Consider the following 144,179-nt stretch of genomic DNA (forward strand, 5'->3'; position numbering starts at 1 on the left):
TGGTGGTCCTTATCTTATCTTATTGTTTTAGGAATATTATATTGTAAAACACTATTGGTTATATAATGATGTTGATTGAATATTAATGGTGCATTGTGATTGAAAGGTGGAGACCAAATATAAATGACGAGGGACTAAGGTTGTACAACGATTGTTTATCAAATATGGTTTGTTTCGGTAGAGGTAGGCTATGGTTTATTTCTATTTGATATATAAACTCTCAATAGAGATTGATATGTATTTAGTGATATTGTAAAGTCTCCTATGTACTTGATTGTGTGGTTGTATGTCTTGATTGTGTGGTTTGTGGTTGGCCTAAAATTATGAGATTTTTGAATTTCTAATATTGAACCCTCCCTAGTTAAATGACTCCTTGAATAAAGAAGGATTGATGAAATAAAATAATAAGATAATTGGAACGGAGTGTCACGTTCCGACAAGGTATTATTGGATCGGAGTACCACGTTCCGACACGGTATATGGAATCGGAGTGTCACGTTCCGACACAATAACATTAAAGGAAAGAAATCTTGAAGTAACATAATATACTTAACCTCACAGAACCGATCTTTCAAATGAGTATGGTGTGGAGGCATGTGTCCTTATAGGTGTGATTGATGGTGTACCTGTTATGGTGTTTTTGTCAATGGTTCATGTGTTTTGTTGCTTACCACCTGTTAAGTAGTGAAGTTGATTTTATATTATTATTCGATATAGATTATTTTCTATTTTGAGTTGGCCGATGATACCTACTCAGTACGTGTTCCTTGTACTGACCCCTACTTGTATTTTCTTCTCTGTTCTTTTGTGGAGTGCAACAAGTGTACGATCGACTTTGACTCACCCTCAGCTCTAGCCAGTCTCCAGCACATCAGAGTTCAGGGTGAGCTATTAATTCTAGCTCGTGCTGGATTCTCTCATTCACGTCTTGATGTCTTTGAACTTTGGACATGGACCATCTTTTTGCTTATTTTTGTTTCAGAAACACTGTTAGACTTTGTAATTTGGAAATAGATGTCCTTGATGTGATGACTATCAGATTTTGGGATTATGAGTATTAAACTTTAGAAACTTACTTATATTGGTTGCTTAGTATCTTTTGGATCTTCCGTATTATTTATATTATTTACAGTTGAACTATTGGTATATGTTGGGGGTTACATGTGTTGGTTCGCCCACCTAAGAAGGTAAGTGTGGATTCCACTGACGAATTATTTTGGGTCGTGACAAGTAATGTGATTTTGTTGGTGAATAGTGTTAAAAGTAAGTTAAAACTTAAGTAATTAGACTTAGAAAAATTGTTAAATTCTTCAAATAAGTAAATGTAATTTAATTGGTGAATGTAGTGTTCGTAATAAGTTAAAAATTCACTAATTAGACTTAAAAAGTTTTAAAGTTATTCAAATAATTCAATGTGATTTAGTTGATGAATATAGTGTTTTAGTTAAGTTAAAACTTAACTAAATGGACATAGAAAGTTGTTATGTTTTCCAAACAAGTAATGTGATTTCGTTGGTTAATATAGTGTTAGAAAATAGGTTAAAATTTAACTAATTAGACTTAGAAAGTCTTTAAGTACTTGAAATACCGAATGTTATTTAGCTGGTAAATATAGTGTTAGAAGTACTTTAAACATAAATAATTAGACTTAGAATGTCTTTTAGATCTCCAAATACTCAATGTGATTTAGTTGGTGAACATCGTGTTAGAAGTAAGTTAAAACATAACTAATTATACTTAGAAAAATTGTTAAATTCTTCAAATAAGTAAATGTTATTTAATTGGTGAATGTAGTGTTCGTAATAAGTTAAAAATTCACTAATTAGACTTAAAAAGTTTTAAAATTATTCAAATAATTCAATGTGATTTAGTTGATGAATATAGTGTTTTAGTTAAGTTAAAACTTAACTAAATGGACATAGAAAGTTGTTATGTTTTCCAAACAAGTAATGTGATTTCGTTGGTTAATATAGTGTTAGAAAATAGGTTAAAATTTAACTAATTAGACTTGGAAAGTCTTTAAGTACTTGAAATACCGAATGTTATTTAGCTGGTAAATATAGTGTTAGAAGAACTTTAAACATGAATAATTAGACTTAGAATGTCTTTTAGATCTCCAAATACTCAATGTGATTTAGTTGGTGAACATCGTGTTAGAAGTAAGTTAAAACATAACTAATTATACTTAGAAAAATTGTTAAATTCTTCAAATAAGTTAATGTTATTTAATTGGTGAATGTAGTGTTTGAATTAAGTTAAAATTTAACTAATTACACTTAGAAAGTTTTTATGTTCTTTAAATAATTTAATGTGATTTAGTTGATCAATATAGTGTTTTAGTTAGGTTTAAAATTAACTAATTAGGCATAGAAAGCTGTTATGTTTTCCACACAAATAATGTGATTTCGTTGGTGAATAATGTTAGAAATAAGTTAAAACTTAACTAATTAGAAATAGAAAAATTGTTAAGTTATTCAAATAAGTTAATGTGATTTAGTTGGTGAATATAGTGTTTGAATTACGTTAAAACTTATCTAATTAGACTTAGAAAATCTTTAAGTCCTCCAAATAATTAATGTGATTTAGTTGGTGAATATAGTGTTTTAGTTAAATTAATACTTAACTAATTAGCCTTAGAATCTCTTTCAGTTCTCAAATACTTAATGTTATATAGATAGTGAATATAGTGTTAGAAGTAAGTTTAAACTTAACTGATTAGACTTAAAAAGTTGTTATGTTTTCCAAATAAGTAATGTGATTTCGTTGGTGAATATAGTGTTTGGAAATAAGTTAAAATTTAACTAATCAGACCTAGAAAGTCTCTAAGTTTTCCAAATACTTAATGTGATTTAGTTGGTGAATATAGTGTTAGATGTAAGTTCAAATTTAACTAATTAGACTTAGAATAGTTTTTATGTTTTCAAAAATAAATAATGTGATTTCATCGGTGAATATAGTGTTTGGAAGTAAGTTAAGACTTAACTAATAAGACATCGAAAGTCTTTAAGTTATCCAAAAACATTATTTTATTTAGCTTGTGAATATAGTGTTAGAAGTATGTTAAAACGTAACTAATTATACTTATAAAGTTGTTAAGTTTATGAAATAATTATGTGATTTCGTTGGTGAATATAGTATTTGGAAGTAAGTTAAAACTTAATTAATCAGACTTTGAAAATCTTCAAGTTCTCCAACTACTTAATGCTATTTAGTTGGTGAATATAATGTTAGAAGTAAGTAAAAACTTAACTTATTAGACATAGAAAGTTGTCAAGTTTTCCAAATAAGTAATGTTACTTCGTTGGTGAATATAGAGTTTGGAAGTAAGTTAAAACTTAGTTAATTATACTTAGAAAGTCTATAAGTTCTCCAAGTACTTAATGGGATTTACATTTGAATATAGTGTTAGAAGTAAGTTTAAACTTAACTAATAAGACATAGAAAGTTGTTAAGTTTTCCAAAAAAGTAATGTTATTTCGTCGGTGAATATATTGTTTGGAAGTAAGTTAAGACTTAACTAATCAGACTTAGAAAGTCTTTACATACTCCAAATACTTAATTTGATTTAGTTGGTGAATATAGTGTTAGAATTTAGTAAAATTTAATTAATTAGACTTAGAAATTTTTTAAGTTTATCAAATAAGTAATGCGATTTCGTTGGTGAATATAGTATTTGGAAGTAAGTTAAGACTTAACTAATCAGACGTAGAAAGACTTTAAGTTCTCCAAGGACTTAATGTGATTTATTTGGTTAATATAGTGTTAGAAGTAAGTGAAAACTTAACTTATTAGACATAGAAAGTTGTCAAGTTTTCCAAAAAAAGTAATGTGACTTAATTGGTGAATGTAGTGTTTGAAGTAAATTAAAACTTAACTAATTATACTTAGAAAGTCTTTAAGTTCTTCAAATAATTTAATGTGATTTTGTTGATGAATATAGTGCTTTAGTAAAGTTAAGACCTAACTAATTAGATGTGACGATCCAAACCGGGTTGCGACTGACACCCACACTTACCCTCCTATGTGAGCGAACCAACCAATCTAAACCTTAACATTTCAACGTATATCAACAGAAAGTAATGGGGAAGACTTAAACTCATTAATAAAAACAATTCAAAACTATTATTATCATCCCCAAAATCTGGAAGTCATCATCACAAGAACATCTACGATCAAATGACTAAACTAAGAGTATTCTAAAAGCTAAAAATACATAAGAAGCTAGTCCATGCCGGAAGTTCAAGGCATCAAGACTTGAAGAAGGAGATCCAGTCCAAGCTAGAAGCATTAGCTCACCCTGAATTTCCGATGTAGTAAGACTGGCTTGAATTACTGTTGAGTTTAACACGATGGCACGTTTGCTGCACTCCACAAATAAACAAGAAAAAAACATAAAAGTAGGGGTCAGTACAAAACACGGGTACTGAGTAGATGTCATCGGCCAACTCAAAATAGGGAACAGTATATACCAAGTAATATCATAAACTCAACTATGATACCCTACATGTAGCATCAACAAGCACTATATCATTAACAATTACCATCAAGTTAACACATGAGGACTCAAGCCCCAATACCATACTCATTTGGGAATCATGTTCATTAGATTGAGTATATTAACATCTTTCAGGATTCATTATCTTTATTTCTCTTGTGTCGGTACGTGACACTCCGCTCCCTCATATTCATTATTCCTCTTGTGTCGGTACGTGAAACTCCGATCCCCTAAATCTACGTGTCGGTTCGTGACACCCGATCCCCTAAATCTACGTGTCGGTTCGTGACACCCGATCCCCTAAATCTACGTGTCGGTTTGTGACACCCGATCCCCTAATTCTACGTGTCGGTTCGTGACACCCGATCCCCTAAATCTACGTGTCGGTTCGTGACACCCGATCCCCTAATTCTACGTGTCGGTTCGTGACACCTGATCCCCTAATATCATTCTGTAAATCATCAAGCCTTCTACATACCAAGGCATCCTCAATCCCATTACTTTAATTCATCAAGCCTTCTTCTATACCAAAGCATCATCATTAATAATGTATATTAAAGTTTCTTTTCAAGATTTGGGATTCAATATTTTCATCATGCTTATCTTATCACAATCACATAATCATATTCATGCAAGCATACAATTAAGCATATAGCAGGGTTTACAATATTATCAATACATATCATTCTCTATTAAGAGTTTACTACGAATATCGTAAGAGAAACCATAACCTACCTCCACCGAAGATTCATGATCTAGCAAGCAATTTCCCAAGCTTTGTGTTTTTCCTCTCGTTCGATCCTCTCTCTCGTTCAACTTTCCCTCTCTTTCTCTTGTTCTTTCTATTTTCTTTATTCAAACCCTCTTTCTTTTACCCTAATTAGTATATAATTAAGAATAAAAGATGGCAATAATACCCCAATAATTAACTTAGGGTTACCTCTTTTAACCCCCAAGAATTTGAGTTATTAATATAAACCCACGAACTTTATAATTAAGGCAAGAACAGTCAAAAACGTCCCTTAAAACATAACCAGAAATCCGACTCCAACTGGGATTATGCAAACTGTGACGGGACGTCGTGCCTGCGACGGTCCGTCCAGCAGGTCGTCGCAGAGTTCAGAGACTCAAATTTCCACCAAGGGTCTGTGACGGTCCATCACACCTGTGACGTTCCGTCCTGCCATTCCGTCACAAAGTTCAGAGATTCGATTTTCAGTACCCAATTTCAGATTTTCTAAGTGTTTTGAAACGAGACCCTGCGACGGTCCGTCGTGCCCATGATGTTCCATCGTGGGGTCCGTCGCTTCTGCCAGTTTTTCCAGAATTGAAGTCTGTTGCTCAAAACGACTAAACGGGTCGTTACATTAGATACCAATTTACCCATCGTTCGTCCCCAAACGATCAAAAGAAGGAAAACAAGGGGGAAAAGGAGTACCTGAATCTTTAAACAGATGTGGGTATCTTTCTCGCATATTCGCCTCCTTCTCCCAAGTGGCTTCTTCAACCGGTCGATTCTTCCATTGCACCTTGATGGATGCAATCTCTCTTGACCTCAACTTGCGAACTTCTCTATCTAAAATAGCAACATGCTCCTTCTCATAAGACAAGTTCTCATCAAGCAAAACTGAATCCCAACGGATAATGTAGTTTCCATCCCCATGGTATCTTTTCAACATCGACACATGGAATACCGGATGTACTCCGGATAGCCCTGGAGGCAAGGCTAACTCATAAGCCACCTCTCCTACTCGCTTAAGTACTTCAAATTGTCCAATGTACCTTGGACTTAGTTTACCCCTTTTTCATAACCGCATCACCCTTTTCATTGGTGAAACTTTCAACAAGACTTGTTCACCTTCCATGAACTCTAAGTCTCTAACCTTTCGATCTGCATATTCTTTTTGTCTACTTTGCGCCGCTAGAAGCTTTTCTTGAATAAACCTCACTTTTTCCATCGAATCACTCAAGAGATCAGTACCCCAATGTCTGACCTTGAACGCATCAAACCAACCAATGGGAGACCTACATCTCCTACCATACAATGCTTCAAATGGGGCCATATCAATGCTTGAGTGATAGCTATTATTGTATGAAAACTCCGCTAAGGGTAAGAAGCTATCCCAATGACCACCAAACTCTATCACACACGCACGAAGCATATCCTCCAATACTTGAATCGTTCGCTCAGACTGACCATCGGTCTGGGGATGGAACGCAGTACTAAGGTCCAACCTTGTACCCAATTCTGCATGCAATGTTTTCCAAAACTTAGAAGTAAACTGCGTACCTCTATCTGATATGATGGATAGTGGAACCCCATGCAATCATACCACTTCCGAGATGTAAAGTTTGGCTAACTTTTCTGCATTGTAAGTCACCTTGACCGGAATGAAATGAGCAGATTTAGTTAACCTATCAACAATCACCCAAATGGAGTCATACTTACCCATTGTCTTCGGAAGACCAACCACAAAATCCATTGCAATTCTTTCCCACTTCACTTCCGGAATGGGCATTCTCTGAAATGTTCCTCCGGGCCTTTGGTGTTCATACTTTACCTGTTGACAGTTTGGACATTTGGCAATAAAATCCATAATGTCACGCTTCATTCTACTCCACCAAAAGTGTTGCTTTAGGTCACGATACATCTTGGTTGCGCCCGGATGTATAGAATACCTTGAACTATGAGCCTCTATCAGAATAGTGTTGATCAAACCATCGACGCGGGGTACACATACCCTTCCCTTGATTCTCAAAACACCTTCCTCATCGATTTGTGCTTCCTTAGCCTCTCCTCGCAATACCTTATCTTGGATTCTACGCAGTTTCTCATCATCGAACTGTCTTCCCTTAATTTTGTCAAGAAAGGAAGATCTTGCCTCCACCGAAGCCAACAATCCTCCCTTCTCATTTACTTCTAATCTCATCAAGTCATTAGCTAGAGTTTGAACCTCTCTAGCCAATGGGCGTCTAGAATCTTGCAAGTGAGCTAGACTTCCCATACTTCCTGCCTTTCTACTTAAAGCATCCGCTACAACATTCGCCTTCCCCGGATGATACAAGATAGTGATATCGTAGTCCTTTAGTAACTCCATCCATCTCCTCTGTCTTAAGTTCAAATCTTTCTGAATAAAGACATACTGAAGGCTACGATGATCCGTATAGATCTCACACTTAACCCCATATAAATAGTGTCTCCATTATTTTAATGCAAACACTACCGCGGCCAATTCAAAATCATGAGTGGGATAGTTACGTTCATGCACTTTTAATTGTCTTGAAGCATAAGCAATCACACTCTTCTCTTGCATTAGTACTGCACCCAAACCAGAATAGGATGCATCACAATAAACAATGAAGTTCTTACCCTCTACTGGCAAGGTAAGGATAGGTGCGGTAGTCAACAAAGTGTTGAGCTTCTGAAAGCTTTCCTCACATTCATCCGACCATACAAATGGGACATTCTGCTTAGTCAAGTTCTTCAATTGGGAAGCAATAGAAGAGAATCCCTTGAAAAATCGGCGGTAGTAGCTAGCTAACCCAACAAAGCTCCTTATTTCTGACACATTAGTGGGTCTGATCCAATTCTTCACTGTCTCAATCTTAGAAGGATCCACCATCACTCCATCCTTAGAAACCACGTGCCCCAAGAAGGACACCGCATCTAGAAAAAACTCACACTTAGAGAACTTGGCATAAAGCTTTTTCTCCCTCAACATTTCCAATACCATTCTCAAATGCTCTTCATGTTCCTTCTTGCTCTTTGAGTATACCAATATATCATCAATAAATACGATCACGAAGAGGTCCAAATATGGCTTAAAAATCCCGTTCATCAAGCTCATGAACGCAGCAGGGGCATTCGTGAGACCAAAGGACATCACTACAAATTCGTAATGCCCATACCTCGTTCGAAAACAGTCTTTGGCACATCCGTTGCCCGTATTTTCAATTGATGATAACCGTATCTCAAGTCAATCTTAGAGAAGACACAAGCACCTTGTAACTGATCGAATAACTCATCAATGCGGGGAAGAGGATACTTGTTGTTTATGGTTACCTTGTTTAGTTGTCTGTAGTCTATACACATTCGAAAACTCCCATCCTTCTTCTTTACAAACAAAACCGGAGCACCCCAAGGAGATGCACTTGGTCTAATGAAGCCTTTGTTCAATAACTCTTGAAGTTGTGCTTTTAACTCTCTTAACTTCGCGGGAGCCATTCTATAAGGGGGTATAAAAATGGGGCGAGTACCGGGTTCAAGATCAATACAGAAGTCAATATCCCTATCCGGTGGCATACCAGGAAGTTCTGTAGGGAACACATCCAGAAACTCACGAACTACTGAAACCGACTCAATCGAAGGTACTTGGGTAGTGTCATCCTTGAGATGTGCCAAGAAAGCTAAACCCCCTTTACTAATCATTTTCTTAGCACGATGAAAGGAGACGATGCAAACCGGATTGGAAGTGTAGTCACCCTCCCACACTAACAGGTCTGTCCCAGGCTTGGCTAACGTCACCGTTTTAGCATTACAATCCAAGATTGCAAATTGCGGAGAAAGCCAAGTCATACCCAGAATCATGTCAAAATCATCCATTTCTAATATAACCAAATCTACATAAGTGTTGCTCCCCACAAAGTTTACCAAACAAGACCTATATACCTTTTCAACTACCACAGACTCACCCACCGGAGTAGAGACACGAATAGGCATATCAAGTAATTCACAATGTAAATTTAGACCATTAGCAAATGAGGAAGATACATAAGAAAACGTGGATCCAGGATCAAACAGTACAGAAGCCATGCAATCACAAACAAGAAGATTACTTGTGATGACAGCATCAGATGCCTCCGCTTCAGTCCGCCCAGGGAAAGCGTAACAATGGACCCTATCGTTCGTCTGTCCGTTGCCCCTACCATGTTGTGATGTAGTGGCCCCAGTTTGCCCATTACCTTTGCCGTTTTGGTGACCACTATTACCTCGACCACCACGCCCTCAAGAAAAATGGCCTCTACCATGACCACCTCTACCTCTAGCTATTGGGGGTCTGTAACTTGGTCTGGGACAATTTCTCCTAATATGTCCAATCTCCCCACATCCATAACATTCTTTGGAGTCGATCATATGCCCCTCGGAGAAGTGTTGACCGGTCTGAGGTGGTCCCCCAACTAGAGTCTGTAGTAAAGACTGAATTGGTCGGACTGAGTAACTTCCCAAACCCTGTCCTCTAGTGTAAGAACCATTAAACTCACCTCCCTTTCGAAGCCTTTTTGATGTCGATGTTGTGGTGAAGTCGTCTGTCTTCACTCCTTCCACTTCTATCACAAAGTCTACCACCTCTTGGAAGGATTTTGCCGTTGCCGCTATCTGTAAGGCCGAAATCCGCAATTCTGACCTCAACCCCTTCACAAACCGGCGAATCCGCTCTTGAGGACTGAAACAGAGTTGAGTGGCATATCTGGATAGTGCACGAAACTTAGCCTCATAAGCATTAACCGACATCCTACCTTGCTCTAGGCTCAAGAACTCATCCCTTTTCCTATCCCTCAAAGTCCGGGGGATATACTTATCCATAAACAAACTAGAGAATGAGGCCCAAGTCATAGGTGGTGCCTCTATTGGCTGACACTCGATATGTGACCACCACCACATTTTGGCGTTCCCTTGAAACTGATAAGTCACAAACTCCACACCAAACCGTTCTACTATACCCATCTTGTGTAGTAACTCGTGACAATCAACCAGAAAATCATGGGCGTCCTCCGATTCAGCGCCCTTGAAGACCGGAGGTTTCAATTTCAAGAACTTACTGAAAAGTTCATGCTGATAATTTGTCATTATAGGCCCAGTAGTCAGACGTGGAAATGTGCCTATGTCCAATAGAACATCCATGCGGGGAGCCATAGTAGCCGCATGTTGTACTTCTGAAACCGGAGGTGTTGGCGCAGAAAACACTGCAGGTGCCTGACCTTGATCAGATAACCCGCTAAGATAAGCCAGAACCTGATTGATCATCTCTGGGGTAGGTTGGGGTGGCATTTCCTCATTTTGCACTTGTTCAGTTTCCCCATCCTCCCCTTCTCTTATTACTTCCTCAGTCGGTGGGGGAGTCACTGCCCTAGTATCAGATGGGCAAGGTGCTTGTCCTCTCCCTCTAGAGGACGTCCTCCCACGACCTCTTCCATGGCCCCTTGCCGCTGTTCTTCCTCGAGCCACAGCCCAGTGGCTGGCTAAGTTGTTTCTTGTCTGGCCGATGTTGGTGTTGGCGTAGTCGTTGCTCTAGTTCTAACCATCTGCGAAAGAGATTGAAGATGGTCAGATACCAATTCGTATCGCCTAGATACCAATTGGACTCAAGTAGTAGCACGAAAGAAAGAATGAAAGAGTGAAATTTTTCCTAAAGTCTTATAGCCTCTCAAGGAAAAGTAAAGGCGTCCCCCTACCGTTCCTTAAGACTCTACTAGACCTGTTCTTGTGTGATGAGACCAACGAACCCAATGGCTCTGATACCAAGTTTGTCACGACCCAAACCGGGTTGCGACTGGCACCCACACTTACCCTCCTATGTGAGCGAACCAACCAATCTAAACCTTAACATTTCAACGTATATCAACAGAAAGTAATGCGGAAGACTTAAACTCATTAATAAAAACAATTCAAAACTATTATTATCATCCCCAAAATCTGGAAGTCATCATCACAAGAACATCTACGATCAAATGACTAAACTAAGAGTATTCTAAAAGCTAAAAATACATAAGAAGCTAGTCCATGCCGGAAGTTCAAGGCATCAAGACTTGAAGAAGGAGATCCAGTCCAAGCTAGAAGCATTAGCTCACCCTGAATTTCCGATGTAGTAAGACTGGCTTGAATTACTGTTGAGTTGAAGACGATGGCACGTTTGCTGCACTTCACAATTAAACAAGAAGAAAACATAAAAGTAGGGGTCAGTATAAAACACGGGTACTGAGTAGATGTCATCGGCCAACTCAAAATAGGGAACAGTATATACCAAGTAATATCATAAACTCAACTATGATACCCTACATGTAGCATCAACAAGCACTATATCATTAACACAAGTTCACACATGAGGACTCAAATCCCAATACCATACTCATTTGGGAATCATATTCATTAGATTGAGTATATTAACATCTTTCAGGATTCATTATCTTTATTTCTCTTGTGTCGGTACATGACACTCCGCTCCCTCATATTCATTATTCCTCTTGTGTCGGTACGTGACACTCCGATCCCCTAAATCTACGTGTCAGTTCGTGACACCCGATCCCCTAAATCTACGTGTCGGTTCGTGACACCCGATCCCCTAAATCTACGTGTTGGTTCGTGACACCCGATCCCCTAATTCTACGTGTCGGTTCGTGACACCCGATCCCCTAAATCTACGTGTCGGTTCGTGACACCCGATCCCCTAATTCTACGTGTCGGTTCGTGACACCCGATCCACTAATATCATTCTGTAAATCATCAAGCCTTCTACATACCAAGGCATCCTCAATCCCATTACTTTAATTCATCAAGCCTTCTTCTATACCAAGGCATCATCATTAATAATGTATATTAAAGTTTCTTTTCAAGATTTGGGATTCAATATTTTCATCATGCTTATCTTATCACAATCACATAATAATATTCATGCAAGCATACAATTAAGCATATAGCAGGGTTTACAATATTATCAATACATATCATTCTCTATTAAGAGTTTACTACGAATATCGTAAGAGAAACCATAACCTACCTCCACCGAAGATTCGTGATCAAGCAAACAATTTCCCAAGCTTTGTGTTTTTCCTCTTGTTCGATCCTCTCTCTCGTTCAACTTTCTCTCTCTTTCTCTTGTTCTTTCTATTTTCTTTATTCAAACCCTCTTTCTTTTACCCTAATTAGTATATAATTAAGAATAAAAGATGGCAATAATACCCCACTAATTAACTTAGGGTTACCTCTTTTAACCCCCAAGAATTTGAGTTATTAATATAAACCCATGAACTTTATAATTAAGGCAAGAACAGTCAAAAACGTCCCTTAAAACTTAACCAGAAATCCGACTCCAACAGGGATTATGCAAACTGTGACGGGCCGTCGTGCCTACAACGGTCCGTCCTGCAGGTCGTCACAGAGTTCAGAGACCCAAATTTCCACCAAGGGTCTGTGACGGTCCGTCACACCTGTGACGGTCCGTCCTGCCATTCCGTCACAAAGTTCAGAGAGTCGATTTTCAGTACCCAATTTAAGATTTTCTAAGTGTTTTGAAACGAGACCCTGCGACGGTCCGTCGTGCCCATGACGTTCCGTCGTGGGGTCCGTCGCTTCTGCCAGTTTTTCCAGAATTGAAATCTGTTGCTCAAAACGACTAAACAGATCGTTACATTAGACTTATAAAGTTGTTAAGTTTTAAAAACAAGTAATATGAGTTCGTTGGTGAATAGTGTTAGAAGTAAGTTAAAACTTAACTAACTAGACTTATTAAAATTGTTATGTTATCAAAATAAGTTAATGTGATTTAGTTGGTGAATATAGTGTTTGAATTAAGTTATAACTTATATAATTAGACTTAGAAAGTTCTTCAAATAAGTTAATGTGATTTAGTTGATGAATATAGTGTTTAGTTAAATTAAAACTTAACTAATTAGCCTTAGAATATCTTTCAATTCTACAAATACTTAATCTTATATAGATAGTGAATATATTGTTTGATGTAAGGTAAAACTTAACTAATTAGACTTAGAAAGTTTTCATGCTTTCCAGATAAGTATTGTGATTTCTTTGGTGGATATAGTGTTTAGAAATATGTTAAAATTTAACTAAATAGACTTAGAAACTCTCTAAGTTCTCCAAATACTTAATGTTATTTAGTTGATAAATATAGTGCTAGAATTAAGTTAAAACATAACTAATTAGACTTAGAAAGTTGTTAAGGTTTCTAAATAAGTAATATGATTTCGTCGGTGAATATTGTGTGTGGAAGTAAGTTACGACTTAACTAATCAGTCTTAGAAAGTCTCTAAGTTTTCCAAATACTTTATTTGATTTAGTTGATAAATATAGTGTTAGATGTAAGTTAAAGCTTAAATAATTAGACTTTGAGAGTTTTTAAGTTTATCAAATAATTAATGTGATTTCGTTGGTGAATATAGTATTTGGAAGTAAGCTAAAACTTAACTAATCAGACTTAGAAAATATTTAAGTTCACCAAATACTTAATGTGATTTAGTTTGTGAATATAGTTTTAGAAGTTAGTTAAAACATAACTTATTAGACATAAAAAGTTGTTAAGTTTTCCAAATAAGTAATGTTATTTCGTTGGTGAATATAGTGTTTCAAAGTAAGTTAAAACATAATTTATTAGACTCAGAAAGTCTTTAAGTTCTCCAAATACTTAATGTGATTTATTATGTGAATATATTGTTAGAAGTAAATTTAAACTTAACTAATTGGACTTAGAATGTTTTTAAGTTTTCCAAATTAGTAATGTGATTTCGTCGGTGAATATAGTGTTTAGATGTAAGTTAAGACTTAACTAATAAGACTTATAAAGTCTTTAAGTTCTCCAAATACTTAATTTTATTTAGTTGGTGAATATAGTGTTAGAAGTAAGTTAAAACTTAACTAATTAGACTTAGAAAGTTGTTAAGTTTATCAAATAAGTAATGTAATTTCGTCCGTGAATATAGTATTTGGAAGTAAGTTGAAACTTAACTAATTAGACTTAGAAAGTCTTTAAGTTCTCCAAATACTTAATGTGATTTAGTTGGTGAATATAGTGTCAGAATTAAGTTAAAACTTAACTAATTAGACTTAAAAAGTTGTTAAGTTTTCCAAATATGTAACGTGATTTCGTTGGTGAATATAGTGTTTAGAAGTATGCTAAAACTTAACTAATAAGACGTAGAAGTCTTTAAGTTCTCCAAATACTTAATGTGATTTAGTGTCACGACCCAAACGAGCCGCGAGTCGCACCCACACTTATCCTACTATGTGAGGGAACTAACCAATCTAAAACCACAACATTTTCAACCATAATAAACAGAATATAATGCGGAAGACTTAAAACTCATTAATATAACCAATAAATAACTTCTAAAATTTAATTCTTATTATTTCCAAAATCTGGAAGTCATCACCACAAGAACATTCTATCCTCAAATTACTAAATCTAAGAGTATCTAGGAAGCTAAAATAAGTAAACAGATGGTTCATGTCCGAACTTCAAGGATATCAAGACATTAATGAGAGAGAATCCAGTCCGAGCTAGTAACAATAGCTCACCCTGAAATCTGGCGCGATGAAGACTGGCTAGAGTTGAGGACAATTTGAAGACGATGGCACGTTTGCTGCACTCTACAAATAACAAAGAAGAAAATTACAAGTAGGGGTCAGTACAAGGCACAAGTACTAAGTAGGTATCATCGGCCAACTCAAAATAGAAAGCAATATATATCAGTTAATAACATAAAATTGACTATCATACTCAACAGGTGACAACACCAACTACCATAACCATTGGCCACAAGCCAAGCATATCTATGAGGACTCAAGCCTCCACACCATACTCATTTGGGAAATAGGTTCTTTAAATTTGAGTGTAATAACATACTTTAAGATTCATTCTCTTTATCATCCTAGTGTCGGAACATGACACTCCGATCCCCTACAATCTGGTGTCGGAACGTGACACTCCGATCCCCTACTATCCTGGTGTCGGAACGTGACACTCCGATCCCCTACTATCCTGGTGTCGGAACGTGACACTCCGATCCCCTAATACTACGTGTCAGTTCGTGACACCCGATCCAAAAATCTAATTATTTTCCAGTTCATCAACCTTCCTTTATATCAAGGTATCATGCATCATCATTAATAGAGAGGTTTTTAAGGTTTAAGATTCAACAGCCTCATCATGCTAATTCATCACAATTATATAATCACATCATGCAACCACACAATTAAGCATATAGAAGATTTTACAGTACTACCCAATACATATCAATCGCTATTTAGAGTTTACTAGGAGATAGCATAAACCATAACCTACCTCGAGCGAAGAATCGTGATCAACCAAGCTATCCCCAAACCTTTGCTTTCCTCTTCGTTCTTCTCTTTCTCTCGCTCGTTTCTCTCTTCTTTTCTTTGCTCTTTCTATTTTTCCTTATTCAAACTCTTTTCTTTTACCCTAGTTATCATCTAATTAAGTATAAAAGATGGTAAAAGGAACCCACTATTTATTTCAAGGTTATCTACTTTAACCCCCAAGTAATTGAATTATTAACATTAAACCACTAACATTATAATCATAAGCAGGAATAGTCCAAAACACCCCTTAAAACATTTAACTGAAATCTGACCCAGACAGGGTTACGCAGCCTGTGACGGTCCGTTATGTCTTTGACGGTCCGTACTGCAGGTCCGTCACAAAGTTCAGAGAGTCGATCTCAGTACCCAAATTTCCAGAGTCTAAGTGTTTTGGAACGAGACCCCCTCGGCGGTCTGTCATTCCCATGACGGTCCGTCGTGGGATCCGTCGACCCAGACAGCTATTACCAGAAATAAAGTCTACTGCTCAAAATGACTAAACAGGTCGTTACAATAGATACCAATTTACCCATCGTTCGTCCTCGAACGATCACAGGAAGAAAAACAAGGGCGAGAAAGAATACCTGACTCTATAAAGAGATGTGGATATTTTTCTTGCATATCAGCCTCCTTCTCCCAAGTGGACTCTTCAACTGGCCGATTCTTCCATTGAACCTTGATGGATGCAATCTCCCTTGACCTCAACTTGTGGACTTCCCTATCTAAAATAACAACAGGCTCCTTCTCATAAGACAAATTCTCATCAAGAAGAACTGAATCCCAACGAATGATGTAGTTTCCACCCCCATGGTATCTTTTCAGTATAGACACATGAAATACCGAGTGCACTCCTGAAAGTCCTGGAGGTAAGGCTAATTCATAAGATACCTCCCCCACGCGCTTCAGAACATCAAATGGACCAATGTACCTCGGACTAAGCTTACCTCGCTTACCAAACCGCATCACCCCTTTCATGGGTGAAACCTTCAGCAAAACTTGCTCACCTTCCATAAAATCCAAGTCTCTAAACTTTTGATCTGCATATTCCTTCTGTCTACTTTAAGCCGCTAAAAGCATTCCTTGAATGCATTTCACATTATCTAACGATTCCCTCAGAAGAACAGTACCCCAAGGTCTAACCTCAAATGCATCAAACTACCCAATGGGAGACCTACATCTTCTCCCATACAGTGCCTCAAATGGGGCCATATCAATACTTGAGTGATAGCTATTGTTGTATGAGAACTGTGCTAAGGGTAATAAGATATCCCAATGACCACCAAACTCTCTCACACATTCACGAAGCATATCCTCCAAAACTTGAATCGTTCGCTAAGAGTGACCATCGGTCTGAGAGTGAAATGCAGTACTAAGATCCAACCTAGTACCTAACTCAGGATGCAATGTTCTCCAAAACATAAGAGTAAATTGTATACCTCTATCTGATATGATGGAAAGTGGAATTCCATGCAACCGAACGATTTCTGAGATATAGAGCCTGGCTAACTTCTCTGCATTGTGAGTCACCTTAACCGGAATGAAGTGAGCAGACTTAGTTAACCTATCAACATTACCCAACTGGAGCATACTTACCCATTGTCTTTGGAAGACCAACCACGAAGTCCATTGCAATTCTCTCCCACTTCCATTCAAGAATGGGCATTCTCTGAAGTTTTCCTCCAGGCCTCTGGTGTTCATACTTTACCTGCTGACAATTCGGGCATCGAGCAACAAAATTAACAATGTCCCGCTTCATTCTACTCCACCAAAAATGTTGCTTTAGGTCACGATACATCTTGGTTACACCGGGATGTATAGAATACCTCGAACTATGAGCCTCTGTAAGAATAGTGTGAATCAAATCATCGTCGCGGGGTACAAATACCCTTCCATTAATTCTCAAAACACCTTCCTCATCGATTTTTGCTTTTTTAGCCTCTCTTCGCAATACCTTATCTCGAATCTGGATCAGTTTCTCATCAGTAAACTCCTTTCCCTTAATCTTATCAAGAAAGGAAGATCTTTCCTCCACACAGGCCAAAAATCCTCCCTTCTCTAGTACTTCCAGCCTCATAAGGTCATTAGCCAGAGTCTGAACCTCTCTAGCCAATGGGCGTCTAGAAACCTCCAAGTGAGCTAGAATTCTCATGCTCCCTGCCTTTCTACTTAAAGAATCTGCCACAACATTAGCTTTTCCCGGATGATACAAGATAGTGATATCATAGTCCTTCAGTAGTTCCATCCACCTCCTCTGTCTTAAATTTAAATCGTTCTGAGTAAAGACATACTGTAAACTACGATGATCCGTATAGACTTCACACTTAACCCCATATAGATAATGTCTCCATTGCTTTAATGCAAACACTACTGCGGCCAACTCCAAATCATGGGTCGGATAATTACATTCATGCACCTTTAATTGCCTCGAAGCATAAGCAATTACATTCTTCTCTTGAATTAGCACTGCACCCAAACCAGAATACGAGGCATCACAATAAACAATGAAGTTCTTTCCTTCCACTGGCAAGGTGAGAATTGGTGCAATAGTCAACAAGGTCTTGAGTTTCTGAAAGCTTTCTTCACATTCGTCCGACCATACAAATGGAACACTCTGCTTAGTCAAATTTGTCAATTGGGAAGCAATAGGAGAAAATCCCTTGACAAATCGACGGTAGTAGCTAGCTAAACCAAAAAAGCTCCTTACCTATGTAACATTAGTAGGTCTTACCTAACTCTTCACTGCTTCGATCATAGAAGGATCCACCATCAGTCCATCCTTAGAAACAACGTTCCCCAATAAGGACAATGAATCTAGCAAAAACTCACACTAGGAGAATTTGGCATAATGCTTTTTCTCCCTCAACATTTCCAATACAATTCTCAAGTGTTGCTCATGTTCTTTCCTGCTCTTTGAGTATACCAGTATATCATCAATGAATACAATGACAAAGAGATCAAGATATGGCTTAAAAATCCCGTTCATCAAGCTCCTGAAAGCAGTAGGGGCATTCGTAAGTTAAAAAGACATTACGAAGAACTCATAATGTCCATACCTAGTCCGAAAAGCATTCTTTGGCACATCCATTGCCCGTATTTTCAATTGATGAAAACCAGATCTCAAATCGATTTTGGAGAAGGTACAAGCACCTTGTAACTAATCGAACAAATCATCAATGCGAGGAAGAGGATACTTGTTCTTAATAGTTACCTTATTCAGTTGTCTGTAGTCTATGCACATCCGAAAGCTTTCATCCTCTTCTTCACAAACAAAACAGGAGCACCCCAAGGGGATGCACTTAGTCTAATAAAGACTTTGCTTAACAACTCTTCAAGTTGGACCTTTAACTCTCTTAACTCAGCGGGAGCCATCCTATAAGGGGGTATGGAAATGGGGCGAGTACCCGGCTCCAGATCAATACAGAAATAAATATCTCTATCCAGTGGCATACCAGGAAGGTCTGCAGGAAACACATCCAGAAACTCACAGAGTATCGAAACAGACTCAATTGAAGGTACTTGGGTAGTATCATCCCTGAGGTGCGCCAAGAAAGCTAAACACCCTTTACTAACAATTCTCTTAGCACGAAGAAAGGAGATGATACGAACTGGAGTGGAAGTGTAGTAACCCTCCCATACTAACGGATCTGTCCTAGTCTTGGCCAACGTTACAGTTTTAGCATTACAATCCAAGATTGCAAAATTTGGAGAAAGCCAAGTACTACCCAAAATTACATCAAAATCAACCATTTCTAATATAAAAAAGTCTACATAAGTATTACTCCCCACAAAAGTTACAAGAGAAGACCTATACACCTTTTCAACTATCACACACTCACCCACAAGAGTAGAAACACGAATAGGCATGTAAGGAAATTCACAATGTATATTAAGACCAGTAGCAAATGAGGAAGATACATATTAAAATGTGGAGCCATGATCAAATAATACAGAAGCCATGCAATCACAAACCAAAAGATTACCTGTGATAACAGCATCAGATGTCTCCGCTTCGGACCTCCCAGGGAAAGCATATCAATGGGCCCTATCAGATGTCTGCCCGTTGCCCCTACCATGTTGCGCTGCAATAATACCAGTTTGCCCGCCACCCCGGTTGATTTGGTGACCTCCATTACCTTGGCCACCCCGTCCTCCAGAATAACAGCCTCTTCCATGACCACCTCTACCTCTGACTATTGGGGGTCTGTAACTCTGTTTTGGACAATAACTCCTAATTTGTCAAGTCTCCCCACATCCATAACACTCTTAAGCATAGGTCTCTCTGAGAATGACGGAGTCTGGGGATAACCCCAAAACTCAGAGAAGTGTTGACCAGTTTGTGGTGGATCCCCAGCTACAGCCTTCAGTGAAGACTGAATATGTCGGGCTGGGTAATCTCCTGAACTCTGCCCTCTAGATTAAGACCCACCAAACTCACCTCCCTTACAAAACTTCTTAGGTGTCGATGCCATAGTGAAGTCGTCTAGCTTCACTTCCTCCACTTCTATCACAAAATCTACCACCTCCTGAAAGGATTTTGCTGCAGTAGCTACCTGTAAGGCTGGAATCTGCAAATCTGACCTCAATCCCTTCACAAAACGGCGAATCCGCTCTTGTGGACTGAAACAAAGCTGGGTGGCATACCTGGATAATGCACGAAACTTAGCCTTATATATAGTAACCGGCATCCTGCCTTGCTCTAGGCTCAAGAATTTATCTCTCCTCCTATCCCTCAAAGTCTGGGGTATAGACTTCTCCATAAACAAGCAAGAGAATGATGCTCAAGTCATAGGTGGTGCTTGTGCTGGTTGACACTCAACATACGATCGCCACCACATTTTGGCATTTCCCTGAAACTGATAGGTTACAAACTCAACACTGAATCGTTCCACTATGACCATCTTATGTAGCAGCTCATGACAATCAACCAGAAAATCATAGGCATTCTTAGATTCAGCACCCTTGAAAACTGGAGGTTTCAACTTCATGAACTTAGTGAAAAGTTCATGTTGATCGCTTGTCATTATAGGCCCTGTAGTCAACCGAGGAAACGTGCCTATTTCCTATGAGGCATCCATGCGGGGAGCCACAGCAGCTGCATGTTGTACTCCCAGAACCTGAGGTGCTGGTGTTGTAAACACTGGAGGTGTCAGCCCTTGATCAGATAAGCCGCTAAGATAAGCAAGAACCTGGTTAATCATCTTTGGGGTAGGTTGGGGTGATAATTCCTCATTCTGCACTTGCTCATTTTCCCCTTTCTCACCCTATCTTACTACTTCCTCAGTCGGTGGAGGAGTCACAGCCCTAGTACTAGATGGTCCAGGTTCTTGTCCTCTTCCTCTAGAGGACGTCCTCCCGCGAACTCTACCACGGCCTCTTGCCACTACTCCTTTTTGAGCTACAGCCCCAGTGGATGGCTCAGATGCATTTTGTCTTTCCAATGTTTGTGTTGGCGCGGTTGTTGCTCCAGTTCTAACCATCTGTGAAAAAGAGTGAAGATGGTCAGATACCAATTAGTATCACCTAGATACCAATTGGATCAAAGTAATAGCACGAAAGAAAGAATGAATGGAATTTTCCTAAAGTCCTATAGCCTCTCAAAGAAAAGTAAAGGTGTCCCCCTACCGTTCCTCAAGACTCTTCTAGACTCGTTCTTGTGTGATGAGACCAACGAACCTAATGCTCTGATACCAAGTTTGTCACGAACCAAACGAGCCGCGAGTGGCACCCACACTTATCCAACTATCTGAGCGAACCAACCAATCTAAAACCCCAACATTTTCAACCATAATTAATAGAATATAATGTGGAAGACTTAAAACTCATTAATATAACCAATAAATAACTTCTAAAATTGAAAACATATTATTCCCAAAATCTTGAAGTCATCACCACAAGAACATTCTATCGTCAAATTACTAAATCTAAGAGTATCTAGGAAGCTAAAATAAGTAAACAGATTGTCCATGTCCAAACTTCAAAGACATCAAGACATGAATGAGAGAGAATCAAGTCCGAGCTAGGACCAATAGCTCACCCTGAAATCTGGCGCGATGAAGACCGGCTAGAGTTGAGGACGAGTTGAAGACGATGGCACGTTTGCTGCACTCCAAAATTAACAAAGAAGAAAATTACAAGTAGGGGTCAGTACAAGGAACAAGTACTGAGTAGGTATCATCGGCCAACTCAAAATAAAAAGCATTATATATCAGATAATAACATAAAATCGACTACCATACTCAACAGGTGACAACAAAAAGTACCATAATAATTGGCCACAAGCCAAGCACATCTATGAGGACTCAAGCCTCCACACCATACTCATTTGGGAAATAGGTTCTTTAAATTTGAGTGTAATAACATAATTCAAGATTCATTCTCTTTATCATCCTGGTGTCGGAACGTGACACTCCGATCCCCTAGTATCCTGGTGTCGGAACGTGAAACTCCGATCCCCTACTATCCTGGTGTCGGAACGTGATACTCCGATCCCCTAATACTACATGTCGATTCATGAAACCCAATCCCAAAATCTCATTATTTTCCTGTTCATCAACCTTCCTTTATATCAAGGCATCATCATTAATAGAGAGGTTTTTAAGGTTTAAGATTCAACAGCCTCATCATGCTAATTCATCACAAATATATAATCACATCATGCAACCACACAATTAAGCATATAGAAGACTTTATAATACTACCCAATACATATCAATCGATATTTAGAGTTTACTATGAGATAGCATAAACCATAACCTACCTCCACTGAAGAATCGTGATCAAGCAAGCTATCCCCCAAACCTTTTCTTTCCTCTTCGTTCTTCTCTTTCTCTCGCTCGTTTCTCTCTTCTTTTCTTTGCTCTTTCTATTTTTCCTTATTCAAACTCTTTTCTTTTACCCTAGTTATCATCTTATTAAGTATAAAAGATGGTAAAAGTAACCCACTATTTATTTCAAGGTTATCTCCTTTAACCCCCAAGTAATTGAATTATTAACATTAAAGCACTAACTTTATAATTATAAGCAGTAAGAGTCAAAAACACCCCTTAAAACTTTTAACAGAAATCCGACCCAGTCAGGGTTACGCAGCTTGTGACGGTCCGTCATGTCTGTGACGGTCCGTACTGCAGGTCCGTCACAAAGTTTAGAGAGTTAATTCTTTAGAAAGATTTGTGATGGTCCCTCGTGCAAACGACGGTCCGTCCTGCCATTCCGTCGTGGAGTTTAAAGAGTCGATCTCAGTACCCAAATTTCCAGAGTCTAAGTGTTTTGGAACGAGACCCCCTCGACGGTCCGTCGTGCCCATGACGGTCTGTCGTGGGATCCGTCGACCAAGATAGCTATTACCAGAAATAAACTCTACTGCTCAAAACGACAAAACAAGTCGTTACATTTAGATTGTGAATATAGTATTAGAAGTAAATTAAAACTTAACTTATTAGAAATAGAAAGTTGTTAAGTTTTCTTAACAAGTAATGTGATTTCGTTGGGCAATAGTGTCAGAAGTAAGTTAATACTTAATTAATTAGACTTACAAAAAATTTTATGTTCTTCAAAATAAGTTAATGATATTTAATTGGGGAATATAGTGTTTGAATTAAGTTAAAACTAAACTAACTAGACATAGAAATTCATTAAGTTCTCCAAATAAGTTAATGTGATTTAGTTAATGAATATAGTGTTTAAGTTAACTTAAAACTTAACAAATTAGACTTAGAAACTCTTCAAGTTCTCCAAATACTTAATGTGATTTAGACGGTCAATATATTGTTAGAAGTAAGTTAAAACTTAACTAATTAGACATAGAAAGTTTTTAAGTTTTCCAAATAAGTAATGTTATTTCATTGGTGAATATAGTGTTTGGAAGTAAGTTAAAACTTATTTAGTTAGACTTAGAAAGTCTTTAAGTTATCCAAATACTCAATGTGATTTAGCATGTGAATATAGTGTTAGAATTAAGTTTAAACTTAACTGATAAGGCTTAGAAAGTTGTTATTGTTTTCCAAATAAGTAATGTGATTTCGTTGGTGAATATTGTGTTTGGAAATAAGATAAAATTTAACTAATCAGACTTATAAAGTCTTTAAGTTCTCAAAACACTCAATGTGATTTAGTAGGTTGATAAAGTGCTAGAAGTAAGTTAAAACATAATTCATTAGACTTAGAAAGTTTTTAAGTTTTCCAAACAAGTAATGTGATTTCGTTGGTGAATAGTGTGAGAAGTAAGTTAAAACATAAATAATTAGACATTGAAATTTATTATGTTTTCCAAATATTTAATGTAATTTAATTGGTAAATATAGTGTTAGAAGTAAGTTAAAACTTAACTAATCAGACTTAGAAAGTTGTTATGTTTTCCAAATAAGGAATGTGATTTCGTTGGTGAATATAGTGTTTGGAAGTAAGTTTAATCTTATTTAATTAGACTTAGAAAGTCTTTAAGTTATCCAAATACGCAATGTGATTTAGCATGTGAATATAGTGTTATAAGTAAGTTTAAACTTACCTGATAAGTCTTAGAAAGTTGTCATTGTTTTTTACATAAGTAATGTGATTTCATTGGTGAATATTGTGTTTGGAAACAAGATAAAATTTAACTAATCTGACTTATAAAGTCTTTAAGTTCTCCAAACACTTAATGTGATTTAGTAGGTTAATAAAGTGCTAGAAGTAAGTTAAAACATAACTTTTAGACTTAGAAAGTTTTTAAGTTTTCCAAACAAGTAATGTGGTTTTGTTTGTGAATAGTGTGAAAAGTATGTTGAAACATAAATAATTAGACATAGAAATTCATTATGTTTTCCAAATATTCAATGCAATTTAGTTGGTGAATAAAGTATTAGATGTAAGTTAACACTGAACTAATTAGACATAGAAAGTTTTTAAGTTTTCCAAATAAGTAATGTTATTTCGTTGGTGAATATAGTTTTTGGAAGTAAGTTAAAACTTATTTAATTAGACTTAGAAAGTCTTTAAGTTACCCAAATACTCAATTTGATTTATCATGTGAATATAGTGTTAGAAGTAAGTTTAAACTTAATTGATAATACTTAGAATGTTGTTATTGTTTTCCAAATAAGTAATGTGATTTCGTTGGTGAATATTGGGTTTTGAAATAAGTTAAAATTTAACTTATCAGACTTGTAAAGTCTTTAAGTTCTCCAAACAATTAATTTGATTTAGTAGGTTAATAAAGTGCTAGAAGTAAGTTAAAACATAATTCATTAGACTTAGAAAGTTTTTAAGTTTTCCAAACAAGTAATGTGATTTCGTTGGTGAATAGTGTGAGAAGTAAGTTAAAACATAAATAATTAGACATTGAAATTTATTATGTTTTCCAAATATTCAATGTAATTTAATTGGTAAATATAGTGTTAGAAGTAAGTTAAAACTTAACTAATTAGACTTAGAATGTTGTTATGTTTTCCAAATAAGGAATGTGATTTCGTTGGTGAATATTGTGTTTAGAAATAAGTAAAAATTTAATTAATTAGACTTAGAAAGTGTTTAAGTTCATGAAATACATAACTTTATTAAGTGGGTAAATATAGCGTTAGAAGTAGTTAAAACATAACTAATCAGAGGTAGAAAGTCTTTAAGTTCTTGAAATAAGTTAATGTAATTTAGTTGATGAATATAGAGTTTTAGTTAAGTTGAAACTTAAATAATTAGCCTTAGAAAGTCTTTAAGTTCTTGAAATACTTAATGTGATTTAGTTAGTAAATATAGTCTTAGAAGTAAGTTAAAACTTAATTAATTACACTTTTTAAGTTGTTACGTTTTCCAAATAAGAAATGTGATTTAGTTGGTGAATAAAGTGTTAGAAGTAAGTGAAAACTAAACTAACTAGACTTAGAAAGTCTTTAAGATTTCCAAATACTTAATGTGATTAAGTTGGTGAATATAGTGTTAGTAGTAAGTTAAAACTCAATTCATTAGACTTAGAAAGTTTTTAAATTTTCCAAACAAGTAATGTGATTTCGTTGATGAATAGTGTTAGATGTAAGTTAGAACTTAAATAATTAGACTTAGAAATTCTTTAAGTTCTTTAAATATTCAATGTGATTTAGTTGGTGAATGTATTTTTAGAAGTAATTTAAAATTTAACTAATTACACATAAAAAGTTGTTATGTTTTTCTAATAAGTACTGTGATTTCATTGGTGAATATGTGATATACCGTGGTTTCACGGTAATTTTAAGAATTTTTCCTTAAGTTTAGTGTGTCCAGAAGCCTTTTGTGCTAATTTTTATGTAAGTTTCTCTTTATTTGTAGTAAATCGTTCTAAAAGAAGAATGGGGACGTTTTTGAGCGAGAAGTACAGAAAAGTACCACCTACGGAGTTTGTGACGGTTCGTCATGCTCTTGACGGTCTGTAGGGGGCATCGTAGTGCAGCTCCTGAAGGAAGATGGGGAAGTCTGACCAAGTGTGGGGTTACGTAGTGCGTTACTGACCATCGTAGCCATGACGGCCCGTCCTACTGGTTCGTCATGAAGTTCAGAGAAGTAGTCCTAATACCTAAATTCCAAGAGTTCAAGTGTTTTGGAACGGATATCCTCGACTGGCCGTTGTGCCTGTGACGATTTGTCATACCTGCCTTCGAGGGTTATTGAGAGAGCAGCAGAAGAAACCGTACAGGTATGGGATGACAGAGACCACGAATATTCATCGTGACCACGACGATCCGTCGTGACCACGACGATCCGTCGTGACCACGACGATCCGTCGCGAGGTCCGTCGATCCAGCTGCGTTTTGATTAATTTCCAACTTATAGAGTCATTATTTAATTAGGTTTTTATTTTTTATAAATAGTTTGAAAAACCTCATTTTTAAGGTTAGATCCTTGATCATTGTTAGACTCTTGATTATTTTTTAGACCTTTTGTAAGATTCTTGAATATTTTGAGAATCTTGTAATTGATTGTTGGTGATTTTTGTTGATTAATGATTTTACTCTTTCTCATTGAACTAAGTACATGAATTCTTATATCATATATTTGAATATTGTGATTATGACTACGGGTAACTAAACTCCATAACTAGGGTTGTGGGAACCATAGGCGAATAATGAGGTAACAACTTACTAAAATAACAATTCTAGAATAGTGTCTTGCATATATTTATAATTCTTTTGCTTAGAAGTCTCTTTAAAAGATGGCCAACGTTAGAACTCGCCTTAATGCTACTTGTCGGACCAAGGAGGTTGATAATAGGAAAAGAATTATCAACATAGATATAGTGTATACTATCTAATCGTCTAGTATTGATTGGTAAGAGGTCATAACTTAGTAGAATATAGAATACGATGCTTAATATGAGGTAAGGGTAAGGGTTAGTATAGCAACACACATAGTCGGACCAAGGTGAGGAGTGAAACTTTCTAGATGTCGGACCAAGGATCTAGAAATACATAACTTATCACTTTGCATGGAAGATACTAGGAAAGATTTGCTATAGTTAGAATTATAAATTTATGAACCTCTGGGGAACAAGTAAACCCTAGTTACTTTTATTAATTGATGAAACTCCAACATTCGAAGTTGTTAAGTGCCTCCTTTAATTTTGCTAGTTAAAACCCCCTTTCAACATTTTTGCTTTCCAAGGAAGTAATTGATTGAACAATAGTAATAATAGATTGAAGTTAAATCTAAACTATTTTCCTTATAGGAACGATCCCAACCTGACTAGTTGGGTTATTTACTTGACACGACCGCTTTACTTTTTATTTGAGAAGTAAGTTTGAGAGTATCAAATTTTGGCGCCGGTCCCGGGGAAAGTAGCTTTTAGATTAATTTAAACATTTGACTATAGTTTAGTTGATATTTTCTTGATTTTACTATGTTTTATTGTTTTTGATTCTTGCACAACCATCTTCCTTCTATGCAAAATGCATGGAGAGGAAGAGAACCCTTGTTTCCCTATGATCATGAATTAGAGCGTGCACTATGCAACATGAATTGAAACTTGGGAATCAATGATGATGATCCAAACCAGAACATCCCAGCTCCAGTTGATGTTCATGGTCAGTTGTTACCCGATGCTCCGGGTGAACACCAACAGAGGGGACAAAATCCCGCTCAACGGCCCCAAGAATACTACAGAGGCTATGACAATATAGAAGACTCTGATGGTCCACTTGTCTTACCCCCTCTACAACCAGGCCACACCTTTGTGGTAACTAGTATCCTGATGAAAATGCTCACTGCCAGAGGTTTGTTTAAAGGGCTACCTTCTGAGGATCCACATGCCCTTATACCTAAGGTTAGGGCAGTGTGTTAAAGCTGTGTAGGGAGGCCTGACTTGGACTTGGATGTAATAGGGCTCAGAGTGTTTCCTCTCTCACTAACGGGAGAAGCTGCTATATGATTCACTGAGCTCCCTACAACTCAATTTTCACTTGGAACCAACTAAGGGATGTTTTCATAGCACGCTACTATCCGGTCTCCAAGAAACTAAACCACAAAGACAGAGTGAACAACTTTGTGGCACTACCAGGAGAGTCTGTTAGTAGTTCTTGGGATAGATTCACCTCGTTCTTCAGAACTGTCCCAAATCACAGTATAGATGATTAGTCACTGAAGGAATACTTCTATCAGGGACAGGTTGATAATAGTAAAGAAATGTTGGACACTATAGCAAGTGGATCTTATGCAGAGAGTCCTTGTGCTGAGATTGCTAAAAAATTAGAGAAAATCTCTTAGAATAATAAAGCTAGGAGTAATAGGAAGTTAGATACCGGGAGAAATACCTTCGCAGTGTAGTCCACTAACAACCCAGCCACAGATGAGATTCGTGAAGAAATGTCTAAGATAAGAACTGAGCTTCGGTTAGTACTAAAACATGTCACAGGAAGTGCAGAAAAGATAAATGCAGTCAACTACTTGTCGAAACCACTGCCACAAAATGATGAGTGCTATTATGAGGAGGATTCTATGCGGTAAATGAGCAGACGGGGGGGTTTCCGACCAAGTGCCCAAGGCTCTAATAAGGATAATTGGTGCAAAGGTCAAGGGAACCAAGGTCAGAACTATGGTAACTACAACCGTGAGGGTCATTATATCTGAGATGGAAACTACAACCGCGACAACAACTTCAACAAGGGTAACTATGGTAATAGAAGTGACAGGAATGAGCCCTATGTTCCTCCTCAAAATCGTGAATTTACTCCTAGGGATGGTGGAGGTGGTATGGCGTGAGTTGAGGATATGTTGCATAAAATGATAAGGAGGTTCAATGCTAGTGATGAGCACAATAAAGAGTATAGGAATGATTCAGCAGGTATTGGGCAAAATGTCGATACACATGCAATATCGATTAAGCAACTTGAGTTACAATTGGCCCAATTATCTGCGACTGTGAACACACGGCAACCGGGAACTCTTCCTAACAACACTGTCCAAAATCGAAAAAAATGATGGACATTGTATGTAAATCACTATTCACCGTGGCAAGCAAACCATTGACCCACCTATGCCTTCGAATGAGAAAAAGGTGACAAAAGATACTCATAAAGTGGTACATATTAATAGTGAAGTAGAGGATAACACTGTAAAAGATGCTGAAGTGCCTAAAAAGGTAACTCTCATACCTAGGCCACCCCCCCCCCATTTCCTTAAAGATTATTGAAAAAGACCGAGGATGGTAAATATCGTCTTTTTATAACAATGTTGAAGAAACTTTCTATTAATGTCCCTTTGGTATAAGCTTTATAACAAATGCACGGTTACGCCATATTTATGAAAGATATGGTTACAAAGAAAAGATCGGTCACTTTTGAGGATGATAATAGAATGCAACAATGTAGTGCTACTGCTACAAGATCTCTGGAACAAAAGAAAGAAGATCCGATTGCGTTCACTATTCCTTGTACAATCGGGCTATGACATTAAGCTAAAGCATTATGTGATCTGGGGGCAAGCATAAACCTCATGACCCTCTCAATTTACAAGAAGTTGGGTTTAGGTGATCCAAATCCCACTGCGATGCAGCTACTGATGGCTGATCGAAAAGGGGAAGATGAAATTTTAATTGAACAATGAGGAAGTGACCTTTAACATTTGTAGGTCCATGAAGCAGAGTGGTGAGATCCAATCGGTATCTGCTATATCCTACAACATTTATGAGAAGAACGTCTAGGTGTAGAATTATTAGCGGCAGTAATAACGAATTTTGATCTCTATTGCAATGAAGAGTACGAGTCATTAGTCGCGGCTCTTGATCGAGGTGATGTTCGATTTAAACCAAATAAATATGAGTTAGATATGAAGAATCGCGAGTACCCACCGGTGAAACAATCTATAGAGGAGGCTCCAAAGTTAGAACTAAAATCTCTCCCATCTCATTTTAGGTATGAATTCTTTTGAAATGGTGACACTTTTTCGGTAATCATTGCATCAGACCTGAATGAAAAACAAGTTGAGAGTTTGGTAAAAGTGCTTAAAAGGTTCAAAAGATCTATTTGGTGGACTATTGCGGACATTATTGGAATCCCTCCTAGTATTTGCTGTCATAAAATCCAACTCATGCCTGACCATAAGCCAAGTATTGAGCACCACAGAAGCTTAAATCCTTATATGCAAGAGGTCGTGAAAAAAGAAAATCATTGAGTGGTTTGATGTCGGAGTAATCTATCTGATCGCCATAGTAGTTAGGTATGCCCTGTTCAATGTGTACCCAAGAAAGGAGGAATGATTGTGCTCCCCAACAAAAAAAATGAGCTTGTTCCAACGAGACCGGTTAGTGAATGGAGGGTGTGTATGGATTACCGCAAATTAAATGCATGGACTGAAAAAGACCACTTTCCTATGCCCTTCATAGATCGGTGGTTGATAGACTTGCCGGAAAAGGGTGGTACTGTTTTTTTGATTGATATTCGGGGTATAATTAGATATCTATTGCACTAGAAGATCAATAGAAAACCACTTTTACTTCTCCATATGGGACCTTTGCGTTCAAAAGAATGTCGTTTGGGTTGTGCATTGCACCCACATTTCAGAGATGTATGATGTCGATATTTTCCGACATGGTGGAAGATACTATAGAAGTTTTTTATGGATGATTTTTCTCTGGTTGGTGATTCATTCGAGTAGTGTTTGAACAATTTATCTGAGGCCCTTAAGAGATGTGAAGGCTCCAATTTAGTACTAAATTGGGAAGAATGTCATTTCATGGTGAAAGAAGGTATTGTTTTGGGTCATCGCATTTCAGAAAAGGACTTAGAGGTTGATTAAGCTAAAGTCGAGGTAATAGAGAGACTTCCCCCACAGATCTCTTTAAAAGGTGTGAGAAGCTTTCTTGGGCATGCAGGTATTTACCAGAGATTCATCAAAGACATTTCAAGGATTTCACATTCACTGTGCAACCGATTGGAGAAAGATTGTAAATTTTGTTTTGATGAATCCTGTCTTAAAGCATTAGGCGAGCTAAAAGAAAAATTTGTGTCTTCACCTATTATTATTTCTCCGGATTGGAACAGTCCATTTGAGGTGATGAAGTGATGTGTGATGCTAGTGGGGTTGCTCTTGGGGTAATATTGGGACAAAGAAAGAACAAAATCCTTCACCCCATTTACTATGCTAGAAAAGCCCTAAATGAAGCACAGAAGAACTATACAGTGAAGGAGCAAGAACTTCTTGCAGTAGTCTTTGCTTTTGAAAAATTTCGCTCCTATTTGCTAGGTACTAGAGTTATAGTGCATACTTACCACTCAGCATTGAGATTTTTGATGTCAAAGAAGGATGTGAAGCCTAGGTTGATTTGTTGGGTATAACTGCTACAAGAATTTGACTTTGAAGTGATATATAGAAAAGAAACTGAAAATCAAGTTGTTGATCATTTGTCCCGTTTAAAGGATGAATCGATGAGAGAGTTAGGGTACAAGACGGACACTAATGATACTTTCCCCAATGAGCATGTATTGGCTGCTTCACAAAACTTGATTCTATAGTTCGCAGATTTTGCGAACTATCTGGCTAGTGATATTGTCCCATCGGACTTGTCCTTTCATCAAAGAAAAATTTAATGTACGATGTGAAGAAGTTCTTTCGGGATGAACCATACTTACAACACCGGATTCCATGTTTAGCTCACATCGACTATGTCGGTTAAAACGTATGTTCCCTCATGTAAAATGAAAGACAAGTAAATTAACATTGACTTGGGTGACTTGAGGAGTCTACTTAGTAAAGGTAGGGTATGTGACTCTACCTACACATTGCATAAGTTAACTCTAAGGGAAGTCCTAGGAGATTGTATTTATGAAATATGAAAACATGAAAAGTATATGTTTATGATACATGATGACACTCATAATGAGGTTTCTCGTTGTGATGAATGTGTTATTGGGTTATATTGCTATATAAAGTTAAAACTTATTATGTTACAAGTTATATGAAAAAAAGCTTTACTTATTGTCTCCTATCTTATCTACTTGGTTGTGTGGGGTTATGGGGCTTCACATGACCATTGCACTTGTAGGTTGGGGATGAGATTATTTGTAAGTGTCTTTGTATTCTATGTTATATGATCTATTGAATATGAAAAGCTAACATGACTCAATGATAATATGCCTTTAATTATAATCATGATTTATGTTGATGGAATCCTTGACTTGGATAAGTTCTATTTGATGTGCATTAAAGAGGTTCCCATGACTTATCATGTTTTCTAATTAAATGATAAATGATCCTTTTTGATGTATGTCCTTATATGTTATATTCATATACCCATACATAGTACATGTGGCGTACTAACCCCATTACTTTACATTACTACAACTGTAGGTTGCGGACATTGAAGTAAAGGAGGTTGATTTGAAGAAGCTTGGAACTCTTTCTCCAGGTCTTGGTAGGTCCTCTTGTTCAGGACGCTATTATTTATTTTCCAGCTTATTAGTAGATATTAGGAATATCATATTTCCATTATGTTTCTTTGATTCTTTTGTATTAAGGCCTGTATGGCATATTGACCATGTTTTGGCTAAGTCTAGATTTTGATTTCATTATATCGTTTTATATATGTGAGACTTTTTTTTAGAATATCGTATGGTCTATGAATGATAAGTATTAATCCTAAGTATACTTCAAATAGAATGTAAATTATTTTAATTGTCCACAAATTTTAACTAATGACAAGTTATGACGAATGCTAAGAGGTTTGTCTGAGTCCTCCGAGACGACGACGCCACCGGTCGCATCCGAGGTATGCCCTCCGGGTGCTACAAGCTTGGTATCAGAGCATGAGGTTAAATATCCTTAGGATCAATGTCTCACTAAACCATGTTACCTAGTGTCTTGTTCATGGTTGTGAAGAGTGCCAGAATTGTGGATGACAGGCTATGTGATGGCTAGGAAACTTCTCTTTTCTTCAAACTCCTATGTCATGCCTTTAGAGCTTACACTATTTGTCTTTTAGCATATGATTCCATAATTGTTAAATTCTTTTCAAGGGAACAAAGGGAAGCTAAGATAGAGGAGTTCATCAACCTTCTTCAAGGACGTATGAGTGCTAAGGAATACTCCTTAAAATTCATTATGATGTCCAAATATGATTCTTCTTTGGTCTCCAATGCTAGGGATAAAATGAGTTGCTATGTAACCGCGTGTCCAAAGAGGTTGAAGAAGAATGTCGTGCAGCCATGCTTCATGACAATATGGATCTTTATAGGTTGATGGTTCATGCTCAACAGCTTGAGGAAAGTCGTCTACGGAAGAGGAATAGGGAAGCTAATAGGTAAAAGCCATTTGAAAGTGGTTCTTCTAAGGGTAGCCTTGGCTTTAAGATTAACTTTAAGAGCAATTACTGATGTTTAGTCAACAATTTCCTGATTTTACTTTTTTTCTTTGTTTTTGTCTCTTTGAGTTCTAGCTCTAGTGTATACCAAGTACACGGAGTCGAGGAGAACCAATACTTCCATTTGAGCCAGAACTTAACCGTACACTTTATAAAACAAACTAGCCACATAATCCTGATAATATTGCAGATGGGATCAACTGTGAACTTCCTCTGCTGGTTGATGCTCATAACCAAATGATCGTGTAAAATCCTTATAAGGGTGCTCTGAGGAGAAAACCTCCTTCCCCCACGCCCTCAATAGTACTATAGAGGTAATGTTAACATCGCCGATTTGGATGAACCTTTTATCTTACCTCCTCTACCATATAGTTATTCATTCGTGGTGACTAGTAGCATGATGCAGATGCTCACCACTACAAGTTTATTTTTGGGGCTATTATCTGAGGATCTACATGCTCACATCGCCAAACTGAGGTCTAAGTTCAAGATTTTATAGGAAGGATGGATTTGGACATGGATATCATTGGGTTAAGGGTGTTCCCTCTCACACTGACGGGAGAGGTCTCAATTTGGTTTTCTGAGTTGCCTTATACTTTGATCTATATTTGTGAGCAGTTGAGAAATGTGTTCCTAGCAAGGTATTACCTAGATTCTATAAAGGTTAACCACAAAGATACGGTGAATAACTTTGTGGCATTACCTGGGGAATTACTAGGTAGTTCTTGGGATAGGTTCACCTCATTTTTGAGAAGTGTCCCAAACCACAGCATTGATGATGAATCATTAAAAGAGTACTTCAATAGGGGGCAAGATCATAACAATAAGGCGGTAGACGATACTATTCCGGGTGGTTCTTATGGAAGGTACAATTATGCAGAGATCACAGACAAGTTGGAGAAAATATCCTAAAAAAACAAGGCTTGGAGCACTAGGAATTTGGAACACAGGGAGAAATACCTTTGAAGTGCAAGCTACACACAACCCGGCCGCAAATGAGATTTGTGAAGACATGGCTCAAATGAAGACTAAGCTTGGGTTGGTATTGAAACATGTCACAGGGGGTGTAGGGAAAGTGAATGCGGTAAATTATTTGACCAAATCCACCACCGCTGGTAGATGAATTTTACTATGAGGAGGACACTTATGCAGTGAATGAGCAGACGTGGGGTTTTCGACCGAATGACCAAGGATCCAATCAAGAGAATTGGCACCAAGGGCAATAAAATAGAGGTCGGAACTATAGGAATTACAACCAAGAGGGTCATTATGTTTGATATGGAAACTATAACCACGACAACAACTTCAACCGGGGTACATATGGTAACAAAAATGATCGTAGTGGGCCCTTTTTTTCACCTCAGATTTGGGAAGTTGCTCCTAGCGATGGTGGAGGTAGTATGGGGCGAGTTGAGAATATGTTGCAGAAGATGTGGAGGAGGTTTGATTCTAGTGATGAGCACACCAAAGAGTTGAGAGGTGATTTAGGAAATATTGGGCAAAAAGTGTATGCACATGCAATCTCAATAAAGCATCTTGGGATGTAAATTGCCTAATTGTCTTATATTGTGAACCCACGCCAACCAAGTACTCTTCCTAGCAATACCATAAAATATCCAATTTAATGATGGATATTTTATGGTAGTCACTACTCGAGGGGGTAAGCAAATCATTGACCCACCTATTTTGTTTGGAGTAGAAGATGAGATGATATAGTAGAGGAAGTTAGTAGTGAGTTGGTAGACAAATTGGGGAAAGAAGTTGAGATACCCCAAAAGGTGACTCCCATTCCTAGACCACCACCACCATTCCCGCAAGAATTCGTGAAAAAATCAACGATGGCAAATACTGACGTTTTCTTACTATATTGAAACATGTTTCCATCAATGTTCCTTTGATATTAGCTCTTGAACAAATGTCTGGTTATGCCATGTTCATGAAATATATGGTCCCTTAGAAGAGATCAGTTGGTGATTTGGGTAACCCAAAGCCCACAACGATGCGACTACTGATGATTTATCGAATGGAGAAGAGGCCTATTGGGATACTCCATGATTTGCTAGTGAAACTAGAGTCATTTATTTTTTTTGGACGATTTTGTAATTCTTGATTGTGAGATGGACTTTGAAGTGCCTATTGTTATTGGGAGGTCGTTCTTTGCAACCGATCGTGCGTTGGTTGATATGGATAAAAGGCATATGAAGTTTAAGTTGAACAATGAGGAAGCGACTTTCAATATTTATAGGTTCATGAGGCAGAGTGGTGAGCTCCAATCGTTATCTGTGATATCCTACAAGGTTCAGAGTTCATCTGAGGTACAAATAGAAGAGCATCTTGTTGTTAAGGCCCCAGCGGCAGTGATCATGAATTTTGAGAGTGACTCTATCGAAGAGTATGGGTCATTGGTTTCTACTCTTGATTGAGGTGATGTTCTGTTCAAACCAAAGAAATTTATTTAGATATGAAACATCAAGAGTCTCGACCCGCAAAACCATCTATTTAAGAGGCCCTAATATTGACGCTTAAGGCTCTACCACCTCATCTGAGGTATGTTTTTTTGAGAAAAGGTGAAATTTACTGGTAATCATTGCATCAGATTTGAATGTGGAGCAAGTGGAGTGTCTTGTAGAGGTGTTGAAGAAGTTCAAATGATCCATTGGTTGGACTATAGTGGACATTATTAAGATTCCACCCGATATTTGTTAACACAAAATCCAACTCATACCCGATCATAAGCCAAGTATAGCCTTTAAAAGACAATTAAATCCACCTATGCAAGTGGTAGTGAAGAAGGAGATTATTAAGTGGTTGGATGTCATGGTCATATATCCTATTGGCGATAGTAGATTACTTTGTACTTTTAGGTGTGTGCCCAAAGAGAGGGGAATGACTGTGGTCCCTGATTAGAAGAATGAGCTTGTTCCAGAGAGGCTGGTGATCGGATGGGGAGTTTGTATAGATTACCGGAAGTTGAATGCATGGACTGAGTAAGACCATTTTCCGATGCCCTTCATGGATCAGATGTTGGATAGGCTTGTAGGAAAGGGATGGTATTGTTTTTTTTATGGGTATTCGGGTTAAAACAAAATATTTTTTGCACCAGAGGATCAAGAGAAAACCACGTTTACTTGTCCTTATGGAACTTTCACGTTAAAGATAATGCCTTTTGGTCTATGTAATGCACCACCTACTTTTCAGAGATGTATGATGTTCATATTCTCCTATATGGTGAAATAAACTATTGAGGTGTTTATGGATTATTTTTCAGTGGTTGACGACTCCTTTAAGCGTTGTTTGATTCACTTGGCCGAGGTTCTCAAGTGGTGTAAAGATTGCACCCTTGTGCTAAATTGGGAGAAATGTCACTTCATGGTGAAAGAGGGTATTGTATTGGGTCATCGCATCTCAGATAAAGGTATAGATGTTGATCAAGGTAAATGTTAAGTGATAAAGAGACTTCTTCCACCCATCTCTTTAAAAGGTGTGAAGAGCTTTCTAGGACATGCGGTCTTGTACCGGAGGTTTATCGACGAGTTTTTAAAAATTCTACATCCTCTATGGAAGCTACTTGACAAAGAATGTAAATTTTATTTTTATGAATCGTGTCTGAAAGCGTTTACTGAGTTGAAGTAGAAGTTGGTGTCTTCGCCCATTATTTTTCCCCGGATTTGAGTAAGCCATTTGAGGTGATGTGTCATACAAGTGGGGTAGCTCTTGGTGTAGTTTTGGGTCAAAGAAGGGATAAAATCCTTCACCGCATTTATTACGGTAGTAAGGACCTTAATGCATCTCAAAAGAACAATACTGTGACTGAGCAAGAGCTCTTTGCATTGGTTTTTGCTTTCGAGAAATTTTACTCCTAATTGCTTGGCAAAAGAATCATAGTCCATAGTGATCATTCTTCGTTGAGATATTTGATGGCGAAGAAGTATGCGATGCAAAGGTTTATTAGAAGGGTATTATTGTTACACGAATTTTACTTTGAAGTGAAAGATAGAAAATGGTTCGAAAATCAAGTTGCCGATCACTTGTCCCGATTTGAGGATGAGGATATGCGATAGATAGGGGAATATATGAAATTAATGACACTTTCCCTGATGAGCATGTTTTGGCTACTTCAAATAACTTGATTCAATTGTTCGCCAATTTTGTGTGTTTTTTGGCTAATGACATAGTACCATTAGACTTATCTTTTCATCAAAGGAAAAAGTTCATGCATGATGCAAAAAAGTTCTTTTTGGATGAGCCATATTTATATAGGAGTTGTGCTATTGGTTTTATTTGCCGATGTTTGCCAGAAGTTAAGATGTTGAGTGTTTTGGAGGCAAGTCACTCCTCACCTGTGAGTGGGCATCATAGTGGTATCTAGAGTGCCAATAAAATCCTGTAATGTCACTCCTCATCAGTTATCCTAATAGTGATATCATGCATGAGATCAATGAAAACAATCAGGATTGATAGCCATATCACTGCAACAGCTTAAATAAGTTTCCATTTGTACAAAAGTGTTTTGGTGAGTCATAGTGTGTTGCTTGAGGAAAAACAACGAACTGAAGTTGAGGATGTTGATGCACCGTGGTTTCACAGTACTTTAAATGCTTCTGTCTTAATTTTAGTGTGTGTCTAGGGCCTTCTTTGTCGTAATTTTAATGGGTTTTATGTATGTTTTAATATGAAAGTAATCTAAAATGGAAATGCAGAAGATTTTGTAGAACAGGTAACGTACGAAACCATCGATGGCCATTCGTTCAATCTATTTTTCGTAGGTGGGAGGCGTCGACTGGAGGTCCACGATTTTTGAAGAACTCGCGGAATTCTTACCAAGTATGGGTCTTTGGAAGGATTGATGGTTCATCTACTTATAAACGGACCATCCTGGCGAATCGTCGATCAGATCAGAATGAAGTCCCAGTACCCAAAGTTGAAGAAAAATGAAGTATGGAACAATAGAGGCATCAACGGACCGTAGATGTATCAACGGACCATGTTGTTTGTCCGTTGATTGGATCAGAGAATATGCCAAGATGCAGGATGAAAAATTTCTAAGTATGGAACGACGATATGCTCCGACTAATCGTATGTGCATCGATGAAACGTGTTGTTGGTCCTTCGATTGTATAAGAGAAGGTGCAGTTGAAAGCTTGAAGAAGATGCTAAGTGTAGATCGGCAGAGGCAGTCGACGGTCCATTGTTCCATCGACAGACCATTATTGGTGTCGTTGATTGAAGACACGTTTCAGGACAGACTTTCCTTATTTAGAACTCCTTTTAATTTAGTACTTTATTATTATAAATAGGGTTAAAAACCTTCTTACAAGGGTTAGACTTTTTGTTATTTTTCATATTCTTGTTATTGATAGTTAAACATTTGTTTTTGGGTTTTATTTAGTTTTATGTTTTGGGTTTCGGATTTTTTTGTTTTAAAATCTATGGAATAGTGTTTAATGTTTGGGTTTTGGTATTTTGAGCTTGGGGTTTTGGGTTAATGGTATAGGGTTAGGGTTAGATTTTTTAATTTCCAGGGTGTGGTTAGGGATTTTAGATTTAAAATAAATGATTTAGAGTTTAATGTTTGGGTTTTTGAATTTTGGGCTTAGGGTTTAGGGATTAGTGTTAGGGTTAAGGTTATGATTATAGTTACAGTGTAGGTTTTTTTAAAGGATTTATGGTTCAGGGTTTGGCATTTGGGGTTAAAAATCAATGGTTTAGTATTTAATGTCATGGTTTTGATATTTTGGGCTTAGGGTTTCAAGTTTAGGGTTTAGACTTAGGGTTAGGGTTTTGGTTTTTTTAATTTTATGAGTTTAGAGTTAAGGATTTGAGGTTTAATATAAAAGGTTTAGTGTTTAATGTTTGCGTTTTGGTATTTTGGTCTTGGCGTTTATTATTTATAGTAGGGTGAAGTTAAGGATTAGGGTTAGGATTTGGGTTATTTTATAAATTATAGTGCTTGGGGTTAAGTAGTTAAGTTGTAATATCTATGGTTTATTTTTAAATGTTAGGGCATTGTTATTTTGTGATTTGGAATTAGGGATTAGGGTTTAGGGGTAGGGCTCGTGTTAGGGATAGGTGTAGGGTTAGGGTTTAGGGTTTATTCAGGTTTTTGGTTTTGGGGTTTAGGATTTTTGGTTCAAGATCTATTGTTTAGTGCTTAATATTTTTTTTATTTTTTTGGTCTTAATGTGTTAGGTCAATAGTTTAGTGTTTGGGTTAGGGTTAGGTTTAGTTTTGTTTAGGTGTTAGAGTTTGTAGTTGTTTAAAATCTCCGATCTAGTGTTCAATAATTGAGTTTTCGTATTTTGGACTTAGTGTTTTTTTAGACATCGAGTATATGGTTAGGGTTAGGGTTAGGATTAGGGTTGGGGTGTAGGGTTTTTTTATGTTAATGGTTCAAGATTTAGCATTTGAGTTTTAAAATCCAAGTTTTAATAGTTAATGTTTGTAATTTAATTTTTTGGGCTTAGGTTTTCGGGTTTTATGGTTTAGAGTTATGGTTAGGGTTAGGATTTTTTTTACTTGTTTTAGTTTGGGGTTTTGGATTTGAGGCTGATTATCAATGGTTTAGTGTTTAATATTTGTTTTTTGGTATTTCAGGCTTGGGGTTTAAGATTTATAGTAAGGTTAAGGTTAGGGTTAGGTTTTAGGTATTTTTTTAGGTTATAGGGTTTTGATTAAGGATTTGAGTTTTAATATCTATTGTTTAGTTTTCAATATTAGGGTATTTGTATTTTGAGCTTTGGGTTTATTGTTTGGGGTTTAGGGCTAGGGTTAATTATAGGTTTAGGGTTAAGGTAAGAGTTTAGTGTTTTTTTATGTTTTACGTTTTTGGGTTTAGGATTTTCAGTTTAAAATCTATGGTTTAGTGTTTAACGTTTGGGTTTTCATACTTTTGTGTTGGGGTTTTAGGTTTGTGGTTTATGGTTAGGGTAAAGCTAAAGATTCGGTTTAGTGTTTAGTTTTTTTTTAGGTTTTAGGGTTTGTGGTTTAATATTTAAGGTTTATAATGTATGGTTTAGTGTTAATGTCTTGGTTTTTGTATTTTGGATCATGTTTTTTTTAGGTTTTACTATTCAAGGTTTAGCATGTGGGGTTTAAAATCCATTGTTTAGTGTTTAATATTTGGGTTTTGTTTTTTTTTTTGCTTTTGGATTTAGGGTTAATGGTAAGGTTGGTGTTAGGGTTAATGTTCGGGTAAGGTAATGTTTTAGTGTTTCTGTTTATTAGAGTCTTATTATCTATGTTTTAATGTTTAATGTTAGAGTATTTGTAATTTGGGCTTTGTTTTTTGTTTAAAGTTAAGGATAGGGTAAGAATTAGTGTTAGAAATAGTTTTATGGTTAGTTTTATTTTTGTTTTTTTTTATGTTCCGGGGTTCATGATTTTTGTTTTGAATATATGGTTTAGTGTTAAATATTTGGGTTTTGGTGTTTTGGGCTAGGGGTTTCGGGTTAATGGTTTAGGGTTATGGTAAGGATTAAGGATAGAGTTAGGTTTTCATTGAGGTTGTTTTTTAGGTTTAAGGGTTTGGGTTAAAAATTTGAGTTGTAATACTTATGGTTTAGTGATCAATGTTAGGGTTTCGGTCTTTTGGTCTTTGGGTTAAGGTTTTAGTGTTAAGGACAAGGTTAGGTTTAGGGATAGGGTATGGGTTAGGGTTTTTTTTTGGTTTTGGGGTATAGGATTTTTGGTTTAAAATGTATTATTTAATGTTGAATGTTTTGTTTTTTTGTATTTTAGCCATGTAGTTTTGGGTTAACGGTTTAGGGTTAAGATTAGGATTAGGGTGACGCTTTTGGTTTTTTTTTTAGGTTTTAGGGTTTGTTGTTTAGAATTTGAAGTTTAAATTCTATGGTCTAGTTCTTAATGTATGGTTTTCTTATTTTTGATTTAGCTTTTCTTTTTGGACTTAGGGTGTAGGATTAGAGTGTATCAGGTTTTAGCATTTGAGATTAAAAATCCCTTATTTAGTATTTAATGTTATGTTTTGGTATTTGGGTTTAGGGTATAGAGTTAGGGTTAGGGTTAGGGTTAGGGTTGGGGTTAGGGTTAGATTTACGGTTTTGGATTCGTTTAGATTTCTTGGTTGAGGGTGTAGAATTTGAGGTTTAAAATCAATTGTTTACTGTTTATTGTTTATGTTTTGATATATTGGGATTTGAATATAGGGATTATGGTATGGTTAGGGTAATAGTTATTTTAAGGTTATGGTTAGAGTTTTAGTTTTTTTTAGGTTTTAGGGTTTGAGGTTAAGTATTTGAGTTGTAATATCTATGGTTTAGTGTTAAGTGTTAGGGTTTTTGTATCTTTGGGGTTTAGGATATATGGTATGGTTGGGGTTAGGGTTAGGGTATAGGTTATTTTTTAGGTTTTAGGGTTTGGGGTTAAGTATTTGAGTTTTAATATCTGTGACTTAGTGTTAAATTCTAGTGTTTTCGTATTTTGTGCTTTGAATTTAGGGTGTAGGGTGTAGGGTTAGGGTTAAGTATAGGGCTAGGGTTAGGGTTCGTGTAAGGGATAGGGTTATGGTTACGGTTAAGGGTTCTTTTTAGGTTTTAGGCTTTGGGGTTAAGGATTTTTTGTTTAAGATCTATGGTTGAATGTTTAATATATGTGTTTAGGATTTTAAGGCTTAATATTTCGGGTAAATGGTTTAGGTTTTGGGTTATGGTTGAGGTTAGGGTTAGAGTTTTTTTTTTTGGTTTAGAGTTTGTGATTGTTTATAATCTATGGTTTAATATTTAATGTTTGAGTTTTCATATACTTGGGTTAGTGTTTTTTTGGACATAGGGTTTAGGGTTTAGGTTTAGGGTTAGGGTTAGGATTACTGTGTAGGTTAGGGTGTAGGTTTCTATTAGGTTTTTGGTTCAAGATTTAGCATTTGAGGTTTAAAATCCATGGTTTGATATTTAATTATTTGTGATTTCTTATTTGGGGCTTAGGGTTTTGGGTTCTATGTTTTATCTTTAGGTTTAGGATTAAGATTAGTATTAGTGTAAGGGTTTTTTGTTTTTTTTGTTTTTTGGGTTAAATGTTTAGGATTCGAGGTTTATTATTATTGGTTTAGTGTTTAATGTTTGTATTTTGGTATTTTGGTCTTGAGGTTTTGGATTTATAGTAGGGTTAGGTTTTAAGTTATTTGTTTAGCTATTACGGTTTTTGTTGAGGATTTGATTTGTAATATATATTGTTTAGTATTCAATGTTAGGGTTTTGGTATTTTGGTCTTTGGGTTTAGTGTTTTGGGTTTAGGGTTAAGGTAAAGCATAGTGTTATGGTTAAGGTTAGAGTTTAGTGTTTTTTTTGTTTTTGTTTTTGGGGGTTAGGATTTTAAGTTTAAAATCTATGGTATATTTTTTAATGTTTGGGTTTTTGTATTTTGGGCTTGTGGTTTTAGGTTAATGGTTAATGGTTAAGGTTAGAGTTAGGGTTTGGGTTAGGTTTAGGGTTAGGGTTTAGAATATTTTTTAGGTGTTAGGGTTTGCGGTTTAGGATTTGGTTTTAATGTATTTTGTTTACATTTAATGTCTGGATTTTTTAAATTAAATATTAAGGTTTTTTTAGTTTTTATGATTAATGTTTTAGCATTTGAGGTTCAAAATCAATTTTTTGTGTTTAAGATTTGGATCTTTGTGTTTTGGGCTTTGGGTTTATGGTTTATGGTAGGGTTATTGTTAGTGTTAATTGTAGGGTACGGGTTAGGTTTTAGGTAGTAATTTTATGTTTTAGGGTTTGGGGTCATTTGAGTTGTAATATCTAAGATTTACTGTTTAATGTTATGGTTTTGGTACTTTGGGCTTTGGGTTTTGTGATAGTTTTATCGATAGGGCTACAATTAGGGTTTTTTTTTGAGGTTTTAGGTATTAGGGTTTAACGTTTTTGGTTAAAAGTCTATAGTTTAGTGTTTAATATTTGAGTTTTGGTATTTTGGGGTTAATGGTTTAAGGATAGGGTTAGGGTTAGGATTTATGTTGTTTTTAACGTTTTAGGGTTCGGGTTAAAAGTATGAGTGGTAATACAAATGGTTTAGTGTTCAATTTTAGGGTTTTGGTGTTTTGGTCTTTTGGTTAGGGGTTTAGTGTTTAGGGTTAGGGTTAAGGATAATGTTAGGGTTAGGGCTTGTGTTAGGGATAGTGTAAGGGTTAGGGTTTAGTGTTTTTTTTTTGTTATTGGTTTTGGGGTGTAGGATTTTCAGTTTAAAATATATAGTTTAGTTTTTAATGTTTGGGTTTTATTACTTAGGGATTCTTGTTTTGAGTTATTTGTTTAGGGTTTTGGTCAGAGTTAGGGTTAGGGTTTAGTTTTTTTATTTAGGTGTAAGGGTATGTAATTAGTATTTGAGGTATATGATCTATTGTTTAGTGCTTGGTTTTCGTACTTTGGACTTAGGGATTAGGGTTAGGGTGTAGGTTTTTTATTAATATAGTACATGGTTTAACATTGGAGGTTGAGAATCTATTGTTTAGTATTTAATTTTTGGGTTTTGATATTTTAGGCTTACTCTTTTAGTTTTATGGTTTAGAGATAGCTTTAGGGTTAAGGATAAGGTTAGTGTTATAGTTATTGGTTCTCTTTGATTTTTGGGTTTAGGGTGTAAAATTTTGTTGCTTTACCTTAATACTTGCAGGAACACCTGTTCTTCCACAGATTCTAGCAGATGAATACTGGCGTATCTTGTAGCAGGAATTTGTGGGTGGCATTTCTAGGCTTGTCTTTCCACCATTGTTGTAGCAGCTGCAACATTGAGGAGTGGTCTGGCTGTAGGCATGCACTACCTGCAAAAAAAGCTCCATACCTTGGCTGCAAATTGACCTGAATTAAATGTGTGTTCTATGTTTTCCATACCTGCTCTATCAAGACAACAAGAACAATATTATGGCTCAATCCAAAGATAGTCAATATTTCATTCGTAGGGAGTTTTCTCCTTAGGGTTATCCATAAAAGAAAACAAGATTTGAAGAGAATTTTTTTATGCCATAGCATTGAGTTAAATTGATTCTTGGCTCTTTTGTTTCTGATTACCTTCCAAGCTGAAGAACAACTAAAACTGCCATGGTTACTGTGCTTCCACAATAGTTGATTAGGTAGCTGCTTCTGTGGATAGATCTATGCTGTCAGGATGTTGGAGAACTGACTGGCAGGAGCCTGCTGTTACAAATTGGTCCAATTCCACTTCCACTCTTCCCAAAATTCAGCGAAAGTAGAATTTTTAAATCAGTTACTATTGGTGGTAAACTGAGCCAGTGGTCCACATCCCAACCAGTTATCCCATTAAAATGAATAATTCCCATCTTGAAGCTTCCAATGGATGTGTTGCTCATCATGTTGTTTGTTCATAAGAATCTGTTTGCAGGTTAGTGAATCTCCACTATCCCTTTTTTTGCTTAATGGATTTAATCTTTGACAATATTTTTCTCTCAAAAATTCTCCCCACAATGTTTGTTTTGATCAAAAGATCCACCACTGTTAAAATTGAAAGGATTTTAAAATATCATGCAAGTTTCTCATTCCCACCCACCCCCTTTCATCATAAGGGTAACTTAGAGTTTACCATGAAGAACAGTGATACATCTTTCTATCATTTTTCCATCCCCAGACAAAGTCATCTATAAGAGTTTGGATTTGCCTGAGTACTGTATCTTGAGGTGTCACTGCAGATAGAAGGTGGATAGGAAGATCCTGAAGAACATGTTTTGTAAGAACTGCCTTGACTCTATAGCTTAATTTTTTGGTTTGCCAACCTTTTATCTTGCAAAAAACCTTGTTAACAAGATAAGAGAAATATATATTGCTAGGTCTACAAACAAATAAAAGGCAACTTAGGTAATTAATAAGGCCTTACTTTTGTTTGAAACCTGTCTGCCTCTTTATTCTATCTCTAGCGCTATTGAAAGCATTAGAGTGTAGCATAAAGTGTCTTTTGTCTCTATTAAAGAGTTGCCCATAAGTATCTTCATACTCATTTAATGTTAAATCTCCACATACCATTACCTTAAACTTCATTCTCCCAGCAAGTTTTTAAAGTTTCCATGAAATGAGGATTGTCAACCTAACAGTTGAGAATTTTTAAGTACTTAATGTGATCAGCTTTTGTGGAAACCATTTCTATAAGAAGAGGACAGTGATCGGACCTAGTAGGTGGCTTGTGAGATATAGTTGTTTGAGGCATCTTTTCCAACCTTGAGTCATTTACCATTGCCCTGTCAAGCCACTTAAAAATTCAGTGATTAATCCCCCTCCAGTTAGACCAAGTGAATTTATGACCAATAAAGGCAATGTCTAAAAGGCCACAAGCTTCAATGACTACAATAAAATCTATACTCTTCCTCATATTATAGGGAATACCTCCAAGTTTTTCTTCCACAAAAGTTATGACATTGAAATCACCAACAGTACACTAAGGGTTGTCATTCAAAGTAGCTTATTGGATCATTTTTCCCAAAGAGGTCTCCTGATGTGATCTTTTCATTTGGCATAAACACATGTACTAGTAAATTGATATTGCAATTCATTGTGTTTCATGTTTCAAGTGATTTGCTGTTCATCTTCATCAACAATATTACAGTCAATATCATTTCTCTAAAAAACCCAATTTTTACCATTACAATTACTAGTAGCATTTTCCAAATTTAATTAAGCCTTACAGATTTGAAAATGATCACTATCAGAGAAAGATTCCAAAATAACAATAATATATAGTTGGTGAAGATCTCTAAGCATCTTGAGTCTCTCCAACACCCCTTGAATGTTGATCCCCTTCATTATCCAAATGATTATACTAATCATTCGGAAGATCTAGAGGAAAAGAGCCTGGTATTAGGTCTAGAAGAAGTGACAGTATTGACATACTGTTTCTTAAAATGAAATTCATCGTGGTGGAAGACCCTTGGATATAAACATTCAGTTTGTTTTACCTGTTAAATCTCTTCCTCTATGGTTTGATCAATCTTAGGATTAAAGTCTTCAATAAGGGACTAACTAATCTCATCATCCTCATCAAACTCTTCTAAGGAGATATTATCCCCATCAATTTCATCTTCAGAATTATCCACAACATATTCATCCGTAATAGGCACTTTATTCATCTTACACTGTCTCTTGTCTAGTTATTCAAATTATGGTGCAGTCATATATTGAGCCTGAAGAGGGATGATATACAATCCCTCATTATCATCAATAATAACAAATTTGTTGCATGATTCCTCCCTCTTTTCTTATCCCTTATCACTTTCATTGGTTTGTAGTTTATTTTGTCTTCTTTTAGCAGAATCCCTTTTCTTTTTACTTAGCTTGTCTTTTCTCTTAGGGATGCTGACTGGAGTCGAAGTTGACAATTGTTTTCCTTTATCTCTATTTTCCTCTTTTTTAGACTGTAGTTTTTCATTATTATTTTCTGAATCTTGTTTTCTATTATCTCTGTTCTAACTTTGCTGCTATTGTTTATCCCCTTGCGGCTGCTTGATCTTACGACTATCACATGCTTAAAGGTGAATACTATGGTAAACCAACCCCTTATGTAAAACATGAGGCAAGTTCCTCCTTTAGGTAATCTCGTTCTGCAAGTTAGTGGTTTCCTCCTGACAATTCCCATCTATACCGCCAATACTTCAGAAGTTAAAACAGAATCAACATAAATTATATTGGGGGATTGAAGTTTTGGGAGCATTGATTCATTACTTGTGCTCTTATACTTGGTGCTAGAAGCAGCCTTCTTGTTTTGGTAAGTATTATTCCCATTTTTTTGTTGATTCTTGTGATTTGCTGCTTTCCTTGTTCCATCCTACGTTGTTTGATGCACCTCTTGCTAATCCAGCATTTCAAGTTTTGAAAAAGTATTTTGAGTTGGAAGCTTGGATATACCTGCAATTCCTTGTTCTTGTCGATGGCTGCCACTGGTTCTTTGCATTGGAGGAGAGACAGATCTCCAAACAGCTTGTGAATTGGCTTGATCCTTACTTTTTTGGTGTTTCTTCTTTTGTGTTTTCCACTGTTCTTCATGTATCTCTTCTTGCTGCCTTTGTTCATTTTGACTGGGAGTGTTTTTCCTTTGTTGTTGGCGTGTCATTTGTGTACTTGGTTGATTTTGATCATCCTCTTTTCCAGTTGCTCCCTGTTTGTTTTTGTTTGGTTGTTTTGATCACTTTGTTGTATCCTCAATTGCACTTCTTCCTTGTTCCTCTAACTTTGCAGAACTTCCTTTTTCCATAATGTTTTTTTCCACTTCCAGCTGCTTTCTTTTCTTGATCTCCTCATCCCTTCTCTTTATTATGCATTGTTCATCCTTGTGGCCTCGGTGTTTACAGTAGAAGCAGTAACTTGGAATCCCTTCATATTAAACTTTTAACCATATTCCTTTATTGGGATTTGAATGTTTGAATCCAAGCAAAACATGATTAGGTACTTCCTTAATAAGATAAACTTAGACCTTTACTCTAGTGGTGCTGCCTCTAGTATTTTGGGAGGTTGGTGAGTCCAGGAACAACACATTCCCCATACTCTCCAAAATAGTTTACAAAAATACTTTGTTGTAGACGTACCAAGGAAGGCCTGGAAAAGACAACCATATAGGAATAATGAGGGTTTCCTCTGCAGGTGTAAAATCTGGGGTCCAATCTTGAATTCTCATAGCTTGTCCTTCAATATTAATCTTTAGCTTTGTCCAAACAGTTTGGTAGTCAAGTTCATTGTCCAAGTCAGTGTAAACATTCCTAGAGTTAAAGTGGGTGATCTTTACACCCCCCATCAGTTGAATTTGGAAAATGAAACTTTTTCTTACTTTCTCCGTTCTACGCATTTTATTAGTAAACTTGCCCACAAGTATATTTGCAAATCTTCGCCAATTTAACATAAAAATCATCCTCGTCTAGAAGCACAACAGGGAATGCTTGTCAAGTTGTATGTATAGGCTCATTCAAAACCATCAAAGTTTTATTATTAGACTGATTATACCTCAATCTAGCAGCAAATAAATGTACAAAAATGTAAGGTGCTTGCTCAGAGATTTGATCATTTTTGTTGTTGCTATTAGGTTTTTGGCCTTGTTCTTGGTTTTTAAGATTTCTAGTATCTACAAGAACACCCTGACCACCCTGCTTTTTATTTTAATCAGCTTGGGTATTAGGTTCTTACCTTGAATAATTATTGGAGATTTTCGAAAAATTGTTGTGATACTTTTCACTTGCTCGATTCATCTGATTCTGTGAATTACCTCCCCCCTGCTTGTAGGTGTACGTACCTTGATCAGGTTGATTCCCATTACTTCCTTCCCTTGTTTAAAGTTTTGCTAGCCTCCTCCGACATTCCTTTGTTCTTTCACAGTTTGCTTCTCCTTCTTATCTGCTTGATAAGATTTTTTCCTTGCTTGTTCATACTGTTGATCCTTTGCTTTCCCATCCCCTTCACCTTTGTCATCTTTGATATGTTCATTCTGTGAATTACCTGCATTAAAAGTAGGTGTTAGATATGATGGATTACCTCTAATGGCAAAAGACAAATTTGAAGTTTCATTTGTTGAGGATGATGTTTGTCCTCATGTTCTTCAGGTTGTTGCCCTGCTGCTCAGTCGAATTCTCCCCCTGCTAAGTTTTGTTTCCTTTTCTCATTGTTGTGTCTTCATTTGCTTGATAAAAAACAACATTGATGTCTTTTTCAACATTTTGAACAATGTGTGAAGTTTCCCCTTCACTTAAATGTCTTTCATGTTGATTATTGGATTTAGGCTCAGTAGAGGTTGTTAGATTGTTGTTATTGTAAATTTCACTGTTAGACAGGTTTAGAATATCTGTTAGGTGTATGTTTTTCACCTGAGAATTAGACTCTTTCGACAAGCTACAATTGATTGTGGAGTTTCGAGCTCTAACGACATCAGAGTTTACGCCGCCAATGATTTCACATTCCATTTCAGTCGAAATTTAGGTGAGATGGACCTCATATTTGGGGTAACAAAACCTTAGTGGTAATTTCCATACGTATTTTACTCGAAGTCAATCGAATTTGAGAACGCGACACAGGCTGCGCACTTGCGACTTCGTGTTATTTCGCCTTTCAATTTTGACTAATTGGGAAGATTGAAATGCCTGATTTTTGGATATTTGGTAGATATTGATGTGATGCATTCATTTCCATTATCCTTTCTTCACGATTCCACCGAGAAATTCCTTGGGAAATATTTTCTCAACCTTCATCGAACTCCTCTTCCGAAAATACAGTATTCATCGCATCTTTGCCCAGTGATTTCCAGGCGTTCAGCAATTGACCTTGGAGCATTTTATCCAGGGATAGGATGCAATCTCCATGGCTCTACTTTAGGTTTTTGTTCGACGGACATTTGACGATCACCGGCAGCTAACACGCCGTTGCCACGCTGGAATTTCCTGTAGACTTTGTGAGAGATAAGAGAGCGCGTCTACGAAGAGAGAGAAAAATTTCCATAAAATGAGGCACGATATCTTTGGTCTTTGGGTTAAGGGTTTAGGGGTTAGGGTTAGGGTTAAGGATAGAGTTAAGGTTAGGGTTCGTAAAGTGATCGGGTAAGGGTAAGGGTTTAGTTTATTTTTATGTTTTTGGTTTTGGGGTTTAGGGTTTTCTATTTAAAATCTATTTTTTGGTTTTTATTGTTTGGGTTTTGGTATTTTTTGCTTGTAGTTTACAGTTTATGGTTTAAGGTTAGGATAAGGGTTAACGTTAGGGTTAGGGTTAGAGTTAGGGTTAGGGTTTAGGGTTTTTTTAGGTTTTAGGGTTTGTTTTTTAAGATTTAAGGTTTAAAATCTATGTCTAGTGTGTAATTTCTAGGTTTCGTATTTTTGACTTAGCATTTTTTTCTCTTATGGTGTAGGGTTGGGTTTATAGTTTTGGGTTTATGGATTTTGAGTTAGGGCTTAGGGTTAACATTAGGGTTTTTGGTTCATTTAGATTTTTGGGTTTAGGGTTCTTAATTTATAGTTTAATATTGATGGTTTAGTGTTTATTGTTTAGGTTTTGTATTTTAAGCTTGGTGTATAGTGTTTATGGTAGGATTAGGGTTTACTTTTTTTTATGTTTTAGGGTTTGAGGCTAAGTATTTGAGTTGTAAAATCTATGATTTAGTATTTAACATTAGGGCTTTAGTATCTTTGGCCTTGGGGTGTAGGATTTATGGTAAGGTTAGGGTTAGGTCTAATATTTAGGTTATTTTTAGATTTTAGGGTTTGGGGTGAAGTATTAGCGTTGTAATATCTATGTTTTAGGTATTAAATTCATGGGATTTGGTATTTGTGCTTTGGATTTAATTTTTAGGGTTTAGGATAAGGTTAAGTATAGGGTTAGGGTTTGATTTTATATTACGGATAGGGTTTATTTTTTAAAATTTTTTGTACGTTTTCGGTTTTGGGGTTTAGGATTTTTGGTTTAAGATCTATGGTTTAGTGTTTAATGTTTGGATTTTGGTTTTTTGGGCCTACTCTTTTGGGTTAATGATTTATGGTTTGGATTAGGATTAGGGTAAGGGATAGGGTTTAGTTATTTTTAGGTTTTAGAGTTTGTGGTTATTTAAAAATCTATGGTTCAGTGTTTAATGTTTGGTTTTTCATTTTTTTTGGACTTAGTGTTTTTTTTGGACATAGGGTTTAGGGTTAAGGATTAGGATTAGGGTTAGGGTTAGGGAGTAGGTATTTTATAGGTTTATGGTTCAGGGTTTTGCATTTGAGCTTTAAAATCCATGGTTTAATATTTAATGTTTGCGATTTGGTATTTTGGGCTTAGGGTTTAAAATCCATGGTTTAATATTTAATGTTTTTTTGGGTTTAGTTTTTAGGATTTGAGGTTTAATATCAATGGTTTAGTATTTAATGTTTGGTTTTTCATATTTTGTGCATGGGGTTTAGGATTTATAGTAGGGTTAGGGTTTCTATTGTTTTTATTTTTTAGGGTTTGGGTTAAGGGTTTGAGTTATAATATCAATGGTTTAGTGTTCAATGATATGGTTTCAGTATTTTGTGCTTTGGTTTTAATATTTAGGGTTTAGGGTTAGGGTTAAGGATAGGGTTAGGGTAGAGTTTAGTATTATTTTAGGTTTTAGGTTTTGGAGTTTAGGATTTTTTGTTTAAAATACATGGTTAATTGTTCAATATTTGGGTTCGTATTTTGAGATTGGGGTTTTAGGTTAATGATTTATGTTTAGGGTTAGGGTTAAGGATAGGGTTAGGATTTGGGTTAGGGTAAGGGTTAGGGTTTTTAGGTTTTAGGGTTTGTTGTTGAAGATATGAGGTTTAAAATGTATGGTTTAACGTTAATGTCTGGGTTTTTTATTTCATATTAAGGATATTTTAGGTTTTATGATTCAAGGTTTAGCATTCGAATTTTAAAATCTATTGATTTCTTTTTAAGATTTGGGGTTTGGTATTTTGGACTTTGGGTTTAGGGTTTATGGTAGGGTTAGTGTTTGGGTTAATGTTAGGGTAAGGGTTCGGTTTTTAGGTTGTTATTTTAAGTTTTTGAGTTTAGGGTTGTTTTAGTTGTAATATCTATGGATTACTGTTTAATGTTAATGTTTTTTTTTTTGTGTTTTAGGTTAAGGTTAAGGATAAAGTTAGGGTTAGTGTTACATATAGGGTAAGTTTTTTTTTTAGGTTTTAGGTCTTGGGGTTTAAGATTTCTAATTTAAAATCTATGGTTTAGTGTTTAATATTTGGGAATTAAACAATCTAGCTTCAACTATTAAAAAAAATATATATTGGGAATTATAGCTTAGCTGAAATGTTAGTAGAATATTTAAATAGGTTCTTTGATGTTTTTATATTTTCTTTCTTCTGAAGCTTGTCATCTCCATTAAGTACAATTCAAAATAGACCTTTGCCTCCCTAGTTCACTCTTGATTAGTACAGTAAATTTCTAGAAAAGCAATATTGTGGTTATGTTTGGACAATGCATCAGCTACCCAATTAGTTTCCCTTTAAATATGAGTACATTTGAATTCATGAATGTGAGCTATGAGACCCTTCAATCTGTCTAGTTCCAAAGCACAAGATATACCAAAAAAAGCTGCTCTTAGTTAGCTTGATTGTTGGTACCAATTTTTAAGGGTGAGATAAATGCTAATATCATATTGCCTTAATAATCTCTAATTATACCCCTCTCCCTATCTTGCCTTATTATCAATTGAACTTTCATTTGTATGAACTTTGCTCCATTGATCAGGTGGTCTTTTCTAGGCTATCTTCTATACCTTTTTCAAATGGATACATCTTTCTGCTAATTGGATTATTCCAATCCATGTAGGTGGCTAGCTAACCTTAGGAAAAACATATTTTATAAGTTTATAATTATCACTATAAATTGCATACCTTACCCTTGTGCCATTAGGGGTTTTGCCTACATATTTACAATAACCTCTATGTTTCCATAGATTCAAGAAGATAAGTATTGGTAAGGTGTAGAGGATGAGCTTATGAGTTTTCATTATTGTACTTCTTTGACCACCCTTGAGTTAATATTTGCCTCATTAAGCTGTGATCAATTTCTACCCCTGCTTGATTTTGCAAACCATCTCCAGATCTCGCTAGAAATTTTTGCGTTGTTAAAGATATAGTTGATGGTATCTAATCCTTTCCTGTTCCTGTAAATAAAATACATAGAAGGTTCTAAACAAAATTTTGTTAACCTCTCATTATTAGGAAGCTTTATTTTTAATTCTTTCCAATGAATAATGGAGGCTTTAAATGGTATATTCCTTTTCCAAATGAGAGACTAAGTTTATCCTTGGGTATTTTCTCCCTAATTTCATTCCAAGTTAAAGCACATGTGAACATGACATTGGAATTTATTTTCCAATAAGCTTTGTCAGAATATTGATGCTGTGGAATTGAAATTGCTAGGATAGTGGCAAGTTGGCTAGGGGGTTCCTATTGACCTAACATTTGATAATTCCAGTGGCCTTCTACCTGAAAATCAGGTCTATTCTTGTTGTCAAGCCTGTAGCTATTGTTAGAAAATTTAACAAGATGTTCTTCCGCAGTCCAGCTGTCCCACGAAAAAAGCAGTTCCCTAAGTTCACCTACTAATGAATGTGTTGCTCCACCTTACTCCTGTTATGAATCATATGTTTCCAATTCAGTGAATCCCCAAAGTCCCATTTCTTGCAGTTAGGATTTGATCTTTGGAAGTATTTGACCTTGATGAATTCTCCCCCTAGTATGTGCTTAGCTATAATGTTCCACTACTACTTATATTGGAAATCTAAGAACCCATTCTTAAGATTTTTCATTCCCACCCCTCATTCATTAATTGAATAGCAAAGGTTCCTCCAGGAAGACCAATGATACTTCTTTTTGTCAATCATCCATCCCCAGAAGAAGTCTTCCATCAGCATTTGTATTTGCTTAATTACAGTAGCAGGGGGGTGACAATTAATATTAAATGAGTGGTTAAGGCTTGAATAACATGTTTAATAAACCTAACTCTTCCACCATAGTTTTATTGCTTGGCTTGCCACACTTAAATCCTGCAAAAAACTTTTGAAATAAGGTCACAAAAATATGAAATCCTGGGCATACCCACAAAGAGAGGACATACCGTGTAATCAGTTACCCTTTGCTTTTGTTTAAACCAAGTGATCCTTTTAATTCAACCTTTTTATGTGTCAAAAAAAATTTTATGAACCATGAAGTGTCATTTCTCACTGTTCATCATTTGGCCAGAAGTATCTTCATAGGTTCTTATAGTCTGTATGATGAGTTTAAGTGACTTAGCCATTCCTGAAGTAAACAGGATGGTGTCATCTTCAAAACTCAAATGATTCACTTTGGGGGACCTCCTTTCCATGAAAAATCCATGATAGTCATGATGATTATGGAGACCATTTAAGGATTTTGAAAGCATCTCACCACCTAAAATAAATAGGGAAGGAGAGTGGGGGTCACCTTGTTTGAGGCCCCTAGAAGATTGGAAAACCCTATTAATCTTCTATTAATTATGATAGATTACCAATTATTAGCCATTATTCTCCAAACCATATCAATGAAACTTTCCTCAAAACCCATCTTCCTTAAGACCAAGGAAATGTAATCCCATAAGACTATGTCATAGGCCTTAGCCATGTCAAGTTTGATAATGACATTGCTACCTGTGTTAAGATTTTTCATCCGATGGGTGATTTCTTGAGAGAACATGATGTTTTCAGTTATACTTCTACCCTTTAAGAAACAATACTAGTAGAGAGAGTTCAAGCTAGAAAGAATAGAACTCAATTTCCTACTCAACAATTTGGAAATGATTTTGCTAATGAAGTTGCTCAAACTAATAGGCCTGAACTCCTTCAGTTTGTTGGGATTATTCACTTTGGGTAGAAGAACAATACAAGATTGAGAAAAATACTCGGGATATCATGGAAACTAAAAAAAGATAATACCACTTCCATCAAGCATTGATTGATATTGTGCCAACATTTTTGAAAAAAGTAACCATTTGTACCATCAGGCCCTGATGACTAGTTATGGTTCATAGGGAAGACCACTTGTTGAATATCATTCATAGTAAGTTGATAAGTAAGTCTGTCATTATATTCTTGAGTAACTATTCTAGGGATGCATTCTAGCTTTGTCTCATTGAAAACATTACTCTCCCCTGTAAACAACTCTTGAAAGTATTCACATTCAGCCTTACCTATGTTCTCATCTCCATGAATCCACTACTCATTTTCATGGATCATGTGAATGAGAAGACTTGTCCTTCTACCCCTTATCTAGGAATGTAAGAATTTAGAGTTAGTATCCCCTACTTTGAACCTATGGAGCTGAGATTTCTGTTTCTTATAGTACTTTCGAACTTGAGATATCTAATGTATTTGGCATTATATTCATGAAGATTCTCTCTGTTGGTAACACTATTGTTTTGAATCAACTTCTCTTCAGCCTCTAAAACTTTTCCTTCAAACTCTCTAACTGTGTTTAAAATGTCCCAAAATTCCTCTTTGGACCACTTACTCAGTATTAAAGAGCCTTTTTTTAATCATTTTTTGGTGAAATCTACACATACTATTTACATTCACCTCCCTATCTCAAAATAATTTCACAATTCCTAAAAAAGTTACGGCTATCCACCCAATAGTTAAGGAATTTGAAATATTTGGTATATCTCCATTCATTGTTAGCGATCTCCAACAACAAATGAAAACGATCCAAACTAGGGGAAGGAACGTGGGTGATAGTGGTTTGAGGCATAGTTTCTAGCAAATTATCACTTATCAAACCTCTGTCAAGCCTTTTCACGTCCTCTATTTAATGCCCCTATTATTGGAGCAAGTGTATTTTTGACCATTGAAGCCTATGTTAATCAGCCAACAAGATTATATGATGGCAATGAAATCAAGGGTTTTCCTGATATTGTAAGGGATTCCCCCTAATATTTCCTTAGTGGAGGTTATATAATTATAGTCACCCCTTGAGCACCAGGGTCTGTACTCAACCTTAGCTTGAAGGAGAATTTTATCCCATAGAGGTCTCAGATACTCTTTACATTTGTCATAGACAAAAGCCATGGTGAAATTCTTTTGAAGATCATTGTGGCTGAAATCATATTATCCTGATCCTTCACCACACAGTCTACATCTTTATTCCAAAACATAAAGATTTACCATTACAATTTGCTATATCATTATTTATGGCTAGATGATTTTTAATGATCATGACACTACTACTATCTGCAAAAGGCTCAAGAATAGAAATAATGGCAATGTGATACATTTTATGAAAATTCTGATTCTTTCAATGACTCACTGAGTGTTGATACCTCTCACATTCCAAAATTTTTTACTAATCATTGGGAAACTCTAAAGGAGAAAAGTCATGTATTTGGTCTGCCAGCAGTGACAGTTTTAATGTCTTATTTTTGGTAATGAAACTTCTCATGGTTCAATCTTCTTGGAGATAAACCTTGATGTGGTGTCACTTGTTGAACTTCCTCCTCAAAATACTTGTCATTTAAGGGCTAAATGCTCTTATTAGATCATCACTATCCTCATCATCATCATCAATTTCATGCCCATATTGATAATTTCTTTCAACCTTATCCTCTCAATTGATAACTTTATTCATCAATTAGAAGGGCAGTATTGACTTGGTATTTGCCATAATCTTTATTGGTGTTAATATTCTAGTTTGATATGTATTATTGATTTGACCTTGATGTTTGTTTTCAACCCCCGCCTCCTTACTTTAGTTCACACTCTCTTCCTCATGGTTTACCTGGTTTTCCTCTTGTTGCTTATTGAGTATTCTCTTAGCTGCATCCCTTTTCTGCTTGCTTGACTTGTTTTTAATTATATTGGTATTTTCTACAATATCTTTTTACTACTTATTTCCATTTCCTTTTTCTTGTTTTCTTTATTTTTTGCCTTCCTAATTTCTGTGTCCACTTCCTTTTTTATTATAAGTTTGCTATCCCTATGTTGCTCCTTTTCCTTTTCTTTTGGTACATTTGCTTCTGTTGTTTTTTCCTACTAATGTAATATCTATAATCAGAGTTTTGGTCTATATAATCCTCCACAAGCCCATCATGAGGTATGTCCCCACCTTTGGTTACCCCATTCTACATATTAGTAGTGTTCTCATGATCACTCTCTTCCTTACCTCGAACAACTAAAACCAACTTATTAACGATGATAGATATCTAGTTCAGCATTAGTAAGGTTCTCAGCTATGATACCTGGATTGTTATATGTCCCTTCCTTATTTTGTTGTTGTTTATGTTGGTCTGCCCTTTTTCTCATCTGCTCTTTGATTTGAATTCCTTGACTTCTGCTCTTTTCCTTTGTTGTTGCAGTGTTTTCTTTTATCTCCTTGTTTTGTTAATCTCCTATTCTTTTATCTTTCTTTCCTTTATCCCCTCCTGATGCATTATGATCCTCCTGCACTTCAAAATTATTAAAAGATAAATGATGAGAATTAGTTTTTATACCAGCTTGGTGATCTTTATTCGTAATCACGTTTAAGGCAGTAGATCTCCGTTCAGTCGTTGAAGTTTCTTGCTCTTGTTGTCTTGTATTTTTCTTTTTTTGAGTTTGCGATTCCTCCTCCTTTTGCTATACTTCATATCTTTTCTTGTTATTATCTATATCTTATTTTTGTTGCTGCTCTCTATTTTCTTTTCTTTTATTTTGTCTATCTTCTTTTTCCTTTACTTTGTTTTAGTCTTTGTTTTTGTTCCTTTTCTCCCCTTATTTTTCTTTCATTTATTTGTACTATTCATCCCTCAATTTACATTTACATTTATCAATGTCATTTTCCTGATGTTTACAATATTAACAATATGGGGAACATTCTGATATTCCACAAGTTGCAAGAATCCAATGGTATCAACTTCATGGTTGAATCCTATCCAAACATGTTTAGGTCAAGGCTTAGTCAAATCTATTTGCATTTTAACTTTGACCATTCCTTTCGTACACCTTTTTATAGAAGCAGTATCTAGGTAAAGAACTTTACCAAGAGATTCAAACAATGGAGTAAGGAAAGGTTTGTTATAGTAGTTCCATGGTAATCCAGGAATAAAAATCCAGAAAGGCATAATAGGAGTCTCTTCCTCAGGTTTAAAGAAAGGTGTCCATGATTGTATTCTAATCAAGTTTCCTTCAATGGTCAACGTTTGTTGAGTCTATACAGTGTTGTAGTCCAACTCATTTTTTTGTCAATAACCACATGTTTTGCATTATAATGTGTTATATTGACCCCTCACTTCATTGCGTTTGTTGTATAAAACTATTCCTTATCAGCTCCACTTTAGGCATGGTAGTACTAAATTTCCCAATTAAGGTGTACTTACAGTCCACAGTCAAAGTGTCCACGTAATCATACATATCAAAGATCACAGAAGGCTTCCCCTGCTTGGTAGTTCTTTTTGGAGTGGTTCTCTACACGACAGTAAGAGCTTGATCAACATGTATGTGCCTCAATCTTGTAGCTAGAGTTTGGGTATCAATATAAGAAGTAGGTTTCTAAACCTGATCCTATTTTGTAACAAGGATAATCTTACTGCTATTAAAAAAAATAGTATTTGGGTTAGGAACATCTTGGTTGGCATTCTGAACATTATGACCTCTTCTCTAACCATTGCTACAAAACTTAGGAAACTCTCTATAATATTGATTTTGACTATTGTTATCCTGTTGATCGTCCTACTGGTTTAGATCTTGATTCCTTTCCTCAATGGTTTTGGTTTGCTCCCATTGTTTCTTATCACTTTTAGCCATTTTCCCAATACCTTGACAACTAATATTACCTTCTAAGACTGCATTGGGATTGGCTTTATCATACTAATCCCTTTCCTGTTTGTATTTTATTTGGTTATTGCCCTCCCCTTGTTCATGTATTCTACTCCTACCAGCTGACTTTCCCATGGAATTTTCATTATCATGGATATTGCTAACATCCTTATTAATATAATTGTGAATAGAGTTATAGTTAGTACAGTTACCTGGTTGATTTGCCTCCCTTGATTGCTCGATGAAAGTTCTTGATGGTTTTGTTGTTGCACATCTCCAGCTTTAAGATTGAATGCGAATGAGGAGCTTACAAAACTGTCATGTTCACTAGCTAAGACCTTGTTATGAGGCAGCGTGGAGGTTAAGCTTGCATCTATAGTCTCATTGTTGTGATTTACTTTTTTATTTCTCTTTTCCTTGTTCACCAGTTCACGATTCTCTTTTTGATTACCTTCATGGAATGTACAATTAATTGTATAAGCTTCGTCGCTAATAGTGTGCATTCGACTGTCCTTTTGACCACTAGTGTTCTTGTAACTACTGATTTTTGGGTCTATTTCACTTGATATTGTTGTAAGGTGAACATCTGCCCCTTGTGAATCAATCCCAATAACTACTTCTTCTAGATTTCGCAGGGAAGTTGATTGATTTATCATTTTACCTTTGTGAACTTTAGTCACAATGTTCCCAAACTTCTCACATTCATTTTTTCCTATTGATTCTTCAATATTTATCGACAATTGATTATGATGTAGCTTTAATTGACTAGATTCCTTATGACACATGATTAAATACATAAGAATATTGATGTTTTCCAATATTCTTCCCTCCAAGAACCTTTAATGTTCGTCTCGCCATGATCTTTTAATTTGCCAGAGTTGATAAATAAGATGAGGTATTAAGTACAAATGGGTTTCTTTTCTACAGGCGCCCCTTCTGAGGCTAGTCTGGCAGTCAGAGATTCGCCGTCGGCGGCTCATACACCATAATTGATGTTTTTAAGCTAGCCATTAGTAACCATTAGTAATGCCTGTGAATCGTAACGTTAGAAACTATTTTAGAGAGATAAATTAGTGAGAGAACTTGGTATTTTGGGCTTGGGTTTTAGTATTAGGGTTAGGTTTTGGGATAAAGTTAGGGTTAGGATTTAGTTTTTTAAGGTTTTAGGGTTGGGTGTTTAGGATTTGAAGTATAAAATCTATGGTCTATTGTTTAATGTCTAGGTTTTTCTATTTTGGATTAAGCTTTTTTTATGTTTTATGATTCAAAGTTTAGAATTTGAGGTTTTAGTATATATATGTTTTTTTGTTTTTAAGATTTGGCTTTTGGTATTTTGGGCTTTGGATTAAGGGTATATGGTAGGGTTAGTGTTTCGGTTAATGTTATGGTAAGGGTTACGTTTTAGGATTTTGGGTTATTTGAGTTGTAATATCTATGGTTTAGTGTTTATTATTAAGGTTTTCGTATTTTGTCCTTTGGGTTTTGTATTAGGGTTAAAGATAGGGTTAGGATTAGTCTTACAAATAATATTAGGGTTAGGGTTTACGTTTTTTCTAGGTTTTAGGTTTTGGGGTTTAAGATTTTTTGATTAATATCTATGGTTTAGAGCCTGTTTGGCTCAGCTTAAAAGCTTGTCAAACTGACTTAAAAGATGGTTTTTGACATATTTAGCTGTTTGGCAATACTCAAAATAACTTATTTTAAGTTAAAAAATAACTTATTTTAAGCCAAAATTTAAAAGCTGGGATACCGGTGCTTCTTTTTTAGATTATAAGCTATTTTAAGTTGACCACATTTTTATGTTTTTGCTCTTAATATTTTTATACGATCTCCAAATTACCAATATAACCCTATCATTTCCTTCTTCAATTTTTCCCTTTTCACGTTTGACATAACATCTTTTGCATTTTTATCCAAACGCATAACTTCTTATTTTAAAAATAAGTTTCAGCACTTTTAAAAGTACTTTTTAAAAGCTGCTTTTATTAAGCTAATCCAAACGGGCCCTTAGTGTATAATATTTGGGCTTTGTATTTTTGGCTTTGGGTTTTGTTTTAATGGTTTAGGGCTAGGGTTAGGATTCACGTTGTTTTTTATGTTTAAGGGTTTGGGTAATATTTTTGAGTAGTAATACCTATGGTTTAGTGTTAAATGTTAGAGTTTTAGTCTTTTGGTCTTTTGATTAATGGTTTAGGGTCTTGGGTTTGGGTTAAAGGTTTGATTAGGGTTAAGGTTTGTGTTAGTGATTGGGTAAGGGTTAGTGTTTAGTGTTTTTTTAGGTTTGGTTTTTGGGTTTAGGATTTTTGATTTACAATCTATGGCTTAGTGTTTATGCTTGGGTTCTGGTATTTTAAATATGGGTTTTTGAGTTAATAGTTTAGGGTTAGGGTTAGGGTTAGGGTATCGGTTAGAGTTATGGTTAGGATTTAGATTTTTTTTTGAGGTTGTAGGGTTTTGTTTTTTTTGATTGAGGGTTTAATATCTATGGTCTAGTTTTAATGTATGGTTTTTCGTATTTTGGAGTTAGATTTTTTTTTGGACTTATAGTGTAGGGTTAGCGTGTAGATTTTGTTTTATAAGTGTTTCAGGGTTTAGCATTTGAGTTCTAAAATATGTTGTTTAGTATTTAATGTTTGGGTTTTGGTATTTTGGGTTTAGGGTTTTGGGTATATGGTTTAGAGTTATTGTTGGGATTAAGGTTAGGGTTAGGGATAGGATTAGGGTTTTGAGTTCTTTTAGTTTTTTGGAATTAGATTGCATATTTTGAAATTTAATATCAATGGATTAGTATTAATTGTTTAAATTTGTGTATTTTGGGCTTAGTGTTTAGGGTTTGTGGTAGGGTTAGGGTAATTGTTAATTTAAGGGTAGTGTTAGGGGTTAGGTTGTTTTTAAGTTTTTAGGATAAGAATTTGATTTGTTATATCTATGGTTTAGTGTTTACAATTACGGTTTTGGTATCTTTGGCTTTGTGTTTAGGGTATAGGGCTTAGGGTTAGAACTAAGGATAAATTTAGGGTTAGGATTGGGGTTAGGATTACGGTGAGGATTAGGGTTAGGGTGTAGGTTTTTTTAAGGTTTTATGATTCAGGGTTTTGCATTTGAAGTTTAAAATTGATGGTTTCGTATTAATATTTGGGTTTTGATACTTTAGGCTTAGGATTTCAAGAATATGGTTTATAGTTAGGATTAGGTTTAAGATTACGATTTTGGTTTTGGTTTTTTAAGGTTTTTGGGATTAGGTTTTAGGATTTAAGATTTAATATCAATTGTTTAGTGTTTAGTGTTTGGTTTTTTGTATTTTGAGTTTTGGGTTTAGGATTTTTTGTAGGGTTAGGGTTTATGTTATTTTTAGGTTTTAGGGTTTGGGTTTAAGGATTTGAGTTTGAATATCTATTGTTTAGCGTTAAATGTTAGGGTTTTGGTATTTAGTGCTTTGGATTTAGGGTTTAAGGTTAGGTAAAGTATGGGGTTAGGGCTAGGGGTCATGTTAGGTATAGGGTTTTAGGGGTTTTTTAGGTTTAAGGTTTTCGGGTTTAGGATTTATTGTTAAAGCCTTGTGGTGTAATGTTTAATATTTGGTATTTTGGGATATTTTTTAATTTTAATATCCTTAGAGTGGTAGGGTCTTAGTACCACCCCAGGCCCTACAATTTTACAACAATTATGCATAAAGAGGGGGACATAGACCATACCTCTAGACCTATGATGGCTTGGGTTCAATTTCCTAAAGAAATCTTACCCTCACCTTACAATTAGATGAATCCAAAAATACTATATACCTAAAAGAGAGGACTACCAATACATAGAATATAGTAAGCATTAATTAGAGAGGCTCTTCCCTTACATCTCAAAAATTAAGCAACCTAACTTAAACTATTCAAAGAAGTTATATTGTGGATTATTGTTAAGTTGAAAAGCTATTAAAATGTTTAAAGAGGTTCTTTGATTTTCTTTGTCTTTTTCCTTTTAAATCTTGGACTCTTCATTAAGTCTAACTGAAAGTAAGACTTTGCCTCTTCAGGTAACTCTTGACTTGTCTAACAGATTTTCGGACAAGTGATTTTGTGGGTATATTTTTACAATGCATCAGCTACCCAGTATGCTTCCCTAAAAATATGAGTGCTTTTGATTTCCTTAACTTGATCTATGAGGGCTCTCAATCTGTTCATCTGCTTGCATATTCTCCATTTACAAGTAGTTTTTTTGTGCATCCAGTTGACAGTTCGCATGGAGTCCATTTCCAAAATGATGTTCATGTTTCCTAGATCTAGTGCCCATGACATAGCTAAGATGGGTACTCCTATTTCTTCCTGATTGTTTGTACCACTTCGAGGGGTTAGGTAACTGCAAGGATAAGATTTCCATCATGATCCCTTAAAATGCCTCCTGCCCCTATGTTTCCCGGTTTGGCTAGAGCTCTTCCATCTGGATTTACTTTGATCCATTCATAAGCTGGTCTTGTAAAGGATATCTTCTACACCTTTATCACATGGATACATCTTTCAGCTAGTTAGTTATTCCACACCAAGTAGGGGGATAACTAACCTGAGGAAAAAAAAAGTTTATAAGATTATTATTATAATTGTAAATTGCATGCCTGACTTTGGTACCATTATGTGTTTTGGCTCCATAATTACATTCACATATATGTTTCAATAGATTCCAGCAAATGAGTATTGGGGAAGTCTGGAGGATGAGTTTATGTGCTTCACTTTTGTGTTTCATTGACCATCATTAAGTTATAAGTTGCCTCAATATAAGGTGATCAACTTCCACCACTTTTTTATTTGCAAAACATCTCCATACCTCCCTAGGTAATTCACCATTGTTAAAGATATGGTTGATTGTGGTTTATTGTATCTAATCATGCCCTGTTCCTGCAAATATAACAACTAGAAAGTTCTAAAAAAAAATTAGTTAGCTTCTTATTAGTAGGTAACTTCCCCTTTAAAGCTCTCCAAAGGAGGAAAAAGCTTTAAATGGTGTGTGCTAGTGTTAAATGAGATCAACGAATTGATGTTTGGGTGTTTTATCCCTGATTTTGTTCCAAACTCAAGATCAAGTGCACATGCCATTAGAATTGAATTTCCAATAAGCTTGGTCTGAGGTGTGATGTTGAGGCACAAGTATTACTAAGATAGTAGATAGCTGACTACGTGGTGCCTTTTCAAACAACATTTGATAGTTCCACTGGCCTTCTATCAAAAATTAATCTTTTTCTTGTCGTCAAACCAATGGCTGCTGTTAGAAAACCGAGGAAAATGAGCATCCACGGTCCAATTATCCTACTAAAAACAGCAATTCCCTGAGTTCAGCAACCATTGGATGTGTTACTAAACATAACACCTATTATGTATCATTTGTTTCCGATTCAGTAACTCTCCAAAGTCCCATTTCATGTAGCTGGTATTTGATCTTTGGGAGTATTTGGCTTTGGTTAATTCTCCCTACAGTGTGTGCTTATCTCTTAACGTCTACCACAGTTTATACTGGAAATCTAAGAACACATCCTTTAGAATTTTTCATTCCCACCCGTCCTTCCTCAAAAAGATAGCTGAGGTTCTTCCAGGAGGCACAAATATACTTCTTTTTTTCACTCTTCCATCCCCAGAAGATGTCTGCAATAAACATTTGTATTTGCTTAAGTGCAGTGGCAAGGGGTGATAACTAAAATTAAATGAATGGCCAACGCTTGAAGAACATGCTTAATCAACACAGCGTTGCCTCCATAGGTTAGTTGATTGGTTTACCTCCCTTTAATCCTGTAAATAACCTTAGAGACAAGGTTAGTAAAGTATGAAATCCTTGACCTACTCACAAAGAGTGGACATCCCACATAAGTAGTAGTACCCTAATTCTGTATGAAATCGGTGATCCTTTTAATTATATCCTTTGTGCTGTCAAACACATTTTGATGGACCATAAAGTGACTTTTCTCAAAATTAATCAATTGGACAGAAGCATTTTCATATGGTCTGAGAGTCTACATGGTGAGTTGGAGATGTTTAACCCTTCCTAAAGTAAAAAATATGGTGTCATCTTCAAAACTGAAATGGTTCACATGGGGTCCCCTTCTTTCCATGACAAAGACATGGTATTCTTGATGAATATGGAGACTATTTAAATATCTTGAAAGAATTTCTGCACCGTAGATAAATAGGTCAGGGAAAAAGGGGTCTCCTAGCTTGAGGCAACTAGACTATTGGAAAAAGCCAAATCCTCTTCTATTAATAATGATAAAGAAGCAATTATTATCAATGATTCTTCGCACCATATAAATTAATTTTCCCCTAAAAACCCATCTTCCATAATACAAAGCAAATATAAACCTAAGAAACTCTGTCATAGGCCATAGCAATTTAAAGCTTGATAATAACATTGCTACCTATGTTTGACTTTTTATCTTATGAGTGATTTCTTGAGCCACCATGATATTTTCAGTTATACATCTACCCTTAACAAAACAAGACTGGTTGAGAGTGATCAAGTTAGGGCGAATAGGACTTAATCTTGTACTCAACAGTTTGGAGATTACTTTATTAATGAAATTTCTCAAACTAATAGGCCTTAACTCTTTCAGGTTTTTATGGGTATTCATATTGGTTAGTAGTACTATACAAGAATGAGAAAAGTTCTTGGCGACCTCTTGGTCACAGAAAAAATGTAGCACCACCTCCATCAAGTCTTGATTGATAACGTTACAACTTTTTTGAAAGAAATACACATTTATACTATCAGGCCATGCAGCAAAATTGGAGTTTATAGAAAATACCACTTCTTGTAGTTTATTCATACTAGGTTGAGGAGTAAGTCTGTCATTTTTCTCTTGATTAACCATTTTAGTGATGCACTCTAGGTTTTTCTCATTGATACTTTTGCTCTCCCATGTAAACAACTCTTAAAAGTAATCACAGGCAGCCTTTCCTATGTACTCATCTCCTTGAATCCATTCCTCTTTATCGTGGATTCTATGAATGAATAGCCTTCTCCTTCTAAACCTCATCAAGGAATGGATGAATTTAGATTTAGTATCCCCTTCCTTGAACCAGTGAAACTGAGATTTCTATTTCATAATAGCATCCTCCAACTTGAGGTATTTAATATACAGGGCATTAATTTAATGAAGACTTTCTCTGTTGGTACAACTATTGTTTTGAATCAAATTTTCCTCAACATATTTCATTCTTCCTTCAAAATTTCTAACTTTCTTGAAGATATCCCCAAATCCCTTTTTGTACCACTTACTCTGAGTATTAGAGAACCTTTTCATCTTATGGTGAGATCTCCACATACTATTTCCATTCACCTCCCTTTCCCAACATGTTTTCACAATTCCCAAAATGTTAAGCCTAACAACCCAACAATTAAGGAGTTTGAAATACATGGTATGGTTCCTCTCATTGTTAATGATCTCCAATAACAATGGACAATGAAAAGAACTAGTAGAAGGAAGTTATGTGATGGTAGTTTGAGGCATATTTTCTAGCCAGTTATAATTTATCAACCCTTTGTCAAGACTTTTCCAGATCCTTTGGTTGATGCCTCTATTATTAGACCAAGTGTACTTTTGGCCACTAAATCTCATGTCCAGCAGACCACATGCTTCTATAATGGCAATGAAGTCCAGGCTCTTCTTGATATTGTAAGGAATTTCACTTAGTTTTTCCTCTGGGGAAGTGATATGATTAGAGAAAATGATCAAAAGCTCTCCCAACCTATACCCGAATTCCCAACTACACACTCCAACTTCACTAGTGTCCCATTACCCACCTAAACTATATTTTTATCTATTTTCTACCCACCTAAGTGCTAACCGGTTAGAGGAGGTTTTGTCACCGCCTCTATGTGCGTTTGAAGCATAATTTGACGAAACATTTCCTCATTCTCCAACGTTCTTCTTCACCACTTTTAAATACCCATTAATTCTTCTTACCCCAATACTTGTTTCATTAGTTAAAAATTCACGAATTCCACTCAAAATCAAGTAGGGTTTAGCTGTTAATGCTCAACTGTACTTCAAATCTTTAATTTAGGGTTTGTAATATGATCTAATTTCTTATTTAGGTTTCAAATTTAAAATTTGAGTTTTCTCTAAATTCATCCAAAATGGCAAATGAAAACATGAATATGCTTTTTATGGATGAATCATACACAATGCTCAAAGTTGTAGTGAGATGCAAACAATGAATTTTGCTGAATTTGCAAACTTTTTTGTCGAAATTAAATCATGGAAGAAGATTTTTGTCTTGCTTATGCTATGATGTCTTTCTTTTTTCTTTTGTAGTTTTGCTACATTTTATTTTGAAGATGCTAATTTATCTATTTGGATCATTTTCAGTCTAAAAGTTTTAAATTTTTTCAATGGAGGATCAAAGCAGAAGTGGATACAAAATAAAGTTTTATCCTTCCAAGATTAGCGAATAAAATCAATGAGTTGGTGCCATAATTACGTATTAGACAGGTCTATATTTACAATTGAAGGAACTCTAATTTTTTATCGGAGAGGAGACTCAATAGAAGGTTCAATAGGAAGATAGTTTTTTATATTTTGATTTGTGTTGTTGTTGTGTTCATTAGCAACCAGTAGTTAAAGTGCAGGATAGTTGGAACTCTTATGTATTGTTGTTATGTTAATCAGTAACCCGTAGTTAAAGTGCAACATATTTGGAGTTCTCTTACATTTGTTATTTTGTGTTTAAGTAAGATTGTCAATGTATGTGTGTCATTTTGTACGTACAGATCTCATATATCTATGATGTCAATTGAATCTTCAATTAGTATGCAACACTTCATAGGACACACATAACTAACACAGCATATGTTACCATACCTGAATAACGCCAATACACTATGATAGACAACAGAAAAACATTTTTAAAACACAATATAAACATTCATTCATAGGGGCCTCACATATGAAAAAGTTTAACAAGATAATGACTCACACAAGGAAAAATTTACCAAAACAAAATTCACATTCATAAGGCCTCACATAAGGCAAAATCTACGAACAAAAATCCAAAATAGCAGGTCAATAACGAAAAAGTGCTAAATACATCAACATCACTACAATTTTCATGGCATCTTTAATTTGAAGAGGTGTTATTTGACTTGAACTACTTCCCATTATCTTATTTATTTGCTTCTCTCTAAGATCATGAAGCTTTCTTGTTGAGATTTCTACTTTGCCATTCCATTTCAGCTTAGTTGTATTGTTTGGTTGATAAACAATGTGACCAGTTACAATAGATGATCTTTTTACTCTTGATTGTCCAGTAGAGTATATTTTACTACTTGGCATGCCAGGCTATAGCAAAATTAGGGCTATATACATCTTTTTATTTTTTTTAATTAAACTAGTATTATTCTTTTAAGCTAAATTAAAGACTCGGATTCATGACATTGAAGCCATTTGCATCTTTGAACATACCCATTCCCATGATTCTAGGTCTTTTATCTTGAGATGTGTGTTACCTACCCCTACCTCTTCCTCTTTTATAAGTACCAACTATTGAAGATTATGCATGATGAGTAGGAGAAGCGGAATAGGATTCAAGATAATCAGTATGTGCAGTAGGTAGGGGAGGTGCACTAGGTTCCAATGATGATTTTTTTTTGGTTTTCCTCTTCCCCTTGTTACTTAAGGTTCAGATTCTGATGGTGTTTTCTATTCATAAAACAAAAAAAATAAGTTATAAAGTAAGAAAAACTAAAAAAAGTTCAAATATTACCTTTGGTTTGCCTTTTCCCCTGCCTGAACCTGTTGGTTCAGCCCTTGTTGATGTAGTAGGGGTTGGTGCACTATTTCTTGTTGATGATCCAACACCTTTTCATTGACGATACCCTCATTTTTTATGTCCTCTCAAACAACATAAACTTAATGTATTTTCAAGTCCAGTTCGAGGAAGCTTCCTAGATATAGTTTCTCCAATCCCTTCTACCCTTAGGTGGCCTTAAAAGCATGTTTTTTATTTCAGGTGGCTTAACAGTGGGGTTAGCTGAAACATGCCACATTATTATGTTTGTGAATTGTTCAATAATAGTGGCATAAGTTTTCAAGTAAGTTTCCTTTCTATAGCAGTTGTCTATATATTCATAAAGATAAAACATCTTAAAGTATAATGCAGCTATATCATGTGCACATTATGCCCCATAATTGCCACACCCTACAACTACAGGTTCTCCTAATAATATCAACTTTGTGTTGACAAAGCCCTTCTTTCACTTCAAATCCAGCAGCTCTATTTAATTCAATGATACATTCCATAGACCTACTGATGTTCTCCTCTAAAACCTTCAAAAACATTAGAGAGAAATTACACTTCCAAGTACTAGGAAACTCCCTTAAACTTCTTATTCTTGTCATTATGTTCAATCTTATTTACTCAAGCATATTAATTATGGTCTTGTGTCTAGCAACAAAGATCCATGAATCAAAACACTTAGACATGTTGTTGTCTACGGAGTCACACTTTACTAAAGTATTGAAGTAAACATTTCACCAAAATTAATGTTGTAGTACATTAAGTTATCCATTATTTGATCTGGACCTTACAACTTTATCTTCTCTATGTTATATCTTAATTGAAACTCAAATTTACTCTTAGCTATCTTCCAAAATTGTTGTCTTCATTGAAGACCTCTCCAATCCTTAGCCCAATTAGATAATATGTGCCTACCACACATTCTATGTTCACACTTAGGTGGTACATTTGTAATTTATATTGACATTCCCTGAAATAGATGATGATTAGGTCACATTTTAATGACATTTAAAAATTGAAAATTACTAAAGATAACTTCACATACCTTTTGCATGTTTATAATAAATGTGAGACCTTCACAATCTCCATTTCCCTAATAATCCCTTATGCACTTTAAAAACATGGTGCATGTGTGATTGTTATAATCTTCCACTACTGCGTAAGAAAGTGGCAGCATCTGATTGTTACCATCCCTGGCCACAACAACTAACAATAGCCTTTTACAAACCCTTTAAGAAAACAACCATCTAAGACTATGCACTTGCTAAAATGTTTCTATGCCTTCTTTAAAACATCAAAACAAATGTGAAAACTCTGACATATTGATTTGCCTTCTGCATTAGGTTCACAAACTTTTACAACACAATTGCTCCCTTGATTATTCTTCGACACCTCATCCTTGTAGTTAAGTATCCTTCCAAATTCCACAACATGATCACCCATTATATATTTCACCACTCTAGCTCTTGATCTTCACAGTAGTCCTATCAACTTGATGTTTAAATATTTTCCTAATAAACTCCTGCAACTTGAAGACTCTTATGTTTGGTTAGTCTCTTATTCTTTCTCTAAAGGCTTCAGATAAAAATTTTGCATTGCACAATTAATCTTGTTTTCTTGTTGGAATTATGTTTTGGATTTTAGGTTTTTAACATTAAATTGTTTGTTTTCTTGTAAATACATCCATACAAAAGCCATGGAAAACCATATTTTCATTAAACTTTAACATTCTTTGACTCATTTACCCAATTGTCCACTTGAAACCTTTTCTAACTGCATATTTAGTTATTGCTCATATAAATTCTTTCCCATCCTTAAAGAACACACCAAATTTCCACACAATTTTCTTTGCTATAGGATCATGACTGGTTTAATGAGGTATTGAACTCCTCTTTCTTTACAACTATACCTTTCTTTGGCTACCAGATTCATGTTCCTCATAATTTCAACACTCATCTTCATCTAACTCAAAATTGCCCTCATCCCAACTTCCAAAATAAGGCTCATCTCCTCCTAGCCTTCCTTTATGAGTTAATTTACCTTTTCCAATTTCGTCAAAAGATAGATCTGGTCTAGCTTCACCTAGTGGTACCTTTTAATTGTCAGCTATTACTCTTTCCCTTTTTTTCCTCCTTTTAAAATTTTTATTTTCAGCCCTTACTCCCTAACGTCATCATGCACATCACTACCTTAATCTTCCTCATCATCATCTACAACTAATTCAAATTCAGACTCAACACTATCCTCAGTTGAATAATAAGAACCCAAAACTTCTTCTTCTGATAAATCTGGTCCAGCAGGACCAACATCTAATCATTAACTGTAGCCCTATCTGCAGTATGAGTATTGAAAGGAGATATAGTAGTATGTGAGGTTGAAGCAACAGGGTCTTCATTAATTAAATGTTCTTCACCTACCCCAAAAGATATAGTTTTGACATTCATTAGGCATTGCATTAAAAGCAACACTAGATTCTCCCATGTCCACACGACTACCATATTCTAATAACATGGGCCTCACAATTGCCTCATCAACCAAATTCCTAACATGTACTTCCATTTCATCCCAATCTTCCAAGAAACACATAATGTCTAATATATCCTTATCATTATCAACATCTACCCAAATTCCATAGTTAGGTGCTTTAATACTAAAGGTGAAAGTTTTAAAATACCCCAATTCTCTAATATATCCTTTCAACTCAAAATATGAAATTTTATCGACATCAACATTCAAAAATTCTTTAACTTTCAACCATTATATATTGGTTCCCCACTACTCAATTCAAACACCACCATGGTACCACCTTAGAGTAAGCAAAATAAATCCACTCATCACTCACCTGAAGACAATTAATAAAACAGAGTAGTAATTAAATATCTACTCTAGTTTGAGGGAAATCCAAAATATAGAAAGTTACTTAAAGACGAACATTATACAACATAGTAGAAAATGAACAAGTTATAACACAATACTTAGCGTCCTATGAACATAATATATGCACAAAATACAACAAAAAAGTATATTCGCGGCTTTCCAATGACCATAATAATAAGAAACTATAAATAGAACAATTGATGAATATTATACTAAGACGAGCAGAATACAAGATTACGCAACTTAGACGAGAAAGGAAAAAGCAAATTTTATGAAAAATGTGGTATAATCTAGGGTAAATGGACACCTTACACTATAATCATAAGCCACACATAAGTTTTCAGAGAATTATGCTCTTAGTTTGATGAATCTTAGAGAAACCCAAGGATAAATCAGAAACTCAAAACTAAGGGATAAGTAACTAACATTTTTATGATATCACTTAACAATGCAGAATGATCTGATGTAAATGCTGTTACTTTTGATGATGCAGAATCATTTGATGATAAACAAAAGTGGAGAAGGAGAAGAAAAAAAAGTTTTACAAATTTTGTTTCTTTCTTTATTCTTATTTTTGATTAGGGAGAAATGGGGGAAAAGTAAGAAAAGGGAGAAAAAGAAGAAACGGGAGTTTGTACTGTGGGTGCGTGGAATCACGCAGCTTGACTTATTCTTTTTATATGTTGAGGTCAGCACATAGGTGGGTATAAAATAGATAAAAATATAATTTATGTGGGTAATGATACACCCGTGAAGTTGGAGTGTGTAGTTGAGGTTTCGGGTATAGGTCGGGGGAGCTTTTATAACTTTCTCTATAACATTATAATCCCCCACTAAGCACCAAGGTTTGTCCTCAATTGGTGCTTACTGGAGCATTTTATCCCAAAGAGGTCTTTTATGATACTCTTTACATTTTGCATAGAGAAATGCCATGGTTGAATTGTTCTTAAAGCTCATTGTGGTTGACGTGACATTCAATTTGCTGTTCATCTTGATCTTTCACCACATAGTCAGCATCCACTATTCCAAAAAAGCCATATTTTACCATTGAAATTAGTTATTGCATTGTCCATAGCTAGCTAATTCCTGTAACTCATAACATTTTACTATCTGCAAAAGGATCAAAAATAGCAATAATGGCTAAGGGATATATTTTCTTAAACATTTAAATACTCTCCATGACTCCCTGAGAGTTGATCCCCCTCACATTCCAAATTATTGTACTAATAATTAGGTAACTCTAGACGAGAAAATGCTTGTGTTTGGTCTGCCAGCAGTGAAAGTTTTATTGTCTTGTTTTTGGAAGTGAAATTTTTCCTATTTAAATCTTTTTGGAGATAAGCCTTGATTTTGGGTCACTTGTTGAATCTCCTCTGCCAAATCTTGATCATTTGAGGACTAAATGCTCTTATCAAAGCATCACTAATGTAATCATCATCATCAGTTTCATGTCCATATTTATCATTTCTTTTATCTTATCCTCTGAATTTCTAACCTCATACTCATCTATTAGAAGGACAGTATTGACATAACACTTGCCATATTCTTTATCTGGTAGTGCTTTGGGGGAGGTATTACTTTTTTAGTCATATAAAAATTGTTGTATTGACCATGCTTATTGTCCTCAACCTCTAACTCCATACAAGAATTAAAACTCCTTTCCTGTTGGTTTTCCTGATCCAACTCTTGTAATTTATTGAGTCTTCTTTAGCAGCATCTCCTTTTGTTTGCTAGGTTTGTTTTTGCTCTGAGGAGTAATTTCTATATTATATTTAGTAGCATCGTTTTCCACCTTCTTATTTTGGGATTTCAAGTTTTCAGTGTCCCTACTTTGTATGCCCTTATGACCTTCCTTGTTGGTAGTATGATTATTGTTTTTTTGGGTCTCCTTTTCCTGTCTTCTTTGAGTGTTCTCCTTTTGTTGTTTTTTCTAATTACTATGGTCTCTACAACAATGATTTGGTCATTGTAAACCTCCTCATGCCGATCATGAGGTAGGTTCCTCCTTTGGTTACCCCTTTCTGCATGTTATAATTTATCTACTTACATCCCCCTTCCATACCTTTATGAGATACAACCAACTTGCTAATAGGAATATTCAATTAACTAATTATAGGGTTCTCAACTATGATACCAGAATTGTTATTTATACCTTCCTTCTGCTGCTATAGTTTTTGATGGTCTGTTCTGCTTCCCACCTGTTCCTTGTTTTGATTTTCTTGTATCGAGTTGTTTTCCTAATTTGTTTCATGTCTTGAGTAATCTGCATTCCTGTTATTGCTATCCTTTTTCTTCGGATGCTTTTCTTACTTGAAGTGTTCTCTTTTCTTTTCTACCTTGTTAGTTATACCACTTTTTTTATCTCTTCTTCCTCTGTCCTCTCTTTGTGCATTGTGGTCTTCCTGCAATTCCACATTAGTAAAAGTTGATTGTTGAGAAGTAATAGCTATACCTTCTTAGAGATTATCCTTTGTAGTCTTGTTTGTAGTAGTAGGTTTCCATATAGTCTTGGAAATTGCGTGCTCATGTTTTCTTGTATTTTTCCTTTGTTGTGTCTGCCATTCCTCCTCTTTTTGTTGTTCTGTTTTCCTTTGCCTATTGTTTTCTTCGACTTTTTGTTGTTGTTGCTATATACTTACCTTGCTTTTGCATTCCTATCATTTTGTTCTTTTGTTTTGTAGGACTCTTTAATTTTTTTCTTCTCACCTTCTTTTTTCATTCTTTGTATATACTCCTCATGTCTCATTTTGGATTTACATTCATAAATCTCATGCCTCTGATATCTACAATATTCACAATATGGAAGAACATTCTCATATTCCACAGGCTACCATATTCAAATGGTGTCATCTTCCGGATGTAGTCCTATTAAGCCATGTATAGGTCTAGGCTTGGTAAAATCTGTTTGCATCTTTACTTTGCCCATTCCAGCCCTAGAACTTTTAATAGAGGCAACGTATAGGTATAGAACATTAAAGACTTATTCAAACAAGGGAGCAAGAAAAGGTTTTTTGAAACAATGCCATGGTAGTCCAGGTAGCAAGATCCACAGAGGAACAATAGGGGTATCCTCCTTAGGATTTAAATAAGGGGTCCGACATTGTATCCTCATCAATTTTCCTTCAATATTCAACATTTGTTAAATCCATATGATAATGAAATTCAACTCATTTTGTAAATAAATAAATACAGGTTTAGCATTCACCCCACCCCCCCACATAGTTGAGTTTGTTGGATAAAACTCCTCCTTATAAGCTCCAATTTAGGCATGGTAGTACTAAATTTCCAAACTAATGTATACTTACAGTCCACAGTCAAAGTATGCATGTAATCATACATATCAAAGACCACAGCATGTTGTCCTTTCTTGGTAGTTTGGTTGGGAGTGGTTTTCAGCACTACAGTTGGAGCCTGTGCTGCATGTATGTGTTTCAATCTTGCAACCAACATTTGGATCACAATATAAGGAGCAGGTTCCTTAACCTTATCTTGCTTGGTAACTGGGATATTGTTATTTCTATTGAAAGAACTTGTATTTGGGTTAGGAACATTTTGGTTTACATTTTTAATGTTATGACCTCTTCTCTCAAAATTGCTGGAAATCTTCTGAAATTCTCTATAATAGAGAGTTTGCCTACTGTTATCTTGGTGATCATCCTGTTGGTTTCGTTATTGGATCCTTTCCTGAATGATCTTGTTTTGCTCTCATTGTTTCTTATTACCTTTAGTCATTTTCCCCATACGTTGACTACTAGTTTTTCCCTCAAAGACTGCGTTGGTATTAACTTTCTTATAGTAATCACTTTCTTGATGGTATTACTTTTGGATGTTGAGCTCCCCCTGTTCCTGTATTCTAATCCTACTAGCTGACTTTCCATGGAATTTTCATGCTCATTGCAAGTTTTAACTTCATTACATATATAATTGATATTGGAGTAATAGTTTCTACCATTACCTGTTTGATCTACCTCCATTGCTTGCTCCTTCGGTGGTCTTTGATGGCCTTGACTTTGAGCATTTGCATCTTTAGTATTCAATGCTAATAAGGAGTTCGATTAAATATCCACTTTGATAGTATGATGTTCAAGGTCTAAGGCCTAATTATGTGGCAGCTAGAGACTATATTTGCATCCATAGTATCATTTCTACGAGTTCCATCTTCAGTGCTATTTTCGTTATTCACCTGTTAACCATTCTCCTTCTGATTACCATCATGGATTGTACCATTAGATGTATTAATGTTGGTCATTCCTTGGTCAATATTCTTCTTTACATAAGCATTGCCTGACACATTGTTCACTCGACTTCCCTTTTGACAACTAGCATTTGTTTACCACCAATTTTTAGGTCTATCTCACTTGATATTGTTGTCAGGTCAACATCTTCCCCTTAAGAATCAATCCTAGAAATAGTTTCTTCTCCATTTCACTAGGCAGTTGATCAATTTTGCATTTTCACTTCGTGAACATCAGTTGGGATGTTACCAAAAATTTCACTTTCATTTCATTAAATTAAAACTTCAGTGTTTCTCAAATATTGATTATGATGTAGATTTAAATGACTAACTCCTTATTACACCTAATTGACTCTAAAGGAATATTGTTATTGTTCCCATCTTCTTCCCTCTGAGAAACTTCACTGTTCATCATGCCTTGAGATTTCAATTTCCCGAAGATATTCGATAAATTAGAGGGAGGAATTAAGTAAAGATGGGTTTCTTTCCTCCAAGCACCCTTTATAGGGCTGGTCCTGTAGTTTGAGATTCGCGATCGGTTGCTCACGTGCCATGATTGGCATTTCTGAACTAGTCGTTACTATCTGTTACTCGCCAGTGTGAATTGTAATATTAGGGAGTGTTTATTTTTTAAAGTTAAGTTAGTGAGAAATAATTTGGATTTTTAGTATTTTGGGCTTGGGGTTTTGGGTTAATTGTTTAGGGTAAGGGTTAAAATTAAGGTTTTGTATAGGGTTAGGATTTATGTTTTTTTCTTTAGATTTAAGGGTTCCAGTTAAAAACTTGAGCTGTAATACCTATGGTTTAGAGTTCAATGTTAGGTATTTAGTCTTGTGGTCTTTCGGTTAAGGGTTTAGGGTATAGGGTTTGGGTTAAGGATATGGTTGGGGTTATGGTTCATGTTAGTAAGGGTTAGGGTTTAGTATTTTTTTAGGTTTTATTTTTGGGTTAAGAATTTTTGATTTAAAATCTATAATTTAATGTTTTACTTTTGGGATTTGGTATTTTTATTTTGGGGTTTTAGATTAATGGTTTAGGGTTAGGAATAGTGTTAAGGTTAGGGTTAGGGTTTGGGTTAGAGATAGGGTTATAATTAGGTTTTTTTTTAATGTTTTTGGGTTTGTTGTTTAGGATTTGAGGTTTAAAATCAATGGTATAGTGTCTATTGACATGGTTTTTGTATTTTGAACTTAGCTGTTTCTTTTTGGACTTAGGGTGCAAGGTAAGGGTGTAGGAATTTTTTTAAAAAATGGTTCACGGTTTAGCATTTGAGTTTTAAAATCCATTGTTTAGTATATAATGTTTGGGTTTTTGTATTTTGATTTTTTTAGTTAAATAACCCTTGGAGGGGTAGGGGCTGGGAAACACCCTAGGCTTTATCATTAATAACAAAAACAAAATACAAGGAGGGGGCATAAACCTTACCTCATACCTAAGATGGTTCGGAGTCCACTTCCTAAAGGAACGAAACTCTATCCCTTACACAAAATATGAATTGAAATTCTAAGCATTTAAGGAGAGGACCCATCTAAATACAAAGTGTCTAGAACACATAAACTAAGGAGACTCTCCCTTTACAAGAAAGTCCATAAACTAAACTAACCTATCCAAAGTAGCTATAACTTAAATCATAGCTATGTTGAAAAGATATAAGAATAAAAAAGGAGGTTCCTTAATCCTTTTGGTCTTCCTCCTTCTTAAGCTAGGCATCTGCAACAGATCAAGGTGAAAGTATTAGTATGCTTCCTTAGGCATTTTTTGGCTATTTAGGTAAACCTGTGGAGTAGTTGTCTTGTGGCTATTTTTTGATAGTGCATCAGCCACACAACTAGCTTCTCCGAATACATATAAGCACTTGAAGTTCTGGGTTTGAGAAATTAGGTTTTGTAGGCTTCTCAACTGTATGATAATGCTCCATTGAGGGACAACCTTCTTTAAGATCCAATCCACAACCAATTGGGAGTCAAGCCTGCCTTGATTAGTGATTGCACTGCCATCAGTGTTCACTTTTATCCACTGATCTTTAGGTCTAATCCATGTCACCGTGTTCACCTTGACGTCATGCACACTTCTGTAACTCATTTTGAGTAAATCTATCAGTTTTTCCGGCCATTTAACTTGTGGGAAAGAAGTGCTAAGTATCTTGTAGTTGTCCTTGTATATGGCATACTTGACCCGGCTTATGTTGGTTGTTTTGCCTCAATATTTGGCTGCACATCTGTTCTTTCATATGTTCCAACAAATGAATATTAGGGTGGCTTGCATGAGAAATTTGTGGGCTGCATTTTTTTGCCTGGCAGTCCACCATTGTTGCAGCAGTACCTGCAGAGAAAAATGGTCTGGAAGCATTCCTGCAGTGGCTGCAAAACTACTCAAGACTTGGGCTTCAAGGTTCCCTGAGTTGAAGACGTGTTCAATGCAATTCTTTCCTGACCTGTCAAAATAGCAAACACAATTTGATGGCTCAATGCCAAAGTTAGTAAGCTTATAGTTTGTAGGGAATTTAGACCTAAGGGCTATCTATAATAAGAAGGAAGATTTAAATGCAATGTTCTAATGCAATAAAAGGGAGTTTAAGTTATTCTTAGCCCTTTTTTCCTAATATCTTCCAAAGCTTATGAGAAGTTAAAGCCTCCATGGGTGTTGAGTTTCCACACCGCATGATCTTGTAGGTTCAGGAGAGGGGAAATTTCTGTAGCTAGGATTTTCGATTCCTGACTGGTTGGTGCGTGCTCCAACAGTCTGCTCAAGCTCCATCTCCCTACCTCCCATAAATCACTATTCCACCCCAAGAAAAAAATCAGCCATAGGCATTTGGATTTGCTTAAGAATATTAGTTGGAGGAGTTACTCCAGAAAGTAGATGGATAGGAAGAGCTTGTAACACATGTTTTGTAAGTATTGCATTTTCCCGTAGCTAAGTTATTTGGTTTGCCACCCTTCAATCCTGCCAACAACTTTATTAACAAGGTTTGAAAAATAAAAATTCCTAGGCCTACAAACAAATAAGGGCAACCAAGGTAAGTAATAGGACCTTGCTTTGTTTAAAACATGTAAGTCTGTTTATTTTATCTCTAGTGCTACTCAAAGCATTATAGTGTAGCATAAAGTGACTTTTATCTCCATTGATGAGTTGTCCAGAAGTATTTTCATACTCCTTTAAGGTAGTAATTAGGATCTTCAAAGTTTTGCATCTCCCAGAGGTGAACAAAATAACATCATCAGCAAATCTCAAATGGTTCACCTGTGGCCCTCTCATTTCCATGATAAAACCATGGTAATCTGGATGATTATGAAGACTGTTAAGAGATCTTTCTAGTACCTCCGCACATAAAATAAATACAGCCGGAGAAAGGGGATCACCTTTCTTAAGACCTCTAGTGGAATAAAAAAAACCATATCTTACCATTGACTATGGTTTAGTACCAATAGTTAGCCATGATTCTCCACACCATATGAATAAACACCTCAGCAAATCCCATTTTCTGTAACACCAGAAAGATATATGACCAAGACACCTTGTCATAATCATTAGCAATGTCTAGGTTAATGAATACATTGCTTCCAATTTTAGGTTTGTTAATATGATGAATGATTTCCTGATCAAGCATAATGTTTTCTGAACTCAGACTTATGGGCTTTTACTCAGTCATCTTATTTGGATTATTAACCTTAGGGACAAACACAATACATGAATGGGAGAAGTACATAGGAATCATGTGACCACTGAAAAAGGCATGTACAACCCTTATTAGATCATTCTTGATGATGTGACAACACTTCTGAAAGAAATACTCATTCATACCATCTGGCTAAGCAGCAGAATTAGGATTCATATAAAAGACCACCTCTTTAAGTTCATCCATATTAGGCATATTGGTAAGCTGAGTATTTTGGTCTTGACTGATCATCCATGGAATACATTCCAAAGTATGCTCATTAATACAGTTTTCTTCACCACTAAATATTTCCTTGAAGTTGTCATAAGCTTGTTGAGCAATGTTGTCATCACCTTTTATCCAGTCTCCATTTTCATTGACAACTTTATGAATGAATAACTTTCTTCTTCATCCCCTTATCATAGAATGGAAGTACTTAGAGTTAGTATCACCATCCTTAAACCATTGAAGTTGTATTTTTTGTTTCAAAATATTGTCTTCCAACTTGAGAAACTTGATGTACTTAGCAATAATCTCATGGAGGATACTTTTATTTGAGTCGTTTTTTTTTACTGATGTAGTTTTCTTCAGCATTGTGCGCTTGTTCCTCATATATCCTAAAATTTTGGAAAACATCACCAAATTCCTTCTTAGACCAACCACTAAGACTGTTTGACAGTCTTTTCATTTTTTGGTGAAATCTCCACATACCATTGCCTTCTACTTTCTTTTCCAAAAAAGTTTTGACAGTTTCCATGCAATGAGGGTTGTCTACCCAAAAGTTGAGAAATCTGAAGTACTTTATGTAATAAGTAGTTGTAAAATTCATTTCCATAAGAAGGGGACAGTGATCAGATCCAGTAGAATACAAGAAAGTTAAAGTGGTTTCTGGCATCTTTTCTAACCAAGAATCATTTACCATTGCCCTTGGAAGTCTCATCCAGATTCTATGATTAATGCCCCTCTTGTTGGACCAAGTAAATTTCTTACCACTAAAAGTTATGTCCAAGATGCCACAAGCGTCAATGACAGTAATAAACCCTATACTTTTCCTCATGTTATAAGGCAACCCCCCATGTTTTTCATTGAAAGAAGTTATAATGTTCAAATCACCAACAGCACACCAAGGATTATAATTCAAGGTAGATTGTTGTATCATTTTATCCCAAAGAGGTCTTCTGAGGTGATCTATGCATTTAGCATAGACAAAGGTACTAGTTAATTGATATTGTGATTCATTTTGTTTCATGTTGCAAGTGATTTGTTGTTCATCTTCATTATGAATATTACAGTCAATATCACTACTCCAGAAAACCCAAATCTTACCGTAACAAATTACTAGTATCATTTGCCACGTTTCACTGCACTTTGAAGCTTTGAACATGAACACTATCTGAGAAAGGTTCCAAAATGCCAATAACAGATTGATGGTGGAGTTTCCTAAGCATCTGTAGTCTCTCCAACACCCCTTGAGTCTTGATCCCTCTCACATTCCATATGATTGTACTAATCATTAAGATGATTTAGAGCAAAAGACTCAACTGTTGGGTCTGCCAACAGTGACAATATTAGCATCTTGCTTCTTGAAATGAAATTTTTTATGATGGAGACCCCTTGGAGATAAAAATTAGTTTAGTGTTACCTGTTGGATCTATTCCTCTAAAGTCTGATCATTATGAGGACAAAAGGCCTTAATAAGGGCCTTACTAGTCTCATCATCCTCATCAACCTCTTCTAAGGATTGATTATCCCCATCTATTACATCCTCTGAATTATCAACATCATATTCATATAAAAGAGGCACTTTATTAAGCATACACTTTTGTTGTCTCTTATCAGGAGGATCTGTTGTAGGAGGATTCATGTAGTGATCTTGTAAGGGAAGAAATCTAATGCATGGTTATCATCAACCATGATAAATTTGTTACAAGATTCTTCCCTTCCATCTTGTTCGTGTTTATTGTCCCTATTTCGCTTCCTGTTCTTCCTCCTTTTTGCAGCATCTCTTTTTTTTAGTAGGCTTATTCTTACTCTTAGTTGTGCTGTAAGTAGCAACTGTATCAATTTTTTTCCCTTGATCTTTTTCATTCCTTTTTTCTGCTTCTTGTTACTCTTTATTTTTCTTCGTAGTTTGTTTGTTGGTGTCTCTGTTTTGCACCTGTTGCTGAAGTTGTTTTTGTTCCCCTTGTTGCTGTCTGTTCTTAGTAATATTAAAGGCTCTATGGTCTGTACTAAGGTAAAATTCCAACCCTCATGCATTACATTTGGCCAATTCTCCCCTTTGGTAGCCCTATCCTGCAAATTAGTAGCTCTCTCCTGACACCACCCATCCATACCTCCAGAAACTTCTTCAGTATAACTAGCATCAACATTAATAATATTGGAGGTTTTGGGATTAGGGAGAATTGAGTCAATACTTGAGGTCTTGTGTTTGTTGCTAGCAGTATCCTGCTTGATTTGTGAATTGTAAGTGTTTGGATTGTTCTTGGCGGTTTGGTCAATAGTATTCCCAATTTTATGGTTGATCCTTCTGATTTGCTGCTTTCCTGGTTCCATCCTTCCCTGTTGGATACACCTCCAGTTGTTCCTGCATTTCAAGATTTGAAAAAGTATTTTGAGTTGGAAGTTTGGATATACCTGTAGTTCCGTGTTCTTATTGATGGCTGCTACTGCTTCTTTTCATTGGGGGAGAGATAGGTCTCCAAACGGCTTTGGATTTGGCTTGTTCCCGACTTTTTTGGTGCCTTTTCTTTTGTGTTTGCGATTGTTCTTCCTGTATCTCTTCTTGCTGCCTTTGTTCATCTTGACTATGAGTATTTTTTCTTTGTTGTTGGCTTGTTATTTGTGTCCTTGGTTGATTTTTATCATCCTCTGTTCGATTTTGTCCCTTTTGGTTTTTGTTTGGTTGATATAATGACTTTTTTGTATCTTCATTTGCACTCCTTCCTATTCCTATCATTTTCCAGAACTCCCTTTTTCCTGCTATTTTTTTCCATTTCCAGCTGCTTTCTTTTCTTGATCTCCTCATCCCTTCTCTTAATTTTGCATTCTTCATCCTTGTGTCCTTGGTGTTTACAGTAGAACGGTAACTAGGAATCCCTTAACATTAAATTTTTGACCATCTTCCTTTGTATGGGTTTGGCTTTTTGAATCCTAGCCTATCATGAGAAGGTCTTTCCATAGTAAGAACAACATGGACCTTAACTCTAGTGGTACGGCCTCTAGTCCTTTGGGTGGTTAGTGAGTCCAAGAACAACACCTTCCTAGTGCTCTCCAAACTAGTTGACAAAAAAACTCTTTTGTAGCAATGCCAAGGAAGGCCTGGAATATACACCCATATAGGAACAATTGGAGTTTCCTCCTCAGGTGAAAAATCAGGGGTCCAAGCTTGAATTCTCATAGCTTGTCCTTCAATGTTCATTAGCTTTGTCCAAATAGTTTGATATTCATGTTTATTGTCCATGTCAATGTAAACATTCCTATAGTTGAAGTGTGTGATATTTACACCCTCAGTTAGTTAAGTTTGCAGAATGAAACTTTTTCTGACTTTCTCCATTCTAGGTATTGTTTTACTAAGCTTTCCCACAAGAGCATATTTCCAAATCTCGACCAATTTAATATAATAATCATCCTCATCAAGGAGTACAACAGGGAATCCTTGTCTAGTCGTATGAACAGACTCATTCAAAACAGTTGGAGTTTCATATTTAACCCGATTATACCTCATACTAGCATCAAAGGAGTGCACAACAGTGTAAGGTGTTTGTTCCGAGCTTTGATCATTTTTGATGTTGTTATTAGGTTATTAACCTTGTTGTTTGTTATTAGGCTGTCTAGTATCTACATGAACACCCTGATCACCCTTCGTGTTATTTCTTTCAGCATGTCTATTAGGTTTGTACCTTGAATAATTATTGGAGATTTTGGGAAAATTGGTTTGGTACTCTTCTTTTGCACAATTGATATGCTTCTATGAATTACCTCCTCCCTGCTTGTAGGTGTGCCTAGCTTGATCAGGTTGCTTCCCATTACTTCCTTGCCCCTGTTCTATGTTCTATTTGCCTCCTTAGATATTCCCTTTTTCTTTCACAGTTTGCGTCTCATGCTTGTCTAATTGGTTAGATTTTTTCTTTGCTTGTTCATATTTTTGATCCTTTACATTCCCATCCCATTCACCTTTGTAATCCTTTTTATGTACATTATGTATTTACCTGTATTAAAAGTAGGAGTTAGATATAATTGCTTACCTTTCATAGCAAAAGAGAAATTTGAAGTTTCACTTGTTTAGGTTGTTGTGTGAGTCCTCATGTTTTTCATACTGTTGGACTGCTGCTCAGTTGAATTCTCCCTCTTCTATTTTTTGTTTTCTTTACTCATTGTTGTTATTTAAATTTCTAAAGAAACAACAACATTGATGTCTTGTTTCGTACTTCGAACAACATCTGAGGTTTCCCCTTCACTTTCGTGTCCTTCATGTTTAGTGTTGGACATAGGATTAGTGGAGGGATTTGGATTGTTGTTGTTGATGATTTCTCTATTGTAATTTGTAGGAATATCTGTTAAGTATATTTTTTTGGCCTGAGAAGTAGACTCTTTTGACGAACATCATTTATTCCGGTGTGTGGAGCTATATGTCACTTGAGTTTTCCCCGACGATGATTCCACCGTCCATTTGCTTTGAAATTTTGCACATATGGACCTCATTGTTGGTGGAACAAACTCCAGTGGTCAAGTCCCAACAAACATAAATCAAAGTTAATTGAATTTGAGTACGCGACTTAGGAGGCGCACTTGGGATTTCGACAAATTTTGCCTCTCGATTATGACTAATTGGGACAATGGAATTTCCTAATTTTTTTATATGTGTTAGATCCTGATGTGTTAAATTCATTTCCATAAACCGTTCTTCTCGATTCCACCCAAAATTTATTGGGAAATATTTTGTCGATCTTCATTGAACTCCCCTTAAAAACTCGCAAGATTCATCGCATCTTTGACCTGCAAATTCGAGGCGTTCTTAGATTGATCATGGAGCGTGTTGTGCAGGGGTTAGGATCCTTGATCAATGCACCTTTTTTGGGTTTTATCCGACGACCATTTGACAGCTACCAGCGGCGCTGGGCAAGTATGGGTTTCCAGCCGTTGTGAGAGAGAGTGTCTGGTAAGAGAGAGAAATTGTAGAGAGAGAGAAAACTGGAAAATGAGGCGCGATGTATTTTGGGTTTAGGGTTTAGAGTTAGGGTTAGGTTTAAGTTTAGGGTTACGGTTACAGTTAGGGTTTTAGGTTGTTTTAGATTTCTGGGACTAGATTGAAAAATTTGAGGTTTAATATCAATGATTTAGTGCTAATTGTTTAAATTTTAGGTTAAGAATTTGATTTGTTATATCTATGAGTAAGTGTTAACCGTTACAGTTCGGGTATCTTTGGCTTCGAGTTTACGGTATAGATTTAAGGATAAATTTAGGTTTAGGGTTGGCATTAGGATTATGGATAGGGTGTAGGATTTTTGTTAGGTTTTATGGTTCAGGGTTTACCATTTTTAGTTTAAAATTGATGGTTTTGTATTAATATTTGGGTTTTGATATTTTTGGCTTAGGGTTTCGGGATAATGCTTTATAGTTAGGATTGAGGTTAAGGTTAGGGTTTTGGGTTTTTTAGAATTTTGGGATTAGGTTTTAGGATTTGAGGTTTAATATTAATCGTTTAGTTTTCATTGTTTGGATTTTGGTATTTTGGGCTTGGGATTCAGGATTTATGGTAGGGTTAGGGTTTAGGGTTTTTTTAGGTTTTAGGGTGTTCCTTTAAGGATTTCAGTTGTAAAATCTATGGTTTAGTGTTAAATGTTAGGATTTTTGTATTTTGTGCTTAGGATTTAGGGTTTAGTGTTTAGCATTAGGGTAAAGTATAGGGTTAGGGCTAGGGTTCGTGTTAGGTATATGGAAGGCATTAGGGTTTAGGCCTTTTTTAGATTTAAGGTTTTGGGGTTCAGGATTTCTGGTTTAAATATGTCGTTAAGTGCTTAATGTCCGGGTTTAGCTATTTTGGGCGTAATGTTATGGGTTAATGGTTTAGATCTAGGGTTAGGGTTAAGGTTAGTGTTAGGGTAGGTTTTATTTTTTTTTAAGGTTTTAAGGTTTGTGCTTTAGGGTTTGAGTTGTAAGATCTATGGTTTAGACTTTAATGTTTTGGTTTTTGTATTTTAGACTTAGGTTTTAGTGTTTAGGATATACAGTTAGGGTTAGGGTTATAATTAAGATAATTATGTAGGGTTTTTTTAGGTTTTTTGGCTCATAGTTTATCATTAGAGGCTTAAAATCTATGGTTTAGTATTTAATTATTGAGTTTTGGTATTTTGGGCTTAGGGTTTAGATTATAGGGTTTAGGGTTAGGGTTAGGGTTTTTTTTTTTGGTTTTAGGGATTAAGGTTTCGGATTTGAGACTTAATATCAATGGTTTAGTGTTTTATGTTTGTATTTGTTATTTCAGTTTTGGTTTTTAGAATTTGTGGTAGGTTTAGGGTTAAGGTTAGGGATTAGGTTGTTTTTAGGTTTTAGGGTTTGTGGTTAAGGATTATAGTTGTCATATCTATGGTTTCGTGTTAAACATAAGGGTTTTGGTTTTTTTGGATTTTAGTTTAGGCAATAGGGTTTAAGGTTAGGGTTAGGGCTAGAGTTAGGGTTAGGGTTCTTGTTTTATTAATTTTTTCTATTTTGGGTTTATGATTTGAGGTTTAATAATAATTGTTTAGTGTTTAATGTTTGGGTTTTGGTGTTTGGGTCTTAGAGTTTAGCATTTATTGTTGGATAAGAGTTAGGGTTAGGGTTTCAGTTGTTTTTAAGGTTTGAGGGTTTTTGGTTAAGGATTTGAGTTGTATCATCTATTGTTTAGTGTACAATGTTAGGGTTTTGATATTTTGGGATTTAGATTTAGGGTTTAGGGTTTAGGATTAATGTTAACATAAGATTAGGGTTATGGTTCATGTGAGAGATATTTTTTGGGTTATGGTTTAGGGTTTTTTTTGGTTTTAGGTTTTGGGGTTTATTATTTTGCCCTAAGATATATGATTTAGTGTTCAATGTTTGGGTTTTGGTTTTGCGGGCTTAATATTTTAGGTTAATGGTTTAGGGTAAGGGTTAGACTTAGTGTTTAGTTTTTTTTTAAGGTTTTAGAGTATTTGATTGCTTAAAATCTATGGTGTAGTGTTTAATAAATAAGTTTTGATATTTTTGACTTAGTTTCTTTTTGGAATTAGGGTTTATGGTTTAGGATATAGAGTTAGGGTTAGAGTTAGGATTAGGGTTAGGGTGTAGGATTTTTTAGGTTTATAGTTCACGGATTAACATTTGAGGTATAATCCATGGTTTAATATTTAATGTCTCCTATTTAGTATTTTGGGCTTAGTATTTACGAGTTTTATTGATTATAGTTAGGGTTAAGATTAAGGTTGGGGTTAGGGTTAGGTTTTTGTTTTTAGTTTTTGGGTTTAGGGATTAGAATTTGAGGTATAATACAAACAGTTTAATGTTCAATGTTTTTTTTTTAGTTTTGGGCTTGGGGTTAAGAATTTATGGTAGGGTTAGGGTTAGGGTTAGGTTTTAGATTGTTTTTAGCTTTTAGGGTTTGGGTTAAGGATTTTCGTAGTAATATCTATGATTTAGTGTTCAATGTTAGGGTTTTGGTACTTTGGGCTTTGGGTTTAGAGTTTTGCGTTTAGGGTTAGGGTTGGGGATATGGTTAGGGTAGTGTATAAAGTCAGGTTAGTGGGTTTTTTTGGTTTTAGGTTTTTGGGTTTAGGATTTTTGGTTTTAAAACTATGATTTAGGATTTAATTTTTGGGTATTGATATTTTGGGCTTCGGATTTTAGGTTAATCGTTTATGGTTAGGATTAGGATTAAGGTTAGGGTTAGGGTTTTGGTTAGGGTTAGGGTTAGGATTTATTCTTTTAGGTTTTAGGGTTTGTGGTTTATATTAATGTTTACAATGTACAATTAGTTGTAATGTCTTGGTTATTGTATTTTGGATTAATTTTTTTTAGGTTTTGTTATTTAAGGTTTAGCTTTTGAGGTTTAAAATCTATTGTTTACTGTTTAATATTTGGATTTTGGTATATTGGGCTTTGGTTTAAGGGTTTATGGTAGGGTTAGTGTTAGGGTTAATGTTAGGGTAAGGGTTAGGTTTTAGGTTTATTTTTATGTTTTAGAGTTAGGAGTTATTTGAGTGGTAATATGTATTGTTTAGTGTTTAATATTCAAGTAATACCTTAATTTGGTCATTTGGTTTTGGGTTAAGGTTAAGGATGAGGTTAGGTTTAGTCTTACGGAAATGGTAAGGGTTAGGGTTTAGGGTTTTTTTTAGTTTTTAGGTTTTAGGTTTTAAGATTTTTGGTTTAAAGTGTATGGTTTAGTGTTTAATATTTGGATTTTAGCATTTTGGGCTTGGGGTTTCGGGTTAATGGTTTAGGTTTAGGATTAGGGTTAAGGTTAGGGTTAGGGTTAGGATTTAAGCTATTCTTTAGGTTTTAGGGTTTTGGTTAAAATTTGAGTTGTAATGCCAATGGTTTATTGTTCAAAGTTAGGATTTTGGTCTTCTTTTTTGGGTTAAGGATTTAGGGTTTTGGGTTAGGGTTAGGGTACGTGTTAGTGATAGGGTAAGTGTTAGGGTTTAATAGTTTCTTTAGGTTTTGCTTTGGTGTTAATGATTTATTGTAGGGTTAGGGTAATGGTTAAGTTAAGAGTAGGCTAAGGGTTTAGGTTATTGTAAGGTTTTAGGGTTTGAGGTTACGAATTTGATTTGTTATATCTATGGTATAGTGTTTACCGTTAAAGTTTTGGTATTTTTGGCTTCGAGTTTAGGGTATAGGGTTAAGGATAAATTTAGGGTTAGGGTTGGGGATAGGATTAGGGTTAGGTTGTATTTTTAAAAAAAAAAATTATGGTTCAGGGTTTCGAATTTCATGTTTAAAATTGATTGTTTTGTATTAATATTTGGGTTTTTATATTTTTGGCTTAGGTTTTCGGGATAATGATTTGAAGTTAGAATTAGAGTTACGGTTAGGGTTAGGGTTTTGGTTTTTTAGGTTTTTGGGATTAGGTTTTAGGAATGGAGGTTTAATATCAATTGTTTATTGTTTAATGTTTGGATTTTGGTACTTTTGGGATTGGGGTTTAGGATTTATGGTAGGGTTAGGGTGTAGGTTGTTTTTAGATTTTAGGGTTTGGCTTTAAGGATTTGAGTTGCAATATCCATCGTTTAGTGTTAAATGTTAGGGTTTTTGTATTTTTTTATTTGAACGACCATTGGATGGGTCACGGGATGCGTAACACCTCCTGTACATATCATTAATAAAAACAAACAATTACAAGAAGGAGTGCATAAACCTTACCTTCTTTCCTATGGTGAGTATAAAGTTTACTTACCTACTAAGGTTAGTCAACTCAACCTCTTACATTGAGATGAAATCTATAGAAATACTAAGCCATTTTTCAGAAAACATAAATTAGGAGACACTCCCATTACACCTTTAAAAAGGCCTATTCAAATAACTATTTTAATTCTATAGTCTATGAATATGCTTAATATTCATTTCCTTGATATGAGAATCTGGTCACCTTTGCTGATCCTTGGCATCTTCATTTGCTTACTTTTCTGTTGCTTTCACGTTCCTTTGTTAAGGCTGTTGTTGTAGTAATGTATATATATATATATATATATGTATGTATGTATATCTGTATGATTCCCCTCCTTTGCTAAGCGTGCTATCTTTTACCTGTAAAAAAAATATACCATACAAGATAGATAATATCTATATCTATACAATACATAATATGTGTTATGGGTAAATAATGTGAAGCAGTCAAGGAGGTTGTTTAATATTCCTCATATTCCTACATCTGAAGGTTTGTACTCCCATTTTCTCTAGAATATAACTTCATTTTGTAGCTTGTGGTAATTGATTATAAGTATAACAATGTTGAATGACGTCTTGGTTATGACTATGTTTGGATAATATGTATGTTGTAATATTGGCCTCTCTTTAAATATGCACTCATGAAAATGAAATACACTTGTTAGTAAGCATTTGATGTTCTTGTACTAACCTTTCTATTCTCCAAGAAGGATTAAAGTATGTGGTTTAATGTTAAATGTTTATGTTTAGGTATTTTAGGTTTAATGTTATAAGTTAATTGTTTAGAGTAAGGGTTAGTGTTAAGGTTAGTGTAAGACTTAGGGTTAGTTTTTTTTTAGGTTTTAGCGTTTGTGCTTTAGGATTTAACGTTTATAATTTGTGGTTTAGTTTTTAATGTTTGAGTTTTTATATTTTAGTTCTAGGGTTTTGGGGTTAAGGTATATGGTTAGGGTTAGAGTTTGAATTAAGGTTAGACGTAGGGTTTTCTAGGTTTTATGGCTTATATTTTATGATTTGAGGTTTAACATCTATGGTTTACTATGTAATGTTTTGGTTTTGGTATTTTGGACTTTTTTTTGGTTGAATTACCCTTGGAGGGGAAGGGGATGAGCAACACCCCCAAGCCTCATTATTAATAACAAAAAACAAAATACAAGGAGGGGGACATAAACCTAACCTCCAACGTAAGATGGTTTACAGTCAACTTCCAAAATGGAAGTCAACTCCTCGCCTTAAACAAAAGATGAAACAAAAATACTAAGCACCTATGGAGAGAACAACTCTCAATTCAATGATCTAGGAAGCATAAACTAGGGAGACTCTCCCTTTACAAGAAATCATATAAACTAAACAAACCTATTCAAAGTAGTTATAATTTTAATTATAGCTAAGTTGAAAAGATATACAACCTCAAGGAATATAAAAAATTCTCTTTTGTCTTCCTTCTTCTAATGTTAGGCATCTCTAATAAGTCGAGTTGATAGTAGGACTTTGCTTCATTCGGTAGTTGGTGGCTATTGAAATATACCTGAGGAGTTGAAATGTTGTGACTATGTTTTGACAATGCATCCACTACGTAATTTGTTTCTCTGAATACATGAATGCATTTCAAGTTGTGTACTTGATTGATAAGACGTTGTAGCCTTCCAAGTTGAGTGATGATTCTCCATTGAGGGACTGTCTTCTTTAGGACCCATTGCAGTACTAGATGAGAATCAAGTTCAAAAATTATGATCCTTATATCCAAGCCTAAGTTCCCAAGTTAAACAAAAGATTACTCCCTCTATTTCAGCTTTGTTGTTTGTTCCTTCTCCAAGTGGTGTTTCAAAAGCCATTACCCCTTTGCCTTATTTGTCTCTCAAGATTCCACTAGCCCCCAGCCGGCTAAGGTTTGTCAGTGCACTGCCATCACTGTTCACTTTGAGCCAATGGTCTGTAGGTTTAAGCCACTTCACCATGCTCACTTTGATGTCATGCACACACTTTTCACTCCTTTGCATTAACTCGTTCCACTTGGCCGGCCAGTTAACTTGAGGAAATGCAGTGTTCAACATCTTGTAGTTGTCCTTGTAGATTGCATATTTAACTCTACTGATGTTTTTTTCTTAACCTCCATACTTGCAGGCAGACCTATTCTTCCACAGATTCCAGCAGATGAATATTGGCATTGCTTGTAGCAGCAGTTTGTGGGATGCATTTCTAGGCTTGGCTCTCCACCATTGTTGTAGCAGCTACTGCAGTGAAGAGTGGTCTGGATGTAGGCCTACACTACCTAGAAAAAAACTCCATACCTTGGCTGCAAATTGCCCTAAATTATATGTATGTTGTATGTTTTTTATACCTACTTTATCAAGACAACAAAAACACTGTGATGGCTCAATTCCAATGTTAGTAAATCTTTTATTTGTGGGGAGTTTACTCCTTAGGGTACTACATTAAAGAAAAGAAAATTTAAGGGTAACGTTTTTATGCCATAGCATCAAGTTAAATTGATTCTTGTCTCTTTTGTTTCTGATATCCTGCCATACTGAAGAATAACAAAAACTGCCCTTGATATTGAGCTTCCACACTTGTTGATCAGGTAGCTGCTGCTGTGCGAAGATCTATGCTGCTAGGATGTTAGAGAAATGGCAGGCATGAGCATGCAGTAACAGTTTGCTCAAACTTCACTTCCCCACTTCCCAATAATAAACCATAGTATTATCATATATGTTGCTATTGGTGGTAAACTGATCCAGTAGTCCACTGCCCAGCAAGTTATCCCACCAAAATGAACAATTCCCAGCTTGAACCTTCCATAGGATGTGTTGCTCAACATTTTTTTTTGTTAATAAGCATTTGTTTCCAGGTTAGTGAATCTTCGTTATCCTTTTTTTGCTTACTGGGTTTGATACTGCGGAAGATCACAAAATGCAACACAACAAGGGGGTCGTTAGAACGTAGCTTGTGCGAAGAAAGAAGCTAATCAATCAGAATTGAGAAAGGGAGGAGAGGCGAAAGAGATATTTTCGAGCCTGCAAGCAGCAAGCAACAATGGCTCTTTGGCAATATTTTTCTCTATAAAATTCTCCACACAATGTTTGTATTGTTCTGAAGATCCACCACTATTTGAATTTAAAGGATTTGCAGGTATCTTGAAAGTTTCTCATTCCCCTCCCCCAACTTCCTAAGAAGGGTAACTTAGTTTTTTCAATGAAGCCCAGCGATACTTGTTTCTATCATTTTTCCATCCCCAGAAAAACCCAGCTATAAGCCCTTGGATTTGCAGGAGTATTATAGTTAGAGGTGTTACTGCAGATAGAAGATGGATAGGAAGCGACAGAAGGACATGTTTGATAAGAATTGCCTTGCCTCCATTGTTAAATTTTTTGGTTTACCAACCTGTAATCCTGCAGACAACCTTGTTAAGAAAATCATAGAAATACATATTGCTATGCCTACCAACAAATAAAGGGAAACTTAGGTAATTAATAGGGTCTTTCTTTTGTTTGAAACCTGTCAGCCTCTTTATTCTATCTAGTGTTATTGAAAGCATTACAGTGTATCATAAAATGGACTTTGTCTCCATTGATGAGTTGCCCAGAAGTATCTTCATACTACTTTAAAGTTTCCATTAGGAATTTTAGAGTCTTGCATTCCAGATGTGAATAAAATTATGTCATCAACAAAACTCAGATGATTCACCTTTTCAACCAAGAATTATTTACCAATGAGTAAAGCGCAATTATCAAATCCAATAGATGACACGTGAGTTATAGTGGTTTGAGGCATCTTTTCAACCAAGAATTGTTTACCATAGCATAGACAAAGGTACTAGTAAATTAATATTGTTATTCTTTGTGTTTCATGTTACAAGTGATTTGTTGTTCATCTTCATCAAGAATAACACAGTCAATATCATTGCTCCAAAAAACCCAAATTTAGCATTACAATTACTTGTAGAGTTACCCATGTTTAAGTGGACCTTAAAACATTGAACATGGACACTATCAGAGAAAGGTTCAAAAATAGTCATAACAGATAATTGGTGAAGCTTTCTGAGCATTTTAAGTCTCTCCAACACACCTTGAGTGTTGATCCCTCTCAAATTCCATACAATTGTACTAAATATTTTGAAGATCTAGAGGAAAAGAACCTAGTATTAGGTATTCCGGCTGTGACAGTATTGACATATGGCTTTTTGAAGTGAAATTTGTCTTGATGGAAACCCCTTGGAGATAAACATTGATTTTATGCTACCTGTTAGATCTCTTCCAATAAGGTCTGATCATCATGAGCACTAAAAGATGTATTAAGGGCCTTACTAGTCTTATCATCCTAATCAACCTCTTTTAAGGAGTAATTATCCCCATCTATTTCATCCTCAGAATTATCCACAACATATTCAATAAAATTAGGCATTGTGTTCATCCTACATACTTACTAGTTGGTTTAGAAAGAGGAGGAGTCATATGTTGAGACTGAAGATTATCATCAACCATAAAAACTTTGTTGCATGATTACTCCCTATTTTCCTGTCCTTGATCACTGTCATTTGTCTGAAGCTTATTCTGTTTCTTTTAGCAGCATCCCTTTTCTATTTGCTGGACTTGTTATTGCTCTGGAGAGTTATTTCCGAAGAACAGGAAGCAGCATGTTTAACTTTATCTTTGTTTTTTTGAATTTCAGAGTCTCTAAAGTCAGACCTAAGGTCAACCAACCCCACATGCAGAACATGAGGCAAACTCCCCACCTTTGGTAACCCCCTCCTACTGGTTAGAGGTTTTATCCTGACAACCACATCCATGCCTCCAACAACTTCTTAAGTAAAACCATCAAAAATATTAATAAAATTGGGGGGACTTGGGATGTGGGAGCATTGAGTCAATACCTATGCTTTTATTTTTATTGGTTGTATAAGCTTTTTGATTTTGTAAATTAAGAGTAGCGAGATTGTTCCTTACAGATGGGTTCATAGCATTTCATTTTTTTTGTTTGTCTGCCTGATCAGCAACTTGCCTGGTTTTGCCTTCTCTTGTTTGGTTTTACACTTGTTTTTCCTACATTTCAAGGTTAGAAAAAAATACTTTGAGTCTAAAATTTAGTTAAACCTGTTGTATCCAGCTCTTGTTTGTGGCTGTTACTGCTTCTTTGCTTTTGAGGTGAGACAGGTCTTCAAACTGCCTTGTAGGGTGTTTGATCTTGATTTTTTTGTTTCCTTTTTTTTCTGTATATGCCACTATTCCCTCTAAATTTCTTCTTGGGCTATTGGTGTTTTGAAATAGGAATATTTCTTCTTTGTTGGTTTTTTACCTGTTGATTCTTCGAGTTACTGTGTATAGTAGCCTGTTTAAGCTCTTCCTTATGACTTGTGTTTTGTTGATTCTGAGTTCTTGAATTGAACTCGGAGTTACCTTTGTCCTGTCTTTTAGTGTTTTAATGGACCCCTGTTCTTAATCCTCCTTGGATTTTCTTCCATTTTCCCATTCCTTTGTTTCCCTGATTTTTTCTTCCCTCCTTTTAGTTGTGCACTCATTTTCCATATGCCCCTAATGCTTGCAGTACATGCAGTAGTTTGGGATGCCCTCATATTCAATGTTAAACCATCTTCCTTTATTGGGATTAGCATTTTTGAAACCCAATCAAACATGGGAAGATATAGTATTGGTAAGATTTAATTGAACTTTGACTCTAAGAGTTCTGCCCCTAGTTCTTTGAGAGGAAGGTGAGTATAAGAATAACACAATCCCAATTGAACCAAAAATAGTTGGTAGCAACACTTTGTTAAGCAATGCAAAATTAAACGAGTGATAGCCACCCAAATTGGGACAATCGGAGTATCCTCTTCAAGGGTGAAGTATGGAGTCCATATTTGTATCCTCATAACATGGCCTTCAATGTTCATCCTAAGCTTAGTCCAAACAGTTTTGTAATAAAACTTGTCTACAAGGTCGATACAAACATGCCGAGCATTAAAGTGTGTGATCTTCACACTCCCTGTGAGCTGAGTTTGGAGAATGAATCTTTTCGTAACTAACTCCATTTTAGGCATTGAATTAGTGAATTTTCCCACAAGTGTGTACTTACACACCTAAGACAACTTCACATGATAATCATCCTCATCAAGAAGCACAATCAGAAATCATTGCCGAGTTGTATGTATAGGATCATTCAAAACCATAGGGATTTCATTCTTAGCTTGATTATATATTAATCTAGCAGCAAATGATTGCACAACAGTATAAGAAACCGACTTAGAGTTTTTATCTAGCTTAGAATTATTGCTAGAATTTTGATCTTGAAGCTTATTATTTCTAGTAGTGCCTTGACCATCATTATTGCCTTGATTAATAATTTTGTAAGTCTGAAAATTAGGCTAGTGAAGTTTTTTTTGCCTTCCTTCTCCTCCTTGAACCTGTTCAGTAGCCTGCTTATCTGTTTTGACATTGTGTTGACCTTTCTTCCCATTTTGCATTTTGATGCCTTATTGCTCAACTTGTTGACTTGACTGTTGTTTGTGTTGTAGTGTTCCTTTGCCCGGTTCCTTACCTTTGTTATTCATTCTTATTGTATCATGTGAATAACCTGCTACAAGATTAAGAGTTAGATGTGATGAGCTACGTGCAATACCAAAGGATAAACATGAAGGTTGTGTGTCATTTAATGATGTTGTTGTGTGTGGCCTCCTAGTATTAATATCACTAGACTATTGCGCCATAAACTTCATTCCATCTTGGAAGTTTCTCCCTTCCCCCATTATTATTGCCCCGTTTGGTTGAGAATCGACAAGAGGGAATCCTTGTTCATCATTACAATCTAAAACCGAGTGTTCTTCATTACTATCATGTTTATCCTTTAGAGGTTTGACTGTAGAATCATTGGCAGCTGTAGAAGTATTGTTGATGTTGATTCCTCCTTTGAGATGATCAGAGAGTCCTGTTAGACGAGTGTCATTATCCAGAGAAACAGTGTTGTTCGACAAGCTTCTATGGATTCCTACATTTTGGCTTCTATTTTTGCTAGAGTTATCTTTGCTGGCGATTCCACCATCCACATTGCCTGAAAATCCAGTAAGATGGGCGCCATAACAGGGGGGAAAATCCAATGATAGAATCCTTAGGAAGTTGGCTTTAAGGAAATCGAATTTGAGTGCGCGATGCACTCGCAGAATCTTCAAGATTCGCCTCTCGATTTTTACTTATTACAATAGTAGAATTAGCTGATTTTTTATATATGGTAGATCTTGATGCGCAGTATATATTGACATCATCTGTTATTCTAGATTCCCCCCAGAAAATCTTTTGGAATTATTTTCTCGTTCCCTATCGAACTCCTCTTCTAACGCAGCGTTCATCCCAATTTTGAACTACGATTTCGAAGAGTTTGGTGGTTTTCTTAGAACGTATTACCCTGGAATTTTTATCCCTTGTCAAGGTGTTCTAAATGGCTTTTGTCCGATGGTGGTTGATCGGCCATCGACGGTGCACGCGCCTGCGCAGCGGCGCGTGTGTGTGACTGTTTGCTAACCGTTATAGACAGAGGAAAGAGTGTTTGTTAGATAGATAATATTTCTAGTCGGGTGGTATGGTATGGTTATTTGGGATTAGGTTTTCAAGTTTAGAGTTTAGGGTTAGGGTTAGGGTTAAGATTAGGGTTAGGCTTAGGCTTATGGGTTTTCTTAGGTTTTTAGGTTTAGGGTTTAGGATTTGAGGTTTAATATCAATGGTTTAGTGTTTAATGTTTGGATCATTGTATTTTAATCTTGGGGTTTAGAATTTGAGTAATCATATGTATGGTTTACTTTTAATGTTAGGGTATTAGTATTTCCGGGTTTAAGTTTAAGGTAAAGGATTTAGGGTCAGAGTTAAGGATAGGGTTAGGGATAGGATTCGTGTTAGGGTTAGGGTTTAGATTTTTTTTTATTGTGGTTTAGGATTTTTTGTTTAAAATCTATGGTTTTGTGTTTAATGTTTTCTATTTTGGGCTTGGTCTTTTGGTTTATGCATTAGGATTACAGTTAGGGTCAAGGTTAGGGTTTACATGTTTTTAGATTTAAGTGTTTGTGGTTTTGGATTTGAGATTTAATATATAATGTTAGGGTTAGTCTTAGGGTTATGATTAGAGCTAGGATGAAGTTTTTTAAGGTTTTATGGTTTAGGGTTTAGGATTTGAGATTTAAAATATATGGTTTAGTAATTAATGTTTGGATTTTGATATTTTTGGCATAGGTTTTTGGATTTATGCCTTAGAGTTAGTGTTAGAGTAGAGGTTAGTGCTATAGTTCAGTATAGGTTTAGTTTTTTTTTTATAAAAAAGTCTCAAATACCAAACTTGTGGATTCAAATGACATACAAGAGTGAAGGCTTGTACTCATAAAACTCTTCTATTCAAAGATCCAAGAGTGAAGGCTTCATTGCCACTCTGCAAGTCCTTTAGGGAACCAAAGAGCAATCTCTTTCTTAGCACTCTCACCAACATCACTTCCTTGAATGACATTCTTGCCAATGTAGATAGCAAAATAACCACAGATAGCTCCAGCAGCAGACTCCAAGGGGTTGGTTGCTCCAATAATCTTCCTGCCAAGGGAAACTACACCCTTACCCTCCCAGACCATAGCAACAACAGGTCCAGAAACAATATACTCAACAATCCCATTAAAGAATGGCGTAGAAGACAAGTTTGCGTCATACTTCTCAGCAAAGGCACGGTCTAGAATAATGAGCTTTAATCATTTCAAAGAGAATCCATTCTTCTCAATTCTACTAATAATCTCACCAACAAGGCCACGTTGGACACCGTCAGGCTTGATCATGATGAAAGTCTGCTCCATTTTTGCTTCTTTGATCTTTTATCAAGTATGGTCTATGTATTTTGCACTTGGAGTTCAGGATTTATGGTAGGTTAGGGTTTACGTTGTTTTATAGGTTTTAGCGTTTGGGGTTTAGTATTTTAGTTGGAATAGCTATGGTTTACGATTCAATTTTAGGGTATTATTATTTTGGCCTTTGGGTTTAGGGTTTAAGGTTTATGGTTTGTGTAAAAAATAAGGTTAGGGTTAGGGTTCGTGGTAAGTATTGGTTAAGGGTTAGGGTTTAGTGTTTTTTTAGGTTTTTGGTTTTGGGTTTAGAATTTTTTGTTTAAAATCTTTGTTCTAATGTTTAATGTTGAGTTTAGGTTTTTTGGGCTTAATGTTTTGGGTTAATGGTTTAGGGTTTGATTTTGGATTAGGTTTAGGGTTTTGTTAAGGTTACGGTTAAGGTTTAGTATTTTTATGTTTTAGGGATTGTTGTTTAGCATTTGAGGTTTAAAATCTATGGTTCAATATTTAATGTCTAGGTTTTTATATTTTTGACAATGGTTTTTTTGGACTTAGGGTTTAGGTTTAGGGTGTAGGTTCTTTTTAGGTTTTACAATTCAAGGTTTAGCATTTAACGTTTAAAATGTATTGTTTAGTTTTTAATATTTGGGTTTTAGTATTTTGGGCTATTGGTTTAGTGTTTATGGTAGGTTTAGTGTAAAGTTTAATGTTAGGGTTAGGGTTATGTTTTAGGTTGTTTTTTAAGATTTAGGGTTTGGGTTATTTGATTTGTAATGTCTACTGTTTAGTCTTTAATGTTAGGGTTTAAGTATTTTTTGCATTAGGTTTAGGGTTAAGGATAAGTTTTTTGTTAGGGTTAGGGTTTAGGTTTTGGGTTTTAGGATTTTTTTATATAAAATTTATGGTTTAGTGATTAACATTGGGTTCTTGTATTGTGGGCTTCGGGTTTTATTTTAATGGTTATGTTAAGGGTAAATGTTAATGTTAAGGCTAGGGTTTATTTCTTCTTTTCTTGAGATTTTAGGGTTTCTGTTATGGATTTGAGTTCTAATATCTATAGTTTAGTATTCAATGTTATGGTTTTAGTATTTTGCACTTTAGGGTTTAGGTTTAGGGTTTTTATTAGGTTTAGGTTTAGGGTTTCTTAGGTTCTATGTTTTTGGATTAAGTATTTTTTGTTTAAAATTAATGGTTTATTGTTTAATGTTTGGGTTTAGGTTTTATGGGTTTAATGTTTCAAGTTTATCGTTTAGGGTTAGCGTTAGGGTTATGGTTTAGGTTAGGTTTAAGGTTAGGGTTACATGTTAGTTTACCTTTTTTAGGTTTTAAGATTTGTTGTTTTGGATTGGAGTCTTAAAATCTAGGGTTTAGTGTTTAATGTTTGGGTATTCATTTTTTGTACTTAGTGTTTTTTATTTTGGACTTAGGTTATAGGGTTTAGGTTATAATGTTAGGGTTAAGGTTTAGGATTATTCTTAGGGTGTAGGTTTTCTTTTAGGTTTATGATTCAGGGTTTAGCATTTGAGGTTTAAAATTTATGGTTTAGTATTGGGATTTGGTATTTTGGGCTTAGGATTTTTCTTTTATGATTTAGAGTTAGGTTAGTGTTAGCGATAGGATATTTATAAGGTTTTTGGGCTTAGGGTTTAGGTTTTTTGGGTTTGGGGTTTAGGAATTATGGTAGGGTTAGGGTTTGGGTCATTTTTTTAGGTTTTAGATTTTGTTTAAGGATATGAGTTGTAATATTCATGGTTTAGTATTCAATGATAAGGTGTTGGTATTTTGGGATTTGGGTTTAGAGTTTAGTGTTTAAGATTAGGGTTAAGGAATGGGTTAAGGTTAAGGTTAAGGCTTTGTGTTTTTTATGTTCATGGTTCTGGGGTTTTTTGATTTTAGGTTTAAAATTTATGGTTTAGTTTTAACTATTTGGGTTTTGTTACATTGGGTTTGGGGTTTTGGGTTTTGGGTTAGTGGTTTATGGTTAGGGTTAGGGTTAAGGTTAGGTTTGGGTTTGGGTTTGGGTGTAGGTTTTTTATGGTTTTTTGTTTGTGTTTTAGGATTTGAGGATTAAAATGTATAGTTTACTGTTTACAAGTAGTGTTTTTGTATTTTGGACTAAAATTTTTTTTATATTTTATGATTGAAGGTTTAACATTTGGGGTTTAAAATCTATTGTTTAGTATTTAATATTTGGGTTTTTGTATTTTGTGCTTTGAGTTTAGGGTGTATGGTAGGGTTAGTGTTCGGGGTAATGATAGGGTTACGGTTAGGTTTTGGGTTGTTTTTTATGTGTTAGGGTTTGTGGTTATTTGAATTGTAATATCTATTTTTAGTGTTTAATTTTAGGGTTTTGGTATTTTGGACTTTGTGTTTTGGGTTAAGGTTGAGGATAGGGCTAGAGTTAGGGTAATGGTTTAGTTTTATTTAGGTATTAGGTTTTGGTGTTTAGGATTTTTTGTTTATAATCTATCGTTTAGTGTTTAATATTTGGGTTTTGTTATTTTGGGGCTTTTTGTTTTTGTTTTTTTAATCTTAATACCCTTAGAAGGGGAGGGGCTAAGCATCATCAACAGGCCTTACCATTTCACAAAAAAACCAAAATTACAAAAAGGGGGACATAAACCTTACCTCTATTCCTATGGTGGCTTTGATTCAATTTCCTAAAGAAATGTAATCCTCACCATACAATAAGATGAATCCAAAGAATCTATATACCTCGAAGAGAGGACTCCTCTCAATACATAGAATCTAGGAAACATAAATTAGAAAGACTCTCCCTTTACATCCCAAAAAATTAAACAATCTAGCTTAAACTATTCAAAGAAGCTATATTTGGACATATAGCTTAGTTGAAAAGTTAGTAAAATGTTTAAGGATGTTCTTTGATCTTTTTTGTTTTCTTCCTTCTAAGCTTGGAATCTCCATTAAGTCCGACTGAAAATAGGTCTTTGCCTCGTTAGGCAGCTCTTGAAGAGTATAGTAGATTTTCGTACAAGCAAATTTGTGTTTATGTTTGGACAGTGCATCAACCACCCAGTTAGCTTCCCTGTAAACATGAGTACATTTTAATTCATGAATTTTAGCTATGAGACCCGTCAATCTATCTAGTTGATTTCAAATTATCCACTGGGGATTAGTTTTTTGGAGTATCCAGTTGACTGCTAGCATGGAATCCTTTTCGAATATGATGTTCCTGTATCTTAGTTCAAAACTCCAAGATATACAAAAAATAGCTGCTCCTAATTCTGTTTGATTGTTGGTACCACTTCCAAGGGGTGAGGTAAAAGTTAATTTGACATTCCCTTTATGATATCTTAGTATACATCCCGCCCCTATCTTGCATGGATTATCAATTGCACTTCCATCTGTATTAACTTTGATTCATTGATCAGGTGGTCTTGTCAAGTCTATATTCAGCACCTTTGTCACATGGATACATTTTTTAGCTAGTTGGATTATTCCACACCACATAGGGACCCAAAATACCCGAGGAAAAACAAATTTTATAACTTTATAATTATAACTTTAAATTGCATACTTGACCGTGGTGCCGTTAGAGGTTTTGCCTCCATATTTACAAGCACATCTATGTTGCTATAGATTCAAACATATTAGTATTGGGGAGTCTTGGAAGATGACTTTATGAGCTTCATTGCTCCATTTGAAACCATTCTCACCACACACCTTGCAAGCTCTTAATTGATAAAGATATGGTTTATGTTATCTAATCCTGCCCTGTTCCTTCAATAAAAACATTAAGAAGGTTCTAAGCCAAAGTTAATTAACCTCTCATTAGTAGGTAGCTTCCCATTTAAAGCTCTCCAAAGAATAACAGAATCTTTAAATAGTGTATTTATGTGCCAAATGACAACCTCAAATTGATCCTTGAGACTTTTTTTACTGATCTCATTCCAGGCTAAAGCACAAGTGAACATGCCATTGGGGTTTATTTTCCAGTAAGCTTGGTCAGAATATGGATGCTGAGGAACTGGTATTTCTAGGATAGTGCCCAATAGGCTAGGTGGTGCTTCTTGGACAAGAATTTGATACTTCTACTGGCCTTTTACCCCAAAATCAACAATTTTCCTATTATCAAACCTTTGGCATTTTGTAGAAAATTGGGCAAGATTCCTTTTCCCAGTGCAGTTGTCCAACCAAAAGGAACAATTCCCTGAGTTCAGCTTCCATAGAATGTGTTGATCCACCTTACATCTGTTACGAATCATATGTTTCCAATTTCGTGATTCCCCAATGTCCCATTTATTGCAGACAGGATTTACTCTTTGGCAGTATTTGGCTTTGATGAATTCTCCGCACAATGGTTTCTTATGTTTAAAGTTCCACAACTGTTTATATTGGAAAGATAAACACACATAATTCATATTTTTCATTCCCACCCCTCCTTCATCAATAGGATAGCTAAGGTTTATCTAGGAAGCCCAATAATACTTCTTTTTTCACTTTTCAAGCACTAAAAGAAATCTACCATCAGCATTTGTATGTGCTTAATTATAGTGGTGGGGGGGGGGGTGATAGCTGAGATTAAATGAATGGATACGGCTTGAATAAAATGATTAATCAACAAAACTCTGCCACCGAAGTTTAATTGCTTTGTTTGCCACCCTATAATCGTGCAAATAATTTTAGAAATAAGGTCAGAAAAATATGAAATCTTGAGCCTACCCACATAGAGTGAACATTCCAGATTATTGGTAAACCCTCGTCTTTGTTTGAACCCAGTGATCCTTTTAGTTCTGTCTTTTTTGGTGTCAAACACACTTTGATGAACCATGAAGCGACTTGTCACAGTTAATCAACTGGACAAAAGTATCTTCATAGGTTCTCAGAGTCTGCATAATTAATTTATGAGAGTTAACCCTTCCTTACATAAACATGATGGTGTCATCTGCAAAACTCAGATGTTCACTTGGGGGGACCTTATTTCAATGACAAATCAAAGATAGCGTAGATGATTATGGAGTCCATTTAAGAATATTGAAAGCATCTCAAAACTTAAAATAAATAGGCCAGGGGAGAGGAGATCTCCTTACTTGATGCTCCTAGAAGATTGGAAAAAACCAAATATTATTCCATTAATTATGATAGACTACCAATTATTAATTATGTTTCTCCACCCCATATTAATGAAAGTTTCCTTAAATCCAATCTTCCTTATGACCAAGCAAACGTAAGCCCATGAGACTCTGTCATCAGCCTTAGCCATGTCAAGTTTGATAATGACATTGCTACCTATGATAGTATTTTTAATTTGATGGGTGATTTCCTGTGCCGACATGATATTTTCAGTTACACTTCTTCCCTTTACAAAACCATACTTGTTGAGATAGATTAATTTAGGCAGAATAGGGCTCAATCTTGTGCATAATAGTTTGGAAATGATTTTACTAATGAAGTTGCTCAGACTAATAGGCCTTAACTCCTTCAAATTTTAAGGATCATTCACTTTGAGTAGAAGCACTATAAAAGAATGAGTAAAATACATGGGGATCTCCTTGTCACTGAAAAAATCTAATTCCACTCCCATCAAGTCTTCATTTATAATATCCCAAACATTTTTTAAAAAAGTACACATTTATACCATAAGGCTCTGTTACAGAGTTGGGGGTTCATAGAGAAGACCACTTCTTGTAATTGATTCATAGGAGGATGAGAAATAAGTCAGTCATTTTGCTCTTGAGTAACATTTCTAGGGATTCATTCTAGGTTTTTCTCATTGATACTTTTACTCTCCACTCTAAACAACTCTTTAAAGTATTCACATGCAACCTTAACTATGTTTTCATCTCGCTGAATCCATTACCCATTGTCATGGATCTTATGAATGAAGAGCCTTCTCCTTCTACAAGTTATCCATAAGTGGAAGAATTTTTAATTAGTATCCCCTTCTTTGAACAAATATAGCTGAGATTTCTATTTAATAATAGCACCCTCCAACTTTAGATATCTAATGTATTTGGCATTAATTTCATGTAGATTCTCCTTGTTTGTAACACTATTGTTTTGGATCAACTTCTCCTCAACCTCTTTAAGTTTTCCTTCAAACTCTCTAACAGTCTTTAAAATGTCCCCTAATTCCTCTTTGAACCAATTACTTAGAATATTACAGAGCATTTTAATCTCATGGTTAAATCACGACATACTATTTCTATTCACCTCCATATCTAAACAAGCTTTTAAAATTCCTAAAAATTAGGGCTATCCACCAAACAATTAAGGAATGTGAAATACTAGGTATGGCTCCATTCTTTGTTAATAATATCAACCAAGAAAGTACAATAATAAGAACTAGTGGAAGGAAGATGTGTGACAATTGTTTGAGGAATAGTTTCTAACCAATTATCATTTATCAACCTCTGTCAATCCTTTTCCAGATCCTTTGATTAATTCCCCTATTATTAGACAAAGTCTACTTTTGACTACTAAAGCCCTTGTCCATCAAGCTGCTATGATGGGAATGAAATCAGGGATTTTCCTGATATTGGTAAGAATTTCCCCTAAATTTTTCTTAGTGTAGGTTATAACATTATAATCTTATACTGAGCACCAGGGTCTGTTTTCCACCTCAGCTTGTAGGAGCATTTTATCCCAAATAGTTCTTAAGAGATACTCTTTAAATTTGGCATATACAAAAGACATGGTGAAATGCTTTTGAAGCTCATTAGTGCTTAAATCATAACTAATTTGTTGATCATCCTGATCCTGCAACACAATCTACATCCCCATTACAAAACAACCAGATTTTGCCTTTACAATTGGCTATTGCATTATCCATGGCTAGCAAATTTTTACAGTTCATGACAATACTACTATTAGCAAAAGTTTCCTAAATAGTAATAACGGCAAGGTGATACATTTTTTTTGAAATTTTTATTCTTTCCATGACTCCCTGAGTGTTGATACCTCTCACATTCAAAATTATTGTACTAATCATTGCAAAACTCTAGAGGAGAAAAGCCTTATCTTTAGTCTTCCTGCAATAACAATTTTTTTGTCTTGTTTTTTGAAATGAAACTTCTTATGTTTCAATTTTCTTGGAGATAAACCTTTCTTTTGTGTCACTTTCTAAACCTCCTCCTCCATATTTTTGTCATTTTAAGTACTAAATGATCCTATAAGTGCATCACTAGTTTCATCATCAATCGTCAAGTTCATGCCCATATTTATAATTTCTTTCAACCTCATCGTCAGAATTGATAACCTCATATTCATCAATTAGAGGAGCAGTAATGACATGACAAGAGCCATAATCTTTATCAGGTGGTTCTCTAAGACTGGGGGGGTGAATATTCTAGTTTGATCTGAGCTATCGATCTAACCTAGTTGTTTGTCTTCAACCCCTAATTCCTTACCTGAATTCACAGTCTTTTCCTGATGGTTTTCCTTGTTTGCCTTTTGTTGCTTATTCAGTTTTCTCTTATCTTCATCCCTTTTCTGCTTGCTATATTTTTTTTACTTCTAGGGGTATTTTCCACAATATCTTTGCTTCTACTGTTCTCCATCTCCTTTTCCATGTGTTTCTTTATTTTGGTCTTTCATGATTTATGTATCTCTACCTTGTATTCCTTTATGCACTTCCTTGTTGGTGGTAAATCTTTTCTCCCTGTGTTCCTCCTTTTCCTGACTTTTTTGTACATTTTCCTTATGTTGCTTTTTCCTACTATTGGGATCTCTATAGTTAGAGTTTTTGTTACTATGATCCTCCTCATGCACTTCCTGAGGTATTTACTCTATTCGGTTGCCCCTTCCTGCATGTTAGTAGTGTTCTCTTGATATCCCCGTTCCTTACCTCCAACAGCTACAACCAACCTAGCAACAGAGATATCTAATTCAGTACTTGTAGGGTTCTCAGCTATGATACCTAGATTGCTATATGTCCCTTCCTTTTGTTGATGTTGGTTTTGTTGGTCTGCCCTTTTTATTCTGCACTCCATGATTTAAATTCCTGGGGTTCTGTACCTTTCCTTTATTATTACAATATTTTCTTTTATTTCCTTATTTGGTGTATCTCCCATTCTTTGATCAATATTTTTTTTATTATTTCCTAGTGCTTATGATCATCCTACATTTCCAGATTAGTAAAACATAAATGAGGAGAATTATTGTTTATACTGGCTTGGTGATTCTCCTATGTAATCAAGTTGATGCCAGTATGTCTCCACACAGTATTTGAGGTTGCTTTCTCTTTTTGTCTTGTGTTTTTCCTTTTTTGAGTATGCCATTTCTCGCCCTTTTGCTGCTCTGTATGCCATTGCCTGTTATTATCTATATTGCGTTGTTATTGCTTCTCTCTCTTTTCCTTGCTTTTGTTTTGTCTATTTTCTTGTTCCTTTGCTTTGCCTGAATATTTGTTTTTGTTCTTTTTGTTCCCGTATTTTTCTTTCATTTGTTTGTAATCTTCATCCCTCAATTTAGATTTACATTCCTCAATATAATGCCCCTAATGTTTACAGTACTCACAATATGGGGGAACATTCTCATATTCCACAGGTTGCAAGAATCTAATGGTATCATCTTTAGGATCTAGTCCTATCGAAATATGTCTAAGTCTAGGATTAGTCAAGTCTATTTGTATCTTAACTTTGCCCATTCTTGTCCTAAACCTTTTGATAGAAGCAGTGTCTAGATAAAGAACCTTACCAACAGATCCCATCCAAGGAGTAAGGAAAGGTTTCTTGTAGTAATACCATGGTAATATAGGAAGCAAAATCCAGACAGTCACAATAGAAGTCTCTTCATCATGTTTAACGAAAGGTTTCCATGCTTGTATTCTCATCAATTTTCCTTCAATAGTCATCCTTTGTTCTGTCCACAATATGGTGTAGTCCATCTCATTATATAAATCAATAAACACATGTTTTTCATTGTAATGTGCTATGTTAACCTCACACCCACACACAAACTTATTTTACTTTGTTGTATATAACTCTTCTTGATCAGCTCTACTTTAGACATGGTAGTACTAAATTTCCCAACTAAGGTATAGTTACAGTCCACAGTCAAAGTATGCATGTAATCATACATATCAAAGATCACAGCAGGATGCCCTTGCTTGGTAGTTTGTTTGGGGGTGGTTCTCAACACCACAGTAGGAGCTTGAGTAGCATGTATGTTGTCTCAATCTTGCAGCCAGAGTTTGGATGACAATATAGAGAGAAGGTTGTTGAACCTGATCTTTTTTGGTAACTGGATTACTCTTATTATTAGTAAAAGAGTTAGTACTAAGGTTAGAAATATTCTAAATAGCATTTTGACATTAGGAATCCTTCTTTCAAAGTTACTAAAAATCATAGGAAATTCTCTATAATAGAGACTCTGTCTTATGTTATCCTGTTGCTCTTCTTGCTTATTCATGTCTTGATTCCTTACCTCAATGTTCTTATTTTGACCCCATTTATTTTGATCACCCTTAACCATTTTCCTTTTTCCCTGACTATTACTTTCCTTTTCAAAGATAGTAATGTTATTTCCCTTCCCATCATTCACCTTTCCATGCTGACATCCATTTTTACTGTTAACCTCACCCTTTTCCTGAAAAATAGTCCTACCAAAAGATTTTCCCATAGAATTTTGATGATCATGGACATTGTTAAACCCATTATTAACATATTTATACTTCGAGTTGTGGTTAATATGGTTACCTGCAAGACTTGCCTCCCTTGCCTGCTCCTTGAACGTTTGTTGAGAGTCTTGTCTTTGAGCATCTACCTCAATAGAATCGAATGCAAATGAGGATTTTGTAGAAATGTCCACCTCAATAATGTCCTTCTAGACTGCTAAAGCTCTATTGTAAAGACCTTTATATATTAGGTTTGCTTCCACAGATTCCTTCTTTCGATTTCCTTCATCATTGGTAATCTCCTTGCTCACCTACTTATGAATATCTCCTGTGATATAAAGGTTTATTTCACTAGATATTGTTGTGAGATGAACATATTCCTTTTGCGAGTCCACCCCAATCAGTGTTTCCTCGCGACTACATTGGGTGAACTCTGTAAATTGCCTCTCACATTCTAGGGTACTATTCGCGATATTCCTAGAGTTTTCCCCTTCATTTCATTCGGTTGTTTCATTAGTATTTCTAGATAATTTATTCTTGATTAACTTAAACTGATTAGACTCATCCACTTCACGATTGTATTTTTCATTACACCTGATTGATTTTTACGAAATGTTTTTGTTCATCTTCTCTTCACCCCTAAGATAAAGCTCACTGTTTATCACACTTTGAGATTTCAATTAGAGAGGGATTCATCTAAGGGTTGATTCATTTCCTCTGAGCGCCCCTATTGGGGCTGGTCAAGCGTTCTGAGGTTTGCCTTCGGCGTCTCACGTGCAATTTTAGGCCCTTTGGGACTAGCTGTTTGACTAGAAGTTTGACACACAACAGAGTAAAAGTTAGGGGGCATTTGTTTTAGAAAGATAAGTTAGAGTGAGAACTAATTTGGCTTTTTATTTTTTGGTATTTTGGGCTTGGGATTTTGGGAAGATTATTTAGGGTTAGGGTTAGGGTTTAGGTTTTTTTATGGGTTTTAGGTTTTTTAGTTAAGGATTTTTGGTAGAATCTATGTTTTAGGGTTCAATGTTTTAGTTTAGGTATATTGGGCTTAATGTTTCGGGTTAATAATTTATTGTTAGGGTAGGGTTAAAGTTTATTTTATTTTAGGTTTTATGGATTTTGATTTAGGGTTTATGATTTAAAATCTATGGTTTGGTGATTAATGTTTGGGTTTTCGTATTTTGAACTTAGATTTCTTTCCTTGGACATAGGATTCAGGGTTTAGGGTTAGGGTTAGTGTTCGGGTTAGGATGTAGGTTCTTTTTTAGGTTTTATGGTTCAAGGTTTTGCAATTGAGGTTTAAAATCTATGGTTCAGTATTTAATGTGTGAGATTTGATATTTTTGGCTTTGGGTTTTTAGTTAATGGTTTAGAGTTAGGGTTAGGGTCGACGTTAGAGTTAGGGTTAGGGTTATGGTTTTTGTATTTTGTGCTTTGTATTTAGGGTTTAGGGTTTAGGGTTAGGGTAAAGGATAGGTTTCATGTTAGTTTTCGTGTTAGGGATAGAGTTAGGATTAGGGTTTAGGTTCTTTTGATGGGTTTAGATTTTGGAGTTTAGTATTTTTTGTTAAACATATATGTGTTAGTGTTTAATGTTTCGGTTTAAGTATTTTGGGCTTAATTTTTCTGTTTACGTATTTAGGACTTAATGTTTAAGGTTAAAGGTTTATGGTTAGGGGTAGGGTTAATGTTAACTTTAGGATTAGGGTTAGGGTTAGATTTTTGTTTTTTTTAGGTTTTAGAAATTTTGTTTAGGATTTGAGGTTTAAAATCTTTAGTTTAGTCTTTCAAGTTTGGAGTTTCGTATTTTCGACTTAGGATTTTATTTTCTTATGGTTTAGGGTTGACGTTATAGGGTAAGAGTTAGGGTTAGGATTAGGTTTATGGTGTAGTTGTAACATTCCAGAAAAATTGCTTTTCTAGTGAAGAGTCTATTATGTTTTAAGAATATATATTGGATACATAGGCTTCCCAATGACCAATATTGAGTAATATTAGGCATGTTAGAGAATATTGGCTTAAGCAAGTTTCTGAATTTGGCTGGGTCAAATGTTCTCCTATTTGTATTCAATTTAGGAGGGGCGTTTTAGTAATTTAAGTGGAGGGTCTTTTGGATAATTCATGGAAAGACTATATAACAATGATAGGTCAGTTTTAGACCACTTTTACACGTCCAAAATAATATGAAACAAAATTTCTTATAATTTCTCAAGAACACTCTCTTTACCAAAGTCCATTGAAGAACAAGAAAAGCTTAACGTAGATAAAGGTATCGAAGTTTCCAATAAATTTTTTTGGATTCTTCATCTATAAGGTATGGATTTTTCACTCATAAGATTCTTTTCCTGAAAAGATCTTTACAAAATAAGTTTTCATGAACTTCAAATACTAGGGTTTTTACTCTACAAAATGGATTTTTTTTCCTAACCCTAGATTTATCATTTCAATCAAAAGTAAACGTTTTATTAATTAAATTTTGCATGAATTGTAGAGTGATTGATAGATAATGTTTGAATTTCGTGTTATACCTGATCTTTCACTAATTGATGGTTTTTAATGGGTTGTTTCTAGTGGTTGATAATGTGAAAACATTAGGGTTAGAATTTAAGGTTTGAATGAACCCTTTAATTACCCGTTTATTTTCTCCTACGCTATTCATTGATCATGTACATCATTTAATGATTTCTTCTTGATTAGCCGTTGAGTATTTCACTATGTATGATTATGAATATTGCATGATGATAAGATTCTTTGAATCAAGAGGTATGTTTTCTAAGTGTGATTATTCTCAATGTTTATGTTAGCGTATAATTGTTATACTATGATTACATCAGGGATGTATGATGTTTCTCTGTTAATATGCTGGGATATGAACATCTAAATTGTGAGATAATGATAAGAATATTAATATGCATGTTTATAATATCCCTTGTAGGCGTTATACAAGGTTATTATGTTATATTAATTATACATATATAAGGTTATGATAAAAGGACAATCTTATATAATATAAAATAGATCATAATAATGTTAAATAGGGAGTGAATCTCCTATGACCTATGGTAAGTTTATGAAAAAAAAACCTAAAGCTTATTTCAAGAAAGGGACTTAAGATAAGCACCGATGAGCTAGACATGAGAAGTGTCCCTTCCCTAGTGGGAAGGTAGGTTCACAATGATTCTCATGAGATTGAGGCTTCCATGCAATGTGGAACTATGGTTCTCTAATACATTTCCTAGTTCTTGAACTATGCTGCCACCAGAGGATACTAGCTAGTGGATCCACCTTGAAACCTATGTCATGATAGGATCTACTTTTGCCCATAGACCACCTCTTTTAAGTGTGGGGAAGACACTGGATTCCATGTTAAGCTCACGTTGTCTATTTCAGTTAATGCAAATATTCTGTCATTTAAAAATGAATGAAAATTAAATAAATGTTGACTAGGGTTACTTTGGGAGTTTGCTTAGTATGGTTAGGGGTATATGACTCTATCAAGACATTGATCAAGTTGAGTCTAAGGGAAGTCCTAGGAGATTGTTCTTATTTAATACGATAACTTGAAAGGTATGATGCTTATGATATATGATGTTACTCTCACATTAATGTTGTTCATTATGATAAATGCATTAATTGGATATACTAACTTACTGGCATGACCATTGTAGTTGTACGTTTATGATGAGGTCATCGGTATATGATTTGTATATTATGTTTATATGAGTTATTGAATTTTAAATGTTAACATGATTCTTTGAGAATATGTCTTTGAGTATGATGATGCTTTAAGTGATAGAATCTTTGGCTTATATATGTTATATAGTTTGTTCATTGAAGAATTTCATATGACTTAGCATGTTTTCTAAAAAGATGATAAATAATACTTTTTCATGCATGTCCATATGTATTATATTCATATTTACATACTTAGTACATTTGGCATACTAACCCCATTACTCTATATTAGTTCAATTGTAGATTCCAGCCATTGAAGTTAAGAAGGTCGATTTGAACAAGCTTGGAACTCATTCTCCAAGTCTTGGTAGGTACTCATGTTCGGGACACTATCATTTATATTCCATCCTATGAAGACTTAGTAGTTTTTAGAATGCGTCATTTCCATTTATATTCTTTTGTTTCTTTTCTATTAAGGTCTATATGCCATATTGACTATTATTGGCTAAATCCATTTTTACACTCTTTGATGGTTTCTATATATGTGAAACAGTATTACAATATCGTAGGTCTTTATAAATCTTATGTATGGGGTCTAGGTATACTTCATTAGTATGTTAAAAAATTTTAATTTTTCACAAAATTTAAATGTATGATTGTGATGAAAGCTATGAAGGGCCTTGTCTGCGACCTTTTCGAGGTTAACGATGCCGGTCCATCTGGAGTCTAAGATCTTGGTGTGAGAAACATTGTATCAAGGCATGAGGTTTAAATATCCTGAATATCAATGTCTCACTAAACCACATTACCTAATGTCTTTTTCATGGTTGTGAAACGCGAGTCAATTGTGGATGAGGGGCTATGTGAATGAATAGGAAACTTCTCTTTGCTTGATACTCTTATGTCGTGCCTTTAGAGTGTTTACATTATGTGTCATTCAGCATATAATCGCTTCATTTTCTATATAGGCAATTAACACAAGAAGTACAGCCGCTAGAAGAGAAGGCAAAGATATTGCGAATGTGGGAGCTACTCCGCAAGTTATCCAAAATGCTCCTGAAGTGTAAGCTGCTGCAAATGATTAAGTTTCTGTTAATCCTCAATCTATGTTTTATGGTGAGGTGAGGTAAGCCCTGCTCCAAATGGACAAGCCATCACCACCCAAGCTCAATCCATCACGGTTCAAGCTAATAGAAAGGTTGCACTTGGAGAAAACCAGCATGATAGTACTATGGCTAGCCGTTTATGGGACTTTAGGAGGATTTATTCTCCCATGTACTTTGGATCAAAAGTTGATTAGGACCCCCAATATTTACTTGTAGAGGACTACAAGATTTTTTTTCTGTGGGTGTGAGTACTATTTAGAAGGCTGAACTTGCTACTTATTTACTCAAGAACGTGGCTCAGGAAAGGTACAATATGTGGAAGGATAGTAGGGCTTTAAGAGATGGTCCCGTGACTTGGGAGAACTTCTTAAAGGCCTTTCTTGACAGATTAATCCCAAGAGATCAAAGTAAATCTAAAGTAGAAGAAATGATCAACCTTCGTCAAGGGGGCATGAGTGTTAAGGAATAGTACTTGAAGTTCATTAAGCTGTCCAAATATGCTTCTTCTTTTGTTTCTAATGCTATGAATGTAATGAGTCGATATGTAATTGGTGTGTCTGAAGAGCATTAAGAATAACTTCGTTCATCCATGCTTCATTACAATATGGATATTTCTATGTTGATGGTTCATGCTCTACATTTTGAGTAAAGTCGCCTAAGGAAGAGAAATGGGGAAGCTAAAAAGGAAAAGTCTTTTGAGAATGGTTCTCCTAAAAGTAGGCTTGATGTTCAAGACAAGCCTATGTTTAAGAAGATGTTTTCAAACAAAGTTCCTTCAGATTTATCTATGAATCCCAATGATAGAGGAACTAATCCTAAACATCAAATGGGGAGAAATGTTTATCCACCAATAGAAATACACACTCGTGGTAAGTGTGGTATGAAGCATTGAGGTGAATGTCTTGTTGGAACTAATGAATTGGGAGAACTTCAAAAAGGCCTTTCTTGACAGATTTATCCCAAGGGAGCAATGAAAATCTAAAGTAGAAGAAATCATCAACCTTCGTCAAGGAGGCATGAGATTTAAGGAACACTACTTGAAGTTCATTAAGTTGTATAAATATGATTCTTGTTTGGTTTCTAATGCTATGAATGAAATGAGCCGTTATGTAGTTGGTGTGTCTGAAGAGCATGAAGAAGAATTTGGTTCATCCATGCTTTCATTACAATATGGATATTTCTAGGTTGATGGCTCATGCTCAACGTTTTGAGTAAAGTCGCCTAAGGAAGAGACATAGGGAAGATAAGAAGGAAAAATCTTTTGAGAATGGTTCTCCTAAAAGTAGGCTTGATTTTCAAGACAAGCCTATGTTTAAGAAGAAGTTTTCAAACAAAGTTCCTTCAGATTTATCTAAGAATCCCAATGATAGAGGTACTAATTGTAAACCTCAATTGGGGAGAAATGTTTATCCACCAATAGAAAGACCAACATGTGGTAAGTGTGGTAAGAAGCATTGAAGTGAATGTCTTGTTGGAACTAATAGTTTTTATGGTTGTGAAAAGGGTGGCCATATGGTGAAAGATTGTCCTATAATGAGAAGTCAAGGTAAGGGTAATAGTTAATCTCGACCAAGCGGTTCTAATTAAGAAGCTCCAAAAAGGAATTGTTTCTCTGTTAATGTTTATGCGTTCCTTGACACTTGCGCTACTCTTTCTTTTGTTACACCATTAATAGCAAAGGATTATTTATACCATTTGGTTAGGATAAAGGATATTTTTCAAATGTATTAAATTCAAGAAAACTGAAAGTAGAGTTATTCCCAATGAAATTGTCAAATGTTATTCTCCCTACTTCTACCTATATGTGATTCTAGTACTATGTAGAATGCTCAAGATTATAGTGAGAAAGTAAGTAAGATAGAAATGAAGGAGTAGGAAGATGAGGGTTGTTCGGGTTGGATTACGAAAGGGTGAGGTTAGACTAAGTAATGATGTTAGTCCTTTATAGTTATTGCACAGAAAGTTCCCAATGGAATTCTTAAAAGAATGTCCGAAGTCAACTACAAAGTTTAAAGGGAACATGAGATCAAAGAAGAAGAAATATAATTTCAAAGTGAACTAAGTAAGTAAAGCATGAGAATGTCAAACAATTAATGTTTGATAAGAATGAATTTTTAACAATTATTTTTTATGCAAAAATTGGAGTATGAATATATGCCCCAAGAAATGTATATTTAACAAATAATGAAAGAATTGGCATAGCCAATAAAGATTGGGTTATAAAGAATTCATGCCCAATTTAAGAAGAATTAAAATTATTTTTAGTTTAATTACTACATAGGTGCATGTTCTGGTAAAAGATAATAGCAACTAGAGTTTTAAGAAGATGTTTTCATACTCTATTCTCGCACTTATGTGAAACCTGTATGCATATGTTTTGTAGAGATTTGGACGTTTTGTTGTTATCTTGAGAAGAATTATACCATGGTAACTATTTAATACATTTTGATCTTATGATAATGTTGAGAAGGAAATTCCTCACTATGTGTTATGAATATGTAGCTCTTATATTTTTGTGCATCATAAATTCATTGCTAATTCTAATGATATGTTATGTGCTGGTTGTGCTGCTAGTATTAAGTCTTTTACTACCCTACAAGTGAATTTAGTGTCATTCGGGAATGAATTCTCCTAAGGGGGGATATTGTAATATTCCTTAAAATGTGCTTGTCTAGTGAAGATTCCAATAGGTTTTTAGAATATGTATTTGGATAAAGAAGCTTACCAACACACAATATTGAGTAATATTGGGCATGTTAGAGAATATTGTCTTAAGGGTGTTAGCCAAATTTATTTATTAATAAGTAAATTGAAGTGATCCAATCAAAGCTTATTTAGGAATTGTACCTACAATAAAGTACCTAAGCTAAAATTATTATTTTCATCACTTACACACATTAGGTACAAGGCATCCAAGCGTCAAGTCTAGGTACCATAGAACATGATCATTTAAATTGATCATGTAGATTAAGCAAATACAAAGGACCTAATAATGATCCTTGAAAATTAAATTAACTTCCCAGAGTGCACGGTTAGAAAAGTGCACCTCAATACATGTGGGAAAAGCCGAGAGACCAAACCCAACCGATTTGGTTAGGGCGGTTAGGGGCAGGCACGAATCAGGTCCAACCACATATGACCGAGCTTCCTACCCAATCCTATTATATAAATAACATACCTAGCTAGATAAATAACCTATGACTAACTAAAATGAACCAACTACTGTGCCCTAAATCCTAAAACCTAACCGGGTTACACTAGTCGGGTAGCTAACTAAAGGAACATCCTAGTACCTAATCTTGGATAGTCCGAAGGGGTTAGTCATGGTCCTAACGACATATGTTTACTTTAGAAATTACCCTAGGTCACTTAATTAAATAAATTAGAAACACAACTTATTAATTTGAATGGTCGAACCCGAGACCCTTAAGCAAATTTCAAAATTTGGCTAAGTCAAATGTTCTCCAATTTTTAGTTAATTTACGAGAGGCATTTTTGTAAGTTAACTGAAGTCTCTTTTGGGTAATTCATCAGAAGATTGTATATTGATATTAGCTAAGTATTTTACCACTATTAAACTTCACAAATAAGGTAAAACGAAATTTCTCCCAATCTCTCAAGTACACTATCTTTTCTAAACGCCATTGAAGAACAAGAAAAGCTTAAGGGAGAAGACAAAGGTTTCGAAGTGTCCAATCAGATTTCATGGATTCTTCATATATAAGGTATGGGTTTCTCTGTTATGGTATTCCTTTTCCCAAGAGGTCCTTTCAAGATAAGATTTCAAGAACATCAAATACTAGGGTTTTTACTCTACAAAACGAATTTCTTCTTAACCCTATATTTATGATTTTCAATGAGAAGTAAACGTTTTATATATTTGTGTATGAATTTATTGATAATTTTTTAATGCTTTGTGATACATGATATTTCTCTAAGCTATGGTTTCAAATGGGTTTTTTCTAGTGGTTGATAACGTGAAAACGTTAGGGTTAAAATTTAGGTTTGAATGAACCATTTAATAACCTGTTTACTTTCTCCTACGGTATGCATTTATCTTGTACATGATTTAATGAGATGTTCATTATTATTCCATTGAGTACTTGACAATGCATTATTATGAATATTGCATGATGAATATGAATCTTGAAAGCAAGAGGTAAGTCTTCTATGTGTGATTACCCTCAATGTTTATGTTAGCCTATAATATTGATGCTATGATTAGGTAAAGGATGTGTGATGTTGGTATGTGAATATGCTCGGCTATGAACATGTAAATTCTGAGATCATGATAAAAATATGGATATGCAAGTTAATTATAATCCTTGTATGCTTTACAGAAGGTTATTATGTTATGTTAAACTCACATATGAATGGTTACGATGAAAGGACATTATCATCTAATGTAAAAGAGCTCGTGATCATGTTATACAAGGATTTAACCTTCTATGACCTATGATATGTTTATGATAAAAGAGAACTTAAAATTTATTTCAAGAAAGGGACATTAGATAACGACAGATGAACTAGATATGAGAAGTGACACTTTCCTAGTGGAAAGGTAGGTTCACAATGATTCCCATGAGATTTACTCTACCATGTTTGTGGAACTATGGGTTTCTAATACATCTCCAAGTTCATAAATATGCTTCCACCATCGTATACTAGCTAGTGGATCCACCTAGAAAGCTATGTCATTTTAGGTTCTACTTTGGCCAGTTGACCACCTCTTTTCAGTGTGGGGAAGACATTAGATTCCATGTTTAGCTCACATGGTCTATGTCTGTTAATGATATTGTTCCCTTATGTAAATATTGAAAGACAAGTAAATGAACATTGACTAGGGTGACTTTAGGTGTTTTATTAGTATGGGTAGGGGTATGAGACTCTACTTAGACATTGTACAAGTTGACTCTAAAGGAAGTCCTAGGAGATTATTCTTATGTAATATGATAACGTTAAAGGTATGATTCTTATGATATATGATGTAACTCTTACATGAATTTCTGTCACTATAATAAATACATTATTTGGTTATATTGCGATATGAATTGATGATTACTTATGTTTCAAGTTACGTGAAGCAAGGCTTTACTTATAGTCTCCTATCTTATCTAGTCGATTATGTAGGGTTATGGGGCTTCACATAACCATTGCACTTGCAGGTTGGAGATTAGGTCATTGGTAAATTGTAATATTCTAGAAAGTATACTTGTCTAGTGAAAAGTCTATAAGGCTTTAACAATATGTATTGGGGTACATAGGCATCCCCATGCCCAAATTATTAAAAATTATGGAAACGTTAGAGAATATTGGCTTAAGGGTGTTAGCCAATGTCTACACAAGTAGATCAAAAGATACACCTATGTCAAATAATCCAATCGAAGATTGTTTAGAAATTATATCTGCAATGAATAACATAAGCTAAAATAGCTATATTCTTCACATACACCCACATTAGTTACAAGGGATCCATGTATTAAGACTAGGTACCGTGGCACATTATCATTTAAAATTATCATTAAGCAGTGCCCAATGATATAGAGAGGATCCTTGGGAAAATAAGTGAACTTTCCAAAGTAATGAGTTGGGAAAGTGGACGTCAACACATGTGCAAGGCAATGTGCTACCGACCGAGAGACCAAGAGAAACGATTAGGTTAGAGATGTAAGGAAACGTGCACACATTCTGGTCAATCCACGTGTGGCCAAACTTCCTAACTTCTCCTAGGATATGACTACCTAACCTAACTAGCAAACTAACCTATGACTAACAAAAAATATCTAACTACCGTGCCGTACATCCTAAGACAAAATGGAGTGACATAACTGAGTAACTAACAAAAGAAACATCCTATTATTAACCTAGGATGGTCCAAAGGGTTAGTTATGGTCCTAACAACTTAGGGATATTTTAGTTATCACCCTATCTTACTTAATTAATTAAATTATCAACTTAATTAATTAATTTAAATGGTCACACAAAAACCCTTAAGCAATTTCAAGATTTCTGTTCAGTCAAGTGTTCTCTTATTTTTAGTAAAATTACGAGGGGCATTTTGGTAATTAACTAAATGATTTGCTTAATTCATATATTTCTCCAAAGTTGAATTAGTTAATATTCAGTTCCTAAAGATATACATCACACTATTCATCAGTAAAACTGCGGCTAAAAACAGTTAAAAAAGTAAGAAAAATTTTATTCGATTTAAAGATCGTTCATCAAAATTTTCTTGAAAAGTAAAAGGTGATCTTCGTAAATTCAATTCTACAGTGATGTATGGGCTTTGTCACTTATAATCCTTTTCCAAGGAGGCTTCTAAATATTTTTAATTCAAGGATCAAAAACGAGGGTTGTTCCCAATGAATTGCATGTTCATCTACCTAGTTCTCCCTATTTTCGATTCTAGTAGTTTGTATGGCATAAACCACGAGCATGTTTTTTGTATGTGGTGCTAACTAATCATATAGGTATGTTTCCGTGATTTATAATTTTGATTGAAGCCGACATGTTAGATTCGTATACTTAGTGTAATTATTTACATGAAATGATAAATGATGTAATGCCTAGTTGTGTTCGAGAAGATGGAATTGCACTTATATGCTAATCAAACTTAAAATATGGCTTGTTAATATGATTTGATTACTATTGTATAAACATGAATACAATTGATTGGTTTGTATATTCTAAAAGTTTTATTTATGCGAACATACTGTCTAGACGAACTATATCCATAATATTATTTCCAAAAATCTGAACTCATAACATGGGGTATGACAATCAGAGGGACAATTCCAAAGATAACCAATGTAAATGAAAATTGTTAATATAATAACATTGAGTAAGTCATTAGAAATTTCGTAAAAAATGGTACAAGACTATCAATTAATGTTAAACAATATAAGGTAAATAATAAAATAACTAAAATCTTAAGAGTTATGAAATTGACCTAATATAGAGTTCAAAGGAAGTGAGATAGACCTAACTTTCACTGAAATGATTATGTCAAAGATACTCACAGAAGAGTGTGCTAGAAGTCGTGACATAAGTCTTACTCGCACCATGATAATAATGTAAGATTTAAGTTCATATTCATCAAGTATAAAAAAGGGATGACCAGTCATCAATTGAGATAAGTATACCTCATAATAGAAGCAAGATTCCAAAATTTTTGAGTCAATTTTAAAAGTTGTTAGGTGAAATAAATCCGATCTAAGCACTGAGAGACTAGCAATGAGCTTATGCCAACACATGTATGCCTAAAATGAGACGAGATCACCACCCATGTGGATCAGGGTCTCCGAAGTCTCCTAGTCTTTGAACTATGTTGTCGGCATAAAAACCAGCTTGTGGATATTCTACCTAAGAATGCCAGATAGTATGTGGTTTAACTTTGGCCGGTGAAACCACCTATTTTTGGTGTGGAGAAAACGTTGAATTTCATGTTTAGCTCACATGATCTATATCGGTTAAATGCTAAGGAAATTATTTTGTTTCACATTACCGTGAAAAATCTCTTTTTGGTGTGGATATGACACTTGAATAGGTTTCACTTTAGCCGGTGGATCACCACTTTTTTGTGTGGTGAAGACACTAGATTAAGTTTTACCTTAGACGGTGGATCACCTCTTTTTGGTGTGGGGAAGAAACTCGATTTCATGTTAGCTTACATGATCTATTTCTAGACGAAGGATTTTAGAAAAAAAGTAAGAACGAAAGAAAGTAACATGTTCAAATTGAAAACAGAACAAAAATAAGAAATGGAAGTTCAAAGTGAACTATGTAAGCAAGAACTTAAGTATATCAATCATCAGTGTTTGATAATAATGAAGTCTTAATAGTTATTGTTTTATACTAATGTTGGAGTATGAATATATGCCCAAAAGATCTATATATTATGCAAATAATCAATGAATGGTCATATCCAATAAAGATTGGCTTATAATTCTTTCATTCCAAATTTAACAAGAATAAAAAGAATAACTGTTGAGTAGGATAGCCAAATCATTTTCTTAGTCTTTTGGACTACTTACTCGATTCATTGTAGGTATGGGATGAAAATGTATTATGGCACCTGTAAGAAAATTATAGCATTAAAGGAGATCATTGAACTAAACAATAACAAGAAAAAAATACTGAAAAATAAAGTAAGGCTAGGAAGAAGAGCTCTCGGCCTAAGAGGAGAAAATTTATTGACATTTTCTTGAGTTGATCTATAAATTATGTTTTTGATTCCAAGGTCTTATGTTCAAATAGAAAATGAGTTGGGTGTTTTAAATTAATGAAAAAATGTCATATTCATACCATGATTCCGGAATAACTAATTAGGAAAGTGTAGTGAAATACTTTTCAGAAATGACATGTTGCTATTGGAAGAGCTTTACTTAATCAAGCATGGTCCTTATGTCTTTATGTGCATACACCCATACTTAATACAAGTGTGTAGTTACCCCTATACTATTACTATTTTTATAGGTGCAGGTTCTTGAGAAGATTGAAGATTTATTAAAGCGGTTTGGATTAGCGATCTCCTGACGTTAGTTAGGTCCTCTTGAGTTCGAGAATGCCTACGTTTATTATTCTATTTTTAGTATGTTAGATATAGCTGGTAGATGTTGTCCCTAGCGTGTCATTTCAAATATTTGTTCAAGCGTTTTTATTAAGGACGATTTGGCAAGCTATTATTATTATTATTATAAGTGCTTAATTTCGATTGTTAAATATTTAATTGTTGGTTATTTAGATTGAAATGTTTAGTATATTAGTCTTATGCATTTATATGAAGACTAATTATACTTCAATAAAGTTTTAAATTATCCGCAAATTTAACAATATTATTATGATGAAATCTAAGAAACCTTTGAGAGGTTAACGACGCCGGTTTAATCTAGGGCCTAGATTTCTGGTGTGAAAATCTTTGTATTAGAGCACGAGGATAAATGACCTAGGAACTAAGGTTCGAAACAACCACGTTACGTAGTTTTTAGCTTATGGTGTTGAAGTGCACCATAATAATGACATAGAGACTTAGTGATGTTAATAATATTCCCATGTTCTACTCATTATAATGCTGTCTAAAGCTTTGACATTTTGTGCAAATAGTGGAAAGAAGTTAGTCCTCATAGTCTAGCTGTTGGAGAGCAAGTTCATGTGAACCCAACTTCGTTGGCGATTTGAGAAGTTAGAGCGGCACTGGTTCAGATGGACCAAGCTATTAATATTCAGGAAAAGACTATCATTGCCCACGCCATTAGAGAGGGTGCTCAAAGGGATAACCCACATGCTACAACTATGGCTAGTAAATTAAAGATTTCACCATAATGAATTATTTAGTCTAATTTGAGTCCAATAATAATGAGGATATCAAAAGTTTATGGAAGAGGTTCAAAAGATTCTCTATGCTATGGGTATTAGTGAAGCAGAGAAGACTTATTTGGTTGCATACCATATCAAGGATGTCGGTCAGGTGTGGTATAGGATATGGCGAGATGTCCGAGCATGCAAGACCTCGAAAATGACATAGGTTAAATAACACCTAACGTTTTTGTAAAGGTGATCTAAATTCTTTAATATATCTATAATGTTAAATTGAGGGATAAGCTAATAAATAAGGTGTGTTGAAGTGAAACATCGAGGGTCGACGAAGTAGTTCGATGACTAAGTCACCTATGTGCCTCGTATTTGGTTCTATGTGTTTATATGTTATTCATGAGGTTGTAAGGTTATTATATGAGTTTAAATAGTGTATAAATTCAGTGTGTCAAGTTTCATGCAGTTTGGAGGTCAAATGTCGACGAAAGTTCATCAAGTTCGACATATATTCCTTGATATGACCTGTGTGTCTAAGCATGTTTAGTCATGTTTTACGTGTTAGCTTTGGATAAAATTCATGAGAGAGGTTTTAAACATTTATACAATAATATTTAGTTTGGTAACTGCGGGTAAAAGTCACCAAGGTCAAACCAAGGGTCCTTTAGGAATACCCATGTTGGTGGCCAAAGCTCCCAAAAGGCATTCCACCTACGGAACACAATCAATAGCATGTACAATAGTCGACGCCCCGTAGGTTGTGGTCTTCGTTGGATACTTAGTCTAATAAGCCAAGATTCCATTTTGAAGGTTGTGGTCCAATAGACAGTGGACAGAACGGTCCGTAAGTGGACTAATGCCCCATCGACGGGTGAGTCTTCAGCGAGCCTGTGCAGCGTGCAACTCATTCGTAAGTTAAGGGGTGATTTTATAATTTCACATTACATACAAATAGATGTATTTGGGGTTTATTAAGGGTATTTTGGGCATGTATATAAGAGATTAACACTAAGAAGATTTAATTCATCCAAATCAAATCTCCAAAATCCCTTAAAATTTCCCAAAGACTATGTTGTTGTCCAAAATCAACGAATAGATTGGTGTGACATTTTTAGTGGAGATTCATCATCAAATTGAATAATTAGCTTCATTGAGGTGTGGCGTTTAATACTTGAAACTTTTTTGTCAAGGAGACCAACTTTCAAAAATGTTCTAAAATTTTTTGAAAGGTGAATTGTCCAATTTCATGATTCTACCATGGGCTCTTGAATTAGTGGTTTTCAAACATATATTATAGATTGTATTAATGTTTTATTTAATATTTTAACCATAATAAGCTGTGAAACTATGAAATTGATGAACCTATGATTTTGAATAAATTATGGGTTACTTGATATTGGCTTAATGTTGATGACTTCATGTGTAGTTTCTTATGTGGTTTTTATTGATGTAAGGATTGTATTCAATTTTTACAAGTTGGTAGGGGATTGTTCAATATGTATTGAATTGGGTTTATATTTCATTGATTTCTATAATTGTGCATTAATCGTTGTTCATGGACAAGGGTAAGGGCCTTATAATGTTGAATTGAGTGATTTGGTATTGGCTTGAAGTGTTGATGGTGAAGTGGTAGTATGCTGACCTATTTCTTCTTATTCAATGTTAATTGCTGACCTATTTCTTCTTATTCAATGTTAATTATACATCGATGATGTTATGATGGTTTTAGTCAACCTTTGGTGACGGTGCAATGTGTTTATGAAGCCTTTTCGGTGTTACTTTATAGTATATTGATGATCATGGACTTTTTGGCACTACTTTAACTTATATTTTTTTTCTATAGTTTATTTGATGATGTGTGATCATATCAACCTATATGTGACAGTATGTTTTAGACTATTGATGTTATCTAGGCAATCATGTTATAGTTTTACTATGTATTAAGTGTGTAGTCTTAGAGTTGTTACATGGTTGTCCTTAATTGTGTTATTTGAGTCTAAAATAGTTCACTTGATGATTTTAAGTTAATGGATCGATTGAATAAATAAGGTTAAGGGTCATTCCTAAGAATCCAAAGACAGATAGGTTAAGGGTAATTTTAATTTTTTTTAGGTAGACTTGTGTCCTTTATTTGATGCTTATGTGAATATGAGATGTCTTGACTTGGGAACCTAAAGAATTTGGGGTGGAAGCGTAGAGAGAGAGTATTCAGAAAGAAGAGAGATATATGGATGAAGGTGTGTTTTATTTATGAGGAAAGCTCCTCTATTTATACACATAAATTACACCGTCATACTATTTACTTTACATAATTGGCCGACAAACTTTTTACATGATTGGCCGACAAACTATTTACTTTATGACTTTTTGTACATTTGGCTTTTTTCAGCCGACGCAAAACGACAAAAATAAAAAGACTCTTACTTTATACATATGGCTGATATTTAGCCAACAATAATAATAATATTTTTTTTTATCTTCTTTTTCTTAGTCTATTCTAGTTGTACTCCGGGGACATAGTTATCTTCGCCATTGCATTTTGAACATAGATGGTCTGGATACTTTTGTCCAATTAGATTGCAGTATCTGGTCATCAAGTCTTGAGAAATGAAATTTTTTCTGATAGCCCTTGTTGTAGGTGTTTGTTCTGGCCTCAGTAGACTTAATATCCATTGTCGTAGTTCTTCCATATCTGCTACTCTTATGTCTTTACAATTGGAGTATATCATTGTTTGATCTCTGTTGTAATAACTCCAAATTGCATTTTCATTTAGGTAGTTGTTTGATAACTCATTTAATATAGTAGCTATCCCAATAATCCTTTTGTTTGCATAAAAATCTGGGATATCCACCCTCTGTATCTCTTCTTGTGTATCTATTTTTTCTGGTATTATCATATCTCTAGTTAAGCCTATCTTAATAACTTGTATTGTAGGTTTAATTTCTTCATATAGTATCTCTGCTGTTGCTGAGTAGAACTTTATATAAAATAAAGTTCCTTTTGTTATTCTTTTATATTGCAGAAATGCCTTATGTAGCTCAGGTATTTTAGCTACTTCGTCTCCTGTAATAGTATATACTGTGCTTATAAGTCCGTAATTGTAGCAAGTTGCTACTAGGTTCGGATTCGTTCCTGGTTGTGCAATTAGTTTATTGTATCCTTGTAGATGTTGGGTTATGTAGTCTTGTTCAGGGTTTCTCGTGTTTTTGGCTTTAGGGTTTTGGTTTAGGAAAGTCTGTACTTTGTATATGTTTTCTATATACATTCTGGTAATGTGGTTATATGCTTGTTTATCTGAGTCTAGGCTGGCTTTGTAGGTATTTACCTGTGGTGGTATGAATATATCTTTCTGGGTACCTTGAGGAGTATATGGTTTTGAGAATAACTTGTTCAAGTTTGTATTTGTGTATTTTATTTTAGTCTCCTCCTTTTTTGTAGATTGTCCTGTTGTAGATGTGCTGGCTGTAGCTGCATTTAAACAAATGTTATGGGTTTTTTGGAGTATCCCATCGTCTCCTTGTAGCTCTAGAATTTTTGTGTCTTCCGATCGACATAGCTCCGCATATTTATAGTCATGTTGCTGACTTTTTGTTTTCAAATTTTGTAATTCTTTATTCATACTATCTACTTTCGTAGAAAGTGTAGTAATAGCTTTGAGTATCTCTTCTGTTGTATCTGGTTCAGTTTGTGTTCCTTTTTCTTGATAGGTAATCTGCAACAAGATTTTCATTAGTTTTTATAATTTCAATTGTAAATGTAAAATTTAATATATTCAATACTAATCTCCTTATTTCTTTTGTTGTAACTGAGTCATCTAGCTTTTTTGTTATCCACCATTTTACTTGTGTGTTATCTGTTCTTACAATAAATTTATTGTAAACTATATATGGCTCAAATGTTAACAAACATTTATATAATGCAAATAATTCCTTTCTATTTATTTCCCATTTTGCTTGTGCTTCAGTATATGATCCTGAGCAATACCTGCAATGGTGTTCTACCTTTTCTTTGTCATATTTGTATTTTAATACTCCTCCGTAACTGTGGTCACTTGAATCTGTTTCAATTATATATGTGAAAGTTCTATTTTCATCAGGAAAATATAATTTTGGTAATTTTTTGCATAATTTTTTAATATTTTTTATGTGCTCTTTATCTTTATTGTCAAAATGATATTCAATATCTTTTTTGAGTTTTTTGTATAATGGTTTTAAATGTTCTGCTAATTTTGGTATATATTCTCTTACTTGATTTACTAATCCTAAAAATGATTGTAATTTCTTTTTTGTATCTATATTTTCATCAATAGTGATAATTTTTTGTACTATGTGAGTTTGCATTTTTATTCCATTTTTATCTATTTGTATCCCTAGAAATTCTATCTGTGGTTTCATAATTTCTGCTTTACTTTTACTTAAACTTATGCCTGATTGTTTAATTATGTGTATAAATTTTTCTAATAATTTTATATGTTCATCTTGTGTTTTGGAGTATAATAATATATCATCTATATATATGATACAATTTTCTAACTGGTTAAAATAGTTATCCATAAAATGTTGGTATCTACCTGGTGCATTTTTATATCCAAACGGTAATACATTCCATTCATAAAATCCTTGTGGCACTGTGAATGCTGTTAGTTGTTTAGATTCTTCTTCTAGTTTTATGTGGTAAAATCCTGATTTACAGTCAAATTTACTAAAATAATTATATCCTTGTATTTGTCTTATTTTAAGTATTTTATTAGGTATTGGGTAGTTATATGTTTTAGTTTTAGCATTTAGATTTCTGTAATCTATAACCATTCTACTTTTACCTCTTTTTTGTTCACTGTGTTTTATTACTATAAATGCTGGGCTTGTATGTTTAAGTGATGGACTTAAGGTTTATTGGATAGAAAAACATCATATCATACATTAGAATTTTTGCGATGAGCTTCTTGTCTCAATTATGAGATAACACTGATGGGCCATGCTTTGGTAAGGCAAATGTGATTGGGTCATGAACATGATATGGGCTTTTGGTATGAACCTTAACGTAAATTGATCGATGAGAACTAAGGCTAGAACCGAGTGAGTATTGTTAAGGGAAGTATCTCTAGTTTAATATGAGACTAGAATACAAAGTAAGTCCTTCATGGGATATCCATGTTCTACCATTGGCAAGTAGAATACCTCATCGAAGTAGGATATAACTTCAGATTCCATGCCTTGCTACAATGTTCTATTTTAGTTCTTGCCTATTCTCATCATATGTGATACCTATAAGCATTATATAAGTTCTATGATGTTAAGGTGTTGGTATGGGATGCTTCTTAGACAATGCACAATAGCCTTTGAAGATGTTAATGAGAGTCCCTATCTCTTTTCTTCAGACCATTATTTGAATAACCTTTATGTGATGCATGTCTCTTAAATGAAATAATGACTTATGATCATGAGCATGTAAACAAATAAGTACCTAATTAGGTAGCCTTGAAGTGAATGTATAAGTGTTTTGTTCTAGGAGTACTTGCGTAAGTCTTTCGATAGCCTTGGTATGGGAGATTTTCATATCTTGTATGTCTTGTATGTTGATGTATTTTATGTGCGTATGTGTCTCATTATGAGCAATTTTGAGGATCGTTTAGGCACATCTAGAGAGTGTGTATCGATTGTTTCTCTTTGTGTGACTTAAGTGAATCTTAGGATGACTTTTGTGAGATAAGTACATGATAGAAAGTATTCAGAAGGGAAGGATAGGACTTGACTAAAAAGTTAATGGACATCACTGTGCAGTGAAGTAACTCACTGTAAAACGAGTCCTAAAATTATATTTCTGTTTAATTGTTTTCTTTAGTGATTCTAAGTTTCTAAATGTTATTCTTATGATGATATTATGATGTTTTAAAGAAAAGATGCATATTTCTAATAAATTCCATTTTCATGATTTTTATGCTTTATGACATGTTTTGTACATGTTGTTGAACTACTTACATACTTTATTTTCTATCTATTAGTTTTTGGTAGGTGAAGATCTTTGGGGAAGAATACTTGGACAAGGAGATCATTCATGAATAAGTTGAAGTATCTCCTCACTTGACTTGAGTTCATATATGTCTTTTTATGTTTCTTTTATAAAGTTTGTAATAGACTATATAGTAGTATGTTTTATATTTGTATTGGTCGTGAACCAAGTATTGTCGTGTCTTAAGATGATTATTCGAGACTTAGTGTTTTCCTATATCCATATATGAAAGAGTTTATGACTATTAAATTGTTTTACAAAAAAAAATTTAATTCTGCACTACATTTCATTATGTATATGCGACGAATGATACGATAGGCTTGTACCCTATATTCTAGGTTGTTGTTTAGGGATGTGACAAGCTTGGTATCATAGCATAGGTTAATGAAGTTAGTCTCAGGTATAAAAAAGACTCAAAAATTCACGTCTAGTAGAGTCTTGACCATCGGTATGAGTCGCGACACATCTATGGGAGAGAGGCTATAGGATGATAGTGTTTCCCTTCATTTCTAATGCTATGTCGTCCGGTAGAGTTATGTTATGAGTATCCTTCTAAACGTATTTTTAATTGAGTTTCTAGGAGATGAATACTACATTGATGGCCTCTAAAAGGATTGAAAAGGAAATTGTTGATGAGGATTTTCATCCTCAAGTTGAGCAATTGCTTCATCATGGGCAAGGTGTCCAAGGTGCTCAAGTTCCTCCTCAAGGTGATCATGTCCCAAATGTGGGAGGAGATAATGAGGTGCCGAAGTTGAATAATAGGGAGATTAGAGAGGCTTTGCTTGCTTTAGTCCGAGCTGTGACTACTCAAGCAAACTTGAACATGGTTCCTAGGGTTAATGCTATGGAGAGCCCTTTGTAATCTAGTTTGAGAGACTTTATGAGATTGAATCCTCCAATCTTTCTTTGCTCAAAAGTCAATGAGGATCCCCAAGAATTTCTTGATGTTGTGTACAATGTTTTGAGTTCTATGGGGGTTGCATGTTGGGAGAAGGAAAAGTTGGCTTCTTATTAGTTTAGAGATATGTTTCAAATTTAGAATACTAAATGAAAGAGAATAGGCCAATAGTGTTGGGTCCTATTGTGTGGGAAGAACTCAAGGAGGCTTTTCTTGGTAAGTACTTTCGCTGTGAGAGGAGTCTGGTTAAGGTAGAAGAATTTATCAATCTCCAGAAACGCAATATGAGTGTTGTGGAATACTCTTTGAAATTTCTCAAATTTTCTAGGTATGTACCTTCCCTAGTGTCTAATCCAAGGGATGAAATGAGTTGCTTTGAAACGGGTGTAGACGACTTAGTACGGGAAGAATGTCATACGACTATGTTTCTTGATGATGACTTTGGCTAGACTAAAGGTGTATGCACAATAAATTGAAGAGTATAAACTTAGGAGGATGTCAATGAGCTTTAAAAGGAGTGTGTCTAGAGACCAAGTGCAACCTATGTTCCAAAAGAGGGTTCAAACTCAAGATGGACCTAGTGTTCCTAAAAAGAAGATTGATAAAAGAAATGGTTATCAAAATGACAAACCTATAGGTGACACTTGTGGTAAGAAACATACTGGTGAATGTCTATTTGGTACCAGTAGTTGCATTGGTTTTGGAAAAGATGGGCTAATGTGATAGATTGTAAAAACATTGCTTATAGATTGGAGGGTATGAAGGTTGACCCTAGTGTTCCAAAGGAAGATGCTCCAATTAGAAGGCGTTTTTTATGTACTCCGGACTAGAGGTGAGAGGTTGAATGAGAGTGATGATGACGTTGGTAAGTTCTTGTTTCTCTCATTTAGTACGACATGTTTGTAAGTTGGGGAGTATGGCTAGAAGTTGTTGCATGTGCATGATGTGTAGAAGTTTGGTTGAAATTGAATTTCATTAGCATCTTCAATTGTATGTTTTATTGAGTTATAATAATGTTGTAAAAGTTGTTTATATGATGTTACCTTTAATTTAAACACATCTATATCATGAGTTCCTTAAGATTGCATTTTTTAAAAACTTGCATGTAAATGTCACTGTTCATTGTAATATTTCTCGAATATTGATTTATAGATTATTTGGTCTAAAATGTTGTTTTGTTGTTACAAATTATATGTGTAAGTATAAGAATGAATACAAAATATTTTTTTGCTATTTGGGATTAATTATGTGATTTTTGTATCTTAATGAGTTATAGAATTGTATTTTTGTTTCTTGTGGTGTTGTGAATCTCTTGATTTTTGAAATTGTTGTTTTACCTTGATTGGGGGTTATTTTGTTTTGTTATGTTCTGTTAAGTTGATTTTCTTATCTTTCAAGTGTTCGGAGGTTGGCAAGAATCATTCAAGGACTAATATTGTCCATGTGGGGGAGATTGTAAGACCTCAAAAATGACATAGGTGAACTACAACCTAAATTATTTTCAACGTGTTATAAGGTCCTTAAAATGTCTGTAATATTGTATTAAGGCATTAGCTAAGTATTAGTGCGTGGAGGTTAAACGTTGAGGGTCAAGCAAGACGTTCGACGACTAAGTCACCTATGTGCCTCGTATGTGGTTCTATGTGTTCATATATGATTCATGAGTTTTTAAGGTTCTTAAATTAGTTTAAATTGTATATAAAGTCAGTGTGACATGTTTTGTGGAGTTTAGAGGTCAAACGTCCAAGAACATTCATAAATTTTGAAAGATATTTCTTGAGATTACCTTGTCTTTCTAAGCACGGTTCGTCTAGTTTTACGTGTTCCTTTTGGATGAAATTCACGTGAGAGGTGTTAAACCGGCTTTTAGATCATGTTTGGGTTTTAAAAGTCCTGGTGAAAGTCTCCATGGACAACCCAATGTTCCTTTAGGAAGGACAATTATAGGTCACGACCCAAAACCGGGCCGCGACTGGCACCCACACTTACCCTCCTATGTGAGCGAACCAACCAATCTAAACGTTGACATTTCAATATAATATCAACATAAAGTAATGCGGAAGACTTAAACTCATTAATAAAAACCAATCTAGAAGTCATCACCACAAGAACATCTATGATCAAATTACAAAACTAAAAGTATTCTAAGAAGCTAAAACAAATGAAAGCTAGTCCATGCCGGAACTTCAAGGCATCAAGACATGAGGAAGAAGATCCAGTCCAAGCTAGAAACATTAGCTCACCCTGAAGATCCGATGTGACGAAGACTGGCTAGAATTGCGGTTGAGTTTAAGACGACGGTACGTTTGCTGCACTCCACAAATAACAAGAAGAAAACAATGAAAGTAGGGGTCAGTACAAAACACGAGTACTGAGTAGATATCATCGGCCAACTCAAAATAGAAAACAATATATACCAAGTAATATCATAAAATCAACTATGATACTCAACATGTAGCAACACCAAGTACTATATCATTAACAATTACCGTCAAGTTCACACATGAGGACTGAAGCCTCAATACCATACTCATTTGGGAATTATGTTCATTAGATTTAGTATGTTAACATCTTTAAAGATTCATTATCTTTATTTCTCTTGTGTCGTTACGTGACACTCCGCTCCCTCATATTCATTAATCCTCTGGTGTCGGTAGGTGACACTCTGATCCCCTACTACAATGTGTCGGAACGTGACACTCCGATCCCCTAAATCTACGTGTCGGTTCGTGACACCCGATCCCCTAATTCTACGTGTCGGTTCGTTACACCCGATCCCTTAAATCTACTTGTCGTTTCGTGACACCCGATCCCCTAAATCTACGTGTCGGTTCGTGACACCCGATCCCCTAAATCTACGTGTCGGTTCGTGACACCCGATCCCCTAAATCAACGTGTCGGTTCATGACACCCGATCCCCTAATTCTACGTGTCGGTTCGTAACACCCGATCCCCTAATCTCATTCTATCAACTCATCAAGCCTTCTCCCTTACCAAGGCATCATCAATCTCATTACTTTAGTTCATCAAGCCTTCTCCCTTACCAAGACATCATCATTAAAAAGAGATTAGGTTTTTACCAAGATTTGAGATTCAATAACTTCATCATGGTTAATATAATCACAATTATGTATTCACGTTCATGCATGCATACAATTAAGCACATAGCACTGTTTACAATACTATCAATACATATCATTCTCTATTAAGAGTTTACTATGAAAGCATGAAAACCATAACCTACCTCAACCGAAGATTAGTGATCAAGCAAGCAAATTTTTCTCAAAGCTTTGTTTCTCTTCGTTTCTCCTCTTTCTCGTTCGACTCTCTCTCTCTTTCTCTTGTTCTTTCTATTTTCTTTATTCAAAACCCTCTTTCTTTTACCCTAATTAACATATAATTAAGAATAAAAGATGGCAATAATAACCCACTAATTAACTTAAGGTTACCTCTTTTAACCCCCAAGTAATTAGACTTATAAACATTAACCCACTAACTTTATAATTAAGGCAGGAATAGTCAAAAACGTCCCTTAAAACAATTAAGGAAATCCGACTCAGACTGGGATTACGCAGCTTGTGACGGCCCGTCCTACTGCCCGTCACAGAATTCACAGACTCAATTTCTCTGAAGAGTCTGTGACGGTCCGTCCTGCCATTCCGTTACGAAGTTCAGAGAGTCGAGTTTCAGTACCCAATTTCAGATTTTCTAAGTGTTTTGAAACGAGACCCAGCGATGGTCCGTTGTGCCCATGACAGTCCGTCGTGGGCTCCGTCGCCTCAGCCTGTTTTTCCAGAAATAAAATCTGCTGCTCAAAATGACTAAACAAGTCATACAATAGATACCAATTTACCCATCGTTCGTCCCCGAACGATCATAAGAAGAAAAACAAGGGCGAAAACGAGTACCTAAATCTGTAAAAAGATGTGGGTATCTTTCTCGCATATCTGCCTCCTTCTCCCAAGTGGCTTCTTCAACGGGTCGATTCTTCCATTGAACTTTGATGGATGCAATCTCCCTTGATCTCAACTTGCGAATTTCTCTATCTAGAATGGCAACAGGTTCCTCCTCATAAGACAAATTCTCATCAAGCAAAACTGAATCCCAACGGATAATGTAGTTTCCATCCCCTGGTATCTTTTCAACATCGATACTTGGAATACCGGATGCACTCCGGACAGCCCTGGAGGCAAGGCTAACTCATAAGCCACCTCCCCTACTCGCTTAAGTACTTCAAATGGACCAATATACCATGGGCTAAGTTTACCTCGCTTACCAAACCGCATCACCCCTTTCATTGGCGAGACTTTCAGTAAGACTTGTTCACCCTCCATAAACTCCAAGTCTCTAACTTTTCGATCTGAATATTCCTTTTGCCTACTTTGCGCCGCTAAAAGCTTTTCTTGAATAGATTTCACTTTATTTAACGATTCCCTCAGAAGGTCAGTACACCAAGGTCTAACTTCAAATACATTAAACCACCCAATGGGAGACCTACATCTTCTCCCATATAGTGCCTCAAATTGGGCCATATCAATACTTGAGTGATAGCTATTGTTGTAGGAGAACTCTGCTATGGGTAAGAAGCTATCCCAGTGACCACCAAATTCTATCACACATGCGCGAAGCATATCCTCCAACACTTGAATCGTTCTCTCAGACTGACCATCGGTCTGAGGATGGAACGCAGTACTAAGGTCCAACCTAGTACCCAATTCCGCATGCAATGTTTTCCAAAACATAGAGGTAAACTGCGTACCTCTATCTGATATAATGGAGAGTGGAACCCAATGCAATCGCACCACTTCCGAGATGTAAAGTTGGGCTAACTTCTCTGCATTGTAAGTCACCTTAACCGGAACGAAGTGAGCAGACTTAGTTAACCTATCAACAATTACCCAAATAGAATCAAACTTTCCCAATGTCTTTGGAAGACCAACCCTGAAATCCATCGCAATCCTTTCCCACTTCCATTCAGGAATGGGCATTCTCTGAAGTATTCCTCCGGGCCTTTGGTGTTCATACTTTACTTGTTGACAGCTTGGACATTTGGCAATAAAATCCACAATATCACGCTTCATTCTACTCCACCAAAAGTGTTGCTTTAGGTCACGGTACATCTTGGTTGCACCCGGATGTATCGAATACCTTGAACTATGAGCCTCTGTCAGAATAGTGTTGATCAAATCATCGACGCGGGTACACATACCCTTCCCTTGATCCTCAAAACACTTTCCTCATCGATTTGTGCTTCCTTAGCCTCTCCTCGCAATACCTTATCTTGGATTCTGCGCAGTTTCTCATCATCAAACTGTCTTCCCTTAATTATGTCAAGAAAGGAAGATCTTTCCTCCACACAAGCTAACAATCCTCCCTTCTCATTTACTTCTAATCTCATAAGGTCGTTAGCCAGAATCTGAACATCTCTAGCCAATGGGCGTCTAGAAGCTTGAAAGTGAGCTACACTTCCCATGCTTCCCGCCTTTCTACTTAAAGCATCCGCTACAACATTCGCCTTCCCCGGATGATACAAAATAGTGATGTCGTAGTCCTTCAGTAGTTCCATCCATCTCCTCCGTCCCAAGTTCAAATCTTTCTGAGTAAAGACATACTGTAGGCCATGATGATCCGTATAGACTTCACACTTAACCCCATATAAATAGTGTCTCCATTGCTTTAATGCAAACACTACCGCGGCCAATTCCAAATCATGAGTTTGATAGTTACGTTCATGCACTTTTAATTGTCTTGAAGCATAAGCAATCACATTCTTCTCTTGCATTAGCACTGCACCCAAACCCGAATAGGATTCATCATAATAGACAATGAAATTCTTACCTTCCACTGGCAAGGTGAGAATTGGTGCAGTAGTCAACAGAGTCTTGAGCTTCTGAAATCTTTCCTCACAATCATCCGACTATACAAATGGAACATTTTGCTTAGTCAAGTTCGTCATTTGGGAGGCAATAGAAGTGAATCCCTTGACAAATCGGCGGTAGTAGCTAGCTAACCCAACAAAGCTCCTTATTTCTGACACATTAGTAGGTCTTACCCAATTCTTCACTGTCTCAATCTTAGAAGGATCTACCATCACTCCATTCTTAGAAACCACGTGCCCCAAGAAGGACACTGCATCTAGCCAAAACTCACACATAGAGAACTTGGCATAAAGCTTTTACTCCCTCAACATTTCCAATTCCATTCTCAAATGCTCCTCATGTTCCTCCTTACTTTTAGAGTATATCAGTATATCATCAATAAATATGATCACAAAGAGATCCAAATATTGCTTAAAAATCCCGTTCATCAAACTCATGAACGCAGCTGGGGCATTCGTAAGAAAAAAAGACATAACTACAAATTCGTAATGCCCATACCTGGTTCTAAAAGCAGTCTTTGGCACATCCGTTGCCCGTATTTTCAATTAACACTACACCATTTTCGGCCTACAGCAACACCACGTAAGTGTAGCCTAAACTAGCAAAAAGTGTGGCCTTTGATAAAAGGCTACACTTTTGGACATTCAGCAACAATTTTTAGGGGCTGCCCAAAAGAAGCGTAACCTTTGACATTAGGCAACACTTTTTAAATGTTGCCATCTTTGGCTACGCTTTACAAGCGTAGCCAAATAGGTATAAGGGCACGCTTTGAAGACGTGCATTAGCAACACCTTTTTTTTGTTAGACTACACTTAAAAGCGTTGCCTTTTCAAATTTATTGGTCACACTTAAAAAGTGCTGCCTTTTATTGGTCATCTATTGCAACATTTATAAAGTGTAACTTTATATCTCATCTATTGCAACACTTTCAAGGTGTAACTTTTTATTTACCTAGAGCAACACTTACAAAGTGTAACTTCAACGTTTATAAGCCTACATGTAGCACAAATATATATTATATATTTACATACATACAAGTGACCTAAAACACAAAATGAACTAATTAATCATTAAATTGAAGCTATATATTTCAAATAAACTTCGAGAAATATTTCATGTACAATCAAAACTTAGAAAGTGATTGCGTAAAGATCTCTAATATCAACAAGTTCCAAAAACCCGAAAGTGTCATTCAAACGTATATAACAACAATACAAAAATTTCTTCATCTTTTGCCACAATATTTGCCACAATAGATCGAGTTTACTTCTTGCCAAATTCAAATTCAATTACCTGCATTTTCCTGCACATTTAAAATAAAATTATAAGTTTGTGAATTAATTGTGGAAGTGCATAATCAGAGAGAATTCACTGTAAGACAACCAATCCAAATCTAAATACAATTTAATCAGACTGCATCTCTAGTGCATACAAAAAAGCAAGTTCATTCAGCAAGTTCATCTTCTTCAGCTAAGATAAATTCAAGTGATCTAGATAACGAAGTTTAGCTAAGAGGGTACACTTATAAGGAGTGGGCTGAGCAGCTTGCTTCCCTGCAGGAAACTGGAGCAGTAGGAACTATAGCTGCTGGTTCAAGTAGCTAGTCTTCTAATTCTTTATGTTTTGTCTTTAATTGATCCTGCAACAACATGATGCCAGAACTAGTAGAAATATATAGGCATTTTACGTGATAAAAAATTGCTTAATATAGAAAACATACAAGCTCCTAAAATCAGGTTTAGTAAAAAAATATTCAAATAGACTACAATAAATAAAGAAAAACACTACTCCCATATAAACATTTTGTTCTACCACGACCTAAATCTGAAGGTAGAGTACCTGAAAGCTTATTTTCTCCAAAATCTATATTCTGCAGTGCTGACATGTTGAAAATGTTGTGAGGAACAGAGCCAGTTACCTCATTCTGTGCTAAATCCAACTCGTGAAGTTTCTGAAGATTACCGAACTCCATTGGTATCTCACCTCTCAATTTTCAGGAAATATATCATGAGTTCCAAGTTTGGTTGGAAAAGAGAAAAAGAAGAAAATTTCATACTACCTTCCAAATGCAGATCTGAAATATATAAATATGTAAGAGCTGTTAAGTTAGCTAGCTCTCTTGGTAAAGTTCCAATAAACTCATTGTCACCCAATTCCAATTTTTGAAGCTTTCTGCATTTCTCCAGGTTTGGTGGAATAACTCCATCTAGGGAGTTTTTACAGAGGTAAAGTCCTTTCAAGTCTGGAAGATGATCACATATAGTTATAGGAAGATTTCCAGTAAGATAGTTGTCCGTAAGAGCAATCACATGCATTGTAGTAATGTTAAAAATAGATGGTGGTATAGAGCCACTAAGTTGATTAATTTGCAGGTTTAGGATCGTCAAGTAACGAAGATCACCGATTTCTCGAGGGATCTCTCCTTCAAGAAAATTTCTCTCCAAAAATTTTTTACGCAACACTTTTCAAGCGTTACTCAGATTTAGTGTGGCCATAGGCCTAAAATGGTGTAGTGACTCATTCTCACTAGGTTGAGGGCGATAAGCTTTGGGAATAGGATAAGGAAAATAAGAAGTCTAGGACTGGGAACTATGACCATTTAAACAAATATGATAATAGTAAAAAATTCTTCAACATGAATACAATACAAATATGATCAAAGTATATGTTTTTTTTCAACGTAACCTAGGATATTGAAAGATCATTCAATCTGTACCTCCAGATCTTGTCCGACGATTCTTGCAACTCAAATTCACAAGTAGCCCATGGTTTCTGATCAACCCATCTAGAAACCCATTTCTGTGTGCAGGCAATTCTAGAAGGGCTCAACTCTTACAAGAATTTCTTGTACTTTATTATCTCAGATTACAGCAGCTTTATAAGAGGAACTTAATATTGCATATTGTAGCACCTGAGTTATGTGCAAGTTATAACCTACTGTATATAATGTAAACTAATTCTATAACATGTACACTGATTCTATAAACTACAGACACAAGATCCAAGTAGAGAAGCTCAAGCCAAAACTACAAGGGAAACAACCAGAAGTTCAACAAGGTAATTTTGATTCAAAAAATTGTTGTGAAGCCTTGGAGTTAGCTACTTATTTCAAAAGCTAAAAGCTAAAATTCAATTCAAATATGCTGTAAGATTTATCTACTTATTTGAAGTATCAATGAGAAAACACGAAAAAAATTTATTACTTAACTCTAGTTTTACAGAATAAGAAATTTGTAACAGAAACAAGGCTTTACAACTCTCATGAGTAACACAGTCCACGCAAAATAGCAATCTAGAAGCAGATATACCACGTTATGTAAAAGTTCTCTCTTACAAAACTTAGACTGGTAACTGCACATCAACTAGAAAGGATGCAGAATGTCGTCTCAGAACTGTAGGGACTTAGAAAACACACAGATATGCCCATGAAAATGCAATATGCATATGACCGACAAAGCTATTATTGAACATCTTTTACATTGTAGAATTCATCAAATATTTGTAACAAATACAGTTAAGCCTATGTAATATTACAAATGAACGAAACAATCCCATTGATAATCTATGATAACAAAGGTATCCTGTCAATTGAATTGGCAGCTCGAGACTATGTTCTTGATGACTACTTTTGGAATTTGTTGGGCATAATCTCACAACATTAAAGTTTGTTACAGTGTGGTAAGACATATTACAGTTTACACAGACAAATAATACTTAGTTGCACCATACATTAAAGTTTTTATGGTGTTGTAAGACATAGTAGTTTGATAATTGTACCAGTAATATTGTTCACCTCACTGTTCTGCCTCTAATGTCCACTTTCTGATAATAATAGAAAACTAATAAGTATATAAATAAAAACAACAATTCTTATTTACATGTCCTAAAGAACTTTGATTATTGTACCATTAATAGTGTGGAAAGTAATAACCTTTTTCACATAAGATTGTGCCAAAAAACAGTCAAATAAAATAATAGCAACCTAGAAGTAAAGGTTCCTAAATAAACTTATAATCAGATAAGAAGCCAAGATAAATTACATGACGAAAAAATGATAGGGTGCATAAATAAAACAATGGAACTAAAGCTACTGAAACATTGAGGAACTTGTAACTTGGTTAACAAAATTGCAGCAACAAGGGAAAGGCTACATGAGATTCAAGCTCATCTTAATTACGCCTCAAACCAAGAATTTATCGAAAAGAAGATAATATCATTAGTAGAAATGACAAAGTAGATTGATATTCAAGAGAAGGTCAAGAAGAAAAAACCAAAAGCTCACTGAAAAAATGGAAGGGGATTGAAATAATAATATTTCTTTAAATGTATAAACTCTTGAGCTAGAATAAATTCTCACACAATATTTCTTTATAATCATATTGAAATATCTACCTAGTAGTGCAAGATAGATCTTAACATGGACAAGCAACAATACCAACAATCAGAATAAGAACAAAGAAAATCTTAAGCATCTGCAGAAATTAACATGAAAAGCAAAGGAAGAACCACAGAGCCACCTATTTACAAAATCATTTGTGTCCAAGCAGGGGAAAAGTATTTGTTTACAAACTAACAACCCCCACCTGAAGATAGACCGATATTTGATATCTGACAAAAGAAAAGAGATCATCTCAATGTGCAGATTGTGATATATTACTCATGACGTAGCACAACAAATCAAAACCTGATGGTTATCTTCAATGTGAAGATTGTGATGTTCAACTATGTGAACTAATATAATTACAACAACAACAAAAAAGTGTAGCCCCACGAGCGGTTCAGGGAATACAACAACATACACAACATAATTAAACAAGTGGAGTAAGTGGAGGGTAAAGTTAATATGAACCAAAAACTATGAGGAAAACAACATTACCTTTCTTCAGGCAGTGAATTGGAAGGGGACGAGTAGGAAATCGATCTTCTCCATGAAACTTGAACACTAACAACGGATGAGAATTTCGGGCAGAATCTCGGACTCATACAAAGCTTGGGAAAACTAATCTGCAAAATGAGTTAGAAAATGTCATACTCTTATCTTGACTCTCCTTGCCTTGAATGTGTTTATATATATATATATATATTAACTTTTTTCTTCAGCTGCTCTAAAGGTGTTTGCTCAAATAAATCCCAACTTTTTTCCAACCCCCAACAGTGAAAAAAGAAGTTTATATAGGGAGGCTAAAATAGGAGCTACACTCCCAAAAATCAACTGATGAAGCTAAAATACATTTCATACTCCCAAAAATCGTATAAAAATACAAGATATTAAAACCCTAAAGGTAAAATTTAGACATTATGAATAACATTTCTTACTTGATAAAACCTTCTCAAACTACACCTTTTTGAAATCTTGTTCTTAAGTGAGAAACTTGAGAGAAAAGTGTAGCTTCAATTCATCATCTTTCCAACAACCCAAAAGCATTCATTCTTTCTAAATACAAAACAAAAAATCAAACACTTCAGCTAACAAGAAGACCTGTTTGAGTACTAACGCTTGATGAAATAGGTATTGAAAAAGAGAATCGTACTTACTATTGAAGAAATCGTTATTGGAGAAAATGACTTGAGCTCTTCAGCTCTTCACCTCTCCATCTCTGTTCTAGGTCGACTTCTTCTCTTCAGACTGTTCTTCTCACAATCTATATCGGAACAGATAAGTTGTTATTCAGCTTACTTCACGTTGGTTCTTCAGCTCCTTCACGTTCGTTCTTCAGTTGCTTCACAAAATCAGAAAAGTGAAAGAGGAAAGCTGAAGGAGGAATGTCAAGTAAAAGAGTAGAGTCAAAAGTTTAATGTTTTATGATTTATTAATGTTTTTTTGGCCAATAAAAATTGGAGGGAGAGTTGAAAATAATTGGAGGGAGAGTGAAAAAATTAAATGTTTTAATGAAAAATTTTAAGGCAACACTTATAAAGTGTTGTTTTTTCAATTATAAAAATAGGACATTTTAGAAGTGTGGTCATATATGTAAATAGGTGTTGCCAATTATATCATATTTTAACATCACTTATAAAGTGTATCTTATATTATTAAAGAGTACGCTTTTGAAGTGTTGCCAAAATTATTGTAGCTAAAAGTTAAAAATTTTGGCTACGATTTAAAAGCGTTCCCAAAACTACTTTAGGAAACACTTTACAAGTGTAGTTCAGAATAAGTGTGGTCGTAGGCCTAAAATGGTGTAGTGTGATGATAACCGGATCTCAAGTCTATCTTAGAGAAGACACAAGCACCTTGTAACTAATCGAACAAGTCATCAATGCGAGGAAGAGGATACTTGTTCTTTATGGTTACCTTGTTCAACTGCCGGTAGTCTATGCACATCCGAAAACTCCCATCCTTCTTCTTTACAAACAAAACCGGAGCACCCCCAAGGAGATGCACTTTATCTAATGAAGACTTTGCTCAACAACTCTTGAAGTTGGGCTTTTAACTCTCTTAACTCCGCGGGAGCCATTCTATGAGGGGGTATAGAAATGGGGTGAGTACCCGGTTCAAGATCAATACAGAAGTCAATATCCCTATCTGGTGGCATAACAGGAAGATCTGCAGGGAACACATCCAAAAACTAACGGACCATCAAAACCGACTCAATCGAAGGTACTTGGGTAGTGTCATCCTTGAGAGGTGCCAAGAAACCTAAACACCCTTTGCTAACCTTTTTCTTAGCACGAAGAATGGAGATAATACGCACCGGATTGGAAATGTAGTAACCCTCCCACACTAACGGATCTGTCCCAGGCTTGGCTAACGTCACAGTTTTAGCATTACAATCCAAGATCGCAAAATTTGGAGAAAGTCAAGTCATACCCAGAATTACATCAAAATCATCCATTTCTAAGATAACCAAATCTACATAAGTGTTGCTCCCCACAAAATTCACCAAACAAGACCTATATACCTTTTCAACTACCACAGACTCACCCACCGGAGTAGAAACACGAATAGGCATATCAAGTAATTCACAATGTAAATTTAGACCATTAGCATATGAGGAAGATACATAAGAAAATGTGGATCCAGGATCAAACAATACAGAAGCCATGCAATCACAAACCAGAAGATTACCTGTGATGACAGCATCAGATGCCTCCACTTCAGACCGCCCATGGAGAGCGTAACAATGGGCCCTATCGTTTGTCTGTCAATTGCTCTTACCATGTTGTGATGTAGTGGCTCCAGTTTGCCCACCACCTCGACCAATTTGGTGACCACCATTACCTTGACCACCACGTCCTCTAGAATGATGGCCTCTACCATGACCACCTCTACCTCTAGACATTGGGGGTCTATTACTCTGTTTTGGACAATTTCTCCTAATATGTCCAGTCTCCCCACACCCATAACACTCTCTGGAGTTAAGCATAGGTCTCTCAGAGAAGTGTTGACCGGTCTGAGGTGGACCCCCAACTACAGTCTGTAGCGAAGACTGAATTGGTCGAACCGAGTAACCTCCTAAATCCTGTCCTCTAGAGTAAGTGCCATTAAACTCACCTTCCTTTCGAAACCTTTTTTATGTCGATGCCATGGTGAATTCATCTGGCTTCACTCCTTCCACCTCTACCATGAAATCTACCACTTCTTGGAAGGATTTTGCCGTAGCCGCTACCTGTAAGGCTGAAATCCGCAACTCTGACCTCAACCCCTTCACAAAACGATGAATCCGCTCTTGTGGACTGAAATAAAGTTGAGTGGCATATCTGTATAGTGCACGAAACTTAGCCTCATATTCATTGACCGACATCCTACCTTGCTCTAGGCTCAAGAACTCGTCCCTTTTCCTATCCCTCAAAGTCCGGGGGATATACTTCTCCATAAACAAGCTAGAGAATGAGGCCCAAGTCATAGGTGGTATCTCCGTTGGTTGACACTCAACATGTGACCGCCACCACATTTTGGCGTCCCATTGAAATTGATAACTCACGAACTCAATACCAAACCGTTCTACTATAGCCATCTTATGTAGTAGCTCATGACAGTTAACCAGAAAATTGTAAGCATCCTCAGATTCAGCACCCTTGAAGACTGGAGGTTTCAATTTCAAGAACTTAGTGAAGAGTTCATGCTGATCATTTGTCATTATAGGCCCAGTAGTCAGACGTGGAAACGTGCCTATGTCTAATGAGGCATCCATATGAGGAGCCATAGTGGCTGCATGTTGTACCTCCGAAACCGGAGGTGTTGGTGTAGAAAACACTGGAGGTGCCTGACCCTGATCAGACAACCCACTAAGACAAGCGAGAACCCGATTGATCATATCTGGGGTAGATTGGGGTGGCAATTCCTCATTTTGCACTTTTTCATTCTCCCCTTCCTCACCCTCTCTTACCACTTCCTCAGTCGGTGGAGGAGTCACCATCCTAGTATCAGACGGGCTCTAGAGGACGTCCTCCCACGACCTCTTCCACGGCCTCTTGCCTCTACTCTTCCTCGAGCTACAGCCCTAATGGCTGGCTCAGACGCTTCTTGTGTTGCCGGTGTTGATGTTGGCGTGGTTGTTGCTCTAGTTCTAACCATCTGCGAAATAGAGTGAAGATGGTCAGATACCAATTTGTATTACCTAGATACCAATTGGACCCAAGTAATAGCACGAAAGAAGGAAAGAAAGAATGGAATTTTCCTAATGTCTTATAGACTCTCAAAGAAAAGTAAACGCGTCCCCCTACCGTTCCTTAAGACTCTACTAGACTCGTTCTTGTGTGATGAGACCAACGAACCTAATGTTATGATACCAAGTTTGTCACGACCCAAAACCGGGCCGCGACTGGCACCCACACTTACCCTCCTATGTGAGCGAACCAACCAATCTAAACCTTAACATTTCAATGTAATATCAACATAAAGTAATGCGGAAGACATAAACTCATTAATAAAAACCAATTCAATAACTATTATTTCCCAAAATCTGGAAGTCATCACCACAAGAACATCTATGATCAAATTACAAAACTAAGAGTATTCTAAGAAGCTAAAACAAATTAAAGCTAGTCCATGCCAGAACATCAAGGCATCAAGACATGAGGAAGAAGATCCAGTCCAAGCTAGAAACATTAGCTCACCCTGAAGATCCGATGTGACGAAGACAGGCTAGAGTTGCGGTTGAGTTGAAGACGACGGTACGTTTGCTGCACTCCACAAATAACAAGAAGAAAACAACAAAATTAGGGGTCAGTACAAAACACGAGTACTGAGTAGATATCATCGGCCAACTCAAAATAGAAAACAATATATACCAAGTAATATCATAAAATCAACTATGATACTCAACATGTAGCAACAACAAGTACTATATCATTAACAATTACCGTCAAGTTCACACATGAGGACTCAAGTTTCAATACCATACTCATTTGGGAATTATGTTCATTAGATTGAGTATATTAACATCTTTCAAAATTCATTATCTTTATTTCTCTTGTGCCGGTACGTGATACTCCGCTCCCTCATATTCATTAATCCTCTTGTGTCGGTAGGTGACACTCTTATCCCCTACTACTATGTGTCGGAACGTGACACTCCGATCCCCTAAATCTATGTGTCGGTTCGTGACACCCGATCCCCTAATTCTATGTGTCGGTTCGTGACACCCGATCCCCTAAATCTATGTGTCAGTTCGTGACACCCGATCCCCTAAATCTACGTGTCGGTTCGTGACACCCGATCCCCTAAATCTACGTGTTAGTTCGTGACACCCGATCCCCTAAATCTAGTGTCGGTTCGTGACACCCGATCCGCTAAATCTACGTTTTGGTTCGTGACACCCGATCCCCTAAATCTACGTGTCGGTTCGTGACACCTGATCCCCTAATTCTACGTGTCGGTTCGTGACACCCGATCCCCTAATCTCATTCTATCAACTCATCAAGCCTTCTCCCTTACCAAGGCATCATCAATCTCATTACTTTAGTTCATCAAGCCTTCTCCCTTACAAAGGCATCATCATTAAAAAGAGATTAGGTTTTTATCGTGATTTGCGATTCAATTAAGCACGTTCATGCATGCATATAATCACGTTCATGCATGCATACAATTAAGCACATAGATGTGTTTACAATACTATCAATACATATCATTCTCTATTAAGAGTTTACTATGAAAGCATGAAAACCATAACCTACCTCCACTGAAGATTAGTGATCAAGCAATCAAATTTTTCTCCAAGCTTTGTTTCTCTTCGTTTCTCCTCTTTCTCATTCGACTCTCTCTCTCTTTCTCTTGTTCTTTCTATTTTATTTATTCAAAACCCTCTTTCTTTTACCCTAATTAACATATAATTAAGAATAAAAGATGGCAATAATAACCCACTAATTAACTTAAGGTTACCTCTTTTAACCCCCATGTAATTAGACTTAATAACATT

General features: G+C 35.4%; 1 pseudogene; it reads right to left on the bottom strand.

Annotated features, from left to right (window-relative positions):
* Positions 1-27,337: 27,337 nt before the first annotated feature.
* Positions 27,338-115,551, bottom strand: LOC138338143 (nucleoside diphosphate kinase 1-like; annotated as a pseudogene).
* Between the last annotated feature and the right edge of the window lie 28,628 nt (positions 115,552-144,179).

Source organism: Solanum lycopersicum, chromosome 9 (genome assembly GCF_036512215.1).
Source record: "Solanum lycopersicum chromosome 9, SLM_r2.1".
Taxonomy (NCBI): Eukaryota; Viridiplantae; Streptophyta; class Magnoliopsida; order Solanales; family Solanaceae; genus Solanum; species Solanum lycopersicum.